This window comes from Mytilus trossulus, chromosome 3 (genome assembly GCF_036588685.1).
Source record: "Mytilus trossulus isolate FHL-02 chromosome 3, PNRI_Mtr1.1.1.hap1, whole genome shotgun sequence".
Classification (NCBI taxonomy): Eukaryota; Metazoa; Mollusca; class Bivalvia; order Mytilida; family Mytilidae; genus Mytilus; species Mytilus trossulus.
The window spans coordinates 43,055,279-43,177,572 of NC_086375.1; the positions used below are offsets into that span (position 1 = coordinate 43,055,279).

Below are 122,294 nucleotides of genomic sequence, written 5' to 3' on the forward strand. Positions count from 1 at the left end.
TTAAGTAAATCAGACTATTGTAGTGTGAAGGAAATCATAGTCGTATGAGGATAACTGATTTATATTCAAATCATGCAATATGTTTCAGTTAACTCTTTGACAATCAAAGCTTTCACCCAATAACAATGAAAATAATTAAATCTTTTTTTTTTTTAATATGCATTTTTTTATAACTTTCTTTATTTAACATAAAAATCATGTTTAAATAATGTGATTTAAGAAATATGAATTCACTAACATAACAATCTCTGAATATTACTTAACAAACAAGGGGCTCTCAAGAGCCTGAATCGCTCACCTTATTTCTTTTGGTTAAATCTCTCATCAATGATTATTTTGGCTTTTCAATTTATTTAAATGTTCTTTGGATCGTCCTATTTTTTTCAAAAGCAAAAAAAAATAATTTTCTCCTATGTTCTATATTAGCCATAGGAACTATGTTTCTTTACATACAAGGAAATAAAATATAAAATTTATACTAGATACTCTGAAACTCATTTAGCCTAAGTTTGGCTGAAATTGATACAGCAGTTTCAAAGGAGAAGATTTTTTAAAGTAAGTCAACATGATGAACAAATTGTGAAAAAAGTCTTTAAAGGGCAATAACTCCTTAAGGGGTCAATTGACAATTTTGGTCAAATTGACTTATTTGTAGATCTTACTTTGCTGAACATTATTGCTGTTTACAGTTTATCTCTATCTATAATAATATTCAAGATAATAACCAAAAACAGCAAAAATTCCTTAAAATTATCAATTATGGGGCAGCAACCCAACAACAGAATGTCTGATTCCTCTGAAAATTTCAGGGCAGATAGATCTTGACCTGATAAACAATTTTACCCCATGTCAGATTTGCTCTAAATGCTTTGGTTTTTCAGTTATAAGCCAAAAACTGCATTTGACCCCTATGTTCTATTTTTAGCAATGGCAACCATTGATAGATCAAAACTTCGGATACAATTTATAAACTAGATACCCTAAGGAACATTCAGTTAAAGTTTGGAAGTATTTGGCTCAGTAGTTTCAGAGAAAAAGATTTTTGTAAAAGATTACTAAGATTTACGAAAAATGGTTAAAAATTGACTATAAAGGGCAATAACTCCTTAAGGGGTCAATTGACAATTTTGGTCAAATTGACTTATTTGTAGATCTTACTTTGCTGAACATTATTGCTGTTTACAGTTTATCTCTATCTATAATAATATTCAAGATAATAACCAAAAACAGCAAAAATTCCTTAAAATTATCAATTATGGGGCAGCAACCCAACAACAGAATGTCTGATTCATCTGAAAATTTCAGGGCAGATAGATCTTGACCTGATAAACAATATTACCCCCATGTCAGATTTTCTCTAAATGCTTTGGTTTTTGAGTTATAAGCCAAAAACTGCATTTGACCCCTATGTTCTATTTTTAGCAATGGCAACCATGTTTGTTGATTGATCAAAACTTCGGATACAATTTATAAACTAGATACCCTAAGGAACATTCAGTTAAAGTTTGGAAGTATTTGGCCCAGTAGTTTCAGAGGAGAAGATTCTTGAAATAGTTTACGACGACAGACAACGGACGACGATGGACGCCAAGTGATGGCATAAGCTCACTTGGCCCTTCGGCCAGGTGAGCTAAAAATTACTAAAAATCTTTAAAAAAATACACAAAGCAAAACAATTACTTTTGTTGTCATGGCAATTTTTCTACTAATCAAAAACAATTTGTAAGAACTTTAATCAAAAAGTAGTGTAAAAACTCATTAAAAAAAATAACTATAAATCTATTAAAAAAACTTGGTATGTATTACAATACCAATAAAAAAAAAAGCACCATATATAAGAAAAAGAAAGGTAAGAAAATAATGCCACAAAAGCTGGATACATCTATGGTAGGCAATGGTTACAATTAGGTCACCTTGTCTAGAGACATAGCTGGATTGTGGATTAAGCAAAATAAAATATTTATTGCAAACTGCATCCATGTCTTATGTTTTTCATAATTTTGTAAGCCTCAAAATCTTGGTCAAATCTCCAAAATCTTCATAGTTTTAACATTTACCAACTTCTCTAGCATTGCCAAGAAATATAATTTTCTTGTTTCCTACTTTTTAAATTCAATTTTGCAGTCAATCACCAGAAAAGGGCTTCTTTGAACAAACACAAGCTACCCTCTGAATCTATTGGCCAATATAGGGGCCTAAAAGTAATAAAGGGCTGCGCTTTAGCGCATGATACGCCCGTTGCTCTTTTAACTTGTCTTTTATGCTTTAAATGAATTTATATGATCAACTAGAAATAGTGTGAGCCCTGTCAAATACCCCCCCCCCTAAATAATAAATAAAAATGCCCAAAAATATGACACTATTAAGGCTACCTCAAATTTAACTAAGTTTGTTGTCTTAATTTTACATTCATATATAAAATTTTGTGAAAGTGTTAAGTTATTGTCCCAAAATTGGAAAAATCCCCCCATTTTTAAGCATAAAAATTCATAACACGGAAATGTAAAATCTGAAATTTAAAAAAATTGAAAGGGAGCTTACATCAATAGATATAAACAATTCACCGAAGTTTCATGGACATTGGTAAAAGCCTTTTTGAGTTATTGTCCGAAGTGTTAAAAATCACCCTTTTTTATGAATAAAACCCCATAAATGCAAAACTTAAAATCAGAAATTTATAAAAATTGAAAGGGAGCTTACATCAATAGATATAAACAATAATTATTCACCAAAGTTTCATGGACATTGGTTAAAGCCTTTTTGAGTTATTGTCTGAAGTGTTAAAAATCCCCCTTTTTTATGAATAAAGCCCCATCAATCCAAAACTTAAAATCTGAAATTTATAAAAATTGAAAGGGAGCTTACATCAATAGATATAAACAATTCAAAAAAGTTTCATGGACATTGGTGAAAGTCTTTTTGAGTTATTGTCCGAAGTGTTAAAAATCCCCCTTTTTTTATGAATAAAGCCCCATAAATCCAAAACTTAAATCTGAAATTAAAAAAAACCAAAAGGGAGCTTACATCAATAGATATAAACAATTCACCAAAGTTTCATGGACATTGGTGAAAGCCTTTTTGAGTTATTGTCCGAAGTGTTGAAAATCCCCCCTTTTTTATGAATTAAGCCCCATAAATCCAAAACTTAAAATCTGAAATTAAAAAAAACGAAAGGGAGCTTACATCAATAGATATAAACAATTCACTTAAGTTTCATGGAAATTGGTGAAGGTGTTTTTGAGTTATTGTCCGAAGTGTGGACGACGGAAGGACGGACGGATGGACGTTACGACGGACGGATGGACGGATGGACGGACGGACGGACGGATGGACGGACAGAGGTATACTATAATACGTCCCGCCCCGGGCGTATAAAAATTGTACCAAGTATTTAGTATTTAAATGGCAGCTGGTGTTTTTCAAAAAAGATCAGTTAGGATTTCCAAATACTCACTTAGGAATGGGACTGAAACGATGTAAAATAAAAAGACAATCAAAGTTTGGTTAACTTGTGTCCTTCACTTCATTCTATGGTTTTGCAAATAATATATGTTGCAGTATGAAAAGGGATTACTTCTTTGATTATATTCATGAACATTTTTCACACACGGAAACTTCATTTCATTCATGTCAGAGTTGCATGCATAAATAAAGCATCACACTCAATCAATCCAACGTACTTCACAAAACATTAATTTGTGGAGCACTGTTCCTACTAACATGGCGTCCTTATACAAGGAGGCCACTGATGATCCATACAATGTATGACCATCATCAGCGAAAACTTCTGTCATCTTGGTCACGGCACCATCTTTCATGTGAAGTTTAATTACCTAGAATAAATAAATCATTACTTGGATTGTTCATTATTGTGTGTATTATGCATCAATATAAATTATCAAAGCTACCAGAAGTCTTAATCTCTTGCCTGAAAAACATGAGCAATTTAAAAACAAAACCAAATTTTGCAGGGTTAAAATCATCATTTAAGGACAATACCTCTTACAAGGAGTCAACTGTATTTGGATGAAAATGGATAAAATATTTGGAAGATTCTGAAATACCAGTAATGTTTTTACATGATTGCAACCAAGATAGTGATTAAATAGTGAATTCATAGAATTTTCAAATGATTGAAATAGATTAATGGTCTGTGATTTTCATTTGTAAAAATATTAATATAGTTTGGTTTATGTTATACTGCCTTATTGGTGTTTCTGTTTAATGCATAATTTATCTAATCACATGGCAACTAAGAGCTGGTTTTGTAAAGACACTTGACTATTATTTTAGACTGCAAGTTGTATTTTGGTTATAATGTCTGATTGACAAGTATTTCATTGACTTTCAACGCACTAAACATTACCTGTGAAGGAGCTGGTGTTTCTGGGTTATCCATATGTCCCATAACTTGCCATATTATTGGATGGGTGCCAAATAGAACATTGCCATCTTTATCTAAAGTTGGGTTGTCTATTGCTGTTTTTACATTAAATTCCTGAAAACAAAATATTTATTATATATTCCAGAAATAAAGCATATATGTAGACACATAAAATTCATTCACATTCATTATCTAGATGTCTTTTTAGACCAGAATAAATGACCAAGGGAACACCATGCCCAATTCATAGTTTAAACTGTTGTGACTGTAACAATATACCTTAAACCAAAGCTGGAACATGATACTGTAGAAACAGAGGGATGCACAAACAAGTGTTTGGTATTTTAAAACTTTAATTTGGTCTATCACCTACCTAACCATGTAGTTTTAAAAGTTAAAATGCCCTGTGAACACTAACAGAAGTTGACAAGAACAACTCTGTGAGGGCAATTGAAATCAATATTCTGCATCTATTTATTTTACTTACATTTTTTATGGATGCAAAATTCCAAATATGAATAAAATCCTATTTAAAGTTGATTCATAATAAATTACCAAAATTTGGATAACCACACCTAAAAGTATGTCTTGTAATGTAATTTTTTCAAACCACGTAAAAAAAATCATTCATATTTTAAATGTTGTACAACTCAAGGTGACAAACAGTCTACAATATCATTATATTCAGATAGCTCATTGATCATGTGACCTATCTGAAAGTCATTGATCATGTGACCAATCTGAAAGTCATTGATCATGTGACCAATCTGAAAGTCATTGATCAAGTGACCAATCTGAAAGTCATTGATCATGTGACCAATCTGAAAGTCATTGATCAAGTGACCAATCTGAAAGTTATTGATCATGTGACCAATCTGAAAAGATTCTTAAGTACCTGGTATCTACTTAGTGTTCCATTCTTCTGTCTAGTAAATGTATGAAATCTCTGAGGGACTGATTCTCCTGTGTACAAATACCTAAAAGAAAAACTAAGTTGGAATATACAATATTTTTTTTACATTTTTGAAGACCGACTAAAATTTTCTAAAAAAGGAGAAAAGTACCAAGAATTTAAGTTTTTTAAACATTTAAAAATGGAGAAAAAAATTAAATAAGCAATCTTGACATTTTAAAGATAGCATTTATAATTACAGAACATTTTCCAACTATGTTTCAAGTACAAATCAAAATCTAAATGAAATCATATCAAAATATCAATCTGATGATTTGAAGTAGACAAGTCCCTTAAGGTCATAGGATACAGTTTTGATCCCATGATGATTGTGTTACTAAAGTTTGTTTACAAGCTATTTTCACCTAAGCAATTCAAAAATGTAATAAAAAATATATACATTCATGTGTTACTTAAAGAGATAAAAGGGGTAAACATTTTAGACATTTACTCAAATTTTTTTTTTACATTTCTATCCTTTGGATAAACACACCTAACTTTTTCATTGCAATATAATTAATTTTTAACAAAGTTTAAGGATTTAAGGAAAAGTACGTCATTAATTGAGGTATATTTAATAAACCTTTTAAAAAAATCAATATTGACCTTTTCATTAAAATTGGTACAAATAACCTTCATTCATAATTAAACCTTATGCCATTTGTTTTTGAGTTATAAGCCAAAAACTGCACTTTACCCCTATGTTCTATTTTTATTGTGGCGGCCATCTTGGGTGGTTGGCCGGTTCACACCACACATTTTTTAAACTAGATACCCCAATGATAGTTGTGGCTAACTTAATTTGGTTTAATTTGGCCAAGTTGTTTTAGAGGAGAAGATTTTTGTAAAAAAATACTAAGATCTACAAAAAATGGTTAAAAATTAAATATAAAGGGCAATAACTCCTTAAGGGCTCATTTGAACATTTCGGTCATGTTAAATTATTTGTAGATCTTACTTTGCTGAACATTATTGCTGTTTAGATTTTATCTCTATCTATAATAATATTCAAGATAATAACCAAAAACAGCAAAATTTCCTTAAAATTACCAATTTAGGGGCAGCAACCCATCAACGGATTGTCTGATTCATCTGAAAATTTCAGGACAGATAGATCTTGACCTGATGAACATATTTACCCCATGTCAGATTTGCTCTAAATGCTTTGGTTTTTGAGTTATAAGCCAAAAACTGCATTTTACCCCTATGTTTTATTTTTAGCCGTGGGGGCCATCTTGGTTGGGTGGCGGGGTCACGCCACACAATTTTTAAACTAGATTCCCCAATGATGATTATGGCCAAGTTTGGATTAATTTGGCCCAGCAGTTTCAGAGGAGAAGATTTTTGTAAAAGTTAACGACGAGGACGGACGACGACGCCGGACGCCAAGTGATGAGAAAAGCTCACTTGGCCCTTCCGGCCAGGTGAGCTAAAAAAAACTGTTGAAAATGAATCTTTCTGAATATATCAGTTTTGTGAAAATAACATTTTATGTTAGCAACAACAAAACTGTTTCGTATACCCTTTATTGATGCAGTTACATCACTTGATTATACCAATCCAGTAAAACTACAGTCAAACCTGCTTAAAGGGAAATCACACTATTTAAACTACTAATAATATTTCATTGAAATTTTGCATGTAGACAGATCATACTTTTTTACAATATTTTAGGCAAAAAAAATATTGGGGTCACCAATGTTATTTTCGAGATATGACGTCATCAAAAAGTAAAGAATCGCGTTATACAGAAATATAGAAATAGCGCTCTAAATTGCTAATTAAAGGCAAAATTATTGAAAAAACAATGTTTTATTGGTAAAACTATAACAGTCAATTGCAAAGTTTACCTTATACACATTTATTTTTCGCAGTTTCCTTATTTTTCAAGACCTTTGAACATTTCCCGCCGTTTTTAATTTCAATTTATTATAGATTTTTCTTGAAATAAAAAAAATCTACTAATGTTTTTTCCTTCAAACTTCTGCATAAGTTGCAGCTTTAGGGAAGATTTTAAAACCATAAATAAAAATGGGGGGTCACAGATATTTTTAATCCGCTAAAACGGAAACAATCTTATTATCGACTTTTGGCGGGAATTATTTATAACTAACGTTATAGAACGACGTTGCTAGCATAGGAGCATTTCTGGCAATGCTTGGAACTATATGGTTGGACTAAACCTTGTCACTACAAAATATAATAACATTTTTTCAGGGTATTTTGATTATCTATTGATATTTTTATAAATCTATCGAAACGTTATTTTTAAAAATACAGTAACAGTTATTAGAAAGTAATTGTCAAAGTTGAAATCATCTGCACTTTTTAATTGCATTCATTGTATTGAGTAAACGATTGTCTGCCTCATGCCGTATTAAAGAAATAATTTACAGCTTACAGATAAAGAATCTTTTACTTCGGAGGACTGATGGTATCCGGACTGAAAAGTAACACATTCCAGTACAGTAGACTACAAACAGAATAAATTCACTAACTTGTATTTATTCGCACCGGGAAGATAAAACCTGATATACCGTGTTTGAAAATCCACAAACTGGGCACTTTAAAAAGAAGTCCTTAATGACACCATTTTCGGAAGAAATTTGAAATTGGCTAACATTTCCGTAATTTCACCACGCTCAATATGTACATGTATATATAATCGAATCAAATTAAGTTCGACTTCCAGGTAAATTTTGAGTTCGAGTTTTATTTTGATTTCTAACATTTATTCGAGTAAGATTTCTAGTCAAAGCTAGAGTAAAACTTAGAAACTTTCGAGTTAGATAGAGAAAATATTTTGGAAAGAGTACATACATATTTTGAGATCCGATGAAATTAAGAATAAGAAATATTGCAGTTTCTATTTTCTGTTGGTGCAACTCTCTTTCTTTGAATGTATATTCTTTTATCACATCTTTTATGATGGTATATGTACTTTTTGTTTGCCAATACTGATTAATGATAGTTAATTTGAAAATAACTGATTGAATCGGTGTGTCAATTTAAGCACTCTCTGCTATATCTTATTGGCCTTTTATTTTTTAAAAGAGACAAAGAATGAGAAGTTAATTAGCTACCTTTGTTTTAAAAAAACTAGTTGTCCTTTTCAATCATGGTCGAAATCCGACAATCTGACTGTACCACTGTCGACAGGCAAGTGATTTGAACTAGCATTACTAGTTTTTTTTTTTTTATTGTTTTCATGAATTTTGCAAAATTTTCAGTAGCGAATATTTCATGATCATCAGCACTAAACTTTTGTCTATATGAGTGGAATATTCCTTCTCCAGACAGACCATAAATATGTTGGTTATGATAAGCAGTACTCTGTGAGACATGTAACTCTACATAAATACATGTGTGTGTGTGTGTGTTGAATATTTCTCTTGATGGAGACTTTTAAAGCCAAATGAATAGTACGTGTTAAGAAATTTTTATACGACCGTTTACATGTATTATGATATACCGTTGTCCATCCGTCCGTCCGTCCGTCCGTCCGTCAACATGTCGGACGCTTCAACCACTAGCAAAAAACTTTGGTGAAATTTTTGTATCTATTAGCGTAAGCTTCCTTTCGTCTTTTATAAATTTTAGATTTTACGTGTCAGAGTTGCACGGTTTTACTATTAAAAAGGTCTTTTTTTAAGTTTTCGGACAATAACTCAATAAGTGCTTTCAGCAGTTCTCATGAAACTTTAGTGCATTGTTCATATCGATTAGTGTAGGCTCAAATTTATAGATTATCGATTGTACGATTCTGAGATATGGGTTTTTATTAATTAAAAAGGGGGGCTTTTCTAAATTTCGTACGCCTAACTCTAAGATGCTTTTTCCAATTTTCATACAACTTTGATGAATTGTTGATGTTAATTCCGTTTTGCTTTTCATTAATTTCTTATATGACATTGAGAAGTATTGAATATCTCTGAAATTGTACCACAAGGTTTCATATCACAAATTGAGGTTGGGGGTACATGTAATTGCTCTAAACGTTCAGGAATTGGGTTTCAAAAACAAGCATTTTACTAGTTTTAATATTTTACACTAACTTGTGTTTGAGTGTATGGATCTATCTTAAATTGTACTACAAGGTTCCACACCAAAAAGGGAAGGCTGGGATTGTGTTTGGGGGTAATTACTACAAAAGGAATGGTGGGTGGGGGGTCATAATTTTTTTCTGAAATTTTTGAAATATATCAAGAAGAAATCTCCAATTGCACAATAGTTTTTTAAGACCTTCGACTATATCTATTTTGTGTCAGAAAACTATATCATGTCAAAAATTTGATCACAGTCCAAATTCAGTATATATATATATTTCAAGCTTGAATATTGTGTCCAAACGTGCCAAAACTGTTCAACCTCTGTGGGCGTATCAGGCTGCGCTCAGCAGCATTTTATTGTTGTTGGTGTATGTATGTCATCAATAGCACCAAAATATTAATTATCCATAGTGTTTGATATTCCCAGATTATTTGACATTTAGCGGCATTATTTCTAACTTGCTGGTCCTACAGTTCGCTAACAACAGTTTGAAGAAATACTACAATATATGATTTTTTTTGTATGCCCAAATATTAGCATGAACAAAGCATTTAAGAGAGATTGAGTGTCATGTACCATACAATACGGTGCTAAATTTTCTTTGATTTCGACAGCCAGCAACCGATGTAAAATTTTGGATGATTTTCATTATTTTGTTAACGTTTTTAATTGAATATTTCAATACATACGATTACTTTACAAATTACTCGTTTTCATGCCCCCCTCCCCCGCCCCCCCCCAAAAAAAAATCATTGAAAAAAGTGAGAGGCATTAGATGCCAAAGAAACATTCGGGAAAGATGGACAACACTTAAATAATTTCAGTCGTCACACGTGAAATAAAAAACGAGATCAAATAGCACTTCAAACATTATTTACGTCCAGTGGCAAGTTTAGTTCATACAAGTATTCAGAACTACAACATATTAATTTTGACCCTGCTTTGTATTGACCCGACAGGCTGCGCTGGATAAATATAAATATGAAATGAGATTTTTGATGAATCATTTATACATGTAGTATAACAAACTATAGTTAAAACGTATCATGCATGTGATATGAGAAAACTGTAGAAACTCATTGTTCCTATTTACAACTCTCTGTTCGACTTAAAACTACAGATTCCGGAAGGTGTACGCTTACATGCTGCTACTTTTGGTCTATTTGTACCCCTCCCCCTCATCTCGAAAATATACCATGAACTCGACATACCGCATCGCGACGATACGCTGCCAAAGAAAAGTATTTGACACCAACTTCGTTATCGAGAAAATGGTCCGAGAGGGTACTAAATTATATTGAATATGCTATGAATTTCCATCGTTCTTTATAGTGTTGATTTATCATGATGATTAGGTGTTTTGTATTGATATGTTGTTTTTATCATAAGAGGTTCATTCATTTATTAATATTTATTTTGTGTTACCAATATTTTTATTCTTTATATTAAAGGTCAAGGAACAGTAAATGGGCTATGTCGCAGATTTTGCTAAAAATTTGCATACAACTTTGGCTCGTGGAACTACAACTGAAAACCGAAAAAATAATACATTTATCTCTTTTATTATCTGAAAAAACGCAGATTGATTTTCTTTTAATATGGGTGAATATTTGTATAGAAAGCACATAAAATCGGCGAAAAACCTTCTTAAATTTGTCTTAAAATCTCTAATTCTACTCCATAGATTTTTCTTAAAAAACTATATATTGTTGACACATAAATTTCTGTTTTAATGATATAAAATAATCATAGGGTCACCGACTTCGTTTTTTGTCTAATAATCAATTTGTTACCTTGTTGGAAGTGAAAAACGTCAAAAATCAACATTTTACAGCCTGCAACGCGATAATGTTACGATTATTTCGATGTTTTGTTGGGTTTTTTCACAAAGAACGAAACTTTAAATGATGTACTAGTATACCGTAAAAACGAAGTCGGTGACCCTATCTTTATTTTGCATCAATAAAACGGAAATTTATGTATCAACAACATATAGTTTTTTAAGAAAAATCTATGGAGTAGAATTAGAGATTTGGCGATTTTAAGACAAATTTTAGAAGGGTTTTCACCGATTTTATGTGCTTTCTATACAAATGTTCACCCATTTTGTAAGAATTCAATCAGTAATTTTTCAAATGATAATTGAGATAAATGTATTATTATTTCGATTTTCAGTTGAAGTTCATTGAGCCAGAGTTGTATGCCAAATTTTACTGAAATCTAAGACATAGCCCATTTACTGTTACTTGACCTTAAGCTTCATTCTCTATTCATCTGGTTGGTTTTTTTTGCCTTTTATTCTGCAGTATTTGCCCATTTTTCTGTATTCCGTAAAAATACCCCAATACAATCAGAACCTTTTTTGTGGACATGTATTTTTTATTTAATTATAACAGTTCTAAAAAAATATTATATGTTCATTGTCATTTCTCCTATTTTAGTGGAACTTCCCTTCGAGCGGCTTGCTATTTTTCAAGTTAGCAACCTTTATGACGGACACGAAAACGGCGACGTCATAATACAGTTACGACACTATAGGGGCGCCGAGAGCGATGCGTATAAACAATAGTGTGATTTCCCTTTAAGAGACCACCTGTATTAAGCAAAAACATGTGTTATAATACCATTAATGTTAGGTCCCTCTGCGGTGCATTTCATATAATCTAACCTCACTCACAGTACTAGTATTAAAAGACCAGTTGTCTTATGAAACCATTTTTTTGCTCTCCCTTATTTAGGCCTTAAGGTGATACCAAATACTTTAGACTAAAATTAATTTGGCTCGTTGAGTTTTGACAAAATTTTGACAAAATATCAACTTGATCCTTTAATATAAAATATAAAAATTTCAAAAAACATGAACCACACACTTTAATAACAAATGTTCACTGGATACATAGCAGTTTGACAAACACTAATTCTAATCAATCAGTAGCTTAATATTTCCTTTATAACAATAAATTGTGATCAATACATTCAGCTGATTTTTACAGAGTTATCTCCCTGTAGTAGTATGTCACACCTTTCGAGGTTTCTTTAAACAGATTTAACTGTATATATACATGTATTATCATCAAAATTTAAAACAATGTACTTCTTACTTTTGATCATGTGATAACACCAGACCATTTATTGTAACAAATCCTTCATCTTGTTTGTGGTATGCTTTCCCGTCATAATACATCAGATTTCCATAGGCTAATGGTATGACTGCCTCTAATAATTTAAAAAGTCCACTCTTATAGTAGGCAAAATTTGTGAAGTAAAAACTATTTTCATTGTCCATTGCTACATCATTTACCCTGAAATAAAATTTAAATAAAATTGAGAATGGAAATGGGGAATGTGTCAAAAAGACCAGCTGGGTCTTCAATACACTAAGAAAATCCTGCAACCGGAGGCATGCTTCAGCTTGCCACTAAACAAAAATGTATACTTGTCATTTTTGCTAGTTAAGTGATGTATACAGTGGCGGATCCAAGAATTTTCATAAGTGGGGCCCACTGACTGACCTAAGAGGGGGCCCGCTCCAGTCAAGCTTCAGTGATTCCCTATATAAGCAACCAATTTTTTTTCCAAAAAGTGGGGGGCTGGGCACCCTGGGCCCTTCCCCCTAAATTCGCCTCTGATATATACCATAATCTAATGTATACATTTAAATTGAAATATAATTCACAGTAACTTGAAGTTTGGATATTTTATTGTACCATAAGGGCATCACCAATTAATTCGAAATCATGACTTCATTTCTATAAAGTTTTGAAATAAATAGGTATATTTGCATGAAAAGTTGCATTTATTCAGCACTTACAGGAAAAATCTCCAGCATTAAAACAACATGGTTTCCTTTTTTAATGTGGATAATAAAGGCAAATTTAACCCCATTACCTTCTTACACAATCTTTGAAGGGATGGCGGTAAGGATTTTTTATTAATATTTTGATAACGCAAACAAATTTTTTTACTAGTCCATCAGGCATACTGATGACAAAGTTTTGATTGCCTGAGGTCCAAACGTAGGGCTAGTGGATTTGTTAACTCCTCAGACACATGTTCCTGTAAATAATGCCCTTATCCCTAATAATAATAATTGTAACTGAATATAATACTTGAACTATTTTTATCTTAAAAGCGGTAAAAAATACTTACATATGTATAGTTGTGTCTCTGTAAGTGTGAACATGCTTCAGCTGTTTATCTTTAGCTATGAACAGGAATTTTTCTATAGTATCTCCTGCTGATCCATGATTAACCACCATAACTGTCACTTTATCTTCAAACACATAAATGATGTAAATATTTTCAGGTTGATCTTGACATATAACTTCAGATCATATGTTTTTATACGTCATATATGAATTTGTAATATGCATGCTTTTGTTTAATAATGAAAATTGTGACATCACAATGCATTCTTAATAGTAGGAAAAATCATGAGACGATGATATATATTAAGCACACAAGTCTATCACTAAAGTTTTTATGTTGACATCATAATGTCCATTCTTATTTTATGTTGTGTTGATGGGTTTGTTTATCGTTGATGCTTACGACACCTTCTACTATTTATATAAAAAGATAAACGTGAACCATTCAAATTTCAATGTATTAGTAACTTCCAGTTTTTCTTTTAACATTGTACATGTTGTATATTTGGATGGCTGTTTGAGTTCCCTGTATGTTAAACTCTTTTTAATAAAGTCAGCATCAAAATCAAATCCAACTACTAGTCCGAAAAAAACAATGTCATTTTTCTTATGTGTCCAAACAAAGTTTGCAAATACTTCACCAATCTGATTTTTTTTTAACCAATTTGTCTTATAACTTATTCTAACAAGAATGTGTTCCCAGTATATGGATGCCCAACTAGCACTCTCATTTTCTATGTTCAGCAGACTGTGAAATTGGGGTCACAACTCTTTAGTCTTATTTGGCATCAAAGTTAGAAAGATTATATCATAAGGAACATGTCAGTGTACTAAGTTTCAAGTTGATTGGACTTCAAAAACAACCTTGACCAACAACTTTAACCTGAAGAGGGACAAACGAACGTACGGACGGACAAATGAACAGACAGACAGACAAACGTACAGACCAGAAAACATAATGCCCCTCTATTATCGTAGGTGGGGCATAAAAATTGCCTTTAATGATAGTATGTGATAAGTATTACCACAAGATAAAATAGTACTTAACATCTTACTACCAAATCTCAGTAACAAACATTTTATGTATCAATGCACATGGACCTATTGGCATTTTACAATGATGACACCTCAGCAAAATTATGTTAACATTTGACAGTAGGTATGAATGATAAACACTTGACTTTTGTGACAATGAAAAGCCTAAGACTATTTTCAATAGGTTCCCCTTTGAAAAGTCTAGTACTAGTAATTGAATTAGACCCTACCACTAGATCAAATGCAATGTAACTGAAGATGTTTGCAAAATCTACCTTTGTCTTTCCACAAACTAATGCCATGAGGACCAAAATCAGACTGGTTGAACTGGTCTCCTACAATTTTTAGTTCTTCTATGCCTTTATCTGGTTGATTAAAATCAAACAAATAAATTCTTCCTTTTCCATTGTGCTTCTTACGGTGTTCAGAAACTGTAGAGGAAGCTCCTGGCATAACTAGGCCCTAAAAAAACCCAGCAGTATTATTAATGAAGAGCGAGTATTTCAAACTAAAGTAGCAATTTCTATAGCAGATATCACCTGTGCACTTTATTGTTGGACCACGTACTATCATGAATGAAAAGTTTTATTGAGTAAAGCAATTGCTTGAGGAATAACATGTAATGTGCAGTTAGCCAATCAGAATAAAGTATTATAATGAAACATACATCTAATGTAATTATTACAATATAAGGTATAAATATACAAAGGGAGTGAGTTTTACTCATGTTAATCTGGAATGAGTCCACTTCATTTTGTTTCTGTACCTAGTTATGCTATTGGCACCAAGTATTGTCTCCATGTCTCATCTCCAATTCCTGTAATTATGTGAAACAAGGGCAAAAACTCAGGGTAATACTATACTTACTGATGTAATAAATGTTAAACCATTAGGTAATGTTTCCATGTCTTCATATCCAATTCCTGTATTCAAATATATAATAAATAGAAAATTATTAAAGCTGTTTTTAATGGAGCAAAATACCCAATTTCAGGGTACAGAGTAATAGGAAAGAAGTTTTTGATGATTTTGATCATAATATTAGATAACTGTATTGTAATTTAATTTTGCAGACACAAGTTTTCTTTAATGTGTAACTAAAAGTGTTTTGATTCTTAGCTCAATGAACAAAATTCCAAACAAGATCAATCATAAAAGTATATATATATATCCCATTAATTAGCAGTGTAACATGTTTACACAATTTTGATAAAATTAAAGGATGCTGGAGTTGGTACAGACTGTCAAATAACTACATGTTTGTACATGTATGTACTATTTTTACACACCTACTGAAAATCCTTTAAAACTTATTAAGTGCACATCAATGTCTTTGACAGAAGTTTGATGAATGAAGGTCCTATTTAGAAGTTAGACCAAAGTTTTTAAACAAAATCTATGATTCCTATGAAGACTTCAATTTACCAAAATACACAGGAACTTGCATGTAGGCCATACCTTTTTGTTGAAGCAAGTTTTTTTTTTAAATTTGATAAATACATTACCTTCTCCAGGAACAATTCTACAGGGTCCGGGTGTATGGTTATACACATGTTTAAAAAGCTCAAGTTTATGTCTGAAAAAAACAAAAGAAAAAAATATATTTATGAGAATGTTATTTATGTTTTAACACTGGAAAATAAATTATGTACATATGTTTATTATACACACTGTTCATGTACCTTGTCTGTTGTTAAAAAAAACTATATCTAATGATTTCTCATGCTATCTGTATCATGATTTCGCTTTGTGGAGATATAAATGGCATCCCTCACCCCATCCCTGGAAATTTAAGCTTTCGCTTGTTTTACTAAACTACTATTTCAACAAAAGCACTTGTTTTTTATAACCAAGAAGGTTGACTATCCATTGATAATTGAATGCTTCTTTTCATGATTAAATTGGTGTGCAAATTGCATTTACTGAAGCCAAATTTTGGTCTTAAAACTATTTAGGCACACAATCAACATTATTTCAATCCTATTAAATTGTACAAATATGTGAAAAGGGAGACAACAAACACAGTGTGAAGGAACAGATATATACCATAGCAATCTGATAAACAATGTGGTCAGATTTGACCATTACCTTAGCAGATTTTGTACGTTTTTAAAATCTTACAGAAATTTTACAATAAACTGAATTATCAGTAACCCAATAACAGCCGCAATTGCTTTCTTGATCATTGTTTAACGGCCAGCAAAGAAGTTCAGTCATGGGACTTTTAATAGGTCATGGAGATTAAAAGTGAAATGGCGGGAAATAAAACGTATAGAAACACAAAGTCATGTATTAGCTTTGTAAAAAGCATGTTGACTTTAGAACCTATCAAATATATTCGGAACAGAAGTGCACAGCTAGAAACGTAGTTTTAGAAGTTCAGTTATAAAAAAGAGTTACAACTTTTCAGCGAATAATTTAAAAAAAGCTATATTTATAACTCTTGTAATTATTAAAACGTATGAAAAACAAAATTTCATTTACAACGCAGCAAGCTGTTATAAATAAAAAAAGAATAGATAATGTATCATAGTAAAATGTCTCTCCTGGCATGCAGATCAAAAACAGTCCAGGACTGGAGAAGATTTCTAAAATATGTGAAGCTGTTAACAGCCATGATGTTTTGAAGCTGTCAACAGTCATGATGTTTGTGTCATTTTGGTCTTTTGTGATCTTTTGTGGATAGTTGTCTCATTGGCAATCATACCACATCTTCTTTTTTTTTTATATGAAAAGGTCCTGTAAACTATTTCATAAAGAAGCAGCATCAAAGCTAAAAAGATTTCTTTCCATATGAGGTAGTTCTTACCTGTTACATTCCAAATTGTAACTGTATCTAAAATTATATTATGGTGTTTAATGTGAAGTAAATTTTGTAAACATAAAGCCGGAGCCAACTTATTACTCTTTTGTAATTTCTGTCAAAGTTTTTTACTTGTTTCTCTGCCGGTACAAAAATGCCAAGCTAAAGGGCAAAAATCAAAATTACTAAACTTCATGAAGGTATAGACATGGTAAGTATCTGGGTTTTCTTACTGAGCTGTCGGTCCAATGCTCATGAAAACATCAGAGTGTTCAGGCTTAATGTTCACAAGAGGATTGTTTCCCATGATGATCTAACCAGATTGAATAAACTTACCAATTTCCATAGTAACCAGTGAGAAATCCGTTACTATTAACTTGAATGAAAACAGAGATATGTCTCTGATGAAAACATCTCCCAAGAAAGTAATAAAAATATACATATTATCTTAATCATTTTATTAGTGGATACGACAGTAAAGTATAATAATACACATTGCCACTGGCCAAACATGAGCCAGAAGAATACGTTTGAACCAATTATCCCATGCAGGAAAAGATGAACTGACTCCTTTAAAAAGAATAGAATATCAGTAAAGAAATTTCTACGAATATATATAATGTTTAAAGAATCGATGGCCGTGAGTGATGGTCAACAGTAATAAAGGCGAAGACACTGACATAATTATCATGGATAACAATTATAAGTGCATAAAAATGTGCTTAAATTGGGAATACAAGTGGTGAATTTAAAGACTACCATGTTTGCGGTATACTTACAGAAGTGTCGGTTATGTGTTCCCATAAGGGGAAAATGTGAATAGCAAGCGAATAAGCAGTACCAAGTCGAGGAACAATGGTGTCTATAAAAAGTTTCTGAAATTAAGGAAAGTTAGGAACGCACAATCGACTAACCAAGAAAGAAGCAAAGAAAAGCCAACATTCGTATATGCAGAGCTGAACCCAACGACAATCATGCATGCAAGGGAGACGGATTTATATAAGTTTTTCTTGTTTCCGAATCCATGTATTTATATTGTATTATTATATTTCATGCACTTTTTTTGAATAAATATTGTTTAAACTAATCATGCATGCCTTTAAAAAGGGATTTTGGTGTATTTATTCATACAAGCACAGTGCACTGTAAGACCGGTTTGATAAATTTAATAGGATGATAAGGGATGCTACAACACAGTTGCAGACTTATATCAAAATATTAAAGACTAGTTTAGGCAAAACAAACTACCGAATACTGTCATTTTTTACCTGACAATCTCACTGTAAAATATAAATAACTCATACAATATACACCGCACGACAAGATGTATGGTGAAACACACAGATTGAGAGAAAAAAGTGAAGCATAAACACGTTAAAGATATATCGCTTTAAAATAAAAGGTTTATTAACTTGTATCTATTTCTAACTTGAAGAGATAATAGACAGTATCTAAATTAAATAATATATAGTATTGAACGAAGTTTACCGAGACTTTGAAAAAATGGCATATTATTTAATTAATCGAAATCTTAGATAATATAGGTTAATATAGGTAGTTACGGCGGTGTTGTTATTGTCGGCTTGCTCCACAATGTTCAATCCCCTGATATGCTGAGTGGTACATATTCGGATTCTTTATTGGTTCAATTTACTATGGAACACAAAAAAATGGACAACATGATCAAATACATTCTGCATAAGAGAGACGAAAGATCCCAAAGGGACATTCAACCTTTGTTAGTCTTGTTTTATTCTTAATTTTAGTTTCTTGTGTACAATTTGGAGTTTAGTACATGGCGTTCATTATCACTAAACTAGTATATATATTTGTTTAGGGGCCAGCTGAAGGACACATCGGGATGCGGGATTTTCTCGCTGAATTAAAGACCTGTTGGTGACCTTCCGTTTTTTTGTGCTCTATGCATGGTCGGGTTGTTGTCTCTTTGACGCATTCCCGATTTCCATTCTCAATTTTATCATAAGTAGAAAATAAAAATGTAAGAGACAAACAGACAGACAACAATGCACTAAACACAAACGGTAGAAAACTAAAGACTGAACAATACAAACCCCCAACAAAACTGGGGATTATCTCATGTGCTCCGAAAGGATAAGAAGATTCTGCTCTACGTGGTGCACCCGTCGTGATGCCCTATTTAGTACAAACCCGCTAATAAGTATAACTCAGAAGGTCAAATTCGGTGAAAAGGGGACGGGATTTTAGTTACGATTGCGACATGGAAACAAGGATACTTTCAATCAATGTCTGAAATACAAAAGGGTTATACCTAACACAAAAAAGCTAAAATGATTAATATGCACAAAAAAACTACGTAACACCCTGTTCTCATGACATTGCTTAAATTCCTATGAATTATCAGATAAATTAAAAACGTCAAATACAACTCATATATGAGGTCATAATATGGGTATAAGAATACATGACACTCGAGTGGACCATTTCCGATACAGGTATACAGAAGTACATGATAGAATTAGCACGGCTGAATTTTTTAGATAACAGTATCTATACTATTAAACGAGAAGACCTCATTTTGGGTGTCGCTTCTCTTCCTTCCACAATAAATCAATCATCATGCCTCTGTCTCCTATAGGTGACATGCATAGTCGCATTTGTCATCCATTCTTATGATTATTCAGATTAAGTTATTTTGGGAGAAAAACGACAAAAAAGGAGTCCGGAAATGATTCCGTCATCAGACTGCTTTTTAGTCATAGATAAGACTTCCTGTTTGAAACATGCACAAATACAACCAATCGTATGATAGATAACAAAAAAGAAAAAAAGATAAGCCAATCAGAGCGTTTTCAATATCATGGTGTTTAGATCGCAAGAACCACAACTATGATACCTCCTTAAAACAATTATTTTTCGCGTTTATCTACATGTAAACTACGATTATACTTCTTTAATATATAGAGAATCTCTGTTTTCTGTCTTCTATAATTTTTTTTAGATGTTTACTATTCAAGGGGTTATACCAGTTGCATTTATATTAAAATAAGTAAAACATGTGACACAAGTACAACCAATCGTAGAGCGTTCTCCATATCATAGTGTTTAGATAGCAAAACTCACAACTATTATATCCCTTAAAGAGGACAAATATTTTTCGCGTTTATCTACAAAGGGGTCATACCAATTGCATTTATATTAAAATAAGTAAAACATGTGACACAAGTACAACCAATCGTAGAGCGTTCTCCATATCATAGTGTTTAGATAGCAAAAATCACAACTATTATATCCCTTAGAGAGGACAACTATTTTTCGCGTTTATCTACATGTAATCTACGATTATACTACTTTAGTATATAGAGACTCTCTGTATTCTGTCAGGGAATTTCTATATATAATTTATTGTTAAAAGGGAAAATAGTGATTTGGCAAAAATGAAAGTAAGGTAGAGATTAGAGGGAGGCAGGACCTCTTTCGGGCGTCAGGATCGGGTGTTTTTAAGCTCGGGATTTGGGGATTAATCTTTCATATGCAACTATTACAGTCATAATCACGTTCGATAACTCTGCATGTGACTGGTTCAATTAGGATTTGTTTACTGGTTACCTGATGAATTATTTAAAGAAAATTGAAAAATATATTTAGTTCACCTCGGTTTATATCCATTCGATGTCTTAATTCTGTTATGAATATAAAATAATATTGCAAAGAATTTCATTTATAATCGGACAACACTAAACGGCATAGGTATTGTCAAAACATGCATCTACATGGGTATTGTCAAAACCTACATCGTGATTAGGTGCCATGTTTGTTTTCTTTGATCACGTTGATGTTATGACTTAATTAATATCTCCTAATCTTGCTATGTCTAAGGCTATTCTTATAGTTACAATACCGTGTCATATTTAATTGCAATATAAACAGAGAAAATAAATTGAATTATGTGCATTAACAAAATAAGTGTCGAACATCCTCTACGTTTGAAAATTATTTGTTCGCCATTTTTCAAAATTTATAAAAATAACAACAGCATGTTTAAGCTTGATTAAAAGGAACCAATGTTCGATTACATGCTGCTTTAAGGTAAGACAATGAATGAAAACGCGAGCATCCAACAGTTATTTAATTTTCATATTAAAAATCGTACAAATAATATTTTTACCATGTCGCCCCACGCTGTCAATCTGGTCGCCATCTTGAAAAATAATAGCAGATTTTCTGAAAATAGCTTATTTTCAAATCAATTTGGAAGGGACATAATAGAAAATTAAACTATTCTATATACGATATTTCAAATATTTATGAATATAATAATAAGCACAAAGACCCACAATTATTCCATCTGTTTTGTTTAAATCGCAATTTAAGGTTAAAGACGACAGAAAATCCAATATTTATCGTAGTTGTATGATTTAACAGTGTGAACTATCGAGGCAACAAGACAAATTTTCAAAAGCATTTGGAAGGGAGAAGATCAAAATTTAAACTATTCCAAAAGGAATATTTATATTTCTAAATATATGAGGAATTACTACAAAGACCCACACTTTTAGTATCATGAACTTAAAGTAATGTATTTCATCGATTCCAGAAAGCCCCTATGCATTTCTATACAATTTACTTGGGCTTTATACGGGTGATGTGTGACGTCACAAAAGTCACGTGATGACTGCTATAGTTGGATATGACGGGATCCGGGAATATATTTTTCGATTTCGGGATATGAATTTCTTTAAAATCTGCATCTCGGGATTTCATGGTTTTAAGCCAGGGATTTCGGGATCAGGACCCCAACGATCAACAACCCTTAAAATTAGCCTTAGTCGGTATTAGTCATTTATACATGATTAAAATCCTACCATTGGCATATTAATAAGGCTCTCAAAAAAGCACTGATGGATTGTCATAGAAGCATTTTTTTAGACTAATAATGGTCTATATATAAGCAATTACATTTATTTCATGTTTGAAACGGTGCAAATTTTTAATTTTATTTGACTCTTACCAAAAGAAGCATTGTTGCAAAGGAGAAGAATAATTGTGGTCGTAGGCCAGAAACACAAATATAATTGAATTTAACGGAAAGGAAACAAATATTGGAATTTGGAAAAAGGGAGATACCTTTTATGTAAATCGACAACCCCTCAAATTAGCCTTAGTCGGTATTAGTCATTTATACATGATTCAAATCCTACCATTAGCATATAAAAAGGCTCTAAAAAAAGCACTGATAGATTGTCATAGAAACATATTTTTTAGACTAATAATGGTCTATATATAAGCAGTTTCATTTATTTCATGTTTGAAACGGTGCAATTTTTTTAAAGCATTGTAGCAAAGGAGAAGAATAATTGTGGTCGTAGGCCAGAAACACGAATATAATTGAATTTAACAGAAAGGAAACAAATATCGGACTTTGGAAAAAGGAAGATACCATTTATGTCATTCTCAATACATAATATCTTTTACAAAAAATCATCCTACAACAGTTCACAAGCTGCATATGCCCGCGATATCGCGGGTGTGTTCTAGTATAATATTAAAAAGAAGATGTGGTATGATTGCCAATGAGACAACTATCCACAAAAGACCAAAATGACACAGACATTAGTTTATCGATGTTCAAAATATCATTAATCCGCTACGAATACCAATCAGAGTAAAACAATGTACCGTCAGTCCATCAGTCCGTCCGTCCGGTAAATCAGTTTTCCACACTTTTTTTCATGCTTGAAGAAATTAATTTCAGTTTTGGTATTTTGTTTTATAATAAAAAGTTACAAATCAAGTTCGAAGTTTGTTCCAGTCTGATGATTTTGTGCAGAGTTATGGTCCTTTGGATTAGAAAATTAGATAAAATAATCATTTTTCCGCATTTTTTTTTTTGGTCATTCTTGAAGATATTAATTAATAATTTGTACAGTATATAGTTTTATCATGACAAGTTACAGTTCAAGTTTGAATTTTGTTCTGGTCTGATGTTTTTGTGCAGAGTTATGGTCCTTGGACTTAGAAAATTCACTGAAATGTCAGTATTTTTACACTTTTTATCATGCTTGAACATATTGATTTCAAAATTGGTATATAGTTTTATCATGACAAATTACAGATCAAGTTCGACTTTTATTCTGGTCTGATGTTTTTGTACAGAGTTATGGTCCTTGGACTTAGAAAATTCACTGAAATGTCAGTATTCCACACTTTTTATCATGCTTGAATATATTGATTTCAAAATTGGTATATAGTTTTATCATGACAAATTACAGATCAATTTCGACTTTTATTCTGGTCTGATGTTTTTGTGCAAAGTTAGGGTCCTTGGACTTAGAAAATTCAGTTAAATATTAATTTTCAACACTTTTTTGACTTGATATTTGCTATATAGTTTACACCATGACAACTTATAGATCAAGTGAGAATTTTGTTCCAATACAATTAATTTTTTAACCGGTAGGGGACTATTTATTGCCATGCAATATTCACAGAATGCTTGTTGTCTTTTAGCAGGTTCTAAAGATACCACTTCATATGAATGCAAAAATAAATTTTCCAGTAGGTCACAGCCGCATTTGTGAAATTACCTCAACTTTATGGGCATAACTATCAGAATTTTCGATTCTCAATGATTTTTCAATTTTATTTGATATGGCCATTGGTTGTTGTTGATTTAACTACAGTTATGGACAAACTAAGGAAGATAACTTCAATTTTAAAGATTACTTTACTAATGACATCATTGATGTTTTTAGAATAGATATAAGATTCCAGCACCTTTTCAAGTTATGTTTTCTTGACAAGTATAACATCATTTTGTAACTTGAATATCTGAGCATATACTTAGCAAATTTCAGAAAATGTACATGGATAGGATGTATAGATTGTTATGATCAATGCACTATATTTAGTGTATATCAAACTGAGAAATGATAAACTTTGGAAGTCCTTCAAGATATCAAGCTAGTACCATAGGATTTTGATGCATTTCATGCAACATTTATCTCAAAAATAACACAAATTGCAAATTCAATGTAAATTCAAAAAGGGAGACGAGCTAAAAACTGACATATCCGACGTTTTTCAACCAACAAGAAAAATTGACAATAGCTGTGAAATGTTGACTTAATCTTAATTTGAACTTGGATTTTCCAACGAAAATGGCGAGATAGGTCTGGCTTTATAACTAGCTATATACCTCCTCCTTGTTTGACAGTGTTTTATAGTTCTGTTGTAATGTTAATATTGTATGAACCAAACAAACAACCATAATCATGTTTATATCAGTGCATCTATAATTGGAATCAGCAGAGGCAGATCCAATTTAGAGGGTTTTTCAGCCCCCCCCCCCCCCCTCCCCTTTTGTGTGAAAAAATGGTTGATTATATAGGGAATCACTGAAGTATGAATGGAGCAGGCCCCCTCTTAGTCAGTTAGTTTAATTGGGCTTTGTAGTTTCAGAGAAGATTTATGTAAAAGTTCATGATCAATGACAGATGCCAGACGATGGATGGTAAGTGATGAGAAAATCTCACTTGGCCCATTGGGCCAGGTGAGCTAAAAATTAAAAATGTGCAGAATAAAGAAATCAAAGAATTGCAGATGAATTTCATGGCAAGATATATTTTTTTAATGATAGAGAAAAAATGACCCAAAAAATTAAAGAATACAGAAATGAAACCCAATCCAAACTCTCCTATATGACATTTGTGTGCGGGAATTTCTGGCTACATTGAAGACCTGTTGGTGACTTTCTGCTGTTGTTTTTTCTATGGTCGGGTTGTTGTCTCTTAGACACATTTCCCATTTCTATTCTCAATTTTATCACATGTCTTTCTAACAATTTTGATCTGATTTTATAGGCCTTCTTTTACTTTAGGGGTCCCAACCCATATAGAGCTATATTTAACAATCCCCATCACAAACCTAACCCTAACCAATACCTAAATCACCACTAGCCCTAACCCTAAAACCTAACCCTAGCCTAGAACATCCCCTAAGCTATTTTAAACCATAACCATGACTGAACCTTAACTCTAAAGTATAGGGACCCCTAAAGTAAAAGAAGCACTGATGAGTCTTATGCAGATGAAACGTGTGTCTGGTGTATCATATTATAAGTCAGGGACCAGTACTACCTTTGATAACTATGGACGTATTCCTGTCACTTTAATGAATGAAACACTTTAAAAGACTATTGCTCAATCATGAATATTCTGTGAAACAAAACTAATCCCGAAAACTGAAATGGAGGCATTTTCACTCAATTACAATTTACATTAATGGTAGTACTTCATTTGCCACAGCGGCTTAGCCCGGCTTAGCCCGGTTGACGCTTCCGGTATAGGCACAGTCGCTTCATTTGCTGTAAAATCAGCCGCCGGCGCAAATAGGCATACGCCGCTCTCGCCGGTGTACACTAACCGGCAAGCAATCAGCCGGTCATAAAAGTATGGCGGAAAGTGCAAATTTAGATAAATTAGCGGAATTTAAAAGGTGAATATTGATTTTTGTCAATCAGACTAGTATGATGCATGATACTGAATTAGTCCACTACGACGATATTAAATTGCCATGCTATATTTTAATTTCAAATTTATAAAATTATCTCGGAGAAACGTTTTTATGATGAATAAGGCCTCAGAAAAAAAGACTGCATCTTAAAAATATATATTTATTGTTAATAGGTTCATATTTTATATTCCCTAGCTTAGAAAGCAAAAATGTATAAATTTGAACTTCTGTCGCCATCTTTAAATCAGCCGGTTCCACTCGTTTTATTTTCAGCCATATTTAACCCGGTCACGTGATAGGGCGAACCGGGCATAGCCCGACCTAGAACAAATGAAGCAGCCCCATTGAAAAGTATTTCAAAAGCTTTTTAATTTACAAATGTATATAGATGTATTACATATTTTAATAAATACATAAAATGTAACTCTTATTATGTATCACAACAATATGTTCACATCAATAACAATTCAAGGTCATTGCTAAAACTAAAATTATTATCATATTAACATAAACAGCACTAAGGAAAACAATCACTTGAATTCTTTTGATTATTATAATAAAACAATGTAAAGCATTTTTATCAAAACACAGTGTAAAAAATATACATCAAACACAAATTACTAGAAATCAATCAAAGTTTTCAAACTACAGAACAGCAAGAATTTCAAGATTTGATTTTCTCTCTGACAGCATAAATTGCAATACTAGGCATACAATCTTGATAACTACAATACAATTGTGGATGTTACAGCTTCTAGCTTTATACATACACATACCTTTGTTTTATAATGAACAACAAGTTTAGGGAACAACTGACCTTAACTGGCCTTTAGTTGACCTTTAAATCATATGTCTAGTCAGGGGGAAAATTGAAGCATACAACACACAAACAAATTGCCAGACAATCATGTCATTTTCCTTTCCTTAATATATGATTTCGTGATATTTAAAGTCAATCATCTTTTCTTTTAAAAGCAGGCATAATAATTATCACTTAATAAAACTTATAATATCTCATATTAAAAATTATAACTACATGTATAAGGAATACACTATTCGTATTACAAAATATGTAAATTGTGTCTAAGTTTTGACTGTAAACAAATATATAATCAACACAAAAATGTGTATCAAAATCCTTTATTTATTTTATTATCCAAAAATAATCAAAAATTGCAATAAACAAAATTACAGGATTTCCAACCTTAAGAAATAAAACAAAAGTAACTAGTCATGGCAAGCATTTACATTGAGGAAAAAGTATTGTTCACTGCTGAGTTACAAAGTGCAACTGCAAACACAAATATTAAAAGACAACAAAATGTGAGTTATCATCAAATAATTCATATAAATCAAATAAATCATACAAATCCTTTCACAGAAATGGAGAGGCAGCTGCCAGATCATATATTATTTTATTAACCTAAAGTTTCCAACTGATTTTAAAATTTATGACTGCAAATGACATATACATATTTGCTAAACAAAAAAATGCAAAGACCATTAATTAATACTTGCCATTACGATTTTTTGTAGATCCTGTCTTAATATTTTGTGTGGAAGTAATGGACTAATGTTTGGCATGACGTAATTATACTTTTTTACCTGATTGAAGTGAAAATTTGTATAAATTTATAAATAATGTGCTTGTAAGCACTGCATAAAGAGTTCTTAACTTTTCTGTCATGTATAATATTATATATATTTATATCTAATATATATCTACTTCATAATTCATTGTTCACAACATTTTTTCTCTCTCACTAACATGAAAATTCACAAAAAGTCAATACATATTAATTGTTAATAAATATTGGAATCTTAAAATATATAAAAAAATAAATCTGCAATATTTGAAATTCTTTACATATTTTAATTTCAAATAATTTGAAAACATTGGCTTGAATATTTTTTTTCTAGCTCTATATTCTATATGTTTATTCATATAGACATTTTTTTTCTCTTTTACTATTGTTATTTTCTTACATCTTTTATGATATCTGTCACATAATGACATTATATGCTGTACAATGTCTTATAATTGGTGCTCTATTTGTCAGTACATGTATTATAATTATTAATTCTAATGCAATTTTTATGTAACAATATTTTTCATTGGCTAAAAGTTGCCGTCAAATCCACAGTTGACCAGGCGTAACTAAGGATGGACCCGCCATTTGGAATTGTTGAATCAACAAATGTTCAATTACTACTATATAATCGAAAATAAAACAACACCTACCTCGAATTCCCCATTTTAATGTAATTTTATCCAAATTTGAATCTTACAGGTAACGTAATAATCTCCAGTTTGTAAGTTTTCATTTGTATGACGTCACGTTTAGCCATGATGTCTTTGCGCCAAAATCATTCATGAAGTTTCGCGGATTTTTTTTATTTGTCAAATTTAGACCTTTTTTTCAAGTTTTATCGTATTATTTTTTTTGTAATGCATTAGAATCTGAATAACAGTACTGTAGTTGAAGAGTTGCCACAGTCAATTTTGATTTGACAGTCGCAAATCTCCGTTTTACTGTCTCCGCTACGCGTCGCCAGTAAAACTGCATTTTCGACCGTCAAATCTACAATTTACGGTGGCAACTCTTCAACTACAGTACTGTTATTCCTTAACTGTAAATGCCCCCTGTGGGACCATGTCAGATTGTTTGATTTTATATTTGATTTGATTTATATCACCGAAAAAAAACATTGCAAGTCAAGAAGGTCTTCAAATATACTGTTCACCACTTATCACATAATAAAAATATATTTCTGTACATATACCATAATTAAACTTAAAAAACAAATTACTTTTGATATTCAATGTAAAAAATTCCATCAAATTTCTTAAATGTTTGTATCACATTTTAGTGTATATTTTGAAGGATCAACTTTGACAATTTCTGTGTTTTTGATTATGACATGGTGGATCACTCAATATTTATATACATGATAATGAATAATTGTACAACTGTTTATATGTTTTTATGTTAGCATGCACCATAAAGCAGATACAGTATGGAGAAGACATTCTAAGTTGCAAAACTTGTGTCTAATCCTATTGTCAATGTTTTTTGGACAATAAAATTTGTTTAAACTGAGCAGATACCCCTGAAAAAGGTGTTATTTATGGACTAAATACTGATTTCGTGGATTTACTAAGGTTTGCATACAAGTCATACAAAATTTGTACTTTGTTAAACATTTAGATACATTGTTCACTTACGAAAATTGGCATTCAGGGGCGTAGCTGCCGTTAGGCACTATAGGCACGTGCCTACACATAATTTTTGCACAAATATTTTTTTTATTAAAAAAATAATAAACAACGTTATTCGTAGATGAACGCCAGTGAAGATGCCAAAACTCTTTAATCATCGATGACGAATGTCATTAAAAATTTTGTACACCAGTCTCTCGTCCTTAAGTTAGTGAATGAATGGAATATTGGATATAATTAAATGTTATATATGATTTAACGTACTTATATAGAAACTAAACAAAAACTTTGGTTCAGACACCTCTGTCAATAAAAACTTGAATGAACCTCAATTTAGAGACATGATTTTTTTAATTATAGTTGTTGTTAGTTTTCAACTAGCTATCCACTTTGTCTTCACCCGATCTACAATAAAAACCCTTGCCAATGTTGGTCGTCTGTTTGGCTGTGTGGGATGTATAAATACAGTCACGTCTGGTCAGAATGGGGACAGTAAATCCGACGCTTAGCTGTAGAGAGAATGCTACTCTTTGATGAGTTCGTAGTTGGTCTACTGAAAGGCAAAGTTTCTGCTCCTATCCAATAATCCATCATTTTCCGATGTAATGCATGGCATTTTAAAATTTCCAGAACTTCGTCCCGTACGACACCTATTACAGGACCTAGCTCCCTGTTGTATTTATTGTAAAAAAAAAAAAATTGTCCTGAACTTGCATAAATATTTATGAAAATCCTGAACTTGCATAAGTATTTATGAAAAGATATATGAATTTCTTAAATTTTGTTACGATAGTATGAACAGAACAAAACTTTTGCATAAGCCAGGCATCGACTATGTGTGTATGTGTTTGTGTGGCTTCGGTGATGGCTTAAGAATCAAAAACTTGATGGTTGATGTCTAGCCAAAAGGATAGTTTTATTATATAGTAATATCATTATTTACGTGCCTATTTTTTTAATGAACGATCGTCAATATGTACTAAAAATCAAATTAAGGGTATTTATCAGAGATATGAAAATACCAAACAGGGTGGGTGGACTGCTTAATCAAAAGGATACACTAATGCAATGCATATTGTAAATATTTTTTATATAAATATTTCCGTTTGTACTGCGTTTATATTTAATTCACCAGTCAGATGTTATGGTAAATTATTCATAATTCTTCGAACTTTTCATCGTGTATATTATAATTTTCTTGATTAAATAACCAATAAATTTAATATTTTTTACATAAAATTTTGCAGCTAAAACACTGAAAACCGTTTTCCGTCGGGGGGCTTCGCCCCCTGAACCCCCTACCAGGGCTCTGCCCTGGACCTACTGGGGGCCTTCAGCGGCCCCCAGACCCCCTGCCGATTGGTGCCTACAGTTGACCAAGTACCTAGCTACGCCCCTGGCATTCCAAAAATTATAATGAATCAACAGTACACGAACCTTGATCTCAAACTGAAAGTTTACTTTTCATGGCTTTCCCAAAACACAATAAAAGCAGATATATTCTTCGTCATGGAACTGCTATTCATGTGTATACATGCATGAATATGTTTCATGCAATGGGATTTCATTTTACTCATTAGCTGCATGGAAAACAAAGTAACACAATCAATCCATCCAACGTACTTCACAAAACAACAACTTATGTTGAACCGTTCCTACCAACATAGCGTCCTTATAAAGAGAGGCCACTGTAGATCCACTCAGGAGTTGACCATCATCACTTAAAACTTCGGTCATCTTAGTCACAACTCCATCTTTCATGTGAAGTTTAATCACCTGTAAGTTAAAATGTAATATAAGTATTCAAAAGTATAAATTTCAAAAGTGATCAATACACAAGTGTAGCATTATCAACCACTAGCAAATATTTCACCTTAAACAGGTACTAGGGAGGTTTTAAATTTTTTGTGACACAAACATTTTGATTTTAACTGATTAAAAGCTCGACATATCACACAGACAATAGTCTTTTGATCGAGATTTTACGCTGTGTTTTTTTTTTTGTGCAATCAGATTACTTCTTGAAGTTTAATTTCAAGTCCTTTATTCAGATAAATATATATCCTGAACAAAAAAAAGCCTTCTTCTTCCAGTTAAGGGGCCGCAATCAACTGTCTGATTATTCTGCCACTGTGTGTTGCGCATGAAAGTCCAAAGAAAATTTAATATATTTACATTTTGTGAAAGTTAAAATCCTATATACAGGTGCTCATTAAAAACAAGTGTTTAGGTCTATTTTGTTAGCCGAGCCTTGAAGCATTCAAGACTCGGAGCGGTGGTAGTTGAAAGTGGTAAGGCATTCCATTCCCGTATAGATTTTGGATAGAATGACATTTTCCTTATATCCGTTCTGCAAAGAGGAACCTGGAAACATCCAGTCCTAGTTGTTCTTGATGCTCGGCTTGTTGGAATGAGCCTAGATGTTGCATCTATATTAACTAGGCAGTTAGTAATTTTGTACATCATGCACATCCTTGTTGTTGTTCTTCTCTCTTCTAATTGTTGCCACTCGAGTTGTTTTATCATGGCGTCTACTGATGATGTGTTACGGTATTTGTTAGTAACATACCTAGCCCCTCTGCGTTGTACCATCTCAATTTTTTTCTTGTTGTTTTGTTGATGGGGGTCCCAGACTGTGCTTGCATATTCTAGTGTTGGTCTGACTAATGACTTGTATGCATTTTCTTTTAGTTGTTTGTTACTGATGTTAAGATTTCTTTTTAAGAACCCAATAGTTTTATTTGCTTTTTGGCAGATGTTATGTACATGGGTACTCCAATTTAAATCTGAGCTGATTGTAACTCCAATATATTTTGCGTCTGATACTCTTTCCAGTACATGGCCATGAAGGATATAATCATTTGTGATTGGCTTTCTTTTCTTGCTGATGGTCATGACATTGCATTTGTCTGCGTTGAACTTCATGAGCCATCCAGATAGGTCAAGGTTTTTCATGTTAATTAATTGACATAAAAAAAAATCATCAGCTTTTCAGTTTTTCCACACATATACATTACCTGTGAAGGTGCTTGACTTTCTGGATCATCTAAATGTTTTAAGATTTGCCATGCTATTGGATGAGCACCGAGCAGCACATTACCATCTTTATCCAAAGTGGGATTGTCTATTCCTGTTTTTACATCAAATTCCTGAAATAAATACTTTATCATTTATTCATGTATTTATGTGTAAAATGTTGGTTTTTGTACTGTGCAGTGTACAACTAACACATGCATCACACAATCAAATTAAGGGGGTACAGAACATGTAAGGGAGTTAACTCCTAAAAATCAGCTGAGTGTTTTAATCATTCACTAATAATAAGGAGAGATCAAGCTTTTCAACAATCAATAAAATTGTCAATTTGCTTTATAAATCCAACCAAGGATTTGTATAGTTAGACAAATCTATACAAATCCTTGATCCAACCAAATTATTTCTGGTATTGTGTGGATCAAATTTTGAGAAAAGTTTTGATATTTTTGTCAGCATGTTAAAGATATTATTGTGTCAAAACTTTATGAAATTTAAACAAGCCAAATCTATTTCAGTCAAAGAGTTATCAAAATCCTAAAATAGTTCCACTGCCATCATTGAACCATTTCAACCATATAAATTTAAACAAGGCTTATTTAAAGGCCACAGTTTTAAGTTCTACTTCAGTTCAAATAGCAGTCATTGGCTCTATCCACTTTAATTTTTACAGTGTTAGAATCATTCACAAAAATTATAAAGGGAATTTATGTACCAATTTGACCAAATCAGCAAACATTTCTACATTAATAATAATTATAATAGAAAATTGACTTGGGGAGAATAAAAATAAAACTGTAATACCTGGTATCTTTTAACTGTTCCATTTTTCTGCCTTTTAAAAGTATGGAATTTCTTTGGGGCTGGCTCTGCCATGTACAAATATCTGAAAAAGAGTGGAGATGCCAAAGTTTTGTAAGCCTGTAAATAAATCTATTTATCTATTTCAAGCTACATTGTATCTATAAAGGGGAACTTCGCAAAAAATCAAAAATTTATATTATGTTTATTCTGTAAAAAAATGCTCAAATTCATAGACATTAAAGTTTTATTCTGCTAGATAAGAGATCACCATCGATTTTAAATTTGGAGTATCAATTCTCTGCGGTCGGCCATTTTGTCACCTTCTCCGATTTGCAGTCACGATATGTCTAAGGACCAAGACTACAGTAGCCTGATTTAGTCGTAATTGCGTGTTGATATCTCGTCAATCGTACGGTTGTTTTATCCGACTAGTTAACTAGTTTTAAACTAACTTGATACGGAAAATGTTCTTCTTTTTTTTTTTAAATAACCATGATCTGTTATTTTTAGACTGATAATATAGGAATTAGTGAAAAAGTCAAAATTTCAAATCATAAATAAGTCTTCTGTGAAACTTGAATTGTTTTTGGAAATCTAATTAGTTCATAATTCTTTTATGTAATAAACTTTATTCAAATAAATTAGGATCTTCGCTCCACTGATCACCTGTATGGCTAAAGGTATTGTAGAGGGTGTGAGGTGACACGTCCAGGTATTCAAGCGATTTCCTGTCAAGTTTGCAAATTCATGCATTGTTTCACTTCTAAGTGTATTGATAAGTGTACACGGCCGATAACTTATAACTTTCCATTTTGAACTATAAGGTGTATAATATATATCTCTATCTTGCATGTCCGAAAGTGATATAACTAAACTCATACGCTTGTTTATGAATAACCTTTCTTTATACATATTTTTTCCAAGGGTAACTTTGGTAAAATGTAATATATACTTGTTGTCAATGGTGAAGGCTACAAATATTGATTTAAAAAAATGTACGCACTTGTCGACCATTCGTATATATGCCTGGATTATAAGTTACGTAACTTTGCAAATTAAAATATATACATAAAATTGAGAATGGAAATGGGGAATGTGTCAAAGAGACAACAACCCGACCAAATAAAAAAACAACAGCAGAATGTCACCAACAGGTCTTCAATGCAGCGAGAAATTCCCGCACCCGGAGGCGTCCTTCAGCTGGCCCCTAAACAAATATATACTAGTTCAGTGATAATGAACGCCATACTAATTTCCAAATAGTACACAAGAAACTAAAATTTAAATAATACAACACTAACAAAGGCCAGAGGCTTCTGACTTGGGACAGGCGCAAATATGCGGTGGGGTTAAACATGTTTGTGAGATCTCAACCCTCCCCTATACCTCTAACCAATGTAGAAAAGTAAAAGCATAACAATACGCACATTAAAATTCAGTTCAAGAGAAGTCCGAGTCTGATGTCAGAAGATGTAACCAAAAAAAAAATAAACAAAATGACAATAATACATAAATAACAACAGACTACTAGCAGTTAACTGACATGCCAGCTCCATATGTATACATAGAACATAAGAAAGAAACATACATTTTGTGTAAATTGGGGTAAAAGTTTTGTAAAATGATAAGTCCACGTATGCCAACAGTATGTAATCATCAAATGTCGATTTACTATTGTATACCAAAAGAAGAAGAAGAAGAGATTTAAATACAGGTCGATATATAACTTTATTTGGCTCATCAAAGTTATGGACATTTATATATCAATTAGATTGTTCTCGCAAAAAGGAAGAAATTCGCCGTCATCACAATTGTTCCGACATGCATGATATATATATACGCAACTGGATGTACACTAATACCGAGGGATGTGAATATTTTCCAGGAAAACTATAGAGTATCAAAGTTTCAAATCAATTTCGGGATTTATTTTCTCTCTTGATATTCAATGACAGCAATTTAAAGAATAAACTGCTTGTCCGCTTTAGTGGTATTCTTGCCAGTTGAAACAGACTTATAATTACATTAAAAAATAGGGAAAGATGACATTTAATTTGTTCATTTTTTTTTTATACATCATTGGTCAAATAGCTAAAGTATTATATATAGTTACGGTGTGAGACGAAGAGTATTTAAGAAGGACATTCCTGATTATGTATAAATTTTGTTGACATTTTATTGTTTCCACCGTACAAGCAAGTGAAAATGATTGCTGGAATGAAGCAAAAAGGTCAGAATACAAACATGTATTTTTAATACACTATCAATCATGTCAGTTTAATATGTTTGTTTAAAGTATTTTTAGAAAAAAAATCATAAAAATGTTCTATTGTATGATTTACTTTTATTATTAAAATTCGTTTTAAAAAATCCACACGATCTAATTTTAAAAGTTGCATGGCAATCACTTATTTTTCGTTAGTTAATAGCTACACCAAAAGTCGCCGATGCGCTTTAAATCGCGTTATTATATGGTTAACGAACAAGACTTAAATGAGATATTTTCACTCCCGGCATGCATCAAAGACTTAAACTACGTCACATAAGTCAGGAAGTTTCAAAAAATAAAATTAATAATTCCCGATTTTCTTCTTTATTAGATTTCATATCAAAATAAAACTTGGTGAATATATTTTTTATGGTATTATGAACATATAAGATGAAAAGTGAAAAATCGCGAAATATAACTTTTAGTCAATCCACTTCAGTGATTTAATTTTGCAATTTTCTTAATTACTTGATATAGTACTATAGTGTAATAATTAAAATCAAAAGTTTTACATATTTGCAACAATTTATATTTGACATATCAATAAAGCACTGTGTTCAGTCTTTTTACAGGTACTTAAGAACACTAAAGTTTATGTTTGTGATCTTGTACAACCTGGAATATTATTTTCCTGCAATCGTATATTAGCTAAAGTGCTACCAGTAGTTGTGATAATGAAAATCTGATGATTTCTACCTAGAGACCATGTACGGGGCATTTCACTATAGTTAATATATTTTTTGTGTTTAAAAATAAATATATTAAACTCCATACTAATATTTACGACAAAAGAGAGGATTTTTCATTCCATACCGTTGACATCTGCAATTAATTTACTTGGTCAATAATAAGCTAGTACAAAACAGTGCTAACAAGTGAAACTGCGAGCTACTGCTCACTGATGATACCCCTGCCGCAAGTGGATAATATAAATAGTGTAAAAATATGCAAGTGTTCGGTAAACAGGAAGTTGTTGAGTGATGAATCTGAAAACGCATCACACTGTATAGCTGACTTATATAAATCCTGAAACCAAATTTCAGAAATCCTTAAATTGTAGTTCCTGAGAAAAGTGAGACGAAAATTTTCAACTTGGCTTTCATGTGTAAAATCATACAAGTGTTAAGTAAACAGGAAGTTGTCAAGTGATCAATTTGAAAAGGTGTCACACTGTATAGCTGACTTAGATAAACCCTGAAACCAAATTTCAGAAATCCTTGTATTGTAGTTCCTGAGAAAAATGCGACGAAAAAATAAATAGTGTAAAAATATGCAAGTGTTCGGTATACAGGAAGTTGTCAAGTGATGAATCTGAAAACGCATCACACGGTACAGCTGACTTAGATAAACCCTGAAACCAAATTTCAGAAATCCTTGTATTGTAGTTCCTGAGAAAAGTGTGACGAAAATTTTCAACCTGGCTATCATGTGTAAAATCATACAAGTGTTCGGTAAACAGGAAGTTGTCAAGTGATCAATCTGAAAACACATCACACGGTATAGCTGACTTAGATAAACCCTGCAACCAAATTTCAGAAATCCTTGTATTGTAGTTCATGAGAAAAATGCGACGAAAAATATTCATGGGACGGACTGACTGACGGACGGGCGGACCGACAGACAGAGGTAAAACAGTATACCCCCCTTTTTTAAAGCGGGGGTCTAAAAATGCTATCATATAAGGAAGAAGTGTTGAGAGTTTTGTTTTTACTTTTGATCACGTGATAACATCAGACCATTTGTTGTAACAAAGCCTTCATCTTGTTTGTGGTATGCTTTCCCATCATAATACATCAGATTTCCGTAGGCTAATGGTAGGACCATCTCTAATAGGTGAAGAAGTCCATTCTTATAGTAGGCATAATTTGTGAAGTAAAAACTATTATCACTGTCCATTGCTACATCATTTATACTGAAATGACAGTCAAACAAACACCATAAATCTACATTCTACAAGTAAATTGAGAAATAATTCAATACAGACATAAATTTGTACAAAGAAGATTAAATCATTCCATGTAGCACATTACTGTTTACACTAAACCTGTTGGATGTGTAATAATTGATACTTTAGTCTGAGAGAACATGATTATTTATTAGTTGTAAGGTAGTTGGATTTGAACTTACTGTCATTTACTGTAAGTACTTTCAGATTTGTATTTTATCTTTTTTTCTTCAACTGATAGTTTGTTCTTATGTTGTACTGTTACACCACTGTTCAGGGTAAGGGGGAGGGTTTAAAACTAGCAAATGTGTTAAACCGGGTCAAATTCTTTGTGGTGGATAGTTGTCTCATTTGCCATTATACCACGTCATTTCATTCTTATTTTATAATGGGAAAACTTAATCTTTAAATATAGCATTTTTTAAACACATTTCCTGTTTTAAATTTTCAAAAGATTGAAAAACAAACTAAATTTACAAATAGTTTCACCTCATAATTTGTTTAATTGCTTGGTGTCTTCAACACTTACAAGTGTATGTTTGGGTCTCTGTAAGTCTGGACATGCTTCAGCTGTTTATCTTTAGCTATAAACAGGAACCTTTCTAGGCTATCCTCTTTGGATCCATGGTTAACCACCATTACTGTAACTTTATCTTAAAAAAATACAAATATAAATAATTAAATTGTCATCTGGTACACGTGCTAGTCTGCCATTGAAGACTATAAGTTGACCTCTAGATGTCATTTTCTATATAAATGTATTATTTACCCTACAAAGAAGTTGAATTTTCCCATGAGAGTAATAATACATTATTGTAACTTCTAAATATAATGTGATAATAGAAAACACTTTTTATACAAAGATACTGTTGATTCATAGAATACAAAATTTTGATATTAAGTTAGTGGACGAGTGGTTATACATTTTTGTTATGAGACCACTTTCAATATACTAGTATTCAATTTTGGTAAAATCTGTGTATTTTTAATGATTTTAAAATAAATTTAAACAAAGTGATCAGAACTTTTTGGTTCACAAACATTACCTTTATTGTCTTTCCACAAACTAATGCCATGTGGACCAAAATCAGACTGGTTGAACTGGTCTCCAACAATAGTAAGTTCTTCTATGCCTTTATCTGGATGATTAAAATCAAACAAATATATTCTTCCTTTTCTATTGTGCTTCTTGTGGTATGCATGAACTGTAGGAGAAGCTGAGGGCATAACAAGACCCTAAAACAAAAAATCCTTGTAGAAAAAAGAACTTACTGTTCATACATTATTATTAATTTCTATTTGAAATGGACATACTGTGGATTTATTGATTTTTTTGGGTACCTGTAACCAATTTTCTTGTAACAAATTTTCTTGGATTGAGGGAAACTTACAAACTGTGGATTTATTAAATTTTTGTGGGTATCTGTAACCAATTTTCTTGGATTGAGGGAAACTTACAAACTGTGGATTTATTAATTTTTTTGGGTACCTGTAACCAATTTTCTTAGATTGAGGGAAACTTACAAACTGTGGATTTATTAATTTTTGTGGGTATCTGTAACCAATTTTCTTGGATTGAGGGAAACTTACAAACTGTGGATTTATTCATTTTTGTGGGTACCTGTAACCAATTTTCTTGTAACCAATTTTCTTGGATTGAGGGAAACTTACAAACTGTGGATTTATTATTTTTTTTGGGTACCTGTAACCAATTTTCTTGGATTGAGGGAAACTTACAAACTGTGGATTTATTATTTTTTTTGGGTACCTTTAACCAATTTTCTTGGATTGAGGGAAACTTACATACTGTGGATTTATTAATTTTTGTGGGTACCTGTAACCAATTTTCTTGGATTGAGGGAAACTTACAAACTGTGGATTTATTAATTTTTGTGGGTACCTGTAACCAATTTTTTTGGATTGAGGGAAACTTACAAACTGTGGATTTATTAATTTTTTTGGGTACCTGTAACCAATTTTCTTGTAACCAATTTTCTTGGATTGAGGGAAACTTACAAACTGTGGATTTATTAATTTTTGTGGGTACCTGTAACCAATTTTCTTGTAACCAATTTTCTTGGATTGAGGGAAACTTACAAATTGTGGATTTATTAATTTTTGTGGGTACCTGTAACCAATTTTCTTGGATTGAGGGAAACTTACAAACTGTGGATTTATTAATTTTTGTGGGTATCTGTAACCAATTTTCTTGGATTGAGGGAAACTTACAAACTGTGGATTTATTAATTTTTTTACCTGTAACCAATTTTCTTGGATTGAGGGAAACTTACAAACTGTGGATTTATTATTTTTTTTGGGTACCTTTAAACAATTTTCTTGTAACCAATTTTCTTGGATTGAGGGAAACTTACATACTGTGGATTTATTAATTTTTGTGGGTACCTGTAACCAACTTTCTTGGATTGAGGGAAACTTACAAACTGTGGATTTATTAATTTTTGTGGGTACCTGTAACCAATTTTTTTTGGATTGAGGGAAACTTACAAACTGTGGATTTATTAATTTTTTTGGGTACCTGTAACCAATTTTCTTGTAACCAATTTTCTTGGATTGAGGGAAACTTACAAACTATGGATTTATTAATTTTTGTGGGTACCTGTAACCAATTTTCTTGTAACCAATTTTCTTGGATTGAGGGAAACTTACAAATTGTGGATTTATTAATTTTTGTGGGTACCTGTAACCAATTTTCTTGGATTGAGGGAAACTTACAAACTGTGGATTTATTAATTTTTGTGGGTATCTGTAACCAATTTTCTTGGATTGAGGGAAACTTACAAACTGTGGATTTATTAATTTTTTTACCTGTAACCAATTTTCTTGGATTGAGGGAAACTTACAAACTGTGGATTTATTAATTTTTTTGGGTACCTTTAACCAATTTCCTTGTAACCAATTTTCTTGGATTGAGGGAAACTTACATACTGTGGATTTATTAATTTTTGTGGGTACCTGTAACCAATTTTCTTGGATTGAGGGAAACTTACAAACTGTGGATTTATTAATTTTTGTGGGTACCTGTAACCAATTTTTTTTGGATTGAGGGAAACTTACAAACTGTGGATTTATTAATTTTTTTGGGTACCTGTAACCAATTTTCTTGTAACCAATTTTTCGGGATTGAGGGAAACTTACATTCTGTGGATTTATTAATTTTTGTGGGTACCTGTAACCAATTTTCTTGGATTGAGGGAAACTTACAAACTGTGGATTTATTAATTTTTGTGGGTACCTGTTACCAATTTTCTTGGATTGAGGGAAATTTACAAACTGTGGATTTATTAATTTTTTTGGGTACCTGTTACCAATTTTCTTGGATTGAGGGAAACTTACAAACTGTGGATTTATTAATTTTTGTGGGTACCTTTAACCAATTTTCTTGGATTGAGGGAAACTTACAAACTGTGGATTTATTAATTTTTGTGGGTACCTGTAACCAATTTTTTTTGGATTGAGGGAAACTTACAAACTGTGGATTTATTAATTTTTTTGGGTACCTGTAACCAATTTTCTTGTAATCAATTTTCTTGGATTGAGGGAAACTTACAAACTGTGGATTTATTAATTTTTGTGGGTACCTGTAACCAATTTTCTTGTAACCAATTTTCTTGGATTGAGGGAAACTTACAAACTGTGGATTTATTAATTTTTGTGGGTACCTGTAACCAATTTTCTTGTAACCAATTTTCTTGGATTGAGGGAAACTTACAAACTGTGGATTTATTAATTTTTGTGGGTACCTGTAACCAATTTTCTTGGATTGAGGGAAACTTACAAACTGTGGATTTATTAATTTTTGTGGGTATCTGTAACCAATTTTCTTGGATTGAGGGAAACTTACAAACTGTGGATTTATTAATTTTTTTACCTGTAACCAATTTTCTTGGATTGAGGGAAACTTACAAACTGTGGATTTATTAATTTTTTTGGGTACCTTTAACCAATTTTCTTGTAACCAATTTTCTTGGATTGAGGGAAACTTACATACTGTGGATTTATTAATTTTTGTGGGTACCTGTAACCAATTTTCTTGGATTGAGGGAAACTTACAAACTGTGGATTTATTAATTTTTGTGGGTACCTGTAACCAATTTTTTTTGGATTGAGGGAAACTTACAAACTGTGGATTTATTAATTTTTTTGGGTACCTGTAACCAATTTTCTTGTAACCAATTTTTTTGGATTGAGGGAAACTTACATTCTGTGGATTTATTAATTTTTGTGGGTACCTGTAACCAATTTTCTTGGATTGAGGGAAACTTACAAACTGTGGATTTATTCATTTTTGTGGGTACCTGTTACCAATTTTCTTGGATTGAGGGAAATTTACAAACTGTGGATTTATTAATTTTTTTGGGTACCTGTTACCAATTTTCTTGGATTGAGGGAAACTTACAAACTGTGGATTTATTAATTTTTGTGGGTACCTGTTGCCAATTTTCTTGGATTGAGGAAAATTTACAAACTGTGGATTTATTAATTTTTTTGGGTACCTGTAACCAATTTTCTTGTAACCAATGTTCTTGGATTGAGGGAAACTTACATACTGTGGATTTATTAATTTTTGTGGGTACCTGTTACCAATTTTCTTGGATTGAGGGAAACTTACAAACTGTGGATTTATTAATTTTTTTGGGTACCTGTAACCAATTTTCTTGTAACCAATTTTCTTGGATTGAGGGAAACTTACAAACTGTGGATTTATTATTTTTTGTGGGTACCTGTAACCAATTTTCTTGGATTGAGGGAAACTTACAAACTGTGGATTTATTATTTTTTGTGGGTACCTGTAACCAATTTTCTTGGATTGAGGGAAACTTACAAACTGTGGATTTATTAATTTTTTTGGGTACCTGTAACCAATTTTCTTGTAACCAATTTTCTTGGATTGAGGGAAACTTACAAACTGTGGATTTATTATTTTTTGTGGGTACCTGTAACCAATTTTCTTGGATTGAGGGAAACTTACAAACTGTGGATTTATTATTTTTTGTGGGTACCTGTAACCAATTTTCTTGGATTGAGGGAAACTTACAAGCTGTGGATTTATTAATTTTTTTGGGTACCTGTAACCAATTTTCTTGTAACCAATTTTCTTGGATTGAGGGAAACTTACATACTGTGGATTCATTAATTTTTGTGGGTACCTGTAACCAATTTTCTTGGATTGAGGGAAACTTACAACTTGTGGTTTTATTAATTTTTGTGGGTACCTGTAACCAATTTCCTTGGATTGTGGGAAACTTGCATGTTCAGGGATATTCAAATCCATGGTTTTGAAAGTCTGCAGACATTCATTGACATTCCTTTAAAAAAATCGTAATCATAGAACATTCAAATTCATGGTTCCACTGTACCCACAAAAATTAATATTCAAACAAAAATAAATGAATCCACGGTAATAATTTGATAGTCAAAAGATTGATAAATGATTTTTTGACCATGAAAGATGTTACACATAGTACTCATTGCAATCTTCAAGGTGTGGTGATCACAGTGACTAAGTTAATAACATCATTACATGTAATTTGGTCAAAGGTAGAGAGTTGTCTCATTTGCAATTATACTACATCTTCTATTTTTATATTATTCCCATAAGTTATATAGACCAAAACAATTGCACTGTCCATTAAAAGTACTATAGATCTAAATTACAGGCATCCTTCTGTTAAAAGAACCTATAAATTGCCTCACTGTATGACTTGTTCCCCTTGACATTTTCAGTCGTTAATCTATGTGAGCCAAGGGCAATAACTCATGGCAATACTATACCTACTGATGTAATAATTGTTAAGGGGGCTCAGGGGTCTAAATCAAATTTTTTATTTAATATAGGATTTTCTATAAATGAACTTTATCTTATACTTAATAGAACTAGAGGCTCTAAAGAGCCTGTGTCGCCCACCTTGGTCTATGTGCATATTAAACAAAGGAAACAAATGGATTCATGACAAAATTGTATTTTGGTGATGGTGATGTGTTTGAAGTTCTTACTTTACTGAACGATCTTGCTTCTTACAATTATATCTATAATGAACTTTGACCATTAGTAACAGAGAAAAATATTTGGTAAAAATGTACATAAAGTTACCAAATTAATGAAAATTGTTAAAAATTGTGTAAAAGGACAATAACTCCTTAAGGGGTCAATTGACCATTTAGGTCATGTTGACTTATTTGTAGATCTTACTTTGCTGAACATTATTGCTGTTCACAGTTTATCGCTATCTATAAAAGTATTCAAGATAATAAAAAAAAAAAACGGCAAAATTTCTTTCAAAATTACCAATTGGAGGACAGCAACCCAACAATTGGTTGTCTAATTCATCTGAAAATTTCAGGGCAGATAGATATTGACTTGATTAACAACTTAACTAGGTGTAAGATTTGCTCTAAATGCTTTGGTTTTAGAGTTATAAGCCAAAAACTGCATTTTACCCCTATGTTCTATTTTTAGCCGTGGCCAAGTTTGGTTCAATTTGGCCCAGTAGTTTCAGAGGAGATGATTTTTGTAAAAGCTAACGACGACAGACGACAGACGACGGACACAGGACGCCAGACGCCAAGTGATGGGAAAAGCTCACTTGGCCCTTTGGGCCAGGTGAGCTAAAAATGAAATAAAAAATCAGGAAATGATTTTTTGTTATGATTTTTGTACCATAGGATAAAGTACCAACTACTAAAGGTAATTAATAAAATTTGTAATGAAAAATAAATGTTTTTTTTTCTGAAAATCTTATACCCTCGAGCCTCCTTAAATCATTAGGTAATGTCTCCATGTCTTCATACCCAATTCCTGTAATCAATGTGAACCAAGGGCAATAACTCATGGCAATACTATACTTACTGGTGTAATAAGAGTTAAACCATTAGGTAATGTCTCCATGTCCTTGTATTCAATTCCTGTAATCTATGTTAACCAAGGGCAATAACTCATGGCAATACTATACTTACTGATGTGATAAGAGTTAAACCATTAGGTAATGTCTCTATGTCCTCATATCCAATTCCTGTAATCTATGTTAACCAAGGTCAATAACTCATGGCAATACTATACTTACTGATGTAATAAGAGTTAAACCATTAGGTAATGTCTCCATGTCCTGGTATTCAATTCCTGTAATCTATGTTAACCAAGGGCAATAACTCATGGCAATACTATACTTACTGATGTGATAAGAGTTAAACCATTAGGTAATGTCTCTATGTCCTCATATTCAATTCCTGTAATCTATGTTAACCAAGGGCAATAACTCATGGCAATACTATACTTACTGATGTAATAAGAGTTAAACCATTAGGTCATGTCTCTATGTCCTCATATTCAATTCCTGTAATCTATGTTAACCAAGGTCAATAACTCATGGCAATACTATACTTACTGATGTAATAAGAGTTAAACCATTAGGTAATGTCTCCAGGTCCTCATACCCAATTCCTGTAATCTATGTGAATCAAGGTCAATAACTCATGGCAATACTATACTTACTGATGTAATAAGAGTTAAACCATTAGGTAATGTCTCCATGTCCTCATATCCAATTCCTGTAATCTATGTGAATCAAGGTCAATAACTCATGGCAATACTATACTTACTGATGTAATAAGAGTTAAACCATTAGGTAATGTCTCCATGTCCTCATATCCAATTCCTGTAATCTATGTTTACCAAGGGCAATAACTCAGAACAATACTATACTTACTGATGTTATAAGTGTTAAACCATTAGGTAATGTCTCTATGTCCTCATATCCAATTCCTGTAATCTATGTTAACCAAGGGCAATAACTCATGGCAATACTATACTTACTGATGTAATAAGAGTTAAACCATGAGGTAATGTCTCCATGTCCTCATATCCAATTTCTGTAATCTATGTTAACCAAGGGCAATAACTCATGGCAATACTACACTTACTGATGTAATAAGAGTTAAACCATTAGGTAATGTCTTTATGTCCTCATATCCAGTTCCTGTTATCTATGTTTACCAAGGGCAATAACTCAGGGCAATACTATACTTACTGATGTTATAAGTGTTAAACCATTTGGTAATGTCTCTATGTCCTCATATCCAATTCCTGTAATCTATGTTAACCAAGGGCAATAACTCATGGCAATACTATACTTACTGATGTAATAAGAGTTAAACCATTAGGTAATGTCTCCATGTCCTCATATCCAATTCCTGTAATCTATGTGAATCAAGGTCAATAACTCATGGCAATACTATACTTACTGATGTAATAAGAGTTAAACCATTAGGTAATGTCTCTATGTCCTCATATCCAATTCCTGTAATCTATGTTAACCAAGGTCAATAACTCATGGCAATACTATACTTACTGATGTAATAAGAGTTAAACCATTAGGTAATGTCTCTATGTCCTCATATTCAATTCCTGTAATCTATGTTAACCAAGGTCAATAACTCATGGCAATACTATACTTACTGATGTAATAAGAGTTAAACCATTAGGTAATGTCTCCATGTCCTCATATCCAATTCCTGTAATCTATGTGAATCAAGGTCAATAACTCATGGCAATACTATACTTACTGATGTAATAAGAGTTAAACCATTAGGTAATGTCTCCATGTCCTCATATCCAATTCCTGTAATCTATGTGAATCAAGGTCAATAACTCATGGCAATACTATACTTACTGATGTAATAAGAGTTAAACCATTAGGTAATGTCTCCATGTCCTCATATCCAATTCCTGTAATCTATGTTTACCAAGGGCAATAACTCAGAACAATACTATACTTACTGATATTATAAGTGTTAAACCATTAGGTAATGTCTCCATGTCTTCATACCCAATTCCTGTAATCTATGTTTACCAAGGGCAATAACTCAGGGCAATACTATACTTACTGATGTAATAAGAGTTAAACCATTAGGTAATGTCTCCATGTCCTCATATCCAATTCCTGTAATCTATGTGAATCAAGGTCAATAACTCATGGCAATACTATACTTACTGATGTAATAAGAGTTAAACCATTAGGTAATGTCTCCATGTCCTCATATCCAATTCCTGTAATCTATGTTTACCAAGGGCAATAACTCAGAACAATACTATACTTACTGATGTTATAAGTGTTAAACCATTAGGTAATGTCTCTATGTCCTCATATCCAATTCCTGTAATCTATGTTAACCAAGGGCAATAACTCATGGCAATACTATACTTACTGATGTAATAAGAGTTAAACCATGAGGTAATGTCTCCATGTCCTCATATCCAATTTCTGTAATCTATGTTAACCAAGGGCAATAACTCATGGCAATACTACACTTACTGATGTAATAAGAGTTAAACCATTAGGTAATGTCTTTATGTCCTCATATCCAGTTCCTGTTATCTATGTTTACCAAGGGCAATAACTCAGGGCAATACTATACTTACTGATGTTATAAGTGTTAAACCATTTGGTAATGTCTCTATGTCCTCATATCCAATTCCTGTAATCTATGTTAACCAAGGGCAATAACTCATGGCAATACTATACTTACTGATGTAATAAGAGTTAAACCATTAGGTAATGTCTCCATGTCCTCATATCCAATTCCTGTAATCTATGTGAATCAAGGTCAATAACTCATGGCAATACTATACTTACTGATGTAATAAGAGTTAAACCATTAGGTAATGTCTCTATGTCCTCATATCCAATTCCTGTAATCTATGTTAACCAAGGTCAATAACTCATGGCAATACTATACTTACTGATGTAATAAGAGTTAAACCATTAGGTAATGTCTCTATGTCCTCATATTCAATTCCTGTAATCTATGTTAACCAAGGTCAATAACTCATGGCAATACTATACTTACTGATGTAATAAGAGTTAAACCATTAGGTAATGTCTCCATGTCCTCATATCCAATTCCTGTAATCTATGTGAATCAAGGTCAATAACTCATGGCAATACTATACTTACTGATGTAATAAGAGTTAAACCATTAGGTAATGTCTCCATGTCCTCATATCCAATTCCTGTAATCTATGTGAATCAAGGTCAATAACTCATGGCAATACTATACTTACTGATGTAATAAGAGTTAAACCATTAGGTAATGTCTCCATGTCCTCATATCCAATTCCTGTAATCTATGTTTACCAAGGGCAATAACTCAGAACAATACTATACTTACTGATATTATAAGTGTTAAACCATTAGGTAATGTCTCCATGTCTTCATACCCAATTCCTGTAATCTATGTTTACCAAGGGCAATAACTCAGGGCAATACTATACTTACTGATGTAATAAGAGTTAAACCATTAGGTAATGTCTCCATGTCCTCATACCCAATTCCTGTAATCTATGTTAACCAAGGGCAATAACTCATGGCAATACTGTACTTACTGATGTAATAAGAGTTAAACCATTAGGTAATGTCTCCATGTCCTCATACCCAATTCCTGTAATCTATGTTAACCAAGGGCAATAACTCATGGCAATACTGTACTTACTGATGTAATAAGAGTTAAACAATTAGGTAATGTCTCCAGGTCCTCATACCCAATTCCTGTAATCTATGTTAACCAAGGGCAATAACTCATGGCAATACTGTACTTACTGATGTAATAAGAGTTAAACAATTAGGTAATGTCTCCAGGTCCTCATACCCAATTCCTGTAATCTATGTTAACCAAGGGCAATAACTCATGACAATACTATACTTACTGATGTAATAAGTGTTAAACCATTAGGTAATGTCTCCATGTCTTCATATCCAATTCCTGTAATCAAATATAATAAGAAAATTATATGTTAAAACTGCCTCCTAAAGCAACAAAACTTAACTTTTTTCTCTATATAAAGGTGCTCTACCATGGGTTCAAAAGCTCATTTTGGATCCTAATAGATATCTTTTGTAGAAAAAAAACCCATTTCTTTCATATCAAATACTAACTGTTTTGTGTGTTCTTTTTTGGTATTAAGACTATTAATAAAATTGAGAATGGAAATGGGGAATGTGTCAAAGAGACAACAACCCGACCAAATAAAAAACAACAGCAGAAGGTCACCAACAGGTCTTCAATGTAGCGAGAAATTCCCGCACCCGGAGGCGTCCTTCAGCTGGCCCCTAAACAAATATATACTAGTTCAGTGATACTGAACGCCATACTAATTTCCAAATTGTACACAAAAAAACTAAAATTAAAATAATACAAGACTAAGAAAGGCCAAAGGCTCCTGACTTGGGACAGGCGCAAAAATGCGGCGGGGTTAAACATGTTTGTGAGATCTCAACCCTCCCCCTATACCTCTAACCAATGTAGAAAAGTAAACGCATAACAATACGCACATTAAAATTCAGTTTTTTAAACCTCTGTAAGATTATGAGCCATGGTACGAGGAATGAGTTTTTATAAATTAATTCACTATGTCACACAAATACTCAGCCTCCCATTTGCAGAAGTAAAAAAAAGCATTTTTAATCAAAAAAGCCATAATAGTATTAGTTGAGGTCATAAAAGATGGGTTTAAAGATACCAGAGGGACATTCTAACTCATACTCATAGTTTGAAAATAATCTGACAACGCCATGGCTAATAAAGAAAAAGACAGACAGACAAATAATACTGTGGATTCATTTATTTTCGTGGGTACCAATTTTCGTGGATTAAGGAAAACTTGCATATTCGTGGATATTTAATTTCGTGGTTTTACTTACATCTGCATACAAACCTATAGGAAGTTCATCATTCGTTGAACATTTAATTTCATGGTTTACCTGTACCCAGGAAATCAACGAAAATTGGTATCCAACGAATATTAATGAATCCACAGTAATACACAAAGACACAACATAGAAAACTTAAGAACATTACCTTCTCCAGGAACAATTCTGCAGGGTCCTGGTGTATGGTTATACACATACTTAAAAATTTCCAAGGTATGTCTGAAACAAACAAAAAAAAATATTTAAAAGAGGGAAGTTTTTAAAGTTAGTATTTTAAAAGGTGACTGTGAGATATCAATCAGAAAAGACATGTTTCAGTCCTAGTGCATACTGCATAAAAATTTATTCAATAAATTCAAAAGGCTTACCAATTTTTTCATGTTTTCTACTTCATGTATATAATATTGTACCTTATAATTATCTCTTAAAAATTTAAATACATACTATAAACAGGGTCACTTTTACTTCCCTTTTTATGTAGAAGTACTAAAAATGATTCATTCCAAGCTTTTAGAAAACTTCTGTTATTTAAAATAAAGTTAAACAGCTTTTGTAATGGGTTTTTTAAGACTGATATTCCATTTTTCAACATTTCATTTGAAATAAGATCAGTAGCTGTGCTTTTCCCATTATTTTAAAGGACTTAATTGCCTTTACAATCTCACTTGTTTTAATGTGTTCCTGAAAGTCATTTGTTCTGTTGTTGATTTTTTGAAAATCATTAAATAATGTTTAAAAAAATTTGCGATTTTTTCCTTGAAATGGGTTAAAACTCTCGTTCGTTTTGTTTAGATTTTTTTTAAATAACTGATAACTTTGATGGTCTTACAAGTGCAAAATGTACAGAATCTTCATTATTAAAAGATTCCAAAATGTTTTCGGGTCTTTATTAACATTTGCACTTTAATGTTTCAGATCATATTTTATTTGTGTATGATCTTGCTACCCTTTTACATATAGCCATTATAACTCCTCTTCAATCTGTTAACTGCAACGTAGGAACTTGCCTACTGTACAGGTCAGATTCATAGCCTGTTAATCGTCTACCTGCATTTACAAAAAAAACATATTCCTCTACTTTCCAACACACTTCTACATGCATTTTCCAATGTAACCGGAGAGCATGAATTTCATTACAAAATTGCTTGTCTCCACCGGAACTCGAACCCGGAACCTCTGTGTTACAAGGCAGCGCGCTAACCGACTGAGCTAAAGAAGTACTTCCTTAGCTCAACAGCTTATACAGCTGCAGCGCGCTAACCGACTGAGCTAAAGAAGTACTTCCTTAGCTCAACCGCTTACAGCTGACTAAGTATCTACTAAGTTTTCTAAGGGAAGCAATCTCGTCACACTTCCCCTACCTCAAGAGTCATTATACTCTATAATGATGATATTTTCATCTTTTTTTATATTTATATTTGAACCTGGCTAGGTAATTCTTCTAACCGTGGGTTATTATTGTTGGGCACCAATGTAACCTGAGAGCACGAATTTCATTACAAAATTGCTTGTCTCCACCGGACTCGAACCCAGGACCTCTGTGTTTCAAGGCAGCCCGCTAACCAACTGAGCTAAAGAAGTACTTCCTTAGCTCAACCGCTTACGGCTGACTAAGTATCTACTAAGTTTTCTAAGGGAAGCAATTCCGTCACACCAAAAATGTATGCCTTTACTTTTATAATACAACACAATATTGGACCGTAGTATTTTTTTTAAATGCACATTACAACGAATAATGGGCGCTATAATTATAACTGACCCGAACTAAAGTCCCTATGGATAAAAGGTGTCGTAAAAAAATGCATTAACAAATATTATGAGGTATGGGATGCTCCAAATGAGACAAGTATATTCAGACCAAATACATGTAAACTAATGAACTATCATTACATGAACTGTTCATGTATTTTGTACTTGGTCTGTTGGTCACATGTCAACACTTTGAACCTTTTGAACATGTAAAATCTTACAGAGTTTTAACAATAAACTGTAATATAATTATTCCAACAACTGCTGCAATTGCTTTCTTGATCATTGCTACGACAATTCTTCAGCTTTTATGGTTCTTAGGTTATCTCAGGTCATAGGATTTATAGTTGTTTGCATAGTGTTAGACTCTGGAAAATGGCGGGAATTAAAACTTGTAAATACTAAATAGTCTACAAAAGAAGAGAAACTATATCATTTCACTAATTTGACAATTGTTGTTTATGATAACAAATCACTGTGCAATCGTTCGGGAAGCATGTCAGTATACATAAAAACTGTGTGCATTGTAAACTCAAGTGGACTTGTTCTTCATGTTTGTTCCGTCATTGGTCCTTTCAAATAAAAACGAGTTGTCTCCCATATTTACAATAAAAACTTTTGAAGAAACTTTTTGATAGTGATTTTCAGAAGTTTACACATGCTGATCGATAGTTTTAAATCAATTGTAAGTATATTATCAAGGAAAACTCAATTAACATTTTATTTCTGATCAAACCATACGCAGACACTTGCAAAATGCTTGTCTAATAAAAAAAAGTTTATTTGTTTTGCAATCACAACTTACAGTACCATGATAGTCAATATAATGATACATGTAAACATGACATACATGGTATACATGCATATAAATCTCTACAGCTATTCTGAGTTGAAACAGTTTCATAATTCAACAGTCACAGCTGGAAGATCTATACTGGTGGATTTATCATTAAAAGTTTTCTATATAATTTGCTCAGATAATTTTTCTATGGCATTAATATTATAAATTACAATGTGCGTATTGTTATGCATTTACTTTTCTACATTGGCTAGATGCATAGGGGGAGGGTTGAGATCTCATAAACATGTTTGCTCCTTTCCCAAGTCAGGAGCCTTTGGCATTTCTTTGTCTTGTATTTTTTAAATTTTAGTTTCTTGTGTACAATTGGGAAATTAGTATGGCGTTCATTATCACTGAACTAGTATATATTTGTTTAGGGGCCAGCTGAAGGACGCCTCCCGGTGCGGGAATTTCTTGCTTCATTGAAGACCTGTTAGTGACCTGCTGTTGTTTTTGTCGTGCCTTCGACTTTAGTAGAAAAAAGCGAGACAAAGCGATCCTACATTCCGTTGGCGGTGGCGACAGTGGCAGTGTCAACAAATATTCACTCTGTGGTTAAAGTTTTTGAAATTTTAATTACTTTCTCAGATTTCTAACAAACTTTGACAGAAGCTTGTTTATGATCATAAGATAGTATCCAGAAGTAAATTTTGTAAAAATAACATTCCATTTTTTCCGTATTTTACTATAAATGGACTTAGTTTTTTCTGCAGGGAAACAAAACATTCACTCTGTGGTTAAAAGTTTTTAGAATTTTAACTTTCTCAAACTATCCCAGGTTTGTACCAAACTTGCACAGAAGCTTGTTTATGATCAAATGATAATATCCAGAAGTAAATTTTGTAAAAATAAAATTCCATTTTTTCCGTATTTTACTTATAAATGGACTTAGTTTTTTCTGCGGGGAAACATTACATTCACTCTGTGGTTAAAGTTTTTAGAATTTTAATAACTTTCTTAAACTATCCTGGGTTTGTACCAAACTTGGACAGAAGGTTGTTTATGATCATATTAAAGATAGTATCCAGAAGTAAATTTTGTAAATAAATAAATCCATTTTCTCCATATTTTACCTTTAAATGGACTTAGTTTTACTGCGAGGAACCATTGCATTCACTCTGTGGTTAAAGTTTTTTAAATTTAAATAACTTTCTTAAAATATCCTGGGTTTGTACCAAACTTGGACAGAAGCTTATTTATGATCATAAGATTGTATCCAGCATGTCCAGAAGTAAAGTTTGTAAAAAGATTACTCCGTTTTTTCTATAATTTACTTTTAAATGGACTTAGATTTTCTTACAATCATAAAATAGTAACAGGAGGAATATTTTTATTGATTTTTTTCCTCATTGTTGTTGAGCCTGCAATTTACAGCAAAAATAGGCGAGACACTGTGTTCCACGGAACCCTTACAAATTTTTTCTATGGTCGGGTTGTTGTCACTTTGACACATTCCCCATTTCCATTCTCAATTTTATTTTAACATAACTGTTAAATACTAAATAGTTTTATACTACTGTCACTACAGTACACGTAGTTGCTGTTAATGGTAACATAATGCAATTACCTTGACTTCATTGTCATGGTACGGCAACTGCTTGAAAATAGCAAATTTGTTCATAGATTAATTATGAAGTACAATGTATGATAATTATATTTGGAAATATGAGTTCTTTGTGACATGTCTGTCAGACAGGGTTCGCCAACCCTGACCTCACATCTACTTCTTCTTCTTCCTTGCTGAAGACTGGATTCTTTAAAAGAATGTTATAAGTCCACTAGAATTAGCAATAAAGGTTAAATTTAATTGATTATGTCTGTTTCTGAGATATTTTAAGCAGTCCTGAGTAGGTCCAATACATGTATATGGGTCAAGATGCATATTAGTTTCTCCATAGGCTGTAATGGTAATGTTTTCTTCTGTTGCTCAGTCCATATTGTTAACTTGGATATGTACAATGTATGATGGCTCGTTTCAAAGCTGAGACATTTTCACATATGTGGTTTAATTTTCGGGGTACGAAGTGAGATTACCTTTTCCGTAATTTAGCAAGGCAAGTATCCTTTTGTGATGTGGCTCCTCGTGGTAAAAAATCCCATTTTTAACACAAATAGTTCTTTGAAAATTCAATACTTTGAACACATTTAATAGCTCCATAGTTTTTACAGATTTATTCTCTGTTCCCCTACTTTTTAAACTAACACAAATGGTTCAGCTCAGTCATTTGTCATAAAAATGTGTCAAATATCACTATGTACACAGAGAATTTTTGTTTACACATGACTTTTGAGTTCCTCATTTCAAGGCCCATTAGGGATTTTGTCCAATATGTTGTATATGGAATGCTTGTAAGGGGTACATGTCAGTATTGACAGGATTTATATGCCCTTGACCTCATTGTCATAGATTGTTAAATATATATATAGATCCATAAGGGGTTCTAGTCTCATTTCCCCCTAAATCTGCCTATGGTATTGTAAATCAAAATTGTGCAAAGTCTTCCTGTTGGATAATACTATTTGTTATCTCTTTAACACATTCTAAAGAGCATTAATATATTATTCATTTATAATATAAATATTTATTTATTCTTTTATTTTATTCAAATCGTTATTTTTTAAATTCTCATTAGCACTCTGTAGTAAACCACATTTTTATTTTTGTTCATGTATATTCATATATATACTCTCCTTAAGGAGGATAATACACATATATATATATATAGTTCGAATCCCGGCGAGGGAAGAACCAAAAATTTGCGAAAGCAAATTTACAGATCTAACATTGTTGGGTTGATGTTTAGACGAGTTGTATATATATATATATATATATACAATGTTCACTCTTTTGGTCTTTTGGAAAATGTTGTTTGTGCTGTTTTTAGACCCTTCTACAACGAAATTTGTTTGACATGCACACGTATAAAAATTGCGGTTTTTATCCAACGCAGTCATAGGTTTGAACGTAGTTTTCAATTTAGACTCGTATATATACAATGTATATATATATATACAATGTATATCAATATAAATAAATATAAATCTCCACACTAACTCATTTTTTTATGAACAGATGTGCAGCAACCATCCATAAAAAATGACTAGCAAACTTATTAAAATTAAATCCCTACACTCGCTCAATGAGCAAGTGTTAAAGGGATTTAATTTTAATAAGTTTGCTACATATTTATACATCTAACTAAACAAGTTGTTTACACACAAAATTTCCAGGAGTTATGTCCCTTAAACCCAAAATTAATAAAACTGCTTTTAAAATATTTTCTTCTTTTAATCAAATCCTTAATACCAGTTATTTTGGAATGATGTGTAATCATTTGAAGTTATTTAAAAAAATAATGTTTTTAATGATAAAATTGACAGCTATCATCTGCATCCTTTAATTTGGTTTATGGTGTCTGGTTTATACATGTTAAAGTTGTCTCATTTGCAATCATAACACATCTCCTTAGTTAGTTTTTAGAGTATTTAAAGTGATTAACATTTACTGTGTATATACCTCAATTTTAATTTATTGTCCTATAGTGCTGGTCAGTAATTTTTCCATCCTTATATATTTTTGTACCAGCCTAAACTCATTATTAATGCTTGTCTATTTGTCTGGTGAACAGAGAAAATGTGTCTGATAAGAAAATTCGAGCTTATGTAAGCTTGTCTGATGGATGAAGTGAAATTAATCCATTCCATTGTTACATCAGTTGACTCTAGTTTTGGAACTGACTAGGCAACTTTATAGAAGTTAGACATGCATGTAAACAGTCTATGTATATATATGTCTATCAATAAGATGGGACATGGAATCTAAAGCCCCCTAAACCTGCCTCTGGTAATACATCATACATGTACTATTTGGATAACATATATCCAAAATATCTTTTCTAATAATTTTCTTCAGCTAAATGTGAATTCCTATATAATGTACAAATAGGCTTTCAGTCCATTGCAGTCTGCCAAACTGTTATAAGGTTTGTCCGGGGAAAAAAAATATAAAGTTTTTCAATATCACCTATAACTCAATTAAAAAAAATGAAAGTTCTCTCTCTCTAACCGAATGATTTTATGTCTGACATTATGTCGTAAAGACAGAGTTTGGGCATCTTTGCTAGCCAAGGGTTACAATCCACTCCTGCTTTCTTGAAGAGAGCGGGAGTGGATCGTAACCCTTGGCTAGCGAAGATGGAGTTTGGGATACACTGGGATTTGAATAACTACTCCATATATTTCATTCAGAAATTGTCCAGTTTTCTTGTCTCATTCTATACCACACTATAAAGTAAGGTGGAGGAACATACAGTTTTGATCCAATTTTCAGTCATTTTAGTTCTGGATTCCATCTTTATTTCAGATTGCAGCCTTCTTTAGATCTATGGTCACAAATAATTAAAGGGAGCTTTCCCTTATGAATTTGCAGTCACCATGTCATAGATCAAGGTCATAGTATATAAAACGACAAAAATTTGCACAATATGTTCAGCAAGAAAAAATGAGAAGCAAAGCTGTAACAATTTATAGATTAATTCACTACTTCTTAGGTCAAGGTCATACATTTTAAAACATACTTAAATTGGTGAAGATGCTACGTACTGTATATATTTTGGAGGGCGCATTTCATTTGCGCCAATTTTTGAAAATTACAACCTTTCATTTGCGCCACAAGGTAATATTTCATTTGCGCCAAAAAATAAAAACTTCATTTGCGCCATTTTACTGGTAATTCAGGTAAGCAATAACGTAAGCGTTAAACATGCATTGCTCTAAAAGGTTTGTCTCTACAGTATTTCTCTAGATAATGGGGTGAGTTCAATGCCACACTCATTTCTGAAGCCGAGAGTCACTATGGTTTATAATTGTGGTGAGTTCAATGTCACACTCATTTCAGAACCTGAGAGGCACGAAGGTTTATAATTATATATAGTGTTCACATGTTCAAGGTACGTGTCAAGATGGAAATTTTCAATTTAGACATAAAACAAGAGAATAATTTAGAATTTTGTAATATTTGATGACCACACTTTTAGTTTATTATCAGATCATACGTTTCTGAAAAATGGAGACCAAGTCGTGTATGTGTACCCCAAATAGAAATAAACCTTGCGAAGCAATTATAACTACTGAAATAGACTGCAGTTCATGAAAAAAACGGACTATAGTTTATCAAGTTGGTATGCACACTTGAGAGCAGGAATTTTCAAGACATGAATACATCAATGATACAAACTTTAACCATCAATATTTTTTTTTTTTAAATATACATGTTTTATACTATTTACCTGTATTTACCTGTAATATTGGCGCAATTGAAAGTTTTATTTTGGCGCAAATGAAATATTGTTTGTGGCGCAAATGAAAGATTTTTTTGGCGCAAATGAAATGCCAATTGGCGCAATAGCAAAGCACCGGTTAAGGAGACAGTAGAATCATGAATAGATCAAAAGTCAAGGTCGAAGGTACTCAAGGTAGATGGAAATTGTACAGGTGGTTGTTTCTAAATCAAATTCTTGAAAAGGGATTGTTATTTTACTTAAGATGCTACTTTCAGAAATCACAATAGAAAAGAATCATAATAAAAAAAGTAAACAGAAAAAAATATGCCATCAGGTCAATGTAAATTTTTCTCATTTATATAGAAGGGAAATGAATTTGAGCTTGCTTACAACGTATTCTTTAATTCATTTCTTTCTTGTTATTTGTTGATTTTCTCATTATAAATCTATAATTGTACCTTCATGACTTTGATGTACTTCACTCATTTTACAGCAATAATAATCCTGGTTTGTTAGTATGTAATTATGACATCATCAATCTGATCTTCTTTGTTAACAGAACATCAAATACAATATATAATGTATTGATCATGTTGGAAATGTTTACTACCAGTTTAAAAATGAAGTAAGATCAAATACTAAAACCTCTTTATATACAGAAGGTAAATTACTCTGGCTTTTTAGTCTTAATTCAATGTATATTTTTATCTTACAATCAGACGTAATTATTTTAGAAGTTACAGATATATTTGCTACACCGGCACTTGTCTCTGAAAAAAAGTCCTATAAACCTTACATAAGTGCTTGTGATATGCAACTACATTTTACTATATATTTATGTTTTACAAATATTGTCCTCCTGAACCCTATTTCTGGTTAAATGAACAGTTATTTGTAATTTACTATATCCATAGGGGTGTGAATCCTCCATTGCATTGCTGTTGAAAATATCCATGGGATAGGTTAAATATTAACCCCATCATTGTTGATTTGTAGAAGAGGTTGTGATACTAGAAAAATATTTATAAACTCTAAAGATTTTTTTGGGGAATATTAGAATTTGTTGAAACATTTATATCATCATAAAGATTAAATAGGAAAACAATAAAGTAAAAAAATGCTAATTGCAGTATATCCGTGTACAGGTACGATGTTATACCTATGTCAGACCAGATGTATATACTATTTTCACCAATTTCATTACACGCTTAACTTAACCTTAGTCTGTACTGTCAGTTACTCTGTATAACATTCTACATAAAACACGAGAATAACTAGCAGGTAAATAACAAAACTTATTTATTTATACATTTGTATCTTTATATTTTTTTCTTATTTGTTGAAATGGAGCTTTCTGTTTTGTAATATTATATTTTTGTTGTTTGTTTGTGGTTTGGTTTTGAATTTACAACTGATTGATAGTGAATTACAAATGTAAGTTAATTTGAGTCTGGATTTAAATAGATACCTATATATTATTGTTAACAATACATTATGAAAAAAAGATAATTATCAAAGTGAACAAGTATATGACAAAAGCTTATCACATCATTTGTGAAGTTTGTGATCACATAACCAAATTTGGTTAATGGTCATGTCAATTTTGATAAATATTTTCTTTGATTTTATCAATGAATCTATATATATATTCATTCATTGAAATGATAGATGTGTATTCAATTACAAAATCATAAACATCTGGTAAAACTAAATTTATTGAAATGAATAAAAAAAAGGTGAAACAATTCAACAAGAAAACTAACAGTTTGATTTATGTACAAAACAATAAATGAAAAATAAATATGACCAACAGCAATAAATGACAAATGGCTGAATTACAGGCTTCTGACATGTGACCAGTCAACCTGTTCTTTAATACTTTTTTCACTTTATGGAATACCTGATTTGAGCTTTTGGTTTAAATAAAAAGATCAGAGCATTTGGAGCAATAGGTCAGCATTTCTCTAAAACTCAGAAAGATTGACAGCTCTGCTTGAAATATGATTGTCAAGTGTATATATATAATGTTCATTTTTTTAGCAAAATTATACTCACAGGAGTAAACCCAATGCATTATGCAACTAAGAGCAGTTGAAAAGTCAGAGCTAGTTATAAAGAAAACTGTAGCTTCATTGGCGGATCCAGGGGTTCAGAGGGTTGGAACGCCCCCTTTTTTTGGACAATCAACGCATTTGAATGGGGTCATGTAGTTTTGGAGACCCCCCCCCCCCCCCCCCATTGTCCTAGGTTAGGACCCCACTTTTTTAAATGGCTGGATCTGCCCCTGAGCTTTATAGTCTTTTTGAAATTACCGTTATATTTTTTGCTTTACTTGACACAAAAGTCGCAAGAACAGACCAAGTAATCCTATAATTTATCAATGCCACCATGTCATCAAGATTAAGATTCATCTGTGGTTTAACTTTTTTTTAGACATCAATAACTTTTTTTTTAAACCTTTGTATAATTTGATAAACTTGCATTACACTTCATGCTCAAGAGAAACAAAATGTTGCATACATGTATGAAGCACATTTTGAAAATATTTTCATTTTCTGTATTTTCTGACAATTGGACTACATTTTTACTGCAATTGAAATTAGTTACAGTTCAAAGGTCAAAATGATAATTGTACTTTATGATTTTGTGGGAAAAAGATTTACACTTGATTTTTTTAGAGGTAAACACATACATGTGTGAACATTTAAGAGTGGAAATTCTAAAACAAAAATTCTCATTCCAGCACATAAAGTACAAGACAAAAGCAAAAGTGCATTTTATATAGATTCAGTTTTTTGCCACTTTAGTCATATGTGATCAATAAAATCAATCTTAGCCTCCTCCAAACTTATAATCAAGATATTGTGAAAATATTTATATCTCTGGTTTAGATTTGTTTGTACATGTGTTAATTCTGTGTTAATTTCATGCCCAATGAATACATCAGCTGACCCATCCTTTAGATACACATCTTTCCTTTGAAAAGAGAAACTTTTACAAAGGTATATAATAGCTCAAAGTGAAAATTTTATACCTATTTAATAAGTGGAAACAAATTTACCTACCAAGAAGTCGTCAGGATATAATTAAGGACAGAAATTTAAAACGGAAATTGTACAAAGATGTTTAATCTTAAATGCATTAAGGTTGCCTTTACTTGGCATAATGTATTTTATGGAGTGGAGTGTTGGAGTGGAGTATTGGAGTGGAGTGTTGGAGTGAGATTTTGGAGTGAAATTTTTGGAGTGAAATTTTTGGAGTGAGATTTTGGAGTGAAATTTTTGGAGTGAGATTTGGAGTGATTTTTTTTTTGTGAAATTTTAGAGTATATAGTATATTATTCTAGAAGTAGTAGAATGTCAGGGGTTAAATGTTTTGTTTAATTTTGAACAAGTATTCATTAAAAATAAAGAAAGAAAAATTACAGTGCTAAATATTGATTTAAGTTTTGATCACAGAATAATTATTTGGTCATGTTCATTAAAAATTTAAGGAAAAAGTTATGCCTCTTCAATATTAGACCCAGTAATCTTTCAATGTGTCTCGTCGGAGAGTTTCATTTATTGATGATTGGTCGGTAAGGAATGTTTATGTTTCTAACGATTTGACCAATTTCGGAATGCCTCATTAATTATTTCTAGATTAATTTTATGAACTTATGGAAGAAGGTACATGTGTCCGTGTTTTGATTCATTATTATTCCTCAAGAAGTTATAAGTTTGTGAATCTATTTCTTTTTTCATTTATAGATTTTCAACAATATCTTTTATCGATTTGACAACAATGTTAGTTGTTGGTTCATTTATTTTCAACTTTTATTAAATGCGGTTCCTTTAACCAACATACGTAATGAATCTCAAGACTTATATATTTTATTGAGACCATAATTATTATATGCCTTAAAACTACAACTAAATAGTTTTGTAAATATTGAAATTTGACAAATCTCTATTGTTAATATGTATCCACATATTGGAGATTTATCATATATATACTAGTATATGATATTATATTACTATTGATGTATCTATACCAGTGCCTGTATTAAAAATTACCATATTACCTATGTTTTATATTTATATTTATAGCTCAGCCTGCTACGAAGGTTTGACCACACACACCAGGTGTAGCAAAATTTTCTCAATGTAAATCAAAGAAATAACACTGTAATTGCAGTTCATCTTTTATTATTGTGTTCTATTGATACCGAAATGATAGCTAGGTAATACAAATTTTAAAATAACTTATAAATACTTTCATAAATCCAAATTTCATCTAAATTAAATTCAGAAAATGAAAATACTTTCATCATTGTTGAAAACATTTAAACATTCTTTTTTATTTAAACAGAAGCTCAAGTCAATTAATTTGTAAATCATTTAAAAAACTAAAAACCACAGTGCAAAAACAATAAATATGATACTTTTAAACATGATCATGATGATAATGTGAAGATTTTTTGTTCATTTTACAAAATAATATAATATAAAAAAGAATGGAAATGGGGACTAAACCTAATAAACGAGCATGTAAAATTCTCCTAATGAGGATGCTGCCAGATTCTTAAGAGATTGGGAAATCACAATGCTAAATAATTATATAACTTTTAGTTATGCATCAGTAGATCAGGAGAATTTGAAATTGTTTATGAAGGACTGTTGATATGAGGTCGTTCACATTATTATTCGAAACATTATTATTCGAATACTTCACTGCATGCATATTTTTATTTCTATTTTAGTATAGTTTGTTTTTAAATTATTCGCTACAAATTTTTTTATCAAATTTCACTCCAAAATCTCACTCCAAAATCTCACTCCAAAAATTTCACTCCAAAAATTTCATTCCAAAATCTCACTCCAAAAGTTCACTCCAACACTCCACTCCAATACTCCACTCCAACACTCCACTCCATACAATACATTATGCCCCTTTACTTAAAACATGTTTTGAAATTTTTTGAATAGGTGTTTTTTTTGGGGAAAAAGTTTGAAGAAAATTGTCATGCAATCATTTGTATAGTAGATATAGATAGACAGAATTTTGTTTTATACATCTTTTATTGATTTCTAAACATAGATACATGTTAAATGGAAAGGATATAGTTGAAACAAATTCCCTTTACTGTATTAATCTTGTTATATGCTTGTCAGTAACCTCACACACAAACCACAAGAAAGCTTTAAAAATATTTAAATTTCACTCTTTATTTGCAATTTTACAAAAATAATTGGACTAAACTTGGAACTTCAGACTTCTTTATGAACTGCATATATTGACAGAATAAGCATAGACATACATAAAATGATATTTAGAAGGTATTCTTGCTAGTATTTTTTATGATATATGCCAATGATTATGCTAGATTGAATGATGGTCGCTTTACTTTAAATCACCGTTTTATAATATGACTGTATATATATATATATTCAACTGGATTTTTCTGACAAAAATGTCAGTTAGTGATTTGGGGATGTCAGGTTGCGGGTGGTTTGGTTTTTTTTTCTGTTCAGGAGTTATGGTTCTTGAAAGATTGAAAAATTGTGTTACCAGTCATGTGTTTGCATTTACTCATGAACCATTAAACAAAAGCTTTTCAAATTTTAATATGTTGTTACTAATGACAAAATGGAGGTCAAGTTTGGTATTGAAGATTTTCGCTTTCACTGTTCATCAGTTATGGTTCTTGTGATATTGAAAAAATGCCAGGACATGAATAAATATATGAATAAATCTGGTTTGCTGTCTCTCTGACAGCCTCTTGTTTATTGTCTTAAATTGAAAATGGAGTTGGAGAATATGTCAGAGACAACGTCAACAACCCGACCAAAGAGTTATGCTTATTTCACAAAGAGTTATATGCCCCTTGGAAATATTAATTAATTATATGGAAAATTGCATTGTAAGTGCTCTGAATCCTGCAAATCTTTAAGAAATGTATAAAAAGTTTTAAAGAAGCAGATGAGATATGTGCAATCATGAGAACTTGTTGTGTGTTATTCAGTTCTTATTTCCTTTCGGTGAGATATAACCTGGGATGAAATAAGCTTTTATTTTCAATAACATTCATATTTTTCTTTAAACCTTAGGGACGACATCAAAAGATCAATGTAGGATAAAAAACTTAAATCAAATAGTTTGAGGGGGGGGGGGGGGGGGGGTGTCAAGATTGCTGCAAGTCTTTTATTTTTTATAATTCGTTCTTATGTTGTACTGTTATATACCACTTTCCCAGGTTATGAGGAGGGTTGGGATCCCGTTAACATGTTTAACCCAGACACATTATTTATGTATGTGCCTGTCCCAAGTCAGGAGCCTGTATATTCAGTGGTTGTCTTTTGTTTATGTGTTACATATATGTTTTTTGTTAATTTTTTTACATAAATAAGGCTGTTGGTTTTCTCGTTTGAATTGTCTTACATTGTCTTATCAGGACCTTTTATAGCTGACTATGCGGTATGGGCTTTGCTCATTGTTGAAGACCGTACGGTGACCTATAGTTGTTTATGTCTGTGCCATTTTGGTCTATTGTGGATAGTTGTCTCATTGGCAATCATACCACATCTTCTTTTTTATATTGTTAATCCAAAATCGATTTTACATATATATCCATATAGGTAAATCAATTTTTCCCAAATTAAGTTAAGAGGGGGGGGGGGGGGGGGGGGGGTGTCAGTGACGAGGTTCATGATATAGGACTAGCATATGGTAAATGTTTTTTGAAGATACTCCCGATATATATACATGCAAGTTACATTTGTAGTATTTGATAATGAAATCTTTGCATAGAAGTTGCACAGGTGGTTTAAAATCTTACAGGAATAAAATACAAAGGATTGCATTGATATATGGCATGTATGATTTACACCTTATCAGACAGTAAATTAAGTACTAACTGCTGACATGTTAAGAAGGGTGCTCAGATTGCATTTTAACTTCTTTTGTGAAATTTGAGGATTTTCAATGGCACTTGAATGATAAGATAAGTTGATTAATAGATAAACAGTTTAAAGTAGGAAACGCAGAGGCCAAGGTTTATCAATAATTTAGATGTTTTAATTGAGCATTATTTTTTTCTTTCTTGTCACGAGATATTGTATGGTCACTTTTCATCCTTTGTAATTATGTCATATGCATTTAGGTTAGAAGCAGTGGCATTTTGTTACCTGGAAATTAATTTGCAGCATTGAATGGATCGAGCCATGTGAGGCAATGATGTTCATACATGTAACATGTCAGTAAATTCAAGGCGTAGGTGCCATAGCTGTTCAAAAAATAAATGTCAGATACATGAAAAAGGACAGCATTTGATAAAAATATATGCCACCATCAAGAAAATCATGTTTTACCATATTTGGGCTATTACATGAAATCATGGTACTTTTATTGAATTGGTTCTTTTTTCCTCTGAATTTTACTTTCATTATATGTAAGTCATAGGGATGCTAATCCAACAGCATAACTTATTAATGATAAGATTTATACAGAAGCAGATTTAAGCGGGTTAAGGATCCACACACCCCCTTTTTTTGTAGTGGGAAAAATTTGTTTGATTATTAAGGGATTCACTGAAGCATTACCAAGATCAATGGAGCAAGATAGGCAGTCAATGAGCTACCTCTTTTGGATACACCACTGTTGTAGATCTGGATACTTTATATCCTTTTTTAATACAGTTAGATGTCATTGACATCATTTTCATGGTTTAGAGAGTACTTATATACTGAACATAATCATGTAAATTTCTCACATATTACTTCATATGATATCCTTACAAGTTTTTCATTCTTCATGCCAGTCAGACACCTGGCCTTGTCCTGATTTTAGGGATCAATGATCATGCCATGGTTGAGTTTTCATTGTCAAGACCATCATTTGTCCATGATCAAATGCTTTTAGCAATAGCTAGGTTAACTTGATTTTGGTGTATGGAACAATCATTCTGTTTAAGCTTATTTATCTTCCAAAGAGTTAAACAGATTATGTGCTTTTTGCTTAAACAAATTTAAGATAATTAAAAGAAAAATTGACAGAACTTTGCATATAAATTATTTAGGTCTCTGAAAAAGATTTAAATAGAAATTCTGTGAATGGATGTAACTTTAGGTGTTTTTTTGTGCATTAGAAAGATAATAAATCAGACAGGTGTGTCACAGTAAGTTACAGTGGTATCTTACTTGCATGTAATATAATACATGTGCTTTGTTGTGCAACATGCAATCTTTCACTTTTGAAATTGTCAACGGAAGGTAATTTATTATGTCCTTTCGTGTATCATATTCCCCATATCTTGCAGTTGTAAATTATTTCAACAAGACAGCTGCACATCCTACAAAGATTAAAGATATATAAGTTGTAAGTTTTTTTTATCATGTTTATGCATGTATAGTAGTACATGTATATAGCATTTTTAACATGATTTTCTGCTTGGTGGTACAAAGGAGTTATGCGCCTTGATTGATTAGGAAATATTAATAGCACTTCATGTTATTTCAGTTCTATAACTTGATAACTGTTCAGCTAATGGTTTTCAGGTTAAAATATGTTTTTACGGATAACACTATAAAGGTCAAGTTTGATATTGTTAATTTTCATGTTTGCTGTTAAAGAGTTATGGTTCTTGATTGAATTGAAACTTTCACTTTATGATGTTAATTTTGTGCAATAACTTGAAATTACTTTAACTGAACCTTGTGTTACTCATGAGAAAACGTCTATTCTTGGTTTGTTATGAAAATACAAAATGTGAGGTTAAATTGAGAAATGAAAAGAGCAGCATCACAGTTTACACCAATTCAATATAATCAGTGAAAATGGAATTAAGTATGTAGTTTTGAAATTGTTCTTCAAAAACAAAACACCACTTACAAACATAAAATATTTCTTAAATTGTTGTACATGCTTAGGATTTTGTTCATTCTAAGCCTGGAATGAAGATGTACTATGCTCCAAATTTAGCCAACAGGAAAAGATTGCAAATGTTTTATTGGAAAATTATTCTTAACAATATCTTGTTTAGAGTGTTTTATGCATAAAAACATATTTGTTTCAAAGACAACCATGGTTTCTGTTAATGGAACTTAAGGTTATTTATTATAAGGGGAGAGTTTATGTATCAGTTGAATATTGTTTTAATAAATATACCCCATATTAAAAACATTTTTTTTTTTTCAAAGACAACCATGGTTCTGTTAATGAAACTCGAGTGTATTTATAGCTGTGGAAGAGTTCATATATCAGTTATTATTTTAATAAAGATACCCCATATTAAAAACAGATTTTTTTCCAAAGACAACTGTGGTTTCTATTATCAAAAGTTCAAAAATTTTAATAAATATACCCCATATTAAAAACAACTTATTTTTTTCAAAGACAACCATGGTTTCTGTTAAGGAAACTAACAGTTATTTATAACTGTGGGAGAGTTAATACTCCTATTCTTACAATAAAGAATAATTATCAGTTAAACCAAACATCTCCAAGACATTTATACAACACCTACTTATAACTGTATGAGGTATTGTCCAACTTCACACCTACCTCTTATGATGACCATTCATACTTAAGTCTAAAGGATGACCATTCATACTTTAGAGGGTCAAAAGTAAGACCACAGGTATTTCTTACGATTTATATGAAGTTTCTTTGTTTGGTCAGTATTTATTTAGTGAATTGCAAGGATTTTGGTGAAATTGTCCAGGTTAGAACTATTTTATGTTTATATGTGGAAAACATTTTTTTCAGAGTTATTTATAAGCCTTTAGCTATACATGTACAATATATTTTATAAGAGTACATTAGTGTTTTGTAGACTTTCTTCCCCAATAAGAGGAGATAAAGAAAAATTGATAAGAAATGCATACATAATATCAAATGATATGGAAAAAAAACACTTCTTTGTAAGTGTAATTGTGGGAGGCTGTACATGTATTATAGTTAACTTATAGATGCAACATGGACATTTCAAAAAAGTATTTTTTTCATAATTGAGGAGAAAGAGTTCAAGTTTTATATCTTTATCTAAATTCTGACTTACTTTACAAAAAATGTGCTTTTTAACTGTTATAAATTTTACAAAATCATTTTGCGACCATTTTTAAATTCTTTGCAAATTCTTTAAATGGTACTTGTCTTATTGAAAGGTCACTGATACTGTCTAAGACATTACTTTAAAGTGGTAAAATTTAAGTCTTCCCTCACAGTTTCAACCCTCAACCTTGTCAATTCCTTTGATCATCTATAAATTTGGGAAATATGAGATTGAAAATTCAGTTAATATTCATTAGGTTTCACAAGGTCTCTTTACATAACGTCTTCAAAGTTTGATTTTGAGAACGGTTAGATTTGGAGAAAAACAATAGATTTTATGTTTATATCCCCCACAGGTAGGTGACAGGTAGACTTGATCATCAGTCTAGATCATCAATATATGATGGATGTTTTGTTTTATAGGAGGTGTTAATGACCCTGTCTTAGGTGTGTCAAAAAAGATTACAGCTACTTAAAGGTCCAGGTAAGATGAATGTCTGTAATATAAGATTTTGTGTATTGTGCATTTGCATGTTTGTCTGTGTCTAATTTGAATAACATTTATAATTGTCCCTCCAAAAAAATCTGATATATTTGATACATGTATGTCAGTGGAATTTGTTGTGCTGGCAAAGTACCTTAATATTTTAGATTCTTATTTTGTGAAACTAGTTTATTGTTGAATTATGTGTATTTGAATGGTAGAATATAAGCAAGCTTAATTACAAATTGGCTTTGTTAAGCATGATGAATTGTAAAGGCAAGAAGAATCAAGCAGTAAAACTTAGGGGATAAAGTTTTAGATGTGCTTACATACCATTAGTTTTATAATGAAGAGAAGTGCATTCAAAGCTTGGAAGATGTACCCTATCAGGGGAATGATGTAGCATTCTGAAATATTCAAAATTGTGATAATTAAGCCTTGCAATATAATGCCACAGGTGCTAGGGGAATGGACCTCTTTTTCTATGTATTTTGGTTTTGTTTTTTTATTTATTTTAGTATTTTCTTTTTACTTGTTGTATGTGTTCTTGTTCTTATTTGTATAGGTTTAACAATAACTAGTTTATCTACAATGCCCCTGTTCTATTTGCAGAAAAAAAAAATTATATCAGTAAAATGGTGTAAATTTACTTGTGAATGTGACATGCACAATTGAAAGAACTAAATGAAATTCTGATAATTGGAGAAAGAGTTTTAGTGCCTTAGGAATAAACATGAACATTATCAGGGAAATTATAAACCCTGTAACCATATTATCTGTCTTGATTCAGGATTGCAAAATCAAACGATTATCAATATGCAGAAATTAATCATCAAGTTTGGTTTTTTTTTAATTTTTAGTGTCAAATCTATTAATACTTTTGCTTCTGTTTTTTGTTTTAGTGGTTTTTTTTATTAGTTTTTTTTATGACAGATTTAATTTGCAGATGACAAGTTAAAATGAACCATACAATTATGTTTTATAGATTATGGAATTTTATTTTTTACTAATATGGCTGCATTACTTATATAGAGCATCTGCAAGGGTTGACCATTTTGCACAAAGATATCACAGAAATACAGAAAACTATATTATAACCAGGTTAAAACAATTTGTTTTATTTTAACAATTCACAGCTGTAAAATTTAACAATAAAAATTACAGGCGTAATTTGTCACGATGAATTTAAGATTTAACTTTTAAAATTGTTGCTTTAAAATTTATCCTGTACAACAGTAAGTATGATTTTTGTCCTGGTGATTTTTATCAATCTAGGGCATCTCTTTCCTATGGGCCAATATGTTTAATCATATTAAACTCGTTTTGCAATTTGTCACTTTAACAATACCATAACCCACTGGGTATTTTGTACTAGTCTACCTACAAAGTTATGTTTATACAAATGGTATAGATTCATGGTAGGTTTTTCTTTATTTTTGCATATTTTTCAATTGATATAAAATGTTTATTTATTCATACTTAATGTTACCATGCTTTATTCATCACTTTTATCTAATTTGTTTATATTAGTGAAAGGAATGTATCTTGAAGAAAAGCCGAAAATTTAACTCCGACAGAGATTGTAATGCTTTTAAATATTGATTATGAGTCAAACGTAATTTGTGTTTACTTTAACAATAGACTAGGAAGCCGTATTATCAGACAAATTCCCCTACCTACCCTCATTTTATACCTTTACAATTGTAATAAGTATTATTATTGTAAATTTAATTCTTGCTGTTTGTTTTCATATCCAGTTTATGAATGAATGGATTTATACAGTGGCGGACAAACTTTAACTCAATTCGACCTGACACTCGAAAGGATTGAACTAGGTTTTGGATTATGTCATTAAGAAGATTAAAGCAGATAATTGGATATGATTAACAAAATGGAGCACAAAACAGCCATTGGCCTAGGAAGTGGGCAGGCATGTCGAGAGTCTACATATCAAAAGGTATGGTATTGATTTTTTGGTTGTTGACTTAATATGCACAAAAGTTTTTCGTGTGTGATAAAAATATATAATCCATGTGTTGCACAGAAAGAGTTATTTTTACATATTTACATAATCAAAACTTGTGCACATTTTAAATGATACTTGACTTAAATATTGGAGAATACCTTAATTAAATGCTTGACTATATAAGTTAATGTGGCTTCTAGTTTTTTTGTTGGTTTTTTTTTTGGGGGGGTGTCTTTTTTATAGCCCCTAGGACAATCAATGCAAAAAAAGAGAGCTGCACAGTCATACACGGCTCAGACAGAAATATTTATAACATACATCCCCCATGATATATTTTAAAGAATCTTCTGTGTGTTTGTTCTACAAATCCTCTTATAATGACCCATATTTGACACTTGAAGATCATTTGCAGAAGGCAGACATAAATATTTGAATACTTGAATATTGGCTTTTCCATTTTAGGATTAGGGAACACAAAAATAAAAATGAACTTAAACCTCTCTCAATAAAGTTTATCATCAAAAGATAAATGATCCAAGTCGATAGAATATTAGTCTGTAGTGTAGGGGTTCTTAAGAAATCTTTTAATATTGTTGTTATGGAGATCTGTTCTGTTTTGTTGGGGTTATTTTTCCTTAAAAAAAAAACCAACATACATCCATTTGATACTTATTTAAAAAGTGATTTCTGTTTTCATATTTTGCCACTGTTTGTTTAGTTGGCAGGCTTATCTAGTTTATTCCCGCCACATTTTGATGTGCCTGTCCAAAATCAGGAAATATATCCTTGGTTGACTTTGTTGATAAATAAGTGTGTTTTACCCTTTAAAGAATTTTCTATTAGTAGAAGATCTTACTTAGTCTTTGTTAAATTTGTTTACATGTCTAGACCAGGATGAGAAATTAAGATTGACATTTAGTAAATTTGTTTTGTCAAATAAAGATTTGAGGACATATGTTTTCAAGACAAGAATTTAAAACTAGCTGGTGTAATGAAGCAACAATGTTTGTATATATATGTGGCAAGGGACCTAAGATTTTGCTCTTTTAACGAAAATATATACATCGTTTATTTTGACATTTTAGTGAAGAAGATTATTTATGTCAAAGGGAAATAACTCTTGATTATGTAAATGGGAGATAACTCTTTCTTATGTAAATGGGAGATAAGTCTTTCTTTGCAACATTAGTTAGTTATATAAACATACATATATATTTCCAAACTGTTTATTATTTGAGTGTTTAACTTTTTGTAATTTAAGTACAACCTATGATAATTGTATGAATTAATAAGGAAGAAAAAACATTTTTTCTGAGTTTTTTTTAAGAAGGACATATCAGAGCTAAATATGAGGTGAAATCTTAAATATGAGCTTAAACTAGGGTTACAGCTATGTTATCAGATATAGGACTAGGATTTGATGTTAAGGGGCACTCCTTAGAATTACTTGTCAAAGGACATGTTATTCTACTTACAATTTTTTTAGGGGGACTGGAAGCAAGCTGGATAAATATTGTTTGAATCTACACCTTATTAAGGCCTTTTTAGACATAAACTATAGTCTTAGAGATTGAATAGACTAGCACAGCTATTTAAGAGCATGTTTAGGCACAAACTGTAGTTAAATATCAACTAAGTTTAACAGTTTATATGAATACTTCACAGATATTTGTCAAATATATAAGAGTACATGAAAGTGTTACTGAATACTGTTAGAACTTTTTTTTAATAGTTTACATTGAATGTCAGACTACAGTTAGCACCCATTATTAGTCAATAACTATGTTTGCGGAAAGGTAATGAATATTGTATAACTGTGGAAAGTGATAGCTTTCAACTTGCTTTGATGAATAAAAATGTGCTGAGTGCCTTTTGAGGGGTATTCTTGTGGTTTATGATGCTAGTTGGTCATGTGATCTTATCCCAGTACAGGCATTTTTATTAAAATATTTTGAGCATAGAAATATGTTATATAAAATTAAAGAAGGCACTAAATTTGGATGTAAGAAAATGTACACAACGGCCATTGTAGGGCTGGAAAATATTCTGAAGTATTCATATTACTGTTCTGTGTAAGCATCTTTGTTTTTTAGGTGCAAATTCAGCTTTTATAATTCAATGCTTTACAAATTTGATAAACACATCTCCAAATATGTGCTCTCGATGTTAAACAGCCTTACATATAGTTTTGGCTCATAGATAAAACTTCTGACTTTTTCGATACCTTATGTATCTGTAAAAAAAACTATTTTTCATTGATCACAATCATTATTTTGAGAACAGCAGTAAAATTTAGGGATAAGTCATTTCTTTTATTACAATTTTGTTATTTCCATGATTAATGATCTAAAGTTTCCAGCGGAAAATGAAATCCATAAAACTTCTATTTATCATCTCAGATTTTTTAGATTGACTTAAGAAGCGAAATAGCTTTAGTTAAACGCAACAGACTTGTTAGATTGAACCAATACCATCCCTTTGCATCCATTCATTTTCCATTGTCAATCATTTGTGATACTATCATTCTCAGGTGTTAATTGTATTTTTGTTCCAAGAATGCCATGACTTAAGATGAGACTTTATGGGGAAAATAAGAATTTGACTATCCAAATGAATCAGATTTTTATGCCCCACCTATGATAGTAGAGGGGCATTATGTTTTCTGGTCTGTGCGTCCTTCCGTCCATCTGTTCGTTCGTCTGTCCGTCTGGTGTGCCGTTTAGGTTAAAGTTTTTAGTCAAGGTAGTTTTTGATGAAGCTGAAGTCCAATCAACTTGAAACTTGGTACAGATGTTCCTTATGATATGATCTTCCTAATTTTAAAGCCAAATTAGACTTTTGACCCCAATTTCACGTCCACTGAACGTAGAAAATGAAAGTGTTAGTTTCTGGTTAAAGTTTTCAGTCAAGGTAGTTTTTGATGAAGCTGAAGTCCAATCAACTTGAAACTTGGTACAGATGTTCCTTATGATATGACCTTCCTAATTTTAAAGCCAAAGTAGACTTTTGACCCCAATTCCACCCCACTGAACAAAGAAAATGAAAGTTTGAGTTTATGGTTAAAGTTTTTGGTCAAGGTAGTTTTTGATGAAGTTTAAGTCCAATCAACTTGAAACTTAGTACACATGTTCCCTATATTGTATGATCTTTCTACTTTGAATGCCAAATAAGATTTTTTACCCAATTTCACGGTCCATTGAACATGGAAAATTATTATTCAAGGGGGGGATACCTGTACTTTGGACACATTCTTGTTTATTTTTTAAATGATTTACAAATCATGTGAAGAAACAAATGCTACCAAACTTATGCCACTTATCCTTCATTATCATCAATAAGATTTGCCTTGGTTGATTTTTCTGTCAAATGTTTGTCATCATTGGCTCATTTTACAAAAAATAGAAAATTCAGAACCTTGATCTGAATTTCTGCAAAATTGTCCTTAAAATAAACCTCAGTTCATATATATGTTCCATAAAGATTTTGTTTTGTAAAAACCTCGTTATCAATAGTACTATAGCTAGGTAAATGGTGCAGGTTCATTGAAGCTCTTAGTTTTTATGTATATCCTCTATAGATTTGTACATGCACATGTAACACTGTAGAATAGTACTAACTGTCTAATCTTTACTTACACATTTATTTCAAGCCACCCTTACGTAGATTGGAGTTTTTACTGGTAAGATATTTCTTAAATATTAATTTAATTTTCTTGTTTCAAGATTTTCTGTATTTATTTTATTCAGCATCATTTTTCACAATTAATATTTTAGCATCACCACTGTCCAGGCTTGTAATATGTTTCTTTTATATTATATACATACACCATTACAATAAGTCAACAAGTCAAAAAGTATTACTTCATAGAGTACAGTAAAAGCAGCTATAATGGTCATCTTTAATTAAGTTGTCTAAGTAGTCAACCACATGAGTCCATTAACAAAAACTGACCACTTCGTTATAGCACCATAGTGGAGAAAGTGGCATTAAACACCTATCAATAAATCATTTTTCCAGGTCACCCTCTTTTTGTCCATTTTTAGTATTACAATAAATTTATCTATCCATTTTGAACCTCAATTTTAAAAGTCATGTTTAGAGGGTGACCTATTTATATTGAAGTTTGACTGTATATTGAATATTTCACTATCAACGTATCGTTGACTGTTTTATTTAAGTTGCTAGGTAGAACTGAACATTACTAAATCCTGTTGCTACTTATTTAACTTAACATTTTGGTCTTTTCAGCTATAACATGGTCTTTTTTGACACAGGTGCATAATAATTTGTCAAGAGAATAATGCTTTGTAATTAAATTATTGAACTGCAATTCTTTATGTGTTGACATTGTACATTTTGGAAGCTTATTTCCTTAAACTAAAGAAATCAGAATTAGTCTATATAGATATATTTGTATTCTAGATGATTATTTTCATATATGGTTAGCAGCTTAGTTTTGTAACACATTTCTTGTTAAGTTATTTGATTAATTACTTTGATTAAGGTTTTTTGCCTTTCCAATTTTGTGCACTTTCTCACATTATATGACATTTATAACACCCCTCATTTAAACCTACATTTTCTTCCACAACTTATCACATGTTTCACTGTTGACACAATAAATGGATTATATGCACAATTGAAAGACATGTGTAATATATATATATATATATCTGTAAGACATGTAATATTTATATCTGTATATTATATAAATACTTAACAGTATTGCACACAACAGTGCATGTCTTCAATTTCATCAATGTTTTTATCATCTAGTCGGTAAATATTCACACAGATGTGGTACCAGGTTTGTGTTTTAATAGGATACAATATGAAGTAAAATATGCTGGAAAAAAAAAAAAGTCTAGTTGACCTCACCAGTAGCAAGAAGGTTCAAACACCTAGAAATACAATAATATATTAATACTATAACAGTAAAGTCAAGTTTCAGATAACACCAGTTAAGCAAGAATGGTTCAGACACCATGAAAACAAAATATACTATTGAATACTATTAAAATCAAGATTCAAATTTAAGTTTGATATAAAAGTCAGAGCGTCATGACCCCAAATAAACACCCTATGAGACATCCTGACTATAGACTTACAGTGAACTACTATCGGTTATTTCGTCTAGCAGTTATATTTTGAACCTCAATTAATTATAATGGGCTCTTTCATTTATTGTAGTATGGTTCTTCAGAAATTTGAATGTTGTTGTAAACCATAATAGAACTGTTCATAAGTTGTAATAAGAAAAACCAAAAATGAACCATTTAATTTTAGTTGATCTTTTCATCTAACAACTTATCTTCTTAAGTTTTAATAATATACAAATAAGGGAACAGTCAGATTCTACCGATCCCAATTTAAACCTTTTGTTCAAGTCTTATCAATTCTAGATATTTGTGGTGAAATTTTCTGCACTCCATTTAAAAAAAAGGGTATCCTTAATTTGTTTGGGTTCCTTTTGACGGTTGACCGAGTCTGTGTAAATACCCAGACGAATAGGTTATCTAACAAACTCATGGTTTTTAACATAGTCGTTAGCAAATATGACGATTTTTACACTATTAAAGGTAACAGGTGTATCTAACAGTGAGGACATTACTTTTACGGGACAATAAATTAACGGACAGTTTTTAGCGACACTTGATTATTTCTCCGCTGGGCTACCTAAGGTCGCTGACAGCTTTTATAAACTGCAGGTAAAGTTTCTTTTTGTTATGAGGTATTAAATAAATTATTTATACGAGGTCAAAAGAGATTAAGCTGTAATTATATATTGATATCTTTATATAAATACATGTAAATTTAATTTGATATCTATTTTATCAAACAAATAGTAAAGTTCAAATTTGATAGAGAAAAACGATGAAAGACTTAAAATCATCAAGGGTAGGGTTTTTGTATTTTTTTTGTATGTAATTAAATGAATTGTCAAGTTCAAATGACAATGTAATTTTGTACGCCCACATCACTTAATAATTTCATATTTTTATTACAACTTTTTAATGTATTTATTGAAGACATTGAAATCTATTTTATCTTTTACATTAAAGTGTTCTGCCCGAAGGAAATGACTTATTTCTCTTCAAATCAAACAGGTAAAACAAATATATATGATATTACTTCCTTTATTTATGAAATCTTTAAAAAACGTTTACATGTTCTAGTTTGTTTTGATAAAATTTGAATAGATGATTTGCGTAAAAGTTAATACCGATAGTGAACCCCTAGTCTATTTGCTTGCTATCAGTCATTGTCAACATGGCCAGCGGAAGTACCTGGCCAAGGTAAATAGAATGAGCGAATGTAATTAATTATGTTATTGTGTCTTTACGTAATGGATTTATATTGTGTGAAATCTTACAAACAAAAGGATTCATAAGTATGGGTAGGTTTTTTCTTCTTCTACTTAATATCATTTTATCGCTTAGAATATGTTTCATTGCTACTTTCATCATAGTTCTAATGAAGTATTTTATAAGTTTTTGTAATTCTTTAAAACAAGATATAAAAGTTAAGACAAATAACTAGTCACATGATAATTTTACGTTTACAACGAAAAACAAAACATGACAATTTAGTAGACGATTTTCCAAATAGGATTGAGAAACATGGCTAAAACTTGTTAATTCCACCTCCATCTCTGACATCTTAATAAGACAACTTGTCATATGTTTTAAATGATTGATACATGTTTAATATTCTAGTTCTTTTTCCCAATGAAAGATGAATATTTAACCTCTTTTCCTGGAAAAAGTGATAAATAGATAGTTGCTGCTCTGTGTCTCGTTTAAAGAATTATGTCGATCTGCTTTGACAAGAATGATCAAAAAGTCTATTAAACAAGGTCTTTGACAGCAAGATTTTTTTGAAGGTTGTGGTTGATTTGATTACTATTTGCCATGCAATGTAGATTTTGTTCTACCATTTATAAAATGATTTACTCCATTAAAAATCCCATGTAAAATATAAAATAAAAGACAGTTGAAATTGCACCTATATAATAATTGTTGCAGGACATGCATGACATGTGCTTGTTAAAAGAAATTCAGTATTTCAGCTTAGTAATACCAATATATGAAACCTGTAGTAAAATATAGGATTGGTGGAAAATTAAATTTCCTAGAATTTATCAACTAATTGTTTTACATTTTCCAGAAAAACAGTTTAAAATAGACAGATTTTAAAAGATATTTATATATTAGGCCCATTAAAACCAATTGAAGGTGACCATTATGATATCCAAATTCAAGTCCAATGCATGTAGTAGTACAAATGTGCTTTAACTATCCCAGAAATGTCTATTGCCAATAACTTTGACTGTCAACATGGTCAATAGTAAAATATGAGGTAGACGGCATCAAAAAGAGGCATAACAAATCATTTTTCATTAGAATTAAGGAAAAATAGTTCAATTTTTAATTAATATTCACTATTCTTCCATACTCATTTATTATTTATTTTGTAGCGTACAGAAATGAAAAAAATCAGATAGCTTCTTAAATATATAAAATAAGTTAAAAGTTCAGTTTAATTTAAAGTTTTAAGAAACACTTTTATAGGAAATGAACACCTGCGATGTTGCTTTGACTCATGCTCTCCTGTTTCTTTTTTCAATTTTACCATATAAATAGTTATTATCAGTGTCCACTTTTCACACGTCAACACCAAAATGACCAGGGGTTAAGGTGTTTGAATATTTTTCAAGGTATAAAGGTCACTGTGGCCTTGTCTGCAGGCGGTTTTATCTATCAAGTTTTATGTAGTGTATTTTAGATTTTTTTTCAGGTTTGATTTTCAGATTTTTGTCAGTTATATGTACTTTTAGTCTAGAACATTTGACATGTTTGAAGCAATGACTGTGCTGTAGTATCCATTTTGTAAAAACCCTCAGAAAGAGAAGCATTTCTACAGCGAATTGAATTTTATTTTTCATTGAATCACTATTTTCCAATTCAATCACTCACCTTAAACAAGACCACAATATTTTTGTTCAAATTTTAGCTGGAAGGCAAAATTGAAAATGGGTTGTACTATAGTTGTAAAATAACTTAATTTAGGATTATGATTATTAAAAAGATATAAAAGTACTACAGATTTAATCATCATGATCCAACACGACATATAAGGATCTAAAATATTGTCCTAACTCATTACAGTAACTCTTGAGGAAATTTGTACTTCTAAATATATGTTAAGTTGTTGAACCTAACGTGATTACAACCATTAAACGACATAATCATTTGTTCATGATGCATACATAGAATCTATTGGTTTCATAAATAGGTAGGTCCTTTTATCTGACAAATAATACAAAACTGATCATTTCATCCTTTAGGATAGAAATTTAAATCAATGATCCTGAATCATGTAGTATCTATACCACTCAAAATTTAAAACACAATCGGTACTTGGCGACCTTCACTCGTCAGTCTGTCTATCCCGAGGGAGACAGAATATTTCTGCGGTTGTACACACAATATTTTATTGGATTAATATAGGTGTGATGTTTTGACAGAAGGTGTATTATGTACTTAGGTACATGTTGGTATTAGTATTTTCAGTTAAAATTGTTTTTAATGTCTATAAATTTTACATTCTATCTATTTACTGTTTATTTATTTGAAATTTTATTACATTATTTTTCTGTACTAACATACTTGTATTATATTCAGGATGCCATGTGATATAACTGTATTAATCAGGATGTTGTATATGTTATGTCAACTTTTCAAGCTTAAATTTCAAAAATTAAGATTGTAGATATTTTTGAATTTTATAGGTCAAATTGAGTAGAAATGGAATGAATATTTTAGTTTTTCTTCATTTTTATGTGTGTATATATTACAAGCAAAACATGTACTTTTATTTTATAGTGCATGTACTTTCCCATTCAAGCAATTTAATTCAAAGATGTTCACTTCAGTCATGTTCATATCCTAATTGTGTAGGGTTAAGAAACCACATTTTTTATGAGGGATATTAAAAAAGAAGGTGGGTAATGATAGAATACCTGTGGTAACAAAAATTTTATTTCCTTTTTCAGATGCTGAATAATATAGCCAGTGACCTTGACCTGCTGCTGAATGACCTTTGCCATATTTATCCATATCCTGTGACAGCAGAAAGAAAGTTTACAACATTTGGGTATGTTCAGATATATCTTATCATAGAGACACAAATGGATACTAAATCAGAGGATTTTATGGATATAGGAATTCCACTAATCTATAAATGTGGATAGAAGTGCAAGTGTTTTACAAAGGCTTGGTTACATGAATTGCGAAAAGCGAAATCTAATATCCAGGAAAATGTAATTTATCCTTTTACCACGGAAGAAGATTTAAAAAAACTAAATATTCTTTAATATCTATTTGATGAACAAGTTCAAATCTTCTTTGTCCTTCTAGATATAAACTTCATACATTTATAGTGAGTCTACAGACAAATTTGGATATTTTTACGTCTGCTCCAATTTCCCTGTACAGTGAAACCTGTGTTATCCGACACATTGGGGACCAGAATTTTTTTTCAGATTAAGCAGGTTGTTGTAATGCTCAGGTTTTTTCTGCAAGGATAGACATATTTTAGGACCATGAAAATGTGTCGGTTAAAGTAGGATGTTGGAATACCCAGGTGTCGTTTTAGGCAGGTTACACTGTATTTACCAATATTCTCATGTTGTTTCATGTCCTTTGTGTGATTAGGATAAGTAAAACAAATACTTTTTATTTTCAATTATTTCTATTCAAATCAGTTCAACCTATATTTAAGAGATTACTTGTAGTGGATCAAAATCGACCTTATAACATTGGTCCCCATTTAATTTTTAATTCCTAATTAGAATTAAAAATCCATATCAAATATATTGTGAAGTGATCTTAAAAAAGTGACTTTTCTTTGAGTTTATTTTAATAAAAGTTGTCTTATGTCTGCTTCAGGTCAGCTGCCTCATCAGCAGATGCTTTGTTTGTTAGTCCTCTTTGAATTCTAGTACAGATTTTTCAGTTGAATTCTAGTATAGATATTTCAGTTGAATTCTAGTATAGATATTTCAGTTGAATTCTAGTATAGATATTTCAGTTGAATTCAATTACTTTTTCGTCTGGACTGAACACAAGTTGAAACATGACATGTTATAAAGACTGTATATATCATTGACCCATAGATATGACTTGGGCATAATTGACCTCTAGGTTTGACTTTGGTTTAATTTTTTGATAGGTTGCTGACTCATTGAAATGCTATGTGACACATCTTTATAGTAGTTTCAAAAATTTAGTTTGAATACATAATTTTTATTATATCTATAAAATGGTCATTTACCGATACATTAGTGTTTTATCCAAATTATTTTATGTCATGAATTTCATGTTTTATATTCAATTTAAATAGAACATTATTGTCAGATATTTTACAAGTCTATAAATAGTATTCTTGAAAAAAATTAGAGCACTTTTTTTCACTGTTTGACATAAAACAGTTTTAAAATATGTACAAAAAAATTTGCCAGAATTGTATCAAATAGAAAATTACATTTGGGAATGTTACTTATGCATCAATTGTTTTAGTCATACTTGAGGTGTCATTTTTAGCAAATTAAGATAGTCATTACAATACAAATAACCCTATTAGGATGGTTTAGGTTTAAATTTTATGAATGGAATATTTTTGTCATGACTTATCTGAACGTCTATCGCTTGTCTACCTATAAACAAAAGAAAATGTCTAAATGGAATGGAGTATTAAGGCTATAAATGGGTTTACCATTATCTGTAGTTTCGATACGATTAAATGTATGTAAAGTATATTTATACCTTATTCAAGCAGTTTTAAGAAATTTATGTTAACATGGAGAGACAATTTTTTATTTGATGTAATTGAAAATAAAATATCACAATGCCAATAATGGGATGGGAAATTGAAGTTCCTTATTTATATTATAATATTTGACTTAAATTTGATCTACACAAGGAAATAAACTGTCTATTAGTATATTAAAAATATTATAGTTATAAATAGGCGTGCTTGGCGATATTCATATAGAAAATTTCATAACTTTTCTTGAAATGAAAAAGTCTTTCAACAGTATGATATTGCATGAAGATAGATGAAAATAAAATGAATTGCATAATCTTTTGTAAGCAACTAAAAATATGCAGTTGATTTTTGGTAGATTCATTCATTTCTGTTGGTACTAATTTTCATGGAGTAAAGAAACATTGTATTTTGTGGATATTTGATTGTGTACATGTGTTTTGCCAAAGTCTATATTTAAGATTTTAGTAAATTTGTAATTCATTGTATATTTCATTTCTTAGTTCATCTGTACCAATGAAGTCCATGTAAATTGGTATCCCACGAATAATAATGAATCCACAGTACAATTATATATATAGAGAGATTTATTGTTTAATTAAAAAAAACATATTTATATGAATTCTATATAAAATTGGATTTTATTATGATATAATAGAGAGGGTTTTACAACTGGAATAATTGCAGTGTTCTTTAAAGAAGAATTTTATAGTGTATTGGTTATTTGTATATGATATTGAGTGTAAAACCAAGTAATGAAACTGTAATCTTTACAAGATTTAGAACAAAATTTAGTTGATGAGTTTATCTCCATAGGTTGATTACTACTTTAACTTCATTTCACTTTATTAAGCTGCAGTAAACACAATAAATATGTTTTCCTCAAGTAACCAGTACTTCAAACATCTTTTAAAATGTTCTTAATTAGTTAATATAGCAGTTATGGAAGTTAATATAAGTTAGTTAGTTTTTTCTTCATAAAAAAATATTGATTAGAGATACCCTTGATACCATGCTGTAATATTGTATGCTAGAATCAAAAGTTTTTGCCAAATTAAATGAGGGTCAAATATATTACCCATAAATAAGAAAATTGTTCATTGTTGATGCTAATTTGATTTGGAAATCAAAAACAATGCACATCACACATTATTATATATTTGTTTTTATGCCCCTGTCCTATAATCCACACAGATGTCCTAAAATAGGTTTTGTTCTAACTTGAGTTTGCCTCAACCAAATGTATTATGAATTGTATATACACTATGATTATTTTCATGAAATGCAGATCAAGTTGGAAATTGGGTAGCGTCACAGTTACTGTTATGGAGTTATGCCGTTTATAATGTTATATGCAAGCGGGATGATCATCTGTGTCCCATGGACAAATTCTACATTTATTTTAAAAGCTAAAAACATATTAGAATTAGAAAATATATATCATTTATTGACTTTCTTTTTTTTAGTAAGGGACAGACATATACAGATAGTAGTCCTGGCTTTGGGGAAGACAGTGCATTTGGAACTCTGGCCTCCACAGATAGCTACAACTGTGAACAAAAACCCAGGAGTGATTCTGTTCTATCAGGTCATCTGGATGTCTTTAGTCTGGATCACTCACCCAAAGTAAGTACATAGAGTATACCTCAGCAAGAACAATCCCAGGAGTGATTCTGTTCTATCAGGTCATCTGGATGTCTTTAGTCTGGATCACTCACCCAAAGTAAGTACATGTATGTAGAGGGTTCTTAAAAGTTTAAACAGAAGTCAAGGATAGAAATCAAGTCATCTGGATGTTTACTGTGGAATTCTCTACCAATGATAGGATGTGAAGTAAACCTCAACAAGATCATACTAGAGTAAATCTCATAAAGAACATACCGGAGTAAACCTCATAAAGAACATACCGGAGTAAATCTCATAAAGAACATACCGGAGTAAACCTCATTAAGAACATACCGAAGTAAACCTCATAAAGAACATACCGGAGTAAACCTCATAAAGAACATACCGGATTAAACTTCAACAAGATCATACTAGAGTAAATCTCATAAAGAACATACCGGCGTAAACCTCATGAAGAACATACCGGAGTAAATCTCATAAAGAACATACCAGAGTAAACCTCATTAAGAACATACCGGAGTAAACCTCATAAAGAACATACCGGAGTAAACCTCATAAAGAACATACAGGAGTTAACCTCATAAAGAACATACGGGAGTAAACCTCATAAAGAACATACCGGAGTAAACCTCAACAAGATCATACTAGAGTAAATCTCATAAAGAACATACCGGAGTAAACCTCATAAAGAACATACTGGAGTAAATCTCATAAAGAACATACCGGAGTAAACCTGATTAAGAACATACCGGAGTAAACCTCATAAAAAACATACCGGTGTAAACCTCATAAAGAACATACCGGAGTAAACCTCAACAAGATCATACTGGAGTAAATCTCATAAAGAACATACCGGAGTAAACCTCATGAAGAACATACCGGAGTAAATCTCATAAAGAACATACTGGAGTAAACCTCATTAAGAACATACCGGAGTAAACCTCATAAAGAACATACCGGAGTAAACCTCATAAAGAACATACTGGAGTAAACCTCATAAAGAACATACCGGAGTAAACCTCATAAAGAACATACCAGAGTAAACCTCATAAAGATTATCCGGGAGTAAACCTCATAAAGAACATCCGGGAGTAAACCTCATAAAGAACATACCCAAGTAAATCTCATAAAGAACATACTGGAGTAAATCTCTACAAAAACATACAAAAAGCTGAAACTGTTTTGTCAGGTCATCTGGATGTCTTCAGTCTGGATCACTCTTAAAGAGGAAAACATGAGGGATACCTCAACACAAACAGAGAACAAGGAGAGTCTGTTCAGTCAGGTTATCTGCATATCTTAAGCCTAAATTACACATCCAAAGGTAGTACATAGAAAATATATTTAACATATTTAGAAACAACGGAGAGTCTGGTGGTCATCTGGATGTTTTTATGTTATGTATTTATTTTGACACGACCTATATTGAAGAATACCTCATTATAAACAAAAATACAAGCTTGATCTTGATCAATCTGGATTTTTTAAGCATAGAAAACTTCCAAAATAATTTACATAAGATTAAAAAAACTGTAAATTTGCCACATAACAGATGATTATAAGAGCAAAACAGTTTGGCTACCACAAGTATAAGTTATATCATATGTGTTAATTGAACATCCAAAAACTGATGTCCATGATTTTTTTTTGTATTTTCAAGATAGTAGTTAAAACTATGATCAATAATTTTCATTTGTCATTCATTTGTCATTTCAGGCATTAGAAATTCCCTCCTATCCAGACAATGGCAGTGATCCTTTGTCAGACTCTGATCATCGTCCAATCAACTTCTTAGAGAGACTGTCAAAAACACACCCAATATGGCTGCTCTCAGAAATTGGCAGATCTGGAGCAGTCCATTTACTGAAGGACAGGGAAATTGGGGTATGTCAAGATCAATTTTGAGTTGCACATTGTAAAGGTTACATAATTTGAAGTATGATGCAATGAAAAGAAAGGGATTTTACATATATCATGTTTATATACCAATAAAAGATAAAAATTTACAAAACTTTAAAGTGCTAGACATATAGGGTGAATGACACATAGATGGACTGAATAACAGACAGACAGAGTGTACACCTATAGTCCCCTTTGGCTTCACCAGTTGAAGACTGAAAAGTAAAGATTAAAAACCACAAAATTGTATTTTACAAGATAGTCATAATATAACAATTTAACATGGCAGTCAAAATACAAATATATATGTACAATTGTAAAATATGCTGGAGGCACATGGTCTTGTACCGTTACAGTGCGCAATTTACATTTCCTGCATGAAAATGTGATTTTTTTTCCATAAAATAATGTACATGAATGAGTAATTTATTTATATTTGCAGACATTTATAATCCGGAACTCCAGCCAACCTAACACTTATGCTTTGTCAGCTCAGTTTCCTACAAGAAGTGGTGCTAATGTTGATCATTACTTGATTGAGAACATTAGAGATGGCTACAGGGTTCAGGGGTCAAGCCATATATTTTCTGATCTCACAAAATTGGTTGCATTTTATCATGAAAATTTGTAAGTAATCAAGAAATAATTAAAATATTGATTGGGGTCAACTATCACCAGTATCTATATAAGTGATTTTTTTTTAATTATCAGTAGAGAACAAAATGAGGGGCACAAGATCATGGCAAAATTAAAACCAACAAAAACAAGAGCATGACATAACAGACAATTAAATTTAAAAAAACACTCAAAAAAGCAAATTACGAGAAATAACGATTGTGGTACATTAACCCCACAAAAATTCCAGCAGTGAAGTTTGTTGTTTTAACCCCGCCACATTATTTATGTATGTGCCTGTCCCAATTCAGGAGCCTGTAATTCAGTGGTTGTTGTTTGTTTATGTGTTACATACTTGGTTTTTCGTTCATTTTTTTACATAAATAAGGCCATTAGTTTTCTCGTTGGAATAGTTTTACATTGTCTTATTGGGGCCTTATATAGTTGACTATGGGGTATGGGCTTTGCTCATTGTTGAAGGCCGTACGGTGACCTATAGTTGTTAATGTCTATGTCATTTTGGTCTTTTGTGGATAGTTGTCTCATTGGCAATCATACCACATCTTCTTTTTTATATTTGTTCATTGGTTTGTTGTCTTGTACCATGTCCATCAGTAGCACCACTAATTATACGTACTAGAAAAATATATTGGTCATATTCATGCACTCTTGAACAAGGATGACAGATGAAGACAAAAAAAATCAAAGATGTCTAAGTAACCTGTAGTGAAACGCTTTGTCAAGGTCAATCTAAAAAATTTCCACCCAAAACAATGCGAAAACCACAGAAGAAATACAGATAATTTGCAGTTGTTTATGCCATAAATGTGTTAATTGTTAGTGAATCCTTTATCATAGTGCTTGTTTATTAAAGTACTTTTTTTCATTTTTACAGAGAGGAATTACCTCATCGACTAGTGCTGCCACCTACAATAAGAAGAGCAAAAACTCTTCAGGAATTAACATCATTATCATTATTAGGACAAGGTACTAATGTTATAAGCGTCTGTTATTTCTCTTAAGTGATGTCCTCTCACATTACACAAAAGTCTCATATAAATTTAAAAAAATATCTGCCTTAATGTTCATAATAACAATAATATATCAGAAAGAACGAAAATCCATTTCTTTGGATGTGACATGTACATAATATCATGATATTTGAATCAGGGCGTTTTTACTCTGATCAGTGAAAAATAAACAGAAAAATAAAATTTGTTTATAGAACACATATATTAGCATACAAAGTCTTACAATCAATTTGCTTTTATGCCTTTAATGAAAGAGGTATGGGAAAATATATCAATGAGACAGCAATCCACAGCAAAATTATCCCAGAATACACCTTCTTTTATCAGTAATCAGTGTATCTTACAATTGACATACTAATAGAACAAAAATTCAACAAATAAGCATCTAATTATATTGCTGACATGGCATACATAACTAAAATTGAAGTATTTATCAGTATTTACATAGATTCTATTATAAACATTTTATTTCTTTTCAGATTTTTGGACATCATATCGATTTGACAAAGGATCCAATTTATCACTGTCCTTCCAAGGATCTAATAATTCATTATCTACTCCAATGAGATGTGAACCTTTACATAAATCTAGAAGTGAACCAATTAATATCACAAGTGCTAAACATTATAAGAAACAAAGACTAGGTCAATCTTTATCAACACAGTGTTTTAAAGAACCACTTTCAAGCCAGTCTGAAGAAAGCTTGACAGGTAGTCATACAAATATTCATCAGAAATCATCACCCGTAAAGTTCCATCTAAATCGGGATGGAACAGTTGTGTCGTCTCCCAACATTCATCATTCAGCATTAGGACGGAGAAAAACATCAGAAGGCAGTATATGTGAAAAGTGTCAGTCAAATAAACAAATGGATGATAATTGGTCATCAGGAAATTCTAGTGATGGAGTAAATTCTAAAACCCATCCTCGTGTTTCTAAACAGAAATCAAACTTATATTTTACAACTTCCTTAGATTTGCTAAATATCCCAGATAATCAGTATTTTAAAAGTAGTTTATCAGATAAAATGAGTGATTATGAAGACGTTTGGCGATCATCATCTTGTGCTACTCCTATTTCTTCTGTTCAAGGTAAAACAAAAAGACATAAGTGTAAAAGAACCAATCCTTATCCTAAAGTAGCGGAAAAATCAACAGTTACATCACCTACTCTTTTAAACAATGCAATCAGTGTTATACGATCGGAAAATAAAATTCAGACTTGTATTCAAAACAACTTGCATACAGATGCAGGAGTTCAAACAACACATTCAGGTTCGATCTCTCAACGAATACTTAGGAAATCTGTATCATTAGATATACAAAATACTCAAGATAAACTTGGAGAATCATTTAGATCAGACAAAATTGTGAGTGCTACAATATCTGCTACAATATCAACTCAAACAAGTCCAGTTAAAGTAATATCTAAACCAAAACCATTGAAAAATATCGTTGATAAAGAGTCTAGTGCATCTAATAGTTCTAAGTCTGGTATTAAAAGCCCTGTTTATGCAGAACCATTTGATGCGTTAGAAGCCAATGAAGATGAGCATGGTAATCTTGTTCGCATAAGGAGACGATCAGCTCCATCTATGGGACTAAGTGGAAGAAAAGCGAAAGGTGTTTCACAGGGTCCTAACTTAGAAACTATTATGTCCCCTGGTTATGAAAGTCAGGAAAACTATGATTTTGAATATAATTTAAGTAATGGTGCTAATCCTAACGATTCTGAAGTTTTGGAGAGAATTCCTGCTCCGATGCGACGATCTCATAGTATGAAAGAGCGATCAAGTCAAAATACTGATAATAACATGACAGTTCTTGATAGAGAAAGTATTAAACATGTGGCTAGTGAACTAGAAAAACTACACATCGCTAAAGGATCAAATGTAAATAAACTACAAAGTGGATATAGTCAATTTAAGGAGGATACCATGTTTGACGATTGTGATGATCAAGAACAAGTAACTCCTACATTAAGGAGGTTCCCTGTTTATAAACCGTCTAAATTAAACGATGCTTCAAGACATTCTATGTTTTCAGAACTATCAACAGTGGAAGATCTTATATCTAGTGTGAATCCACAATTAACAGTGAAACCTTTACAACAAATCCCAAACATTATTTACAGTGGTGCTATGTCAGAATATGATAATCTTACAAGTCACTATGCACCTGTATCAACTAGGTCTAATGCAGAAACTGAATTCTGTGCACCCTGGGATAAAACATTTTATGGTTCTCTTTTAAATTGTGATCCTAAATCAGTACCACAGATGGACCTTCATTCACGAATCTTAGCCTGGCAAAAAGACACTCTTCACCTAGATCAGCGATCTCCTGGTGATCGCAGTAGTTGTCACTCTGATTCCACTCTGGTGGGTGATTCAGATGAGGATGTGATAGATACTCATGATTTAATTCTCCAGCCTCTATCTTCAGGAAGCAGTTTAGACAATTTAACTGATCTAGAAGATAGACCGAAAAATCGCCAATCAAAACATGTTTCTTCTGATGATCATAAAACCACTGGTAAATGTGTTCAGACAGACCCTCAGGGTCCAGATCACAAAGATGGACAGCAACACAACAAAAAAGGTTTGTAAATACTATAGCTTTATGATTTCTTGTATACATGTGTATGAGTATATTGATTCGCCACAGCTATTGGTAATGAGTTTTGAACGGACTGTTTGTATAAAAAAAGAAATCACAACTGCCTTAAATTAACAGTGTAATATGTAAGACAATTGAACCTACATGTGTGTTGTATAAACTTTCCAATCAATGAAAAAAACATAGTGCAAGCCATATCTTTGTGGCATATTTTCAATATAAATCTACTGCAACGTTAAAATAAACACATACTGGTGCTGCTATTGTTTTCTTATGCAGTTGATTTGTATGCCTCAATAAGTCAGCAATCTAACAATACAATTCAAAACAGAAAAGACATCTATGTAAACAATTGAAGATGTTGTTAGATGGGAAAGGTGTTTAGATACAACTAAGACTGTTTTCTTTTTAGAGGAATTAAGATATATTTTAACAGATTCAAAATGTATCATGTATTTTACCATCTGTTTTAAAAGTTATTTGGTATTTATTAGTTAATTTCATTAATGCAAAAAATTATTAATATCATTTATAACAGACAAGACAAGAAAATTATTAAAGAAGACTCTCTTAGAGCAAATTTAAAGAATTCTTAACTTTTATTTTCAAGTGTACAAAACAGGACGAACTGCTATTAACAACAATTAAAACTTTTATTCCTGTTATGTTTTTAGGCACAAATTCACTAGTGAATACATGTAGTGTATTTAAATGGGTTGAAATCTTGAACACTGCACTAAGAATTAGTAGCCTAACCCTCGTTAATATTGATGGCTTTCAGTTTATGCACTTGTATAAACCTTATACCATGTATACAAAAGTCTTATTTTATAAGTTAACAATAGAGTTTAGGATGTTCTTATTTAAAGCTTTCTTAAAAAATCATGGTAGACATAGAAAGATAGTGATAATGTACTGTTTGAATTATGATCAAATGATGTATTGATACTATAAAAGCATGTCTTTTAGTAATACTGATTATGAAATGTAGAAGAGAAGCAAATTCAATACATAAGATATAAAGCATTGTCTGACATATTAAAATAATAAAAAGATGTGTTTTTAATTTCTCCATAAATGTTAGCAATTGAGCTGAATCTCTCAGTGGCACGTACTGATTTATGTCTAGCTTGCTTAAGCACTTCTTTGTTAAAAAGATAATTTTCTTTATTTAGACGATATTTACATAGTTTCTTCAACTCTTTTGTCACCATTATCCATTTAAAGATTACGATGATTAATGTATTATAATGGAATTATTTTGAGGAGTTATAAATAAACGACTTTTTGATCTGGACCAGGTTCTCCTATTGTAAAGTTTAACGACTTGTGGAATATTTAGGATAATTGATGAGGTAGTTTGTGATAGGATCTAGATTATGTTTATTTGTGTATTACATTTATTAGATTTGTTTGTACCTGTCTTCAAAATTATCAAGTTTTCATGTCATCATCTTTTAAATGGTGAATAATAGTTTCGTAGACAAACTGGCTAATATTATACAATGGATATTTGTATTCAAAATTTTGTGGATTATTTTGTTTAATTTGCAATTTATTATTGTAAACAGAATAAATTTAACATGTTTAAAACCTATTTACTCTGTAGGTTATAATGATATTTAAATATGGTGTCTGTCATATTAAAAGTGTCTGTGAAAAATCCCTTATCTGTCTGTCCTGTCTGTTTTAATATCCGATTTATTTTAAAAGTTCATGAGGAACCAATGCAAAGTAAAAATAAAACTTGAGCTTACATAAAACTAAATTGGAAAGCCTTTAAACATGTTAAAAGGAAGCATCAGAATTATAAATTAAAGTGTTATTGCACTAATAAGTCAATATAGAAATAAGAAGATGTGGTAACTATTTCCGATGTGACACCTCTCCACCAGAGACCGAATGACGTAGATGTTAACATTTATAGGTCACTGTATACCAATTATCAGTTTACACGATTGTACAATACACAACTCTGTATGAATGAAAAATAGTTGTGAGGTGAACATCAATGAAACAGCACGATAGTGACACATTATTAACAAAACAGATAATCTACAGGCTATTTGGAACTTGTCATATTGTTCAGGAGACTGCATGGTGACCACATGACCTTTCATGCTCAGCAGATGCGCAATATATGAATGAGCTCATGAAAAAGTTTAGATTCATTTATCACATCAAATTATATTACTCTAAACATGCAGATAATCCATGATATCATAATAAAGTTATTTTTTCTATCCACATATGATAACATATTGTCATGATTGTTGAAATCTATAAATACAATTTCTTGACTTGTCTTTTGTATTATCCCTTGACAGTGTCCTTTTTCTAACACTTTTAATGAAAGTTTACCATTATATTCTTCATTTTAATTTACAGAGAAAAGAAAAGAAGACACTCCAGAATACAAAATCAGAGAGTATATATGCAGGTTAGAGTAAATTTGAATTATTACTAGTTTACATGAAAAAATAAATGGGTTGTCTTTCTTTATACATGATAGGCTGATCTGTTTTGGTCTTTTTCCATGTTCAATACTACAAATACTGAAAATAGGGCATAGAAATTATAACCAAAATAAGAGATATTTGCATTTTTTCAATGAAGACATTTATAAAAGAAATATCATCTGCTTTATATAAAATAACTTTTGTAAAATTTTTGTGTAATTGAAGAAATGTTTGATAGCATAATTAATATTAGCTTGTCACTTCTTATGCAATAAAATGAAAGTGATCCCTGCTATAAAATTACAATAAACAAACTAGTCTCATAATTCATGACAACAGGTTTTATCATGCACAGATTCTTTGTTCAAAAATTAAACAATTCATTTACCTTTTGATTCTGTTAAATCAAATAGGAAACTGACAAAATTACAGTTTAGTCACCAATGACATAATGTTAAAGAGTCATTTAATTTGTCAATGACGATCAATAGGTCTCTTCACGGTTAGTTCAGCCATATTGGTGAGGGGGCAGATTTTTTTGAAAGAGGTGGAAATGGTATGAAAGGGTGGGAAATCCTAAGCAACTGCTCTATTTTAATGATGTGTTCCCTCATTTTTCACACCATTTTTACCTCCATTGTGAAAATCTGCCCCCTGTCCAATATGGCCTAACTAACAGTGAAGAGCCCTATTAGATGTTGCTGTTCTTCATCTTTAATTTGTTAGAGGAAGATGCTACAAAGATGCAGCCTAATGCTTTGAACATGACACTCAAGATAAATTGAGTTTTGTGTAAATTACCACCAGTTTTGCATATTTTTGTTTTCTTTTTCAGATTGTCTCAAGACAGAAATACAACATTTGGTAGTACTATAGAGAACTTTATACAGTGTACATTGGAAAGTCAAGAAACTAATCCTCATTTTGTCACTAGAAATGTAAGTTATTTCCTGTATTGGATGATAAATATGACATTTATTCATATTCACTTCAGAGTCTTTGTTAAAAGCTCACAATTATCAAGTTGTTATAACAATTACATAGTTCCATCAGAATAAAAATCCCAGAAATCTGTCAAGTTCTATAAAGCTCAAATTAAAAAGTAAAAAAATTGTTCAGTGGTCATCAGGATACAAAAAAAAACCTGTTCAGAAAAAGCTGTATTACTTATAAAAATCTATTACTATTACTGTAACTCATACTAATTTAATGCCAATTTGAAATAAGCCAGTTTGAATTTAAGCTACCTTTTGTAAAACTTTAGGCTTTGCTGCTAAGGTCTTAAAATAGAATCTTTCAAAATAGCTATTTTTTTCTGTAATAATCTTTAGATATGTTTGTAAGAACACTACTATTAATAAGATTTGTTTTCATCTTCTAGGTAAGACAGTTTATGACAGGAATAAAGAATTATCTAGTAAAGCATGGAGAAGGAGAACTAGACGACATTATACAGAAGGAAAGAATGAATGTAAGTCTATTGTCAGTAGATTTATAGTACCGTAGTTTAATCTGTTAGATTCTAAAAATATATATATGTCGAAATCCAGGACATGTCTGCTCTTTACCATGCATTCTTCTAAAATGCTGTTTTTTTAGTTCTCTATGCAATAAAATATATCGTATAATATGAATAGCACACAATAGGAATAGACCTTATGCAAAAAATTATCAATACATTTGTTAAACTTTTTCAGATTGAAAAAGAAACTCTAGGAAAAGTCTGTAACTGATTGAAACTTTAGTTGTCATGAGCACCCTATAAAACAACTCAAAATTAAGAAGGTTCAACCAATCATAGTTTTGATTACATCAACCACCTTATATACAAATTTGCTTTCTGAAGCTTCTGTTGAACACATTTCCATGTAATTTTGAATAACCACATAATTCTGACAGAGTAACCATAATTTCAGGACTTTGATTTCATACAGAAATTTAAGATATTATACTTATATAACTTTCTTAATTTTTCAGCTGAATCCCAATGAAATATTAAACATAGATGGTATTATAGAAAAAGCCTTGCATGTTTGTGTACTGCGACCTCTGAAGCACCACATATACAGATTGTTTGTGGAAGAATATACAAGGTAAGTAAAAAAAATAGTGTTATGTTCCTTATTTTGTTTCAGGCAAAATATAGGCATGAGAATAGCACCAAAAAGTATATTCCAGTATACATTAATTAGATATAAGAAGATGAGGTATGAGTGCCAATGAGACTCTCCATCGAAGTCACCATTTATAAAAGTAAACCATAAGTAATTTCCTTTAAAATTTATATTAGTACAGTAAGTTTGACATGAAACCTGAAATTTGTCTTTATTTTAATTCAAATTCAGCAAAAAAGTCGTGAAGTATAGTTACTTGCATGAATTTATCATTGATAGTCATTCATGAAATTATGTTTGTTATATATAAGTTTTTTTTCATCAGCAATATTCTGTAATTTAATTTTATCTTTCAGGAATGGAAGTTTACCCTCTTTATCCAGGAACATTAAATATGCCAGAAGTAAAACACCAGTAGAAATAGGTCTCAGGGTATGTACCTTTATTACAAATATGAAAGACCCATCATATTTCATCAAAACACTGTTAGGATAACACCATTAAAAAAAATCCTGAAGCCCCAACTGCAGAGTAAATTGAGTTGTTGGGAATTTTTCAAAACAAACAGATATTGCTTTGTTTCAAATCCAGTAAAAATTGTTCTCAACAGTGTCAATTGTGAGTTATTTCCCTTGCACTAATAAACAAAATTTTAGTGTTCAAATAAATTCTGATCTTGAACTTCACAAAAGTTTTGCGTTTTTAAGGCAGTTCAAACAAGTGATCATATTTGCAGAGGGTTGTTTTTAAACAACTTGTTCCTGAACGCAAGCCTTTTGATAACTCATTTTCAAACATATTTAATGGTTTTACCACAATGCCTAAAGTCATGTGAAAATCAAAACATAAAACAAATCACCATTAGAACAAAAGAACACTTTGGTTATATTTAACCCTTTAATACAAGGGATTTTAAATATGTGCTTGTAAGTAAACTTACATTAAATAAAGAACTAATATGATTTTTTTTTAAAAACAGAGTGGTGCATTAGTTCCAAACAATTCACAAATGGAGAAAATCAGATTCCATCTTACAAAGATGCAGAAGGCCTATTCTCCCCTGAAGAAGTTAGAACATCTTTTACAAGCTACACAGTGTATCTATCAATGTGTAAGTTTATTTGTAATAGTTTTACTGTAAAATGGATATGATCGTCATTTCTATAATATCTGAGCATTGATATTAATTAGATTATTTGTATGTTTTCAATGCATAAATATTTTACATATTAGATAAGATTTGTGTCAAATGATAAGTTTACTTTCCATCAAACTTTTCCCTTGAAGATTTTTGTTCAATTAGATGTGAGTGCATAATTAAAAAATAAAAACATGGCTCTAAATTTCCGCATTTACAGTATTACATTTCTAGCTTACCTGGCCCAATATATAAAAACAAGAAGATGTGGTATGATTGCTAATGTAACAACTCTCCAACAGAAACCAAATAAAGAAGAAGGTAACAACTATAGGACATTGTACTGCCTTCAAAAATGTGCAAAATTAATGCATTATTATTCAGATGTCAGTCAAGGTTTGAAACATAAATCAATTCAGTTAACTGGGAAAGGTGTGTAATGGGGTTGTAATTTTCTGTATTTTATATTTTGCAAATCAAGAATGCATTATAGTGTTAAAGGAAAAATCTTAATTCATCCTTGTTATTTACAGTTGAATGGCAATACTAATGAAGCTGTACAAGGACCAGTGGCTGTTGGGGCAGATGGTAAGTATTCTTATTTTTAAGATAGAAATTAAAATGGAGTGATTCTGCATGAAAAAAAAATAGGATGCAAATTCAAAAGGTAAAAAAAACAGTGCTGATCGTCTGTCCTTATCTTGAAAGATACTGTTAGTGTTGTCATCAGTGGGATGGTGAGTGATATGCCTTTTTGCATGATCATGTTGAAGACAACTTTTGTTATTTAGATAACTAGTATTTTTGTGCAGCCTTTTGTCCATCCTGCACCATGTATTTGGCAGAATCAAGACATAGCAATTCTTCATTGTGGCTGTCCTAGCAGCAGCAACATTTAAGTATTTTTGTACATCAATCACTTTGTTAAACATTTATACAATGTTATGAAATTTTGACTGAAGCTTTCTTTTGCACATCTATTGTCTTATTGTCATCTTACACACTCACAGAAGTGCTTAAAAATTATTGTTGAAAATACCATAACTTAAATGTAAGTTACATTCAAATAATCTTAAAATTTAAAACGAAGATTTGTTCACCAAACACTGTTTCATATTTAGTTTTGTACTATTTTTTCAGACTTCTTGCCAATGTTGATTTATGTAGTAGTGCATTGTGGGATAATTGCAGCTGAAATAGAGGCTGACTACATGTGGGATCTGATAAATCCAGCTGTTATGAACACAGAAGGAGGATATTATCTGACTTCATTAAATAGTGCTGTATTGGTTCTGAAAAACTTTAAAGAAATGCAGGAAGCCCAAAATACCCAACATGAGGTATTGCACATTTGATAAATATAGATTTGATAACTTTCACTTTTGGTTTTCTTTATCTATGTATAGTGACAAGATATTTGCTAGCATACTATTAATGCTCTATAATTTAAATATCCACAGGAAGATTTCCTTGATGACAGCATATCAAAGCATGTCATTTGAATTTATTATACTTCACATTAAAATGCCATATTTTGATTGGCTTATACGAAGGTGTTAATTTACTGTTATCACATGGCTGAGCAGGTGACAATTTTTTTTTCATGTTACCCTCTCATCTAGACGAATCAAAAATAGATATTTTCAAGGACAATGAAATGAAATTACATCAATTCATTAAATACAATGCTTGAGTTCTATGTTTTGCTTAAGATTTTATTATTTGACTGTCAGAATAAAAAAATAAAACATCTAAACTTTTGTTGTTTTTTCTTATACCAGTAACGTTGTTAGGTACGTGACGTCATAGAAAATACTTTTTAAAAAATAAAATTAATCTGTTTTTTTGGAGAAACAATCTGCTCTATCACCCTCTCAGCTATGTGTTATTTATAAACTGTGTCCTTAGGATTTGTTTAGTGTTTCAAAATGTATTCAGTCAGTTCACATTAAAGTATTTTAACAATGCATGTTTTATTTCATATAGACGATATCCACTTTAAGCAATGTGTGTTTGCAATCAACATCTTATTTCTAAAGACCTATTTTATGAAAGCACCACACTTTGCATGCTTTGTAGGCATATTTCGGAATGTTTAAAATACATCTCATGAGGGGAGGACTTTTTAAAGCATGATTATAGTTTGATTATACAAAAATGCTGATCCTTTTCAGTATGTGATATTTTTTTTAAGTATCAGAAAAAATGTTTCTCTTCTTTTAGATTCCCAGCAATAATTCAATAGTCTATATGAAAGTTATTATTCTTGATATGCATGTGATACTTACAAAAAGACACAACAAAATAGAGATTAACCAATATTAACATCAATATTGATTACCTTTCAGAGTCGTTTACCCAGTATTAGTGACATGCAAGGTTTTCTGAAGATTGCCATCCCAGATGAACTGAGAGACTCCATCATTTGGAAAACTTTACCTGTTAGACCTAATATGAATACTCGAGATGTTTGTAAGTACATTATTGACAAAGCAAACTTGGCAAGTAATTTAATCTGAAAATATAGAACATTTTGCATAGAATCTATAATGTATAGATATTGAAAATATGTGACAAAAACAGCAAAATGAGAATGTAAAAAAAATGCAAAAGAAAGAATATTTAAAATCTGCAAAAGAAAGCATGTAAGAAGAAGAGTTTATACGACTAAAAAAAATAAGAAAGAATAATTTCCAGGCCACATTTTACATATATCTGATCACTCTATGTCAAATATAAATGTACGAACCACATTTTACTTGTATCTGATCACTCTATGTCATGCAGTGATGTTGTAGATTTGTTTAATGTTACCACAAGTAATCTTTTAGGCTTAATTTAACTTTGATGGATTTCTAAAACAATGTTCAACTTTGATTTATTACACATAAAACACAATGTACTTTTTTTCAGTACAATGTGCATCATTCTAAAAGATAACATGATCAATTTCCCAAATGTAGTGTCGCAGTAAAATCTTTTAATACTGTTAGAAATACTTCGTTAAAAGTGATGAAATATAATCAGTCTCCTTGGTAATCTTCCTGTTCCATTGGTATTTGTTTTCATTATTGACAGTTGAATTAGATAAGGGTTAAGTTGCATTTTGACCTACTAATAAGTAATTTCAACCCAGAATAAGATGTGTAGGTAAAATAGATCTATTAATAAGCATAACTGCTGACAGAGTGTGCACTTCTTATACAATAATAGACATTTAGTAACTAGAGTAAATTAATGGCTTGTATTAAGCCTTAATCACCAATTTTGATTTTTTTTACATTGACTTCCATGTACTTGTTTGATTGAGAGAGCTGACTGTTTTATGTGCTAAATCATATGAAATTTGTCTGTAATGCTTTGAAAATATCCAGAGTTGTGTCCCTTATATTGATGATATCATTTTACTTTTCAGGTTCCATGATTGCACACAAATTCAAAATAACAAACCCTCAGGATTACGGGTTTTATTACATAGTGAGGGGAGTAGGTAAGGTTCTTTATTTTTTATATTTAAACATGTCAATGCATTGCAAATTTATAAAAGGAATTGAACTTTTTAATTTTGTATGATATAAACAAAAGATCTTCTAAATGCATCAGTTTCCAGCAAACTGGACAACAATCTTAAATGCCTTTCAGAATTTTTTTTTTTTGTGATACACCATATGTCTGATGATGTTACTGTCCAGTAGAGAACATTGTTTAACATGAATGGTACACAGATTCATAAAGTAGATTTGGTATTATTTATATGGGACAACTTGATACTAAACACCAAAAGAAAGAGCATATAAATTTTTACAAACAAAAAACAAAATATTCAGTGATATATTTATTTATGTTATTATTTTTTTCCAGAAACAAAACTGAATGACAGTCATTGTCCTCAAGATTTGAAAACAGAAATCATGTTAAAAAATCAAGACTGTGTATTTGCTTACAAGAGACTTGCATCAAACATTGCATGGCCACTATCTGTGAAGAAGTAAACAGCCAGTATTACATCTTGTAGTATGGATGGTCTTTCTTGTTATTATGACAGCATAGTGTTACTCTAAATAAATGTTATCATGCATACTAGCTAAGTGATAGATCAGTATTACCAGTTGAGCAAATACTTAAGTTTTTCATGCTAATGTTTTTCTAGAAAAAAAAGGTTGTATTACAAATGTTGTATGACACTAGTTATAGGTACCAGTACCATTAAAAACTGAATTATTGTTTTGTTTTAGATTTTATATTTATTTTCTGTTTATTGCTGTAGGGTTACTACATTTACATAAATCAAAAATCAAAACTAGTTTAGTTTATAACTGTTCAAGTTATTGTCTTTGTTGTGAAAAAGGACATTTTTCATGCATAATTATTGTTAATTTTTTTAAACTACTTAGTTCAAATTTTATTATATACAAGCAAAGTGCTGTTGATTCATAATTTTTAGTAATGTGATTTAATTATTTTGATATGTTAGATTTAAGTAACTGTTACATTAAGTCCACGCTTTTGAGTTAGAGTAAGCAAACTTCAACTACATTTATTCAAGAGACTTTGACTATTTTGAAAACCATCGGATTTAAATGATTTTCAAGTAGCAGGTTCAGTTTCAATTTTTTTTCCAATAACAAGAGAACAATAGCCAACTCCAATGACTTAAGTTAGGTTTTATATACAATATTTAGAACATGTTAAACACCTTGTTGTTAGGTGCTTAAGTTGGAAAGGAATTTTACAAACTTGGTCTGCTGAGACCTTTTGTTCAAGATGAAGACTGCAGATAATAGTGACTATTAACTGGGCATTTTTAAAAACTAGATTGTGTTTAATTACTGTTTGTTCGTTCAAAATTGTAATGGTTTTTTTTTGCAAGGTTGTATCCAATAGTTTTAGAAATGCAGAATTTAGTCAATTATTTGTATTGACAATCATATTCAAAGGAACACTTAGGTAAAACAGAAATAATTTTTAGTTTCCACTTTCAAAAACAGTATGTTATTTATGTCATTTATGTCCTTGTTAATATAAATTTTGTCATTTGAACATCAGATTAAAAATATAGGTTAAGGGGAGGTAATATGGTTATATAAGGGAGATAATCAGCATTATGTTGGTGCTTTTGGCTTCTCAGCTTCATCTTTCAGCATTATTGTGCCATTTTATATGTTGTGCCATACCAAATGTAAATAGACCCTATTTAATTGTTATATATTTTTTTTTAAATGGATTAGAAATTAGTGGCTTCACTGTATTCTACCAAACAAAAACTCTTGCTTTGTCCATTTTATATCCATAGATTAAATCAGTGACCTCTCATCGACATTTAATAACAATTCTTTAGATAAATTTATGTGAACAATTATTCTGTTTATTATTCCTAACAAAACACAAATTTTTAGAAACTTAAAATGAAAGTCTGGAAACGTCTTTTGTAGCAAGAATCATTTTGAAAAGCATATTGCTCCAATTAGTGCTCTTCAAAATAACTTCCAATACAAAAATGTTTTATAATCTTGACTACCCATGAGGATCTCACATATTTGGTTTAGATATGAAGTGTACCACATTAAATAAAATGCTTGACATTTTATTCTCTTTTTCATCAAAATTGTCTTTCTAATTTTTTGTCCAATGTCATTTATACCCGCAATATGAGTACTTCATCTAGTAGTTTTTATTTAGATAAATAAACATCAATTGACCAAGGAAAATAAATAGTAATTAGAACAAATATGAATGCTTCCCTCATAAATTGCAATATGTGATTCTGCAATCTTTAATGGCATAATTGTTTATTTTTTTATATCGCTTTTTTAATTAGCAATCTTTTATGCAATATGTAACCTATACAATGTAACAACTTATTCAGACATTTGGATAAATTTTTGCAACCAATTTAAGATTAAAAATTATTTGATAAGCATAAAAACTGTTACTAGAAACTAAACAAATTATGTCTTTACAAAGTGTATATTTTTCCAATTTGAAATTGGTTAGATATAATGTTATGTGATACATTTGATTGAATATGTTTTATTTTTAATCATGAGTCTGTTAGTGGATTGTTATGTATGTGATTTTAAACTTGTCATATGTTTCTAATTTGATCCTGCGTTCACAAAAGTTTGTACCGCTTCCCTATAAACTAAAGACTTGTGATGCAAACTTTTGTGAGAGGGAACCAGATGTGTGAATTAATAAGTTGAAAGTGTTAAGTAATATTGTTGTATCAAATCTTGTTGGTGATGTTATTTAAATGAGGAGATGCTTTGTGATGATTTAAAATTGTCACATGATATGGAATGTTATTGTTAGGTATCATATGATGGTATTGTTATAAGATGTTACAGTGGTTATATTATTTGATAGGCAGTTTTTTACTTAATTCTTTTTTCAAGAAATCCTAGTACTACCAGTTTCAAATTAGCAGTGATGGTTCTTACCGAATATAGATTACCATTCAGTATGACAAAATTGGTAGCTAGCCAACACATGTTATATGCATGATAATTGAAATACCCCTAGCGCAAAATACAGTAGCTTATTTAAAAGTGTTGATGGAATACAATAAACTAAAAATTCTGCCTATTAAAAGAAATCATGTAAAAATGTCCTCTGATCATGTAATTATGTAAAAGTTGAATTTTATTCAAACATTCATATTATTTCTTCATTAAGAATTGTGTGTTAGCAGTTAAATGATGTGATTGATTGTTGGTGATGTTTATCTGAGGTTGTGCTTTGAATATTTTATTCCATTGTAATCATTATTATTTTCATTTGTTAAGGCACAGTTGATGCTAAATAAAAAGATATTTACCTAAATTTGTTGATTTTATCAGAATTATGTAAATCAAAGTTTTTATGTGAAATGACATTGAGTATCTTCAATGAGACATCTGATCATTTACTCATTTTGCCCAGTTTTCATATGTTCTCTGTTATACTCATGTTCTGCTAATCTGTAATCTTGCACTTGGTCAATGGTACTGCTGTTTAATGTTCCTTCATAGAGGGTATCATAAGCCAGGTGGTATGCACTCCTGTGCTGACATAAAATATCATTGATGTGGTCATTTTCTGTAACTTTACTGTTTGCAAAATGTTAACCATTTTGAAATACTGAGGTTTTCCTATCCCAAAGGATGGATGGATAGCCAGGTTTTTACAAGTTATTATACCCCACTGTAGGAGCTGGGACTATTTTGCTTTCACCTGGTCTGCTCAACCTTTTTTGTACTTATATTTTTATTACATTTTCTCAGAAACTACTGAACAGAAGCCTTTCATATTTGGTCAGGAGCTTGTGATAGATAAGTTTTCACACTTTCACTGTCTACCTCCTGTTTGCTGAAATTTGGAATTTTCAAAAAAGTTAAATGAACTTTAAATATTTTATAAACATTTCTTTAATACTACTTAACAAAATGATTTAAATTTTATCACCAGCTTAACAGTGATAAGTTGTAACATATGTGCTATTAACTGATCTGTCAGACCGCTACTTTTTGAGTTCCAATACTTTGAAATATGAGTGGAGGTATGCTTTGCACTTTCTATTTTTGATTTAAGTAGGTTTTCAGAGCTCCTAAGTTTCATTATTGGTTTCCTACTGGTTTATGTTCGGGTGACACAGCTTAGTCTTGATTCAACAATACATGGTTCTGGTAACTTTAATCATAAGACTGGTATCTTTATTGAGTATTATTGACTGCAGTACCAAAATTAAGAAGTTGATGACAAAGAAAATCTTACTATATATTTATCACACTTTCAAAATTCAAATACAAAAATACAAAATATTTTGATAATAATTGGTCAGTAAAAGTTTTGTCAAAAGTTAAAAGTAGAGATATCTTGTGAAATAGCCATGGTATGTAAATTTAAATATATATAGTAACTGCATCTGATAAATGACCTAAATGATATTTTTCCAAAAAAAGTAAGAGCCGTTAGAAATAACATCACCATGAAATAATCACCCATTTTGTGCAAATAAGTTCTAGATTTTTGGAAGTGTTTGAATACTCTGCTGTTTAGTGTTTTAGGCATTTAGACTCGATAGCAATTAAAATTGTAAACCTCTTTTGCACATAGAGTATTGTTAAATTCCTATGATTGTCTTTACAAAGGTTTTTGATAGTAAATAATTGCTATCAAAATGGTTTTCTGAATAACATTTCATCAGTTTGATTTTAAAAGTGGTCTGTGAAAAGACTTTATTCTGATGTATCATCATATATCATGCTTAGTCCCCGTATAAATATATATGATAACATTGATCAGTTAAGGGAAGAAGCTTTCTATTAATTTTGGCTTATAATCTATACCCCTTGTAACCAGATTTGATTTTTCTTCTAGATTTTGTATTGACTACAGGTTGCTTAATATAATTTCAGTGACAGAAACATAGACTACCAAAATTATTATAAGAAAAATTATCATATTGATGATTTGATAACAATAAGCAAGGATTTGTATAGTTCTAACTATACAAATCCTTGCAATAAGTAATTGGATTAGATATAAACAGTCAATGTTATCATTATCTCATATTGAAAAAGTGGTTTAAAACGAACGGATATTAAACATTCCTACCTAAAAACTTGCAAATTACCACAAACATTTTTAATCAAATATATTCCAATGAAATTATATAACCCGTTCTGAGAGAGTTGTGTCACCAAAAATCAGAAATGTTCAATCAAATCAATCCAAAATATATCAGTAGCATTTAGAATTTGCTGTTGAACTCCAGGTTGAGCAGCTTCTTTGTATGCATTTACAGTCTGTTTAGAAATTCCATTAGGAACCATATCTGTGCTTCATCTAGATTACCGGGATAACAATCTGTGCTTCATCTAGATTACTGGGATAACAAAAAATAGTGTCATGGCTGTTTTTCTTCTTCAAATGAATATGAAGTTCATGATAGAAAAGGTTGACTCATCATGTCTTTTGTGGTTATATTAATCTTTCACTGCATTCAGGTATTATTGCGAGTGGTCTTGGTTTTTTTTATATTAGTATTAGCAAATTTGTCTTTTAATAAAATTGAGAATGGAAATTGGGAATGTGTCAAAGAGACAACAACCCGATCATAGAAAAAACAACAGCAGAAGGTCACCAACATGTCTTCAATGTAGCGAGAAATTCCCGCACCCGGATGCGTCCTTCAGCTGTCCCCTCAACAAATATATAAGCTCAGGGTACGCACTGAAACCCGGACCGGACCGGACTCCGGACCCGGACTTGGGTTAGTCTCGATCATCCAGCCGCTTTATTTTTCAAAGTAGAGCGTCTGGATGACAACTGATATAAAAATGGTAATTTATGACATTCGGAATAGTATCGGATTTTTTAGCTTGTATTTAAAGATAATGTCCAAGACGAATAACCAAGAAGTTGGTTATTGACTTCGGAAGAAATTATATTACGATAATACTATTGAAAAGCCTGAGTGTACCGATTGTTGTTTAAAGCTATTTATATCTTTCTGTGACGACATTCAAGTCGTGGAAAACACCAGACAGCATGGCTTCCATGACCGCAAAGGAAAATAACAGCACATCAAACTTTGGTAAGATATAATCATGATATAACAACACAAACTGTTACATAAATTTTGATACAACCTGAAACACCGAGTAGTTATATTCTTTCATGCTTGTCCGTGCTATGCAAGCAAGTTAATAATATATATAATAAATGGCAATTTTTGTATTGACTGGGACCACTCGAACAGTCGTGTGTACGCTATAAATACATTTTGTGGTTGATTTGTGGTTACTTTAGCTTTATAAATACTTTATTGAAAAGTGCTATGAAATATGAACTTCATCCAGGATAAGTTTGTTGTATCTGTCTGCATTGTATAATGGAGTTCGCATTTTGATATGTGTAAAAAAGGGGGGAGGAATGATGCGCAATGTTGTACACATTTAAAAGAGGGAACGCAATCCAAAACCATTAGCAGAAGAAAACCAAACAAAGTATATCTAGAAGATGCCAATTTGAACATACATCAAACGGTGAAAATGATTTGTGCTCGATTTTTTTTAAAAACAAATGCACTTAGCTTATACAAACATAGAAGAAGTGGGACAGGTTGTTATAAAAAGTAATTTAAATATACTGTTAGTAAACAAAGTCTGGACTGGTCAACTGGACAATACCTTTTTTGCACTTTTAAAAGGCATTTTTTCCACACTCAAAAAAAATCATAAAAGAATACATGCAACATGTGCAATGTTGTCGGTGAATATATACCAATTGGCTTTCTAAACCTTACAATAAAACCATGGCATGAGGAAAACACTGAAAATTCGATTTTTATGCAAAACAATAGATCCAGCATCAATGAAAGGAGGTCTGAATGAGGCAACAACCGGTGACTGATCCCAGTGATATACATTACCAAAAGTAGACATCAACATAATTAAGAGGACATACTGTTGACTTAAACAAAAATTGAGAATAAAAGTACCAAAAGGTCAACATTATACAAATAAGAAGATGCGGTATGAATACCAATGAGACAGTTATCCATCCCAAGGTCAAACAAGGTGGATGTGAGCACTTATAGGCAACTGTATGGCCTTCAATAATGATAAAAGTTCATGCATGATTTTGATAGAGAATACAAACAGGGAACGTGTCAAAGAGACGTCAATCCGACAAAAGAACAGGAAACAACCCAATGCCACCAATGGGTTGTGTCATCAACACAGCGAGATAATCTTGCATGCGGATTGCCGTAGCGGGATTCACCTTGCATCAAGACATTTTAAAATGTATATTTATATATGATGTTTTTTCCAAGCATTTTGTTTTTCATATATGCTATGCTGGTGACCAAAAATTAATATGATTTAACATTTACTTTCTTTTGTAGACAAACCAATGAAGATTTCTGGGCACAGATATTATGTGTAAAATGTGAAGAATTAAAAAAAATCTATAATACTTGAATCTTCATTGTATCATAAAAGCTCCAATTTTATAAGAAAAAAAGATTCAAAGATTTGTTTTGAATTACTGAAGCTGCCAGCAATCATTATAATCACAGTATAAACATTATTCTGACAGCAACCATAAAGCGAAAAAAGGTACACAGACATTCATTAAGTAAATAAATCAAAAATCAAGGATCACATACATTGTTGTCAGATATGTCAGAGAAATTAAACAAATTAAAAATCATATAAGAAATTTAACAGTTTTCACGTTTGAATTGTATCTCATTTACATGATGGCCCTTCTCAGTTATTTATGTGGTATGGAGTTTTCTTAATATTGAAGGCCGATCAGTTATTATATTTGCGAACATCCATGTCATTTGAACTTTGCTAGGTTGTTGCCTCATCAGCAATCATACCAATCTCCTTATTTTATATAAAGGTTCACATGCACAGGAGAATTTTTGTGAAGCTGCCCTTTAATACATGATGGATATCGGAATCAAATTCGTATTACGTGTGAACTCAGCATAATAGTTTGTAGTAAGAGAATACACTTTTCAGTATTATTTTTTTTTACAAGTTATAATGCAGTATGGGTCTAATCCCATTCCATCTTTTCCATGTGATTAATTCAAACATGTATTCGTAGAGTATTAAATTGGGTTTCATGAAAGACTGGTTAACTTATGTATTTCTTCATGGACACGGAGACTGACAAAGTGTTATTGTGTGAAGATTGGTCCCTAAATATTTTCTTCCCAAAAGGATTAGGCGATATAGATTATTGTGAAACATTCAGACTATTCTGTCGTTTGCAATTTTAAGATCAGGTAATTTTGTCAATAAAAAGTTGGCTCATTGTATGATCTAACTGATCTGCTAGTAACAAGTTGTTATGGAGGATTTTCTCCATTGAAATCTTAGTATTTGTATGAGTTGTTTTTCTTTCCATAAACGTAACTTGATGTGTGATTTTCGAGTTAGGTAAGTGCGTCGGATATCTGAAAGATTATATAAAAAGGAAAGCATAAATAATAAGGATTTACATAATAAGACAAAACTAAGAAAAAAGGGGGAAATAAAGAATACAGACTAATGTGGATACAATATAGATCAATATACCGACTGTTGGTTGCTTATAACGTCAAGTGGGAAATATTTCATAGAATAAAGAGTGTATGCTATAATACAAAAATATAGAAAAATGACATTTTATAGTATGAAGATAAGAGAATATTGAACGTGGTGTGTTATAATATACAAAAAGATTGATTTTGGGTTGCTTGGTTATCGTCTTGTGGTAAATATTGGTATTAAATGCTCAGGACTGAAAAAATGACAAAAATGACACCACATCTTCCTATATCTAATAAATATAAAGATGAGGTCCTAGATTATAGGCCGTTCGGGATACATGTCGGAGAAACTATAACTCGCCTGAAAATTAGGGTATATTGTATGGCTGTATGTACAACGTTCCGCCTATACGGATCCCTGTGATCTCTTTGCGCATAGCGGAGCCTGATACCCCCTATACACAAACAGTGGCTGATCCAGACCTTGTTATAATGAGGGCACTCTACAGTACTCGTGCTACATTGTTTCTTTATATAATCAATCAAATTTTTCCCACGAAAAAAAATTCTGTCTTAATTCTTAAATTTTTTTTTACATGGGTCACAAAATTCAGGAAAAAAGACCACCGCTATTAATTACAGTTTTCGATCGTTCTTTTAAATTTACCCATCTGCAAGTTGGGCAAAATAGGGTCAACTACAAAATGTCAGTTTTAATAATCATAATTTTTATACATGTAACCAGGGGTGATATAGAATATATAAGTCCTTGATGTAACGTTACACTGTTAAGTGTTTACTGTTTGTATTAATTGTTTTTTTAAAATAGAATGGGGATACCGGAAGTGCTATTTATAGATATGTTCTATATTTAATTATTTGTTACGCCCCCTATAAATATCTGACCAGTCCGGTTAATCACCCCAGACGCTATATTTAAATATGCGTCTGGGTTATCGAGACTAGACTTGGGTATGAAACTCGGACCCGGACCCGGACTGGACGCCGGACCCGGACTGAATGCCGGACCCGGACTGTGGTTTTTTTTACCACTTTCAGAAATATTTTTTTTAAGATTTATACTGTCATATAATAAGTAATCGTTTAGTTTAAAAAAAATCCACATTCCGAGCGCAAAATTGACCAAAAAGATTAAAGTAAAGTAAGGAAGAGATAAAATAATTCCCTTGTCGTTATTGTTTTATGGAAATTAATAAAATCTTTTTATTATCAATGAAAGCAAATTATTTTTTTATTCAAAGGAAGAGTGAAGCGCAACAGTTTGAAACATTCGAGGATTATATTTCTTTGTTTGTTTTCTTCTTCTAGACATAAAGGGAAAAATAGAATTCCTGCTTTTCTAAATAATGCGCCCGTGTGTTTATATTTCTCTAAGAAACTGTATAAATAAATTTTGAGTTATTACGACGTTTTTTGTCTTATGACTCAATGTTTTACTTCTATATATGATATGTGACGGTTATTTTCTCCCTCTTCATAAACATTTATCGAAATTTAAGAATTTAGCCTTAACTTGTGCTTTACATGCAATTGGACAAGAAATTAGATCTTTCTTGTTTTGGCAGTCTTAATTAATCACTTTTAATATTAGTTCACTTTCATGAGAACATTAATTAAGCGTTGTTATGTCACTGTGTAATGAAAGTCTCGTGATTTATTTGACATTTACGCCGATTGTGCACAGGTAAATTGCAGGTGAATATCACTTTCTATTCATCAATATAAACCTCTTTCGTTAGCGAGTTGTACATATCAGAATTGTCAACTATTATCATAAGAATTCCTATTATGATATTCTTATTGTTCCTCCGAATGTTTATGATATCTTATTGTTCTTCCAAATTCTTATAATATCTTATTGTTCCTCATAATTCTTATGACTTTTTATTGTTCCTCCGAATTCTTATGACTTGATTTTTCCTCCGAATTCTTATGACCTCTTGCTGTTCCTCAGAAGCCTTGTGACTTTTTATTGTTCATCCAAGTTATTATAATCTCTAAGACTTATCGTTCCTACGAATGTGTATGTCTTTTAATTGTTCCTCTTAATTCTTATGATCTTTTACTGTTCCTCATATTGTATTATTGACAAAGTTTTACACAGACTCGCTTTAGGATATTGGGTTAATTTAAAGAAAACGAAAAAAGGAGACACAACCAGGAATTACTTACAAGATACGTTAAGGCTGTTGGTAATTCAGTGTTTAAATAACCAAAATATAAACCATGATGGATTGCTTTTTACCTTTAGTTATTGGCCATGTACTAGCTGTGATCAGTAACTGCGAGCATTCTCATATTTGTAGTTGGTGTCGTTATGTTGTGTGGCTGTATAAGTTGTATAAGTACCCATCCAAGTATTAGTACCAACCCATGTATACTCTGTTTTTGTAAATCTATTTGTATCCATCTGATGAGTTAATATTTTTTTCAACTGATTTTAATAGTTTGTTCTTATTTTACAGCACTGCCCCAAGTTAAGGGGGGTTGTCGCCTTCAAACGAGTAAAAACTGGCAACATTAAGTATGTGCCTGTCCAAAGTCAGGAGCCTGCAATTTAGTGGTTGTCGTTTGTTGATGTGTAATACATTTGTATATCTTTCATTATAGCGATTTCTTTTCCTTTTGTCATTATTAGGGCCTTCTATAGCTGACTTTCCGGTATGTAATTTGCTCAGTTTTGAAGGTCGTACTGTGACCTATAGTTGTATATGTCTGTGTCATTTGGTCTTCTTTGTCAGCTCTCATTTGCAATCACATCACATCACATGATTCTTATTCTTATATCAACATCACTGGTCAATAACATAGTACTTTAATTACTCCATTTTTTTCTACAGTAAAATAAATAAAAAAGATATACTTGCTTATTTCGGATTGTCATCACAAAGTCTATAAAAATAATTAAACAATCAGATGTGAAAAGGTGTCAAAGACTACACTATCAATCATAATCAAGCATGTATAGAAGTTAGATTTAAAGGGGCATTAGCTACGAGATATAATGAAATAATAAATAATGTTCAATATAGTGAAATAATTTTATTTGAGCATCCATTGTCAAAATGAACTAAGATACCTCGCTTAAGAATTATTCACTCGTAATCTCCGTATCAGTAGTATTCCTTTGGTAAGAAATACAGAAATAATCTTGTGTTATATACAATAAGTGGCATATTACAAAGGCCGTATCCATTAACCGGGATATTTTTTACCCCAAGATGGTACTCTGAATAAAATATTATGCAGCTCCTGATTGGATGATACAAAGTTGAAATTGCTCCAATAAAATTTAAGCAACGATCGATCATCCATGTAATACACAATGTTGAACAGGTGAGTCCGGACTGTGACCTAACATAACCCCGGACTAGTTTGAAGTTTACTATACCTGCGTGTATTGCATTACGACGACTAACTGTATGTACACTGTTTATTGTCGTAAAGTATATTGACGGGACCTTTGATCAAGCATGTAATACAGAAAACAATTATAAGATATTTATCCGACATTTAACGAAACAATTACATGTACTAGCCGAGTCCGGATGGTGACCTGAAGTAACCCCGGACTAGGTGTATTCGCAAACTATAGACATCGATAGAGATGTAAAACTTCACAAATTATTTGATGAAACGAACTTTATCATTTTTATTCATTCATTTTTTTGCTTACTGGATTATCGTCTGAAACATTAATAAAAAACGTTTACCCGAGAATCAACAAAATAATACTAGGCGAGTCCGGACCGTGACCTTAAATAACCCCGGACTGGGAGTATACGGATTGTATATAAATATACCAAATTATTTGCTAAATTGAAAGATTTCTTTCCCCCGTGTTGCTTTTGGCTTTTCCTTTATTCATTTTTCTATTTCTTAAATTATTCGATAGTCATCGGAAAAATCAATAAACGACATTTAAGCAGCGATCACCCATGTAATACACAATGTTGAACAGGTGAGTCCGGACTGTGACCTAACATAACCCCGGACTAGTTTGAAGTTTACTATACCTGCGTGTATTGCATTACGACGACTAACTGTATGTACACTGTTTATTGTCGTAAAGTATATTGACGGGACCTTTGATCAAGCATGTAATACAGAAAACAATTATAAGATATTTATCCGACATTTAACGAAACAATTACATGTACTAGCCGAGTCCGGATGGTGACCTGAAGTAACCCCGGACTAGGTGTATTCGCAAACTATAGACATCGATAGAGATGTAAAACTTCACAAATTATTTGATGAAACGAACTTTATCATTTTTATTCATTCATTTTTTTGCTTACTGGATTATCGTCTGAAACATTAATAAAAAACGTTTACCCGAGAATCAACAAAATAATACTAGGCGAGTCCGGACCGTGACCTTAAATAACCCCGGACTGGGAGTATACGGATTGTATATAAATATACCAAATTATTTGCTAAATTGAAAGATTTCTTTCCCCCGTGTTGCTTTTGGCTTTTCCTTTATTCATTTTTCTATTTCTTAAATTATTCGATAGTCATCGGAAAAATCAATAAACGACATTTAAGCAGCGATCACCCATGTAATACACAATGTTGAACAGGTGAGTCCGGACTGTGACCTAACATAACCCCGGACTAGTTTGAAGTTTACTATACCTGCGTGTATTGCATTACGACGACTAACTGTATGTACACTGTTTATTGTCGTAAAGTATATTGACGGGACCTTTGATCAAGCATGTAATACAGAAAACAATTATAAGATATTTATCCGACATTTAACGAAACAATTACATGTACTAGCCGAGTCCGGATGGTGACCTGAAGTAACCCCGGACTAGGTGTATTCGCAAACTATAGACATCGATAGAGATGTAAAACTTCACAAATTATTTGATGAAACGAACTTTATCATTTTTATTCATTCATTTTTTTGCTTACTGGATTATCGTCTGAAACATTAATAAAAAACGTTTACCCGAGAATCAACAAAATAATACTAGGCGAGTCCGGACCGTGACCTTAAATAACCCCGGACTGGGAGTATACGGATTGTATATAAATATACCAAATTATTTGCTAAATTGAAAGATTTCTTTCCCCCGTGTTGCTTTTGGCTTTTCCTTTATTCATTTTTCTATTTCTTAAATTATTCGATAGTCATCGGAAAAATCAATAAACGACATTTAAGCAGCGATCACCCATGTAATACACAATGTTGAACAGGTGAGTCCGGACTGTGACCTAACATAACCCCGGACTAGTTTGAAGTTTACTATACCTGCGTGTATTGCATTACGACGACTAACTGTATGTACACTGTTTATTGTCGTAAAGTATATTGACGGGACCTTTGATCAAGCATGTAATACAGAAAACAATTATAAGATATTTATCCGACATTTAACGAAACAATTACATGTACTAGCCGAGTCCGGATGGTGACCTGAAGTAACCCCGGACTAGGTGTATTCGCAAACTATAGACATCGATAGAGATGTAAAACTTCACAAATTATTTGATGAAACGAACTTTATCATTTTTATTCATTCATTTTTTTGCTTACTGGATTATCGTCTGAAACATTAATAAAAAACGTTTACCCGAGAATCAACAAAATAATACTAGGCGAGTCCGGACCGTGACCTTAAATAACCCCGGACTGGGAGTATACGGATTGTATATAAATATACCAAATTATTTGCTAAATTGAAAGATTTCTTTCCCCCGTGTTGCTTTTGGCTTTTCCTTTATTCATTTTTCTATTTCTTAAATTATTCGATAGTCATCGGAAAAATCAATAAACGACATTTAAGCAGCGATCACCCATGTAATACACAATGTTGAACAGGTGAGTCCGGACTGTGACCTAACATAACCCCGGACTAGTTTGAAGTTTACTATACCTGCGTGTATTGCATTACGACGACTAACTGTATGTACACTGTTTATTGTCGTAAAGTATATTGACGGGACCTTTGATCAAGCATGTAATACAGAAAACAATTATAAGATATTTATCCGACATTTAACGAAACAATTACATGTACTAGCCGAGTCCGGATGGTGACCTGAAGTAACCCCGGACTAGGTGTATTCGCAAACTATAGACATCGATAGAGATGTAAAACTTCACAAATTATTTGATGAAACGAACTTTATCATTTTTATTCATTCATTTTTTTGCTTACTGGATTATCGTCTGAAACATTAATAAAAAACGTTTACCCGAGAATCAACAAAATAATACTAGGCGAGTCCGGACCGTGACCTTAAATAACCCCGGACTGGGAGTATACGGATTGTATATAAATATACCAAATTATTTGCTAAATTGAAAGATTTTTTTCCCCCGTGTTGCTTTTGGCTTTTCCTTTATTCATTTTTCTATTTCTTAAATTATTCGATAGTCATCGGAAAAATCAATAAACGACATTTAAGCAGCGATCACCCATGTAATACACAATGTTGAACAGGTGAGTCCGGACTGTGACCTGACATAACCCCGGACTAGTTTGAAGTTTACTATACCTGCGTGTATTGCATTACGACGACTAACTGTATGTACACTGTTTATTGTCGTAAAGTATATTGACGGGACCTTTGATCAAGCATGTAATACAGAAAACAATTATAAGATATTTATCCGACATTTAACGAAACAATTACATGTACTAGCCGAGTCCGGATGGTGACCTGAAGTAACCCCGGACTAGGTGTATTCGCAAACTATAGACATCGATAGAGATGTAAAACTTCACAAATTATTTGATGAAACGAACTTTATCATTTTTATTCATTCATTTTTTTTTGCTTACTGGATTATCGTCTGAAACATTAATAAAAAACGTTTACCCGAGAATCAACAAAATAATACTAGGCGAGTCCGGACCGTGACCTTAAATAACCCCGGACTGGGAGTTTACGGATTGTATATAAATATACCAAATTATTTGCTAAATTGAAAGATTTTTTTCCCCCGTGTTGCTTTTGGCTTTTCCTTTATTCATTTTTCTATTTCTTAAATTATTCGATAGTCATCGGAAAAATCAATAAACGACATTTAAGCAGCGATCACCCATGTAATACACAATGTTGAACAGGTGAGTCCGGACTGTGACCTGACATAACCCCGGACTAGTTTGAAGTTTACTATACCTGCGTGTATTGCATTACGACGACTAACTGTATGTACACTGTTTATTGTCGTAAAGTATATTGACGGGACCTTTGATCAAGCATGTAATACAGAAAACAATTATAAGATATTTATCCGACATTTAACGAAACAATTACATGTACTAGCCGAGTCCGGATGGTGACCTGAAGTAACCCCGGACTAGGTGTATTCGCAAACTATAGACATCGATAGAGATGTAAAACTTCACAAATTATTTGATGAAACGAACTTTATCATTTTTATTCATTCATTTTTTTTTGCTTACTGGATTATCGTCTGAAACATTAATAAAAAACGTTTACCCGAGAATCAACAAAATAATACTAGGCGAGTCCGGACCGTGACCTTAAATAACCCCGGACTGGGAGTTTACGGATTGTATATAAATATATCAAATTATTTGCTAAATTGAAAGATTTTTTTCCCCCGTGTTGCTTTTGGCTTTTCCTTTATTCATTTTTCTATTTCTTAAATTATTCGATAGTCATCGGAAAAATCAATAAACGACATTTAAGCAGCGATCACCCATGTAATACACAATGTTGAACAGGTGAGTCCGGACTGTGACCTGACATAACCCCGGACTAGTTTGAAGTTTACTATACCTGCGTGTATTGCATTACGACGACTAACTGTATGTACACTGTTTATTGTCGTAAAGTATATTGACGGGACCTTTGATCAAGCATGTAATACAGAAAACAATTATAAGATATTTATCCGACATTTAACGAAACAATTACATGTACTAGCCGAGTCCGGATGGTGACCTGAAGTAACCCCGGACTAGGTGTATTCGCAAACTATAGACATCGATAGAGATGTAAAACTTCACAAATTATTTGATGAAACGAACTTTATCATTTTTATTCATTCATTTTTTTTTGCTTACTGGATTATCGTCTGAAACATTAATAAAAAACGTTTACCCGAGAATCAACAAAATAATACTAGGCGAGTCCGGACCGTGACCTTAAATAACCCCGGACTGGGAGTTTACGGATTGTATATAAATATACCAAATTATTTGCTAAATTGAAAGATTTTTTTCCCCCGTGTTGCTTTTGGCTTTTCCTTTATTCATTTTTCTATTTCTTAAATTATTCGATAGTCATCGGAAAAATCAATAAACGACATTTAAGCAGCGATCACCCATGTAATACACAATGTTGAACAGGTGAGTCCGGACTGTGACCTGACATAACCCCGGACTAGTTTGAAGTTTACTATACCTGCGTGTATTGCATTACGACGACTAACTGTATGTACACTGTTTATTGTCGTAAAGTATATTGACGGGACCTTTGATCAAGCATGTAATACAGAAAACAATTATAAGATATTTATCCGACATTTAACGAAACAATTACATGTACTAGCCGAGTCCGGATGGTGACCTGAAGTAACCCCGGACTAGGTGTATTCGCAAACTATAGACATCGATAGAGATGTAAAACTTCACAAATTATTTGATGAAACGAACTTTATCATTTTTATTCATTCATTTTTTTTTGCTTACTGGATTATCGTCTGAAACATTAATAAAAAACGTTTACCCGAGAATCAACAAAATAATACTAGGCGAGTCCGGACCGTGACCTTAAATAACCCCGGACTGGGAGTTTACGGATTGTATATAAATATATCAAATTATTTGCTAAATTGAAAGATTTTTTTCCCCCGTGTTGCTTTTGGCTTTTCCTTTATTCATTTTTCTATTTCTTAAATTATTCGATAGTCATCGGAAAAATCAATAAACGACATTTAAGCAGCGATCACCCATGTAATACACAATGTTGAACAGGTGAGTCCGGACTGTGACCTGACATAACCCCGGACTAGTTTGAAGTTTACTATACCTGCGTGTATTGCATTACGACGACTAACTGTATGTACACTGTTTATTGTCGTAAAGTATATTGACGGGACCTTTGATCAAGCATGTAATACAGAAAACAATTATAAGATATTTATCCGACATTTAACGAAACAATTACATGTACTAGCCGAGTCCGGATGGTGACCTGAAGTAACCCCGGACTAGGTGTATTCGCAAACTATAGACATCGATAGAGATGTAAAACTTCACAAATTATTTGATGAAACGAACTTTATCATTTTTATTCATTCATTTTTTTTTGCTTACTGGATTATCGTCTGAAACATTAATAAAAAACGTTTACCCGAGAATCAACAAAATAATACTAGGCGAGTCCGGACCGTGACCTTAAATAACCCCGGACTGGGAGTATACGGATTGTGACCTGACATAACCCCGGACTAGTTTGAAGTTTACTTTACCTGCGTGTATTGCATTACGACGACTAACTGTGTGTACACTGTTTATTGTCGTTAAGTTTGTCGACTGAACATTTGATTACACATGTAATACATCGGAAATTCCATTAGAAGCTATAGCTTATAATACATAGATATCCCATTTGAAATTATACCACATCTTTCTTTTTGGTTAATGTTTATTGGCCTAGACGTTTTTTTGTTGTTTTGTGAATAGCTTCCACCATTCAACATTCAAATTCCTTAATCAAGTTAAAATATCCCGATCAAGCTGCATGTGATAACACATATTTTGTTGTATTGTTCAAATACGTAAATATATATTTTTTTTGACTTGATGGAAAATAATAAATTAAGTGAACTTCACTATGCTTATCCTTCAAGAGCATATATATAAATATTTTTTTATTTTGTACGAGGATTATTTACAAATTTTAGTAATTTCTTTACATTTGCACTGTACCTTCATTTTGTCTTGTATACTTATTGTACGAGTTTTGTCTCTGATATAGACACCTGAAACAGGTTCCTTGATATAATCGTAATTGGCAAAATGAGTGATCTTGGGTTCATTTTCATTTCAAATACCATAGATGAAAATTTTAGGACAGACAAGGAACAACCAATGAAATGCATATGCGATGTTTTTGATAAAACTCGGTCGATCGATTGTGTATGAATGCTTCAAGTGATTGTACAGTAGATTTGCAAGCGATTGTACTGTCAATAAAAATATCTGACATAGAGAAAATGAATATATTTGGAATTCTCCTTGAACAATGGCTTTGAAACTTTCAGACAGGTGAAACTATATATCAGAAAAGGTACAAGTGAAAATTCTGGTAGAAACGATTGGTTTTTCGATGTTTATTTGACAGTTTTGATCGCTGATGTGAGACAGCTTTAATCGTTCTACTCGGATCTCCACCATTCTAAGAAACACGTTTTTTTTATTATTACTTAATTGGTTCATAGTTACATAGAAAATTATTAAGCTATCAAAATTTGAAGCAGAAACGTCATAAAAGAATATTAGAGTTCATCAAAGTTTCCATCAAGCAACTTGTAATTTTCAAAATGTCGGATCCATGCTTGACAGTCTCCAGAATGACAAAAATATTAGAAAACCGTACAGTTCTGTTCCCACACTGTGTATAAACAATTTTTAATAATATTACAACAAAACACAGATCAAGTTTAATTTTTTAAGTGTCATTTAAACCACTCTAAAGTAAAATTCCTTTACAAATGGAAAAAAATGATGAAATTTTCGTTTCCGTTCTCTAACATACACGAAGGTTTGACTTTACCAAATGTTAGGAAACTTATACACAACAAAGAGATCAAGTTCGAATGTTGGTAATGTCAATGAAACCTTTCTGGAGTTGTTATACTACGTAAAATTAAAAAAATAAAATGATATATGATATGCAAGCGGGTTCATCGTCTGTGTCCCATGGACACATTCACCATTTACTCTGAAACATGTTATCTTCATACTGCTGCTGAGTTTCGCAATTTAATATATGTAGTAGTTTGTCGCTTGCCTATTTTGTAAACGGAACCTACAAATATTGAAGGATGGGATCCATAAACAGTTCAACGTTTTTATTGAAAAATGCCTCTACTCCATTTATAGTTGTACATCTTGCGGTAAGGATACCCTTGAAAAACATTAACTGGCACAGAAGGACTCCTGCCAACTATAGTCGTTTTTAAAATATTTTTTCCTACGTTTATGAAACAAATAAAAGTCTGAGAATATAAATAAGATTATTGCTCAAATAATTTCATAGTTCAAAGTCAAACTAGCGGTGTTCCGTGTAAAAACAGTTTTCAAAATATCATTTTGGTCATAACACTTTTTACATTTGTTTATAATTCGGTCCTTCCCTAATTTACCAGCATGACTAATGGTATTATTGCCAGAGTTATTGTGAGGTGACATGACTAGGTATTCTTGCCATTTCCTATCGGACTTTTATACACTTATTACACAATTACGTAATGCAGGTTCATGCATCGCGTCACAACTGCCCATATAAACTACTGTCACGGTATTTATCAGGTCTGTTTATACAGGTCTGATTCATTTTCATAATTATTATAGATGTAATGCATTTTGTATATTTCTGCCAAAATAAACTTCCATCTGGATAGTTTCAGAAACATAATAATTGTATTATATGTCTCTGATAGATGAACAAAAAAAGGGAAAAAATAATTTTAAGAAAATCCACTTTCTCCCTATAATTTATAAAAAAAAATATTTCTATGGCTTTTTTTTTTAAATCATTTGTAAAAATTGATACATATATATATATATATATATATTTCTAAAGTCATTTGTTAACATTGATACATATATATATTTTTTTTTAAAGTAGTTGCACAACTGTAAATTGAAGATTCAGAATCATTGCAAGTCTAACTTGCATGCTAGACTATACAAGAGTAACAGCAAAATTTGATGATCTCATAATTAATACAATGTGTTACAGTTCTCCAAAAATTATCTTCCTTCCACTTAATAAAAAAAGAAAAGGTATTTATAAGAAAATTCATAATTTTTACCCAGTCCGGGTCCGGCATTCAGTCCGGGTCCGGCGTTCAGTCCGGGTCCGGGTTTCATACCCAAGTCCGGGTCCGGAGTCCGGTCCGGTCCGGGTTTCAGTGCGTACCTAAGCTCAGATATAATCTAGTATACTGTCAACAAGGTAATTTTTGTATCTTTTTTTTTCTATGACGTCTGCTTTTACATTTGAACAATCAACTCGACAAAGTTGTTAATCATTCAACGCACGAAACTTAGAGGTAACTGTAATGCACATTGCCAATCATTAAGTTACATTATTTGAATCCCGTCTGGGATGAAAATTTCAGGAACTTAATTTTCGGCTCTCCCTTGACACCATTTGCGAGTATGGTCTTGAGGAAACGATGATAGTCCGTCGGACGGGGACGATAAATGGCTGACCCGTGTTAAGAGAGAGCCATATCTCTTGCACGTTAAAGACACCCTTGTAGATTTCGAAAAAGAGCAGGCTAATGCCGCTACAAGGCAGCACTCGCATCCGCAAAGTGGAAAGGGATTAATATAAGTTGCAAAACTTGTTTCCCAATCCACTATAAATAAATATGTTTAAACTATTATTTGAAATTTTAAAAGAATTCTCGTACTGGAGAAAAAAAAATACGTTAGCATTTTAAAAATATTAGCATCAACTGATTTTATCAACAATCAAATCCTGGCCGCAGTTACCGTAAAACTCTAATTGAGGTGTGCATAAGCACAGTAGAAGTGCTGACTGACATGAATTATCATTGATACGGTCATATTTATGAAATAAAAGAGGAACGAAAGATACCAAAAGGACAGTCAAACTAATAAATCTAAAACAAACTGACAACGCCATGGCTAAAAATGAAAAAGACAAACAGACAAACAATAGTACACATGACACAAAATAGAAAACCAAAGAATACAACACGAACCCCTGCAAAAACTGGGAATGATCTCAGGTGCTCCAGAAGGGTAAGCAGATCCTGCTCCACATGTGGCACCCGTCGTGTTGCTTATGTGATATCAAATTCGGTAAATAGTCTAATTCGGTAGGTCACATTTATGAAAGGGAAGGGGATTGTAGTTACGACGTAAGGAACATATCCGATATCATTTGTGAAACGGTTATTCCATAACGGTCAACAAACTCGTGATGGCGTCCGTAAAATTTACGAAGGGATGATTACAACTTCACCATTTGAAACTCTTGGTTTGATAGCTTCCATGTGAGCAGCAATCCTCTATCAAGAAAATCATGATAGGAAATGCAAACACGGGAATATCGTATCAATTGGGAGATGTATACCCCGTATGCAGATGCTGCTGGAATGTTGCTACTTAGAAATGGAAAGTTCACAAATGGAAAGCTGAAATCATCTCTTTTGTCGTAAAGTTTTGTTTTCAACCGACCCTCATTGTCAATTTCTAGATGTAAGTCAAGATATGAAGCCGACTTAACTGTATCTGTAGTATCCTTTATCTCTAGTTCAATAATATAGATGCGTTCCACATAGTCACCAAATATTGAATTATTTAGTGAAAGAACATCATCTATACAGCGGAAAGTAGAGTTAAAGGATATTGCTAACTTCTTACTTTTCTTCCTAAGAAGTTTCTGCATGAAGTCAGCCTCATAATAATAAAGAAATAAGTCAGCAAGTAGAGTGGCGCAGTTTGTTCCCATTGAAATGCCGACAGTCTGTTGAAAAACACGTTCTCCGAACGTAACAAATATGTTGTCAAAAAAAATCAAGCATCTTGATAATATCAGTATCAGAGAGTGATCCTTTACAAAGTAGGATTTATTCCTTACTAAGACAAGATACTTGTATCTACGTTGGTCATTCTTTTTTATGAAGCAAAGCAATACCAACTCTTTCAATTTGTCTTTTAGTTTGGAATGTGGAATACTTGTGTAAAGAGTAGAAAAGTCAAATGTTTTAATACTGTTACAAGATGAAAGAGAGTTAGATTGTATGTACTCTAAAAGATCTTTGGAATTTTCAAGTATGCACATCTGATTCACGCCACCTCCAGAACAGGGAGTTTCACAATAACTTTGAAGCCCGTCTTTGATTGCTGATAAAATAAATGTTAATAGTTTTGAAAGAGGTTTCGTGGTGCACTTGGAAGACCCAGCAATACACCGTTGTTTGTAATTAACTGTTTACAAAACTTTTGATTTTTTGAAATTCTGAGGCTTTTCTACCTCATGAATAGAGTATTTTGTGGATGAAGCGCGCGTCTGGCGTAAATACAAAATTTAATCCTGATATCTATGATGAGTTTATTTAGATGTGGATTCGCAAAATTAAAGAAAGTGTTGCAATTGTCGATTGGATCATTTCAACTGTTGAAATGACCCCTCCGAAAGACTTACGGACACCACCACGAGTATGTTGGCCGCTTTAGGATATCTGTGGCACAGATGCCCACGGATATGCTCCAATTGTCTTGCCAAAACTGAACCCAGTCACCATTGTGACAACACCGAATTTGTATTTATTATGAGTAACCCAATGGCTTTCACTAGAGGAGTAGTGACTACTTGCTTTTGCTGGCACCTAGCTGAGTCATCCTCAGTTGATGGTGATTTTTATATTGCCCATGAAGCCTTTAGAATTCTGAGTAGAGTTAAGTGAACTTGTTGGTCTTTTCGTCGTCTTATTGTTCTGTTATGGCATTGTCAGTTTATCTTGACTTATCTTAGTTTTGAATTTCTCCTGGTATCTTATTTTATAATACTAGTATCTAATTATCAAATTTAAAACTTATTTCCGTGAACACAGCCAATCCTTCGTCGGGTACAAATTGGTGCAGATAAATTGTAAAGCAATAATTTAAAGAAAGACAGACTACACAATATTAACGCAAAACAAATGTCGACACGACAAATAAATATCTACAAAACAATCCATAGACAATTTAAGATTCAACCTCACTAACAACGCGTAAAATCAATGATGAAATCGGGTGCTGCGCAAATAAGCAGTTGGTGCGAGAAACACTAGTGATGTCTGTCATGTTAGTCATGATTGGTAAAAATTCAATAGTAAGATTACATTCGGTGACATTATAATCGGAGACAGGACGACAAAATGATATCTACAATACCGGGAATCCAACCATGGTCATTTGGACAGAAATCTTTACTAAAAGTCAAACAAATTTTAGTGACACCAATAATAATTTCAAAGAGATGACATCAACTTGAACACTTAGAACCCTTGGTTCAGTTTTCAGTTGCTTTCCTATAAGCAAATTGCCACTATCATGGACACATGATAGGAATATCAAAACCTGGAATATTCTAACAGTTACTGAGTATGCAAAGTTCGAGGAAAAGATTATATCTGCCTAAGCTTAAAATGTGTATGCAAGACGCACGTTTCGCCTACAAAAGACTCATCAGTGGAGCTCGAATTAACAAAGTTAAGAAAGAATCAAATAAAGTACGAAGTTGAAGAGCATTGAGTACCCAAATTTCAAAACGTTTCGACAAAAACATGGCTAATGTACTATATCCCAACGGTAGAAATTCCTTAGTATTTTGATACTCTTACAGATTTACTTACAGTCCATTTAAAATCATTACAATATCAATGATATTTCATGTCCACGCAGAAGTGCTGACTAGTGAATAGTAATACCCTCGGGATGGAAACCGCTACCAGCAGTGGTGTCGACCCATTGGATGCTATAAATACAGTCATCAAAGATACCATGCAGACAAATTATTATGGTCTATTTGTTCGATTCTATTGATTCTAGTTAAACAAATCACGAAAATTTTAAGTGATAAATATGAAATTTTCATCTCCGATAACATAGTTTACATGATTACATTACATTTTAACTCACAACTGAAAGAAGATAATCCAAGAGGTTTGGATTCAAGGTTATACATGTTATTTGTTGGTAAATAAAGGCAACTGTAGTATACCGCTGTTCGAAATTCATAAATCAATTGAGAAGAAAACAAATGCAACACACACAGAAACGAACTATAATGTAATAACAATGACTATTTTCTTTGTAAAGTCAGTTTCACGGTGAGTCAAACTTGGGATGTGTTACCAACTATCAGAATGTGTAACTATAAAAAAATAAACGATGCATACATTTATTTCTGATGTACAAGTAATAGTATTAACAGATTTCTTGTGTTAGATGTTTTTTTCAATTATAAGCGAAGTTGGTAAAAAAAAAACTACGTCTAACACCACTTCCCATATATAAGTTGTCGCTGGTAAACTGGTAAGCCCTTGTTGGTTTCATTAGCCTATGTGTTAGTGAGATCTATATTTATGATAATGGGTTATGCAAAATCGTTTATATAAGATTGTAACATGCATGATATAATGTTCTATTACGTCTGTTGTTCTCATGATTCTCTGGAAAAGATAATTAACTAAGAGAATTGTGTACATTTCTGCTTTGTCTTCAACTTTCAATCGAAGTATTTATCGTTTCATCTTAATGTTTTCAATTGTTTCCAGGAAGTTTGCAATCAACGGTTGCCATTCCAGATTAATTGTTTGCACGAAATGCAGATATTTAATTTCGATTTCCTTCTTTAAAATTCAAGGAAAAGAATTATTAACGGATTTAAGATTGTTTTTGTTTGTTGCTTCTACCTAATAGCTTTACCACTGTAGTCAATTCTATAAAACACT

At 31.7% G+C, this 122,294-nt stretch overlaps 3 protein-coding genes across 10 annotated transcripts; 1 reads left to right on the plus strand and 2 right to left on the minus strand.

Moving 5' to 3' along the window:
- Positions 1-3,570: 3,570 nt before the first annotated feature.
- Positions 3,571-16,877, minus strand: LOC134711527 (serum paraoxonase/arylesterase 1-like). Its single transcript, XM_063572158.1, has 9 exons — positions 16,691-16,877; positions 16,075-16,145; positions 15,437-15,492; positions 14,845-15,031; positions 13,536-13,659; positions 12,488-12,688; positions 5,280-5,361; positions 4,367-4,498; positions 3,571-3,833 (listed from the first exon to the last, which is right to left on the minus strand). Exons 1-9 carry the CDS (start codon positions 16,753-16,755, stop codon positions 3,663-3,665), a joined length of 1,089 nt encoding a protein of 362 aa, XP_063428228.1. The 5' UTR covers positions 16,756-16,877; the 3' UTR covers positions 3,571-3,662.
- An 8,764-nt stretch (positions 16,878-25,641) lies between these two features.
- On the minus strand, positions 25,642-51,171 carry LOC134711528 (serum paraoxonase/arylesterase 1-like). Of its 2 annotated transcripts, XM_063572159.1 has the most exons (9): positions 50,830-51,171; positions 49,008-49,078; positions 47,857-47,912; positions 38,183-38,372; positions 37,666-37,789; positions 36,903-37,103; positions 32,923-33,004; positions 32,103-32,234; positions 25,642-30,861 (listed from the first exon to the last, which is right to left on the minus strand). In XM_063572159.1, exons 1-9 carry the CDS (start codon positions 50,892-50,894, stop codon positions 30,691-30,693), a joined length of 1,092 nt encoding a protein of 363 aa, XP_063428229.1. In that variant the 5' UTR covers positions 50,895-51,171; the 3' UTR covers positions 25,642-30,690. The 2 variants fall into 2 exon arrangements, with proteins under 2 accessions (XP_063428229.1, XP_063428231.1); XM_063572161.1 differs by lacking the exons at positions 47,857-47,912; positions 49,008-49,078; positions 50,830-51,171 and adding an exon at positions 44,647-44,698.
- A 16-nt stretch (positions 51,172-51,187) lies between these two features.
- On the plus strand, positions 51,188-98,747 carry LOC134711529 (uncharacterized). 7 transcript variants are annotated; one of them, XM_063572162.1, is made up of 21 exons: positions 51,188-51,293; positions 67,184-67,244; positions 69,002-69,201; positions 72,860-72,889; positions 78,266-78,366; positions 81,504-81,663; positions 83,380-83,547; positions 84,005-84,189; positions 85,073-85,164; positions 85,688-87,808; positions 90,215-90,266; positions 91,121-91,223; positions 91,667-91,756; positions 92,263-92,378; positions 92,756-92,831; positions 93,379-93,510; positions 94,071-94,125; positions 94,678-94,877; positions 95,886-96,009; positions 96,953-97,027; positions 97,399-98,747. In XM_063572162.1, the coding sequence occupies exons 3-21, from the start codon at positions 69,124-69,126 to the stop codon at positions 97,527-97,529; spliced, it is 4,089 nt and encodes a 1,362-aa protein (XP_063428232.1). In that variant the 5' UTR covers positions 51,188-51,293; positions 67,184-67,244; positions 69,002-69,123; the 3' UTR covers positions 97,530-98,747. The 7 variants fall into 7 exon arrangements, with proteins under 7 accessions (XP_063428232.1, XP_063428234.1, XP_063428233.1 ...); XM_063572164.1 differs by lacking the exons at positions 51,188-51,293; positions 67,184-67,244 and adding an exon at positions 68,269-68,345; XM_063572163.1 differs by lacking the exons at positions 51,188-51,293; positions 67,184-67,244 and adding an exon at positions 68,442-68,662.
- Positions 98,748-122,294: the final 23,547 nt, after the last annotated feature.

Bases quoted from the DNA above. Each gene is read 5' to 3' on its own strand.
- LOC134711527 (XM_063572158.1), bottom strand. From the start codon at position 16,755: ATGATCAAGAAAGCAATTGCGGCTGTTATTGGGTTACTGATAATTCAG. The intron at 12,689-13,535 runs GTAAGTATTTTT...ATTTTATTTCAG, and splicing joins AGAGACACAACTATACATAT to GGTAAATGATGTAGCAATGG. The intron at 4,499-5,279 runs GTACTTAAGAAT...TTTTGTTTTCAG, and splicing joins GAACACTAAGTAGATACCAG to GAATTTAATGTAAAAACAGC.
- LOC134711528 (XM_063572159.1), bottom strand. From the start codon at position 50,894: ATGATCAAGAAAGCAATTGCAGCAGTTGTTGGAATAATTATATTACAG. The intron at 37,104-37,665 runs GTAAGTGTTGAA...CTGTCATTTCAG, and splicing joins AGAGACCCAAACATACACTT to TATAAATGATGTAGCAATGG. The intron at 32,235-32,922 runs GTATTACAGTTT...TATTTATTTCAG, and splicing joins GAACAGTTAAAAGATACCAG to GAATTTGATGTAAAAACAGG.
- LOC134711529 (XM_063572162.1), top strand. From the start codon at position 69,124: ATGATTAACAAAATGGAGCACAAAACAGCCATTGGCCTAGGAAGTGGG. The intron at 87,809-90,214 runs GTTTGTAAATAC...TTTAATTTACAG, and splicing joins ACAGCAACACAACAAAAAAG to AGAAAAGAAAAGAAGACACT. The intron at 91,224-91,666 runs GTAAGTTATTTC...TTCATCTTCTAG, and splicing joins CTCATTTTGTCACTAGAAAT to GTAAGACAGTTTATGACAGG.